A 110,947-nucleotide genomic window follows, 5' to 3' on the forward strand; every position below is an offset into this window, starting at 1 on the left:
GAGTCCCATAGGGCGGTGCACAATTGGCCCAGCGTCGACAATTGGGCCAGGGTAGGCCGTCATTATAAATAAGAATTTGTTCAATGTAACAGTATAGCTTCAGTCCCTCTCCTCGCTGGAACCTTCTGCACAAATCAACCACAGTCACTCACGCAGCAGTGTTACACAAAAGCTGCAGAGCAACCTACTTCGAGGTCTCAGAGCAAGTGAAGTCACCAACTGAAACACTATTAGCGCGCACCACCGCTAACTAGCTAGCCATTTCACATCGGCCACACCAGCAAGGTATAGGTTTGGGATGGTGATCAAAGAAATGTAGTTGTGGCTACAGATATAATATATTCTTACCTTGACCTAATTCCTTAATATTTCCACCACCTTTAAACTGAGGAAACCATGAATAAGGTCGAGCGGGTTCCAAGTGGCAGCCAGGTCTCATAGACTAGACGTAACATAGTAAATGTAAATCCAGGACACTCAAATTAGTATATATTACAATTGGTATGGTTACAAAAGGTCCGTGTAGCTCAATTGGTCAAGCATGGCGCTTGCAATGCCAGGGTTGTGGGTTCAGTTCACCTGGGGAATCAGTATGATAATGGATGCACTCACTACTGTAAGTTGCTTTGGATAAGAGTGTCTGCTAAATGACTAAAGTATTGTGAATTTCAAGATATGAATTATGAACGTTTTACAAATTAAAGCGGGAGCCTTTTATCATTTTGCGCACCTGCCCTCTGAAAGGTTTGTGCACGGGCCTGCCCTTTCCCACAGTAAAGTATGAAATGCTGTGCTTATATGGCCTTATTAACTTATAGGGATTCAATTTGGAGATGCAAGCCAAATTGGATAACTGGCAATTAGGGTATATTTATTATATCATACTATTGTATACTATTCTCCATATTAAATCAAATCAAATCAAATGTATTTATATAGCTCTTCGTATATCAGCTGATATCTCAAAGTGCTGTACAGAAACCCAGCCTACAACCCCAAACAGCAAGCAATGCAGGTGTAGAAGCACGGTGGCTAGGAAAAACTCCCTAGAAAGGCCAAAACCTAGGAAGAAACCTAGAGAGGAACCAGGCTATGTGGGGTGGCCAGTCCTCTTCTGGCTGTGCCGGGTGGAGATTATAACAGAACATGGCCAAGATGTTCAAATGTACATAAATGACCAGCATGGTCCAATAATAATATGGCAGAACAGTTGAAACTGGAGCAGCAGCACGGCCAGGTGGACTGGGGACAGCAAGGAGTCATCATGTCAGGTAGTCCTGAGGCATGGTCCTAGGGCTCAGGTCCTCCGAGAGAGAGAAAGAAAGAGAGAATTAGAGAGAGCACACTTAAATTCACATAGGACACCAAATAGGACAGGAGAAGTACTCCAGATATAACAAACTGACCCTAGCCCCCCGACACATAAACTACTGCAGCATAAATACTGGAGGCTGAGACAGGAGGGGTCAGGAGACACTGTGGCCCCATCCGAGGACACCCCCGGACAGGGCCAAACAGGAAGGATATAACCCCACCCACTTTGCCAAAGCACATCCCCCACACCACTAGAGGGATATCTTCAACCACCAACTTACCATCCTGAGACAAGGCCGAGTATAGCCCACAAAGATCTCCGCCATGGCACAACCCAAGGGGGAGGGGGGGGGGGGCTACAACCCAAACAGGAAGATCACATCAGTGACTTAACCCACTCAAGTGACGCACCCCTCCCAGTCACGGTATGAAAGAGCCCCACTAAGCCAGTGACTCAGTCCCTGTAATAGGGTTAGAGGCAGAGAATCCCAGTGGAAAGAGGGGAACCGGCCAGGCAGAGAGAGCAAGGGTGGTTAGTTGCTCCAGAGCCTTTCCGTTCACCTTCCCACTCCTGGGCCAGACTACACTCAATCATATGACCCACTGAAGAGATGAGTCTTCAGTAAAGACTTAAATGTTGAGACCGAGTCTCTTACATGGGTAGGCAAACCATTCCATAAAAATGGAGCTCTATAGGAGAAAGCCCTGCCTCCAGCTGTTTGCTTAGAAATTCTAGGGACAATTAGGAGGCCTGCGTGTTGTGACCGTAGCGTACGTGTAGGTATGTACGGCAGGACCAAATCAGAGAGATAGGTAGGAGCAAGCCCATGTAATGCTTTGTAGGTTAGCAGTAAAACCTTGAAATCAGCCCTTGCCTTGACAGGAAGCCAGTGTAGGGAGGCTAGCACTGGAGTAATATGATCACATTTTTTGGTTCTAGTCAGGATTCTAGCAGCCGTATTTAGCACTAACTGAAGTTTATTTAGTGCTTTATCCGGGTAGCCGGAAAGTAGAGCATTGCAGTAGTCTAACCTAGAAGTGACAAAAGCATGGATTAATCTTTCTGCATCATTTTTGGAAAGAAAGTTTCTGATTTTTGCAATGTTACGTAGATGGGAAAAAGCTGTCCTTGAAATGGTCTTGATATGTTCTTCAAAAGAGAGATCAGGGTCCAGAGTAACGCCGAGGTCCTTCACAGTTTTATTTGAGACGACTGTTCAACCATTAAGATTAATTGTCAGATTCAACAGAAGATCTCTTTGTTTCTTGGGACCTAGAACAAGCATCTCTGTTTTGTCCGAGCTTAAAAGTAGAAAGTTTGCAGCCATCCACTTCCTTATGTCTTAAACACATGCTTCTAGCGATGGCAATTTTGGGGCTTCACCATGTTTCATTGAAATGTACAGCTGTGTGTCATCTGCATAGCAGTGAAAGTTAACATTATGTTTTCGAATGACATCCCCAAGAGGTAAAATATATAAGTGAAAACAATAGTGGTCCTAAAACGGAACCTTGAGGAACACCGAAATTTACAGTTGATTTGTCAGAGGACAAACCATTCACAGAGACAAACTGATATCTTTCCGACAGATAAGATCTAAACCAGGCCAGAACTTGTCCGTGTAGACCAATTTGGGTTTCCAATCTCTCCAAAAGAATGTGGTGATCGATGGTATCAAAAGCAGCACTAAGGTCTAGGAGCACGAGAACAGATGCAGAGCCTCGGTCTGATGCCATTAAAAGGTAATTTACCACCTTCACAAGCTAGGTTTCTATCCAATTCATGCAAATATCCTTAAATTTACGAAAGAAAATATGGCATTTTCCCTCTAGTGGTGTTGCACCAAACTAACTTGTTCCTGGCATCAAGGTGTACAGAAACTTCCTGTCGTGATTTTTGTTTATATGGTACGACTTTACTTTCATGAAAACTGTGGATGGAAACATGATTATTGAAAAAAAAAGTAATGTGGTGAGTAAAAAAATATATTTATAAAACGCCACCTGCTGGAGAAGACAGATTTTGGGCCCAGTTATCCTTCTCGCTTTGCCTCTTCCTCTTTGATTTCATTTATTTAGAGCACGCAACTGAGCCACGCATGCAAATCGTGTTACAGTTGAAGTCGGAAGTTTACAAACACTTAGGTTGGAGTCATTAAAACTCGTTTTTCAACCACTCCACACATTTCTTGTTAACAAACTATAGTTTTGGCAATTCGGTTAGGACATCTACTTTTTCCAACAATTGTTTACAGACAGATTATTTCACCTATAATTCACTGTATCATATTTCCAGAGGGTTAGAAGTTTACATACGTTAAGTTGACTGTGCCTTTAAACAGCTTGGAAAATTTAAACGTGTTAACCCTCGCAAGGCTGCAGGCCCAGACGGCATCCCCAGCCGCGCCCTCAGAGCATGCGCAGACCAGCTGGCCGGTGTGTTTACGGACATATTCAATCAATCCCTATACCAGTCTGCTGTTCCCACATGCTTCAAGAGGGCCACCATTGTTCCTGTTCCCAAGAAAGCTAAGGTAACTGAGCTAAACGACTACCGCCCCGTAGCACTCACTTCCGTTATCATGAAGTGCTTTGAGAGACTAGTCAAGGACCATATCACCTCCACCCTACCTGACACCCTAGACCCACTCCAATTTGCTTACCGCCCAAATAGGTCCACAGACGATGCAATCTCAACCACACTGCACACTGCCCTAACCCATCTGGACAAGAGGAATACCTATGTGAGAATGCTGTTCATCGACTACAGCTCGGCATTCAACACCATAGTACCCTCCAAGCTCGTCATCAAGCTCGAGACCCTGGGTCTCGACCCCGCCCTGTGCAAGTGGGTACTGAACTTCCTGACGGGCCGCCCCCAGGTGGTGAGGGTAGGCAACAACATCTCCTCCCCGCTGATCCTCAACACTGGGGCCCCACAAGGGTGCGTTCTGAGCCCTCTCCTGTACTCCCTGTTCACCCACGACTGCGTGGCCACGCACGCCTCCAACTCAATCATCAAATTTGCGGACGACACAACAGTGGTAGGCTTGATTACCAACAACGACGAGACGGCCTACAGGGAGGAGGTGAGGGCCCTCGGAGTGTGGTGTCAGGAAAATAACCTCACACTCAACGTCAACAAAACTAAGGAGATGATTGTGGACTTCAGGAAACAGCAGAGGGAACACCCCCCTATCCACATCGATGGAACAGTAGTGGAGAGGGTAGCAAGTTTTAAGTTCCTCGGCATACACATCACAGACAAACTGAACTGGTCCACTCACACAGACAGCATCGTGAAGAAGGCGCAGCAGCGCCTCTTCAACCTCAGGAGGCTGAAGAAATTCGGCTTGTCACCAAAAGCACTCACAAACTTCTACAGATGCACAATCGAGAGCATCCTGGCGGGCTGTATCACCGCCTGGTACGGCAACTGCTCCGCCCTCAACCGTAAGGCTCTCCAGAGGGTAGTGAGGTCTGCACAACGCATCACCGGGGGGCAAACTACCTGCCCTCCAGGACACCTACACCACCCGATGTTACAGGAAGGCCATAAAGATCATCAAGGACATCAACCACCCGAGCCACTCCCTGTTCACCCCGCTATCATCCAGAAGGCGAGGTCAGTACAGGTGCATCAAAGCTGGGACCGAGAGACTGAAAAACAGCTTCTATCTCAAGGCCATCAGACTGTTAAACAGCCACCACTAACATTGAGTGGCTGCTGCCAACACACTGACACTGACACTGACTCAACTCCAGCCACTTTAATAATGGGAATTGATGGGAAATTATGTAAATATATCACTAGCCACTTTAAACAATGCTACCTTATATAATGTTACTTACCCTACATTATTCATCTCATATGCATACGTATATACTGTACCCTATATCATCGACTGCATCCTTATGTAATACATGTATCACTAGCCACTTTAACTATGCCACTTTGTTTACATACTCATCTCATATGTATATACTGTACTCAATACCATCTACTGTATCTTGCCTATGCTGCTCTGTACCATCACTCATTCATATATCCTTATGTACATATTCTTTATCCCCTTACACTGTGTATAAGACAGTAGTTTTGGAATTGTTAGTTAGATTACTTGTTGGTTATTACTGCATTGTCGGAACTAGAAGCACAAGCATTTCGCTACACTCGCATTAACATCTGCTAACCATGTGTATGTGACAAATAAAATTTGATTTGAAAATTACAGAAAATTATGTCATGGCTTTAGAAGCTTCCGATAGGCTAATTGACATAATTTGGGTCAATTGGAGGTGTACCTGTGGATGTATTTCAAGGCCTACCTTCAAACTCAGTGCCTCTTTGCTTGACATCATGGGAAAATCAAAAGATGTCAGCCAAGACCTCAGAAAAAAATTGTAGACCTCCACAAGTCTGGTTCATCCTTGGGAGCAATTTCCAAATGCCTGAAGGTACCACGTTCATCTGTACAAACAATAGTACGCAAGTATAAACACCATGGGACCACGAAGCCATCATACCCCTCAGGAAGGAGACGCGTTCTGTCTCCTAGAGACGAACGTACATTGGTGCGAAAAGTGCAAATCAATCTCAGAACAACAGCAAAGGATATTGTGAAGATGCTGGAGGAAACAGTTACAAAAGTATCTATATCCACAGTAAAACGAGTCCTATATCGACATAACCTGAAAGGCCGCTCAGCAAGAATGAAGCCACTGCTCCAAAACCGCCATAAAAAAAGCCAGACTACGGTTTGCAACGAACGGCACATGGAGACAAAGATCATACCTTTTGGAGAAATGTCCTCTGGTCGGATGAAATAAAAATAGAACTGTTTGGCCATAATGACCATTGTTATGTTTGGAGGAAAAAGGGGGAGGCTTGCAAGCCGAAGAACACCATCCCAACCGTGAAGCACAGGGGTGGCAGCCTCATGGTGTGGGGGTGCTTTGCTGCAAGAGGGACTGGTGCACTTCACAAAATAGATGGCACCATGAGGCAGGAAAATTATGTGGATATATTGAAGCAACATCTCAAGACATTAGTCTTGGTCGCAAATGGGTCTTCCAAATGGACAATGACCCCACGCATACTTCCAAAGTTGTGACAAAATGGCTTAAGGATAACAAAGTCAAGGTATTGGAGTGGCCATCACAAAGCCCTGACCTCAATCCCATAGAAAATTTGTGGGCAGAACTGAAAAAGTGTGTGCGAGCAAGGAGCCCTACAAACCTGACTCAGTTACACCAGCTCTTTCAGGAGGAATGGGCCAACATTCACCCAACTAATTGCGGGAAGCTTGTGGAAGGCTACCTGAAACGTTTGACCACAGTTAAACAATTTAAAGGCAATGCTACCAAATACTAATTGAGTGTATGTAAAGTTCTGGGAATGTGATGAAAGAAATAAAAGCTGAAAGAAATAATTCTCTACTATTATTCTGACATTTCACATTCTTAAAATAAAGTGCTGATCCTAACTGACCTAGGACAGGGCATTTTTACTCAGATTGAATGGCATGAATTGTGAAAAACTGAGTTTAAATGTATTTGGCTAAGGTGTATGTAAACTTCCGACTTCAACTGTATATGCCTCCATAAATTAAGTCTGAATACCAACTACTGAGAATTGGATAGGAAAGGAGTGTGTAGAAAAGGTGTACATTTCCTAAATCTGAATCGGCCCCCTAGTGCACTCCATTGTAATATGTAGTGGTTATTTGACGAACTCTGATGAGAAAAACTGAGGGTAAAATGCAGTGCACTGTGCTTTACTCAGAGTGGCAGTATTGTACAATGTGGCAGGAAAGTTTTTTGTTCTATGGTCTGCAACAGGAAAATCCAAAGGCCAGATAAACTGGTTGACTCCCAACATATATGTGTGTGTGTGTGAGGGCATATGAAGGGGCAAATGTCATCAGTCTTGACACTTGTTCTATAAAACAACTATATGCACCACCCGCTCCTCATTTCACCCCCTCTCTCTTTCTCTCGCAATGACATGTTTTAGTCTTTAAAAAAAAGATGTAATTTATTTACAAAAAGTATCAGTGACTAAAATTGTTGTGGTTGTACCATGCCCAAACACAAATTATCTTTCAAAATCAACATGCGAGATTAGACCAGAACAAGCTGCGTAGGGGCTGCGTAGGGAGGGCGGGGGGTATAGAAACATTGACGGCATGGGGAAAGGTAACAGGTAAGTAGGTATCTTGTTGTGGACAGACATCTGGATGGTGCTGGAGCCTCGATGTATTATAACACTTCAGGGAGCTGTCTGTGAACTGATAAGAGAGCCACAAGCTCCAGACAGTCTCGCTGCAGTAGGAGACAGATCACTCGGATCACGGGGAGATGAACAGTGGAGGCTTGTCTCCGTGGTCCTCTTCTGTGGTCCCGCGTGATATGAGCCCAGCGCATTGCATGGCTTCCATCCCTATATGAACCCTCAACGCAGTCAGATAGGAATAAAAAGCCATACAGTGCACTAGGCACTCCGAGCAGACTATAAACTACCCATACTCATAACATAGGCTACATGAACTATGTACACACTCATACTGGAGTGGTGTCATAACTACACTACTATAGCAAGTATGGTGCAGCGTTGCCCCTAGGGGCAAGGAAAGGTACAGGTGTGGAAGGATCCACATCAGAGCGGGTTTAGAGTTTCCCCCCACTACTTCCTTTACCACCATTTTCAGTATTTTCATCAACAGCACAAACATGACTAACCCTTCCCATTTTCACAGCAGGTAAGAGGAAACGGCGTCTACTTTCACTGTGACCCCGCGGCGAAATGCCAGTTCTGTGTCCGCCGAGGTGAGCAGAGGCACCTGTTGTCCTGTCCTCGGTCGTCGCGTTCTCGGAGATGTCTTGCCGTTTGCAAGTGAAATGTTTAAACTCGCTGTCTGTGAGTGCCGCTTGTGTCCCCGTTACCATCAGCTCACTTTCTCAAGAGAAAATGCAATGGCATTCATTCACCATTGAATCAGATCAACAATTAGGCTCTTATGTGGATTATGAAATCAAAGTGGAATCATAAATGATATTTGTCTTTAAATAAAACAAATATCGATTATGGTCATTGAATCCCATAAACACGCTCAGAATTATTTACGAAACAAACGACAAAATGTATTTATTTTCAAGATCAGCAAAATCACACATCAGTTCAGCTTTTATAACTCAACGTGTGTGTAAATATGCCTAAATGGTAGGCTAAATATAATTATCAAATTAATCCTGAACAAATGAGTCATAGCCTACCGGCAGAGACTTCCATAGCCATGACGAACAGTTGAAAGCAGGTGAAATATAGTGATAAACGGCAGACCTCATTCCCTAACCTTCATCTAAAAAAAGTCCTTCAGCCACTGGAATTGTTAGACCGCATTTGAGATTAGATACGGCAGTGAAGGGAATGTGGGCTCACTGAGCTGCATCATCCATGCCAGTACGCTGGAGATCCGAGTTCCCCATCCTGAAAAGAACCGCTGCTTTCCCCGCCGCAGTCTGCGCCTGGATAACGCCTACTACCCTTGGACTGGTCACCGGTGAACCACTGCAATAGACCGCCGGCTAGAGTTGCATCCGCAGGTGGATAGGCTATCCCATCTTTCAACCACCGTCCCAGTTAGAGGACACCACATACAGTCTAACTGGGCAGTTGCGCGACGACGCAGGCGAAGTTTGAACAGCGCCACACATCTGTGCGTATTTCCATTCACTCGCTCAGACAGAGAGAGGGAGAGTTGGGAGGGGGAGAACAAAAGCCCACCAGCGCCGGGGAGCCAATGGGTGGCGAGCACGGGGAATGAAAGGGGACATCATACCTGAGCACAAGACCGCCTCCATTCGAGAGGCTTTGTGAAGCCCTACGCGTGTTAATAAAGGGTCATAGCAGCTGAATAGCTATTTTCACTCATTCAAATACCCCCGAAAAGCACTTTCATTCTAGGTATGATAAAGTAGTGAGATTGACAGAAACAGTTAGCTTTTGAATGTCAGAGGCGGCAGAGCACTGGCGTGTCCATGATGAGGTGTGTCTGTGTGTGTGTGTGTGTGTGTAATGTACCCCTGTTTGTTTGTGTGTTTGAATGTGTGGCGGTGTCCTGTTACTCTAGCCCTTTTTGAGGACAGACAGGCGTTACAAACCAACCAGTTGCCAGCCATTCCTTCTGGTTGTCTTAACAACAGAACTGTAGCCTGAGACTGAAGGAGAAAGTGGGGGAAAAAGAAGCCCAAAATTAATTGCCCCCTCCTCCTCCTCTCCTCGAGGCTCCACTGGAGCTGCATTCCTGTGTGTCTCCCTGCTCCCCTGTTTCTCGGAGCAACACTGCTCCTTCATCTGTGCCCACATCACGCAGGGCAGAGGAAGGGGGGACACTCTCAGGAAGCAAGCCCGAAACACAGCAGCCATGCAGCCACGGGCTTCTTCTTCGTGCATTGGCTCACCGTGGCCATTTTGGGCAAATGTCAAATGATGTCACCTACTGCCGAGGCTTCGTGTTGTGCCTCTGCACACGTTGAGGTCTGAGACACAGTATAGACATCCTGCGATAATGTAACAAAAAAAAATACATTGATACTCCTAAATCGATACATGACTTTAGGAAGAGACACGAGCATTTTGTCTGAAGGGGTTGTGATAAAACAAGACCAACGTGGGTATTCCAAACAGTCTGCCAGTAATTGTTATTCATGGGAGCTGATCAGTCTCCATCAAAAGGCTGTATTATAATTCTGCCCTCATAGACATGGCATGGGAATCAAAGGCTCTGTAAAGCATTGGTGGCCTGCCCATCTATAGCAGTTTGCAGAATTGCTTGCCTGAGTCAGCGAGAGACGGAATGTGATGTTCTTTCCTGAAGAGGGCAATAGCCCATTCATCCTGCACAGGAAGTTGCCACCTGCTCCCCCAGTCTCACACCTGAACTCCTGGCTCTCTACGTAGCAACGCCATGCCCTGCCCACCTGAGGATCTGTCGTTTTCAGCCAAATATTTCCTGTGTTTGAGGGTTGCAAAATCCACTTGTCACTTAAATCTCGCTGGATTGATGCTTTCATTTTACTCCTGCGACAACTCTGTCATACTCTTGCTTCAAGGCACACTTAACCAGCATGGCTACCACAGCATTCTGCAGCGATACGCCATCCCATCTGGTTTGCACTTAGTGGCACTATGATTTGTATTTCAACAGGACAATGACCCAAAACACCTCCAGGCTGTGTAAGGGCTATTTGACCAAGAAGGAGAGTGATGGAGTGCTGCATCAGATGACCTGGCCTCCACAATCACCGGACCTCAAGCCAATTGAGATGGTTTGGGATGAGTTGGACAGTAGAGTGAAGGAAAAGCAGCCAACAAGTGCTCAGCATATGCGGGAACTTCAAGACTTTTGGAAAAGCATTCCAGGTGAAGTTGGTTGAGAGAATGCCAAGAGTGTGCAAAGCTGTCATCAAGGCAAAGGGTGGCTACTTTGACGAATCTAAAATATAGAATATATTTTGATTTGTTTAACACTTTTTTGGTTACCACATGATTCCATATGTGTTAGTTCATAGTTTTGATGTCTTCACTATTATTCTACAATGTAGAAAATAGTACAAATAAGGACAAATCCTTGAATGAGTAGGTGTGTCCAAACTTTTGACTGGTACTGTACATATATAGTCTAATACTTTTCTGTACAGTTAGTGTTTGTCCTTCAAATTCTGTTCTTTACATGTTTACTGACAAAAGCAACATGAAGGTTAAGAAGGAAAGAAATACAATGCAGGCTGCAGTGATACTTACATGCAATTAATGACGGTACAGCAATAATCTTTGTGGACTCCATTCAATCACATCTGTTACAATTCCATGTTGCACGATCACAAATGATAACGAGGAAGGTACAAGGTCATGAAGTAATGGCAAACAACAGAGCATATCCAATATGCTACAAAAACACCTATATGTTCTCATTCCAGTAGCCTATGCACTCACTACCTGGTTATATTTTGAGAAAACCATCAAGAAAATAAAATAAAAAACAAGTTGTGTACAGAGCCTTCAGAAAGTGTTCACACCCCTTGACTTTTTCCACCTTTTTGTAAGTTACAGCCTGAATTTATAATGGATACAATTTAGATGTGTTTGTCACTGGCCTACACACAATATTCCATAATGTCAAAGTGGAATTGTGTTTTTAATTTTTTTAAATTAATTAATTAAAGAATAAAAAGCTGATATGTCTTGAGTCAATAAGTATTCAACCCTTCGTTATGGCCTAAATGAGTTCAGGAGTAAAAATGTGCTAAACAAGTCACATGATAAGTTGCATGGATTCACTCTGTGTGCAATAATAGTGTTTAACCAGATTTTTGAATCTTGGAACCCCAGACATACAATTACAGTGCCTTCAGAAGGTATTCACACCCCTTGACCTTTTGCTGTGCAATTAAAATGGATTTAATTGTCCTTCTTTGTCAACGATCCACACACACTACCCTGTAATGTCAAAGTGGAAGAATTTTTATTTGATTTTTTAAAATTCATGAAGTAATACTGCCAATAATGTGGCAAAGCAATTCACTGTTTTTGTCCTGAATACAAAAGTGTTATGGTATGTTATGTTTGGTGCAAATCCAACACAACACATCACTGAGTACCACTCTCCATATTTTCAAGCATAGTGGTGGTTGCATCATGTTATGGGTATGCTTGTAATCGTTAAGGACTGAGGAGATATTCAGGATAAAAAAGAAACGGAATGGAGCCACAGGCAAAATCCTAGTGGCAAACCTGGTTCAGTTTGCTTTCCACCAGAAACTGGGAGATGAATTCCACAGGAAAATAACCTATAACACAAGGCCCAAATCTACACTGGAGTTGCTTACCAAGAAGACAGTGAATGTTCCTGAGTGGCCTAGTTACAGGTTTGACCTACATTTACTTGAACATCTTTGGAAAGACCTGAAAATGGTTGTCTAGCAATGATCAACAACCAATATGACAGAGCTTGAAAAATGTTGTAAAAGAATAATGGGCAAATGTTGCACAATCCAGGTGTGGAAAGCTCTTAAGAGATTTACACAGAAAGACTCACAGCTGTACTCTCTGCCAAAGCTGCTTCTCCAAAGCAGTGACTCAGGGGTGTGAACACTTATGTAAATGAGATATTTCTGTATTTCATTTTCAAGAAATTTGCAAACATGTCTAGAAACATGTCTTCACTTGTCATTATGGGGTGTTGTGTGTAGATGGGTGAGACAAAGCATACAGTATATTTCATCTATGTTGAATTCAGGCTGCAACACAACAAAATGTGGAATAAGTCAAGGGGTATGAATACTGTCTGAAGGCACTCTAAATGTTACAAAGAGCTTGGGCAGGTATCTAATTTAATTATCGTCAGGATATTCATTCTTTGGACATGTTCAGCTTCGCGTGGGAGAAGTGGAATTTCGATAGCGTACACTTCCTTCCATGTCTGCCATTGTTGCGTTTCCGAGAAAGAGCAGAAGATGTCCAATTTGCTGTCAGTGCACATGTACCTCCCCTGACTTTACTCGTCGACTTCAATCTACAGTCGGCTACTTTTGCCTTACCGCTCAATTGACACTTACGTCACGTATTTTGATGCGTGTTTTTTTGTGGAATTTAAAAGAGTAACAATTGAATACAGTTGAAATGTTTACAAATGAGACGCGCAGAAATGCAAGCAACTTCCGAAAACGGTGATTATCATGATATTGTGTTGAATCTTGCAAACAATGTAAAGTATGGTTAGATAGGCATAATCTAGAGCCAAGCATGTTGCTTTCTAATCCGAGGGTATCTTGCTATTGTCACACTTGCTGAATTATGTAAGAGATCGTGAGAACAACAGTAATTAATGAGGCAGTCTAGACAGAGCAGGTGAGTGCAGGTAGGGTAGACAGAGCAGGTGAGTGCAGGTAGGGTGGACAGAGCAGGTGAGTACAGGTAGGGTAGACAGAGCAGGTGAGTGCAGGTAGGGTAGACGGAGCATGTGAGTGCAGGTAGGGTAGACAGAGCAGGTGAGTACAGGTAGTGTGGACAGAGCAGATGAGTACAGGTAGGGTAGACAGAGCAGATGAGTGCAGGTAGGGTAGACAGAGCAGGTGAGTGCAGATAGGGTAGCCAGAGCAGGTGAGTGCAGGTAGGGTAAACAGAGCAGGTGAGTGCAGGTAGGGTAGACAGAGCAGGTGAGTACAGGTAGGGTAGACAGAGCAGATGAGTACAGGTAGGGTAGACAGAGCAGGTGAGTACAGGTAGGGTAGACAGAGCAGATGAGTACAGGTAGGGTAGACAGAGCAGATGAGTGCAGGTAGGGTAGACAGAGCAGGTGAGTGCAGGTAGGGTAGACGGAGCATGTGAGTGCAGGTAGGGTAGACAGAGCAGGTGAGTACAGGTAGTGTGGACAGAGCAGATGAGTACAGGTAGGGTTGACAGAGCAGATGAGTGCAGGTAGGGTAGACGGAGCAGGTGAGTGCAGGTAGGGTAGACGGAGCATGTGAGTGCAGGTAGGGTAGACAGAGCAGGTGAGTGCAGGTAGGGTAGACAGAGCAGGTGAGTGTAGGTAGGGTAGACGGAGCATGTGAGTGCAGGTAGGGTAGACAGAGCAGGTGAGTACAGGTAGTGTGGACAGAGCAGATGAGTACAGGTAGGGTAGACAGAGCAGATGAGTGCAGGTAGGGTAGACAGAGCAGGTGAGTGCAGATAGGGTAGCCAGAGCAGGTGAGTGCAGGTAGGGTAGACAGAGCAGGTGAGTGCAGGTAGGGTAGACAGAGCAGGTGAGTACAGGTAGGGTAGACAGAGCAGATGAGTACAGGTAGGGTAGACAGAGCAGGTAAGTACAGGTAGGGTAGACAGATGAGTACAGGTAGGGTAGACAGAGCAGATGAGTGCAGGTAGGGTAGACAGAGCAGGTGAGTGCAGGTAGGTTAGACAGAGCATGTGAGTGCAGGTAGGGTAGACGGAGCATGTGAGTGCAGGTAGGGTAGACGGAGCATGTGAGTACAGGTAGTGTGGACAGAGCAGATGAGTACAGGTAGGGTAGACAGAGCAGGTGAGTACAGGTAGGGTAGACAGAGCAGGTGAGTACAGGTAGGGTAGACAGAGCAGGTGAGTACAGGTAGGGTACACAGAGCAGGTGAGTACAGGTAGGGTAGACAGAGCAGGTGAGTACAGGTAGGGTAGACAGAGCAGGTGAGTACAGGTAGGGTAAACAGAACAGGTGTTTGGGGGTTCCAGCCTTGTTCCACCCCTTTATGTTAAATTAGTCATGCAAATACAACTGGTGTATTTATGCAAAGAGGAACGTATCATTTTCTTTAATAAAAAATAAATCAATAATAACCTGATACAATAAGATTCTATGAAAAAATTGACATTTTACAATTCATTTAATACCTGAATTCCCACCTAAATCACTGAACTCCATTCATTGTTTGTCCTTGCCATTAAAATGTTTTCTGTTCTATAATTTAGTCCATATCTGATGGATTATAAAAAATGTAATAAGCTTGGAGTAGCTTCATCCATTGTCCAACTGTTGCATTTACTAGAATTGTTTTAAAAACCTTTTAACAATTTAGATGACCGGGGCAAGGACCGAGTTCGGGAAAATGCTGAACTAGGGAAACAATAACAGAAACAGAGTTTTTTTTAAACATGCGAGTCATCTCGTCTACTGTGCAGAGCTTCTATTACAAATCCCCTCTCAGCTCTCTGCTTGGCACATGAGCGGGGAACCACAATGGGCGCCGGATTCCCCCGGGATTTGTAACACAAAGGCGGGCCATTACCCATCCGTGGCTCCCTCCTGCCCGGCTCTGTGCCTCCAACCCAACGGGAGCTTCTGGAACTCCCGAATCAGCAGCAGAGTACTGACTGAATAGCACACAGATACACACACGTATCCACACACACATATAATACACGGCCACTGGCAGCATGCACACGCATGCACGCACACACGCACACACACACACACACACACACACAGCCTACACAACACATTGTCATACCCACACAGTCTCCTAAACGCGGTGTCTGGCCTCTCACAAACAGGCCTATACACAGGTACTGGCACCACATCGAACGCTCACGATCAACCCACACTTGGAACATCGGATCTTGTAAAGTTAAAGATCACAGTTTGTCTTTAGCAGAAGCACCGGCAACTGTAGGACAACCCTACCTGTGTAGAGTAGTAGAGAAGGAGGTGTGTGTTGTGGTATAAATGTGTTGAGCTCCATGGATGAGCAGTTCTACTCCAGATGACTGAGTGAGAGTATGCTCAGTAGGGGTCCAGAAGAGCACTTTGATCATTACCAAGTGTGACAGAAGACTTCTGACAGAGAACCCCCCTCGCACACACACACACACACACACAACTCTAATTCCACAATCTATTTTCTCCGTTCATATCATTTCTCAAGGTGTTTTATTGACGTCGGTTCTCCTCAGGGTGTTTGGGAGCTGAATGAAATGCTAATCATTTTGAAAGTTGTGTTTGATCCACCGTATCCAGACAAAAATCAATTCCAAGCGCTGTTTTTTTTTACATGAATGGGTGTGATCCCAAATGCCACCCTATTCCCTTTACAGTACACTACTTGCACTATTTAGGGAACAGGGTGCCATTTGGGACGCACCCTGGGACTTCCTGTTTCCTGTGGAAGAGAAGGGATACAGGGCCTAAGAGAGAGAGTCTGTGCTTGGTCACAATCTGCCTCTGCTTTGGGCTGCTGACAGTGAAGACTGAGGAGATATGTATTTATATCCAGGTTAGAGTTTATTTTAAAGGACCAGGGTCCCTCTGAGGCGAAGGCAAGTCCCTACTCCGCTCCCCCACCTCCCCAGCCCACTCTAGTTTGATCAGTCTTATGGCCAGTCTTAAGACCGGAAAAAGCTGTGCTCTCAGGGGTGTAGGATTGTGTGTGTGCATGTGTACATGCGTAATTGTGTGTGTGTGCGTGTGTGTGTGTAAGGGGAGGGGGGGGTTGAACAGTGCTCCCCTCTAAAGTCATGTCAGCACAGTAAGACAGACAGCTATTCCTGCTGTCTGGTTGTCATGGCTACAGCAGGGAGATGGAACGCAGTTTATATCTTTATTTACCATCACCCCCATCCCCAGTCACCATAAACAATCCACATTCACTTTCTGACATACACACGGGCGCACGCGCACACACCCACACACGTCGAATGCCTTCCATCGCAGCACGTTATAATTCATTCATTTACATACACATTCTCTCTCCCTCTCTGTTCTCCTCAGTTAGTCTTTCAGGAGAAAGGTCAGACCACACCAGGAGACCGACAGTCCTGTCAGAGGGGGGAGGAAGGGTGGGGTGCATTTTATTTTTGTAAAGGCTACAATCAGTCTCTCACAGCAACAACAGCGAGCGGTGACCTCAACAAAAAGGATTGAAAGGAAAGAATATGAATGTGACTGCAGATCTCTCAATTCCAAGGGCCTATCAGCAATGGAATGAGAATGGGCAGGCGGCCTTGGGGTAGAATGAACGACAGGGATCATTTCAATGGTGATGAATAAATCAAATCCAAGTTTATTTGTCACGTGCGCCGAATACAACAGGTGTAGAACTTACAGTGAAATGCGTACTTACTGGTTCTAACCAACAGTGCAAAGTTATTAGGTGAACAATAGGTAAGTAAAGAAATAAAAACAACAGTAAAAAGACAGTGAAAAATAACAGTAGCGAGGCTATATACAGTAGTGAGGCTATATACAGTAGTGAGGCTATATACAGTAGCTAAGGCTATATACAGACACCGGTTAGTCGGGCTGATTGACGTAGTATGTACATGAATGTATAGTTAAAATGACTATGCATATATGATAAACAGAGAGTAGCAGTAGCGTAAAACAGGGGTTGGCGGGTGGTGGGTGGGACACAATGCAGATAGCCCAGTTAGCCAATGTGCGGGGGCACTGGTTGGTCGGGCCAATTGAGTATAGTATAGTTAAAGTGACTAAAGTGCATATATGATAGCGTAAAAGAGGGGTTAGGGGTGGCACACAATGCAAATAGTGTCACGTCCTGACCTTAGTTCTTTTTTTATGTCTCTATTTTAGTTTGGTCAGGGCGTGAGTTGGGGTGGGCATTCTATGTGTTGTTCTATGGTTTTGTATTTCTGTGTCTGGCCTGGTATGGTTCCCAATCAGAGGCAGCTGTTTATCGTTGTCTCTGATTGAGAACCATACTTAGGCAGCCTGTTTTCCCACTATGATTTGTGGGTAGTTGTTTTCTGTCATTGTATTAGTTACCAGACGGAACGGTTTCGGTTGTTCTTTTTTGTTTACTTTGTATTGTAGTGTTCAGTTCAGTTTAATAACACTTACCACGCTGCATATTGGTCTGATCCTTCCTACTCCTCCTCAGAAGAGGAGGAAAACCGTTACAAATAGTCCGGGGAGCCATTTTATTACCTGTTCAGGAGTCTTATGGCTTGGGGGTAAAAACTGTTGAGAAGCCTTTTTGTCCTGGACTTGGCACTCCGGAACCGCTTGCCATGCGGTAGTAGAGAGAACAGTCTATGACTGGGGTGGCTGGGGTCTTTGACAATTTTTAGGGCCTTCCTCTGACACCGCCTGGTATAGAGGTCCTGGATGGCAGGCAGCTTGGCCCCAGTGATGTACTGGGCCGTTCGCACTTCCCTCTGTAGCGCCTTGCGGTCAGAGGCCGAGCAGTTGCCATACCAGGCAGTGACACAACCGGTCAGGATGCTCTCGATGTTGCAGCTGTAGAACCTTTTGAGGATCTGAGGACCCATGCCAAATCTTTTTAGTTTCCTGAGGGGGAATAGGCTTTGTGGTGCCCTCTTCACGACTGTCTTGGTGTGTTTGGACTGTTCTAGTTTGTTGGTGAATAGGGAGAAAGAACAGGGGAGAGTGCCTAATGAGGTGTACATTACAAGTCCTTTCTCTACCTGTGACCACCCAGAGACCCGAAGCCTTGTTCGGCTGTGAGACAAGAGGCTCCCGGGAAATGCTGGAGCCTGAGTGTGGATGAACATCTGATTTCATCATTAGATCATATTCAATGATCTGTAGTGTCCAGTGATGTCAAGTTATTATTATGCTTAGTTGTGTAATGAAAATGGTTTTGATTGTGAATGGAATTAGTTCACGGCAACCAATTGGGGAGAGTTGATTTCCAATTGCTATTTTGTTTAAGGTGTTGTAAAACCACAGATTGAGGAAATTGAAAAATCCGTGGACCTCACCAACCACAGATTAACAGGGCAAATAATAGACAGAGAGGGTGTGAAAAGAAAAGGAGAGAAGAGAGTGTGAACGACAGAGGTAGTTAGTGGAGGAGTGGAGAAGGAGAGGCTAAACAGGTCACCTGGAGACGAGGCCCCGAGCTGTGTGTGCTTTAGGGAAGTAACGGTCGCTATGGAGAGGCAGTGGTCGCTATGGTAACCCGGCGAGCGCGGGTCAGCGGCTACAGGAATGTGTTTGCACACAGAGGGGGATAATGAGAGGAGGACCCCACTGGTACAGTTGGAGAGGGTTGTGAATGTCTGCACCTCTGTGGGGGGGAGGGGGGTGACAACTGCCACACCGCTGGTGCCATCCCACACTGAAGGGAGGGGGGGAGCAGGGTGAAGCAGGGTGACAGGGTGAACCCTGAAAATGATATTCCTGTGTGTGTGTGTGTGTGTGTGTGTGTGTGTGTGTGTGTGTGTGTGTACTCCCCGTTCAGTTCACTTACTGTGCCCCTGATGCTTGTTCCAAATAGCAGGATGTCAGCATCACCTCCCATTGACAGTTCATCTTCCCTCCCACCAGAAACACACACACACACACAGACACACACACACACACACACACACACACACACACACACACACACACACACACAGACTCGTTCCTGCTTCCTAGGCCACTGAACAGACACGCTCACTCAAGCACAAAATGTGAAGTTCAAGCAAGAACATTTAGTCACTTTCCCCACTGCATTTCCATCACATTTAGAGTCAAGCATGATTCAGATGGTTAAACTTGCACAGAAACACCCCCCCTGCCCACCCTCACACACAAACACACACACCCCCGCCCGCCCGCCCGCCCTTACTCACAAACACACATACCCCGCCCTCACACACAAACACAAACACACATTTGTCATGGATCATCAAGTCTATGTCTACAGACCCTCTAGTCCTAACATGTATACAAAACCAGTGACCTTGTATCCCTGTTCCCGTCTCTGACCCCCTTACAATGGCCTTATGAACCTCCTATAGGCCTTCTGACCCACCCACTGAGCCTAAATGAGCTGTAGCTCTCCACCCTGGCCCATAGAATAGCCCCTGGACCTGACCTTGACCCCAACTGCCACACGACTCCTCAAACCCTCCCTTTGACCTTTTGACATGGTTCAGTTCAAAGGTTGCTGCTGGGACTCTCTAGATGATCCCTACCATGAATGTCCCCCTAAGTTTTCAATTACGAATGTCCCCTTTCCATCATGGGAGCCATACAGAACGTATCTGTAAAGCTTTGAATGCTTGTTGTGGTATGCAGGTGGTGACAAGCATTTGTACATCATGTGGGTACTTTCATACATTTTCCAGTGAGAGAAACAAAAGCCACTGCATTCGCAGGGCAGTGATAATTGATATCTGTCTATGTCCATGTACCATCTCTACATCTCAGCTCCGACTGCCCCACTTTCAACAACGCTGTCAGCTTCAGAAGCTGGCAGTCACACTGTCAGACAGGACCTGGTAACACAGACGTCGGTGCCAGAACTCGGAGTCCCAGTCCAGGAACTGAGGCCAGGGAAAGAGGCCAGCTATCCACTTTAGGCATGGACGCTGTTTTTGAGAGGCTCTCAAGATTGTTTTTGTCACACTGGTTGACGAGGCTACGTTCAATCTTGTTTTGAACCAATCACGTTCACCTGTTTGTGATGAGAAAAGTCATATTCTGAAAGCTTTCAAACAGTCAAAGTTGTGTCAAATCCCTTAGACGGCGAGCACATATGCCCTGCTTTATGACCTGCTCTAGATTTGAACAGCCTGATATGTCAGAGCTGTACTTTGCCCTCCATCTTTAAAAGTTTGGTGATGCTACTTGTTGGAATAAGACAGGATGTGGAATACTATTCTTAGAATCATCCACCGTGTACAGTAGCTACAGCGCTGTGCCCACTGCCTATATGCTGTACTGTATGCCTGTCATTGCTGCTCTCTTTCTCAGATGTGTAGGCCGCCCGCCCTCCCTCCCTCCCGCCAGCTCCCCTTTAAGACACCGTTCCGCAGCTTGCTGCACTTAAAGAGCTGAACTGTCTGCTAGTAGAGCAGTGAAATGGAAAAATTTAATCGCATTAAAAGATAAACCTTGTCTTTTCATTTGTAAATTCCTGGGACACGCTTTCCCCCTACCCTTCCTTGCTCTGACACGGCTGGTGCACTTAGAAACACACCATCCCCTTACCCCAACTCCTTCTATCTCCCCTGCTCCTCCACCCAAGAGCAGAGGATCCAGGTTCTCCCTCCCCCTTCCTCTCCTTCAGCTCCGTCCTGCTCCTCTAATTCCATTTATCCTTTTTGAAATAAGACAGAGATCAAAGCAGACTGACCTGGCTTGGCTTGTCCCCGCCCCTCCCCACCTCTTCCTGCTCTCCCTCCATCCAGAGCAGCATTGTCCCGGTCCATGTGTCACTCTCTCTCTCTCTTTGTGGGACCCTTTTCCAGTTTCGTGCCATGTCCAACCACCCCCGTTGTCCTCCGGTTCCCTAACAGGCCCAACCTCCCTGACAGTGCCCCTCTTCACCCCCACCTCCTTCTGGACCGTGAACCTCCTCCCCTCCCTACACCAATCTCTACTCCACCCACTCCTGCTTCCATGGGAATGAGCCACCTGAAGAGTGCAGAGGATTAGCGGTCCAGTTCAAAGACTTGAGGAGTTTTGTGTGGGGGAAGGGCTTTGGGCAGGAGGGCTGGGGGGTGGGGGGTAGGGTGTGTGAGGTGTTCTGTCTCTGGGCATCAGGGAGACTGCCTGCAGCTGTGGCCCAAAGCCCAGTTCTTCTGAGGGGCTGTCCGGTCTGCCAACTCCAATCAGCTCCAGAGCACGGAAGGCCCCCACCACCGGCTAGCAGGTCACAGGCCAAGCAGCCCGACCTTGGCTGACATACCCCGGCTCCACAGTTCTCTATGCCTCACTGGGCATGTGCACCTAGCAAGCACTCTCAGTGGGACTGATCTGTGGGAAAAACAGTGAAGTAGGCATTGCTCCCGAAACATTGATCACAGGAGGGCGTTCACAGTTAGCCTGGCTGACGCGATCCACTTGACTCATATCGCAAGAAGAGCTCTGACACAGTGGTCTGGACAGGAGCCTGTTGTAAAATGTAGTATTCGCACAGAAATTGTGCAAGCGTTTTGATTGATTGTCTCAAGCATCCCCCCCCCCACCCCCCACCCCCTGAGACCTCTCGTTGTTCTGACAGTTGTACTGGAAGGGGGCTGTGTGTGGCTGTCCATGTGGGTGTTTGAGTGAGAAAGGCACAGAGGAGAACCAACCGGATATAAAGCACAGCCCCCTTCATTATGGACAGCATGTAAACAACATCAAGGAGCCTTTCCAGACTGTGAAGTTAGGAGGACTTAGGTATCCGCCAGGTTCATTCACAGTTGGGCATTGACTTTGACCTAGTACTATTTCATGGACTTCTTTCCCTTTATCATTTAAAGGATTGGAAACCGTTTTCACTTATCAGGCCTCTACTGTGGTCACGGGAAATTGGGAGGTAGCCGCAATATATCTTCCATACCGTCATTTAGTGGGGAAATCAATTGTTTCCCTCAAATTGTACAACCTCACAGAGCTCCCAGTGTCAATGTCCATGGGTCCACATTTGTGACTATTAGATGTGGGATTTTCAAACACACTGAACTTCTAAGAGCTATAATAGTGTTCAAACTATTGTTATTTTGTATGTTATTTTTCCTCCATTTGGTTCACATTCCTACAGGATGGAGTCATGTGGAACACAGCACAATAGATGTAACTTGAAAACAATTCTCCTCTTAGTCCAGTTTTCAATGTCAGCTGAACTCGAATGCTATTGGCGGGTGAGGTGGGGGTGGGGGGGTGTATACACAGGAAGCTCAGAGGTAGCGTGGCCACAAGAGGGGCCGTTACAGCATCACTGAGAGCATGGCTGAGAAGATTTGACCAACGAACATGATCACCTCAACGTTTTGCTGTTTCCATGTGATTCTGTGCTCGTTTTGATGTTTGAATTGGTCTTTGGGGACAATAATACATGATTGTCATTGAAACAGAAAGCCCATAAGGTTACCTTTCAGAATAGCTAAAAAGCTAATGAGCATGTCTCAGCTTAGAATGACAGGGGCCAATTGTAAGACTAACAATGGAATTGAATCTCAACGTGAGTAAAACACACACTACTTGAGAGGAGCACAGTATCTTTACTCGCGCTTTACTCGATGGGATACAACCGCAGCAAGCTTGGTCAGTCGAAGTAAAACCAACACCTAAACCATCCACCAACCTGACCTAACCCAACCGGCAAACCACCAACCCAAGGTTGCTGGAGCTGTAACCGTGAACAGAAATGCACAAACGCTTGTCTCGCAGGATATGTTCTGCAACATGTATATCCTATGAAACAATGTAAAAAGGGGTCCTAATCTCCTATTATATCGGCCTAACCATCACCTTATACAACTATAGAAGCATGGCCTTAAAACTGTGTGTCATCCTGAAGGCGTAGCACCACCACCGGACCTGCGACCTGCCACCACCCGAGCCGATTACCAGTGCCTTGTCCTAAAATCATCTGCCACACCACCAGTTGTGGAAACCCAATTGTCATACTTGAGTCAAAAAAGCTAAGATGTCTCATCTGTGTGAATTGAACCATTTTCCTGTCCTGCTAAGCATTCAAAATGTAACGAGTACTTCTGGGTGTCAGGGGAAATGTTTAGAGTAACAAGTACATGATTTTCCAAAGGAACGTAGTGAAGTAATAGTAAATGTTGTCAAAAAATATAAATAGTAAAGTAAAGTACAGATACCCCCCAAAAAACGATTTAAGTAGCACTTGAAAGTATTTTCACTTAAGTATTGGTCAGCGTAGCCTAGTGGTTAGAGCGTTGGACTAGTAACCGGAAGGTTGCAAGTTCAAACCCCCGAGCTGACAAGGTACGACAAATCCGTTCTGCCCCTGAACAGGCAGTTAACCCACTGTTCCTAGGCCGTCATTGAAAATAAGAATTTGTTCTTAACTGACTTGCCTAGTTAAATAAAGGTAAAATAAATTTAAAAAATTACGCCACTACCACCACCTGTCATATAGGTCACCACCCCAGCGGATCTGTTTCCATGGTGACGAGCCTCGGAGAACAGGATTCACCTCAGATCCCTCTCCTTCATAATCTCAGGTCTCTCAACCAGCCAGGAATATCTTATCTGCCAATCCGCACTTGGACTAATGGACACACGCAAATAAACACCCACAGACAGACAAACCCATGACAGTTTTTGCAATCACTTTGGTGTAATTCTGACAAACGTGTGGTCAATTTTTAACTCTAAACAATCATCTGAAAAGTAATGTGAGCATTACATTGTGAAAAGCAATTACTTTCTATGAACATGTATTGCAATGTGAAACAATGTATTTTATAGATGGAAACACTGATTTCTAGATGAAAAGTGACTATGTGTGTTGTACTTAGTCAACTGAAAATGTGCGTAGAGTTATGAAACAACAGCCCTTTTGATGATCCGTTGTGAGTTGTGAACTAAGCGTTGTGAAAATGGACCACCATACTTGTGAAAATTGCACCAAAGCGATTGAAAGAGCGCCAGTCACCTTTGAGATTTTATGCTGATGTTCAAGCCCCAATAGACCAATGGAATTGTGGAACAGATTGAAAGATGGAAAACAAAATACAGAGCTAGCTGCTGACTAGGGAACAATCGATACTGGTGAAGAGCATAGAGCAAGGAGGAAAGATAAGGGGAATGGAAAAAGGCAAAAAGTAAATACACTGCTCAAAAAAATAAAGGGAACACTAAAATAACACATCCTTAGATCTGAATGAATGAAATATTCTTATTAAATACTTTTTTCTTTACATAGTTGAATGTGCTGACAACAAAATCACACAAAAATTATCAATGGAAATCAAATTGATCAACCCATGGAGGTCTGGATTTGGAGTCACACTCAAAATTAAAGTGGAAAACCACACTACAGGCTGATCCAACTTTGATGTCCTTAAAACAAGTCCAAATGAGGCTCAGTAGTGTGTGTGGCCTCCACGTGCCTGTATGACCTCCCTACAACGCCTGGGCATGCTCTTGATGAGGTTGCGGATGGTCTCCTGAGGGATCTCCTCCCAGACCTGGACTAAAGCATCTGCCAACTCCTGGACAGTCTGTGGTGCAACGTGGCGTTGGTGGATAGAGCGAGACATTATGACCCAGATGTGCTCAATTGGATTCAGGTCTGAGGAACGGGCGGGCCAGTCCATAGCATCAATGCCTTCCTCTTGCAGGAACTGCTGACACACTCCAGCCACATGAGGTCTAGCATTGTCTTGCATTAGGAGGAACCCAGGGCCAACCGCAACAGCATATGGTCTCACAAGGGGTCTGAGGATCTCATCTCGGTACCTAATGGCAGTCAGGCTACCTCTGGCGAGCACATGGAGGGCTGTGTGGCTCCCCAAAGAAATGCCACCCCACACCATGACTGACCCACCGCCAAACCGGTCATGCTGGAGGATGTTGCAGGCAGCAGAACATTCTCCACGGCGTCTCCAGACTCTGTCACGTGCTCAGTGTGAACCTGCTTTCATCTGTGAAGAGCACAGGGCGCCAGTAGCGAATTTGCCAATCTTGGTGTTCTCTGGCAAATGCCAAACGTCCTGCACAGTGTTGGGCTGTAGGCACAACCCCCACCTGTGGACATCGTGCCCTCATACCACCCTCATGGAGTCTGTTTCTGACCGTTTGAGCAGACACATGCACATTTGTGGCCTGCTGGAGGTCATTTTGCAGGGCTCTGGCAGTGCTCCTCCTTGCACAAAGGCGGAGGTAGCGGTCCTGCTGCTGGGTTGTTGCCCTCCTACGGCCTCCTACACGTCTCCTGATGTACTGGCCTGTCTCCTGGTAGCGCCTCCATGCTCTGGACACTACGCTGACAGACACAGCAAACCTTGCCACAGCTCGCATTGTGGATCCTGGATGAGCTGCACTACCTGAGCCACTTGTGTGGGTTGTAGACTCCGTCTCATGCTACCACTAGAATGAAAGCACCGCCAGCATTCAAAAGTGACCAAAACATCAGCCAGGAAGCATAGGAACTGAGAAGTGGTCTGTGGTCACCACCTGCAGAACCACTCTTTTATTGGGGGTGTCTTGCTAATTGCCTATAATTTCCACCTATTGTCTATTCCATGTGCACAACAGCATGTGAAATTTATTGTCAATCAGTGTTGCTTCCTAAGTGGACAGTTTGATTTCACAGAAGTGTGATTGACTTGGAGTTACATTGTGTTGTTTAAGTGTTCCCTTTATTTTTTTGAGCAGTGTATATATATCAGTGGAGAAGGAGAGAGAGATGTGAGCTGCTCCGTCCGTGCAAATAGGAAAGCGTTGGGGCAGTCCTCCCATTGGATTATGGGATTATGGTCAGGACGGGCGGTCATTCGAGTGTTGTGGTCGGCACTGACCCTGCTTACAGCCAGATTACCCTGGTGAAGGTGAAGTTGCTTCAACCTGCCTCCTGTCACTTACTCTGGCTCTCCCTCCTTTCCCTGCTCCACACTGGCTCTTTCTCCGGCTGGATGGCTGTCTACCACGGGTCTCCCCCCCTACAGTTCCCCACACCACCTGTCCACCCATGTCTCCCTGGTCAGACACTAACCTGACTGACTCCCTGGCTTCCTCCTGCTGCCAGAACAGTACATGCCTTGGGGTTGAAGCTTCCTGGGGCGTTAGGACACCGGTCTGTGGGGAAGCCTACCTGGATACCACATACACCAGACACCAGACGCATCTTCTCCTTGACCACCTTGAAGAACCTGGGAGCGGTTGACGTCCTGTTAGTCCTGACCAGCGCCTCTCCCCCCAGTCCGGCAGAGCTTCGCTAGCTAGCTAGCATCAGGTGAATCCAGGGAGTGTCCGTCTGTCCGGACCAGCAAATCAGAGGTGAGTGACCCTCTGACCTGCAGCCTAAGACCTTTGACCTTCTGTCAGACAGTGGAGCCAGGGAGCCTAAGCCACCTCTGACGCCACTAGCTCCATCATTACTATGGAGTGGTAATGGAGATGTAGTGGTATGGTGTCTCCAGCTGATGGTGGTGCTCTCTCTGCATGTGGGCCTTCTGCTCTTACTGTGCTATACAGAGCTTAGCAACACTTAAAGAATGCACGTATCATGCACCCTACAGCATCTTTTAGCCTTTCAGACAAACTCTGGGAAGGATGAGACATTGGCTCGTTCCGTAAACGTGTATTTGTCAATGATCCGCATCCTCTCCCACGTTGCAGTTCCACAGAAAGAGCAGGATACGTTTTTGCCGCAACAATAAGGCATCCCGAATCAATGTATATTTTGCCAAGTTTAGAGGGGGATTCCTAAGGGTCTATGTTTGGCACTGTAGTACTCCGGTCCTTTTTTTCAAGGCAGGGAGTGACTTGGATTAGGGTGAATTGAATGTGTCAAAATAACAGGTACCTTATTTTTCGACCACATAGCTGGGACAAATATACACACTGAGTGTACAAAACATTAGGATCTTCTGTCTGTGGAGTCCGAACCGTTTGGGCTACAAACTAACATGTCCCCAGCATTGAAAGACGAGATGCTACACCCCCACCAGTGTCACAGGACTCGTCTGAAGGTATCTGGTACTGTTTAAAAAAAAAAAATGAATGTAAGTATAGAGGTCGTTTTGGGTTAAATATGTGTCCAAAAAACAAAAACATTTCCTTAGATTACTTATATCTCCTAGTTGTAGGAAAGACACTTCAAGACCTTGTCCCCCCCAAAGGCTTAGACTTTTAGAGGTTAACCTGTCTCCTCCCCTTCATCTACACTGATTGAAGTGGGTTTAACACGTGACATCAATAAGGGATCCTAGCTTTCACCTGGATTCACCTGGTCAGTCTATGTCATGGAAAGAGCAGGCGTTCCTAATGTCCTGTACACTTAGTGTATATATGAAAGCACAGCCCAATGGGTTCTTATCCACGATATTGGTTAACTGATTTTCTAAAACCATGGTAGTTAATCCGATTTACACAGAATCCTACATGTCCACATGCTTTGTGGTGTCCCCTCCCCTTCACGCCTGATCAGTAAAACAAACAAAAGCAGATTACTGCTCAAGGATTAGAGCTTCACCCCAAAAAAAGGACACATTTACAATTTTACGGTCCTATGGATTCTCTGTTTTTCACAGGGCTCTAACGATTGGGATCAATAAGGGTAGTGTGGTGTTGGTTTGTCTCGTTGTTTTTTGGCATGGCTCCCTCTGCTACGCTACAGAGTAATTGCTGAGAATCCTTGCAGAGCGTCTTAGAGATCCTGATGGCCAACATGGGCGGCACTAATGAATCCAATTAACTCCTGTTAATTACCTTTTTGAGGCATTCTGTTCCTCCCGTCTAGTCTCCTCTAATGGCGATGCCACTGACGCACACACACACACACACACGCCTCATTCACCCAGCCAATCGCCTCTTCTTTTGTTGTTTTAGGCCTACTCTTGGAAGGACAATAAGTTTGCAAAAGAATCACACGAGTCAATGAGAATGTCTGGCGGCGACATGGGGCTGACTAGGGATTTGTATTTGTGTTTTTACAGATTAGCTGCTGCCTTGCTCTTCCTGAGGTCCAGCAAAATTAAGGCCGTTTATATCATTTTAAAAGCGTTACGATACATTCACAGATTTCACAACACACTGTGTGCCCTCAGGCCCCTACTCCACCACTACAGTACTAAATCCATGTGTATAGTGCGTATGATACCGTGTGTGTGTATGCATGTGTCTGTGCCTATGTTTGTGTTGCTTCACAGTCCCCGCCAGTCAATGTCTATCTATTTATTCAAATCTCATTTTACTGCTGGCATCAGTTACTTGATGTGGGATAGAGTTCCATGTAGTCATGGCTCTATGTAGTAGTGTGTGCCTCCCAAAGTCAGTGTTGGACTTGGGGACTGTGAAGAGACCTCTGGGGGCATGTCTTGTGGGTATGCATGGGTGTCCGAGCTGTTCGTCAGTAGTTTAAACAGACAGCTTGGGGATTTCAACATGTCAATACCTCTCACAAATACAAGTAGTGATGAAGTCTACAGTATCTCTGTGTACATCCAAGGGCCAGCTTGCTGCCATTGCGCAGCCTGGTAATATGATTTGTTTGTTGACTTGTGATTCATTTTTATTGTTGATTCAGTGACAGGTATGCAATGTTATAACGTGACAACAGGTATGCAATGTTCTAACATGATAACAGGTATGCAATGTTATAACGTGATAACAGGTATGGAATGTTCTAATGTGATAACAGGTATGCAATGTTCTAATGTGATAACAGGTATGCAATGTTCTAATGTGATAATAGGTATGTAACGTTAGTGTTGGCATGTAGACAGCTGAGGGTGCCGTGTTGTGTTCCCAGGGCTATGGTTGGTTGTGAGGGCCTGGAGGCGTGGTGATACACAGAGGCAGCAGGCAGCTCCATGGCGTGGACTGAGCTGGAGCTCCGGGCCGGGCTCAGAGCTGGGCCACACAGGGCCCTACTACCACTCCTCCTCCAGGGATTGATGCTCCTTACATCCCCCTGCCTTGGTGGTCCCCCACAGCCGGCACGCACCCCTCTGTCACCAGGGCAGCCTTTTCTAGTACTATGGGGAATCCCCAACAAGGCGTGTCCTGGACGACCTGACCCAGGAGCCTTTGGGATGGAGAGAGAGGGCAGCGTGTCCATGTTTTATGAGGACACTCTGGGGAAGTACCCCTATTACACGAACCAGGACCAGCCGGTGAACGGAGGCCTTCCCCAACACACCAGACTGGATGGACACCTCCAGAAGACAGGGGAGGATCTGGCGGCAGCGCTACCATCAATAGGTTACCAGGGCCTGGGAGTACTGCGTTGGGGCCAGTGGTCCCCGCAGTGGGGAAGGAACCGTGAGAAACAGGGCATCTACCTGGAGGGCTCCAGGGCTCTGCTGAGGACCTTCTTCCCTGACTGGACCACGGAGGAGGTGGAGAAGTGGTCTCAGGTAAGATCCTCATCCATGGCAGTTTAGAGTAATAGGAGAAACAGATGTAACAAATGCTATTCAACATCACAGTTGTCTCATAATGATGATGTCATCCCGTTCCCCAGGTGGACTTTGAGGCAGCGTCCCAGTCCATCCTCATGGAGACGCTGTGGGAGGTGAGGAGGCTCCGCCCCAATGCTCTGTGGGGCGTGACCCCATACCCCAACTGCTACAACTCCGGCCCCGCCCAGTCGCTGTCCAATTACACGGGTCGCTGTCCCGCCGCCGAGATGGCGTTGAATGACGAGCTGCTGTGGCTCTGGAAATGCTGCTCTGCTCTCTACCCCGCCCTCACACTAGAGAAGCTGCAGGGTGGGACCTCAGGGGCCAGACTGTACACGTCCAATCAGATCCGAGAGGCACTGAGAGTGGCAAGCTTGGCCGGGACCGCCTACGACCTTCCTGTGTTCCCATTGGTCAGGAGTGTCTATACATCGACCAATACTTTCCTGTCTGAGGTGAGAGATAGTGTTGGGTGGAAGTAGACGTTACCATGTTTTTGAAAGTGGTTTCTCTTAGTCTGCTGGATCTGTAACCAGTGTATAACTGAGTGATGTTCCATTAGGTGGACCTGGTCAACACCATTGGTGAGAGTGCTGCCATGGGGGCAGCAGGGGTTGTCCTCTGGGAGAAAGATCAAGGTGTCTTCTCTACAAGGACTCAGGTACAGTACACGCCTCTTCAATGTACCATACAGTCAGTCAGTCAGTCAGACAACTGTAACTGGGTCCGAGGTCTGTGAATGACAACCATTTCACCTCTGTCTGCCCCCAGAGAGCCTGCTCAGAGCTGGCCGCGTTTGTGCGTGAGGTCCTGGGCCTTTACGCCGTCAACGTGACCACGGCCGCCCACCTGTGCGGCGTCTCCCTGTGCCAGGGGCGTGGCCGCTGCGTGCGCCGCAAACCCGAGAGCTCCGCCTACCTGCACTTGCCGCCCTCCAACTTCGTGATGACGCAGGGGAAGGTGGAGGGGGTGCAGGCCACAGGCCAGCTGGACCCTGGCAACCTGGAGGCCTGGAAGAGGGACTTCCAGTGCCAGTGGTATGAGTCCCTGGAGGGGGCAGTCGCCGACGAGGAGCTCCCCAAGTACAGGGCACAGGGAGTCCTTCCCCCCACGCTGAATTCCCCCTTGTCGAGTGAGCTGAACCAAGGGACCAGGCCCACCCTCGCTCTGTCAGACCACAGCGGACCATCACTCAAGGCACCTCTCCTACCTCTACTGCTCGTATTAGCCACAGCTCTACGCCTGAACACAGACTTATGTCTGAAGCTCTGACACACCGGTTGGATTATCAGGTCGGGGCTCAAGACACTGTCGTACCAGTGTATAAGAAATGTTTGTGGAACAGAAACTCTTAAGAGGTGTTTCTATTTCCAACAAAGAAATGTCGTGAACAAGAGACAACTATTCTACTTTGGAGACTGTGGATGTTGTTGTTGTCTGTACAACTGAGAACGTGAAGTAGATCAAACAAACAAAATATTCTATTCATAGGATTCGTGGTTAACATTGTCATCGTTTCTCGTCAACAGTTTTTGTGTGTTCAGTTCCTAACATTGCAGTACCGGACGTTTCTTTTTACAGCTCATTTTTGTTTATTGGCACACTTTTTTTTCTCCCTTTTTCTTCAAGCTACTCAGCTCTACTGCTTACAGGGCCATGTTGTGACGGACCTGTATTATGGTCCACACCTTGGTATCCTCAAACTATGTAAACACATTCTACATGCCACTGCAGTCATATCAATTGAAATGACTTCACCGTTCAACATTACCTTTGTATTCTTACGGGTCATGCTATTGCGTTTACAATAAAATCATACCTCTATAAAAATGTACTCATATTTTCTATGAAATGTTGTTGATGCAGTCTAGATGCCCTGTATCAATCTAGATGTCCTGTATCAGTCTAGATCTACTGTCCTGTATCAGTCTAGATCTCCAGTCCTGTGTCAGCCTAGATCTCCAGTCCTGCGTCAGCCTAGATCTCCAGTCCTGCGTCAGCCTAGATCTCCAGTCCTGCGTCAGCCTAGATCTCCAGTCCTGCGTCAGCCTAGATCTCCAGTCCTGCGTCAGCCTAGATCTCCAGTCCTGCGTCAGCCTAGATCTCCAGTCCTGCGTCAGCCTAGATCTCCAGTCCTGCGTCAGCCTAGATCTCCAGTCCTGCGTCAGCCTAGATCTCCAGTCCTGCGTCAGCCTAGAACTCCAGTCCTGCATCAGCCTTGATCTCCAGTCCCGCATCCGTCTAGATTTCCTGCATCAGCCTAGATGTCCAGTCCTGCGTCAGCCTAGATCTCTAGTCCTGCGTCAGCCTAGATCTCCAGTCCTGCGTCAGCCTTGATCTCCAGTCCCGCATCCGTCTAGATTTCCTGCATCAGCCTAGATGTCCAGTCCTGCGTCAGCCTAGATCTCTAATCCTGCGTCAGCCTAGATCTCCAGTCCCGCGTCAGCCTAGATCTCCAGTCCCGCGTCAGCCTAGATCTCCAGTCCCGCGTCAGCCTAGATCTCCAGTCCCGCGTCAGCCTAGATCTCCAGTCCCGCGTCAGCCTAGATCTCCAGTCCCGCGTCAGCCTAGATCTCCAGTCCCGCGTCAGCCTAGATCTCCAGTCCCGCGTCAGCCTAGATCTCCAGTCCCGCGTCAGCCTAGATCTCCAGTCCCGCGTCAGCCTTGATCTCCAGTCCCGCATCCGTCTAGATTTCCTGCATCAGCCTAGATCTCCAGTCCTGCGTCAGCCTAGATCTCTAGTCCTGCATCAGCCTAGATCTCCAGTCCTGCGTCAGCCTTGATCTCCAGTCCCGCATCCGTCTAGATTTCCTGCATCAGCCTAGATCTCTAGTCCTGCGTCAGCCTAGATCTCCAGTCCTGCGTCAGCCTAGATCTCCAGTCCTGCGTCAGCCTAGATCTCCAGTCCTGCGTCAGCCTAGATCTCCAGTCCCGCATCCGTCTAGATTTCCTGCATCAGCCTAGATCTCCAGTCCCGCGTCAGCCTAGATCTCCAGTCCCGCGTCAGCCTAGATCTCCAGTCCCGCGTCAGCCTAGATCTCCAGTCCCGCGTCAGCCTAGATCTCCAGTCCCGCGTCAGCCTAGATCTCCAGTCCCGCGTCAGCCTAGATCTCCAGTCCCACGTCAGCCTAGATCTCCAGTCCTGCGTCAGCCTAGATCTCCAGTCCCACGTCAGCCTAGATCTCCAGTCCTGCGTCAGCCTAGATGTCCTGTATCTATACATTCATGTCATCAAAACCACATCCAGGAACAAAACAGACAGCTATTCTTTGCAGCTCATGTAAATTTATTGTGTTAATCTTCTGAAAATATACACTCAGGACGAAGGGTAGCTCAATTATTTCTTTGTTACAGAAAGATATGTACAGAGGTGCTTTTGATTGTACAGAGATGAAGAGCAGTTAGAGAGGAGGCCATCTCTTCCTCCCCAGGCAAACATGTGCCCCCCCCAAAGTCTATAGTCCCACAGCCCATCCCTCCATTCCAGTGCCTTCGGAAAGTATTCAGACCCCATTACTTTTGCCACATTTTGTTGTCTTAATCTAAAATGGATTACATAAATATAAATCCTCAGCAATCTACACACAATATCCCATAATGACAAAACAGAAATACCATATTTACATAAGTATTCAGACCCTTTTCTATGAGACTCAAAATTGAGCTCAGGTGCATCCTGTTTTCATTGATCATCCTTGAGTCCACCTGTGGTTAATTCAATTGATTGGACGTGCTTTGGAAAGGCACACACCTGTCTATATAAGGTCCCACAGTTGACAGTGCACGTCAGAGCAAAAACCCTGCCATGAGGTCGAAGGAATTGTCCGTAGAGCTCCGAGACAGGATTGTGTCGAGGCACAGATCTGGGGAAGGGTACCAACACATTTCTGCAGCAAAGAAGATCCCGCAAGAACACAGTGGCCTCCATCATTCTTAAATGGAAGAATTGTGGAACCACCAAGACTCTTCCTAGAGCTGGCCACCCAGCCAAACTGAGCAATCAGGAGAGAAAGGCCTTGGTCAGGGACGTGACCAAGAAACCAATAGCCACTGACAGAGCTCTAGAGTTCCTCCATGGAGATGGGAGAACCTTCCAGAAGGACAATCATCTCTGCAGCCCTCCACCAATCAGGCCTTTGTGGTAGTGGCCAGACGGAAGCCTCTCCACAGTAAAAAACACACATGACAGGTCTGATGAAAACAAGATTGAACTCTTTGGGCTGAATGCAAAGCGTCACGTCTGGAGGAAACCTGGCACCATCCCTACGGTGAAGCATGGTGGTGGCAGCATTATGCTGTGGGGATGTTTTTCAGAGGCAGGGACTAAGAGACTAGTCAGGATCGAGGCAAAGATGAACGGAGCAAAGTACAGAAGTGATCCTAAGGTTCACCTTCCTGCAGGACAATGACCCTAAGCACACAGTCAAGACAACGCATGAGTGGCCTCCGGACATTTCTCAATGTCTTTGAGTGGCCCAGGCAGAGCCCGGACTTGAACCCGATCGAAAATCTCTGTAGAGACCTGAAAATAGTGGTGCAGCAACTCTCCCCATCCAACCTGACAGAGCTTGAGAGGATCTGCAGAGAAGAATGGGAGAAACTCACCAAATACAGGTGTGCCAAGCTTGTAGCGTTATACTCAGGAAGACCCAACGCTGTAATCGCTGCCAAAGGTGCTTCAATTTTATTTTTTAAATTAGAAAGAAATTCTAAAAACCTGTTTTTGCTTTGTCATTATGGGGTATTGTGTGTAGATTGATGAGAAAATGATCAATTCTAGAATAAGGCTGTAACGTAAAACAAAATGTGGGAAAAGTCAAGGGGTCTGAATACTTTCCGAAGGCACTGTATATCCAGTATGAGGGTGCTGCCTTCTCGTCTAGGTGGGGCTTCAGCAGATCTGATGACATCTGGTAGCATTCAAGTCCTTCACGGTACAAGCCAGTAACGGCACGCTACATGTAACGGCTGTCCACAACCTCCCACCATGGCAAACACTATTTAGGCAAAATAGATATGTTCGATATCAAGAACAAGCCTACCTACTTAGTACCTACCTACCAGCCAACCTGTAAAATGACAGAAGGTACCACAGTCTCCTAAAGCGCAACATATTATCTCGGGATCGGAGAGCTCCGCAGGGAATGGCTTTTGGTTGGCAACAGGTACGTAACATGACATCTGGAGGGACTGCCATTTATACGACATATGTACCCCCACCTGTGTCTCGTCTCACTAGGTTAAGCAACCTGCCTAAGAAGTGACTAACATCTAAACCATCTAATCTGTTCCTGAAGCTCACTCTCCATACGAGAGAGAGAGAGAGTGACCCCGTGTGGGCAGCAGCAGTTAGTACAATCTGAACCAGGTGGGTCGGACGGCAATAAGAGAAGCATCAAGTGCTCCGTTTCCTTCAAGTTCTGTCAGGGGGAGGGGCTCCTAGCCGAGAGAGTGGGGGAGGGGTTTGAAGCATGACGTCTACATGGGGAGAGGTGAGGAGCGGATCATCCATGAAGCTAGCATGATTAGTAGCAGTGATTCCAGGAGGGCGGTATGGAGGGAGGGGGGTTGTTAGGTTAGAAAAGGGTCTGCGGTGGAAGAGGATCTCTGGGGGAGGGGTTTCCAGGGGGGGGAGAGGGGCTACTTGCAGATGGCCTCAAGGGCATCCAGGGTGCGCTTGATGTCCCGTATCTGGGCGGCCAGAGTGTGGATGGGCTGCATAGAGCGGTCCAGCTCCTCACAGCGCGCCATCAGTGTGTACATTCCCTACGAACACACACACACAACAAAAATCAGGACATTATACTTATGACGAGAAGCATCTGTGACTGTCGATCAGTATTCACTGCTCATCCTTCCCTTCATGTCTGGCCAAGCGATCTGTTCTCTCACCTTTATGCTCATGTCCACAGACTCCCAGGCTGTCCACAGAGTCTCTATAGGTCTGGATGTAGCCCACACTCAGCGCTGTCATCTGGACACACACAGGTAAAGACATACAGTATATCGCAGACACTAATTCTGGGCAACATACAATTAGAGCATTACTAAAAGGACAGAAGGGAAATCAGAAGTATTTGAGTGAGTGAGTGAGTGTGTGTGTGTGTGTGTGTGAATGAATAAATGAATTACATTTTATTTGCGTGTCACAATTGCCAGCTGGCAACCCATCAATTGCGGGATTAATTGACACACAAACAAACATTACATTGATTCACGGTGATAATTCTTCAGACGTCGGGGGCAGCGCATAAAGAATGGACAATTAATCAATAGATAATAGTAGACAAGGTTATCCAAGCAATAAATAACCCTAGAGCAGTACAAATGTAATACAGAACTAAATACAGAAATGTGTGTGTGTGGTGTGAACAAACTGCGCTCACGTACGTTCTGGATGGTTCCGTTGAGGCTGCGCATCATTAGCTCCACACTGTGGGCGACTTCCTCTGTGTGTCTCTGCAGGTCCACCAAGACAGCAGGGTCGATGGGAGGGATGTCAACCGGCCGCCGCGACGACGACCCACGACCTCTACTGCTGATGGAACCCGAGCAGTCCGCTGGACACAGACAGAGAAGACATGCACGCACACAGACCGGAGATTACCTTAACCGACAGTCTGCAAAGCAAACCAAATCATCCTCCCTCATCCAAACAGCTGTGTGAGTCCTTCCACCCTTCCTGCGGGTGCTAATCTAATCACTAGAGGAGAGGGGATTGATTCGATTTGGAACTCTTCCTTCAACTGCAACTTCAAAACACTGACGTATCACTGAAATAACACCAGAAAAGGTGGATTAGCATTTCACTGATCACCATGGTCGTATTCTGGCCCACTGTTAGCAAAACGTTTTTCAACAGAAAACAGAAATGTCTTACTAAACAAGTTCAGAGGGTCTCCCTGTTTGTCCTTTTATTTATTTTTTAATTTTTATTCTGGTTGGTACCTAATGAATACGACCCTGGTGACTAATTAGCCAATCCCATCCCGGGCCCCTCGGTGCTGGTACTCACAGTCGCAGTCACAGTCCAGGCTGGGCTTTGAGCTCATCTTGATCTTCTGCTCCAGGTTGCGGCAGATGAAGTGGGTCAGGTCCCCGTCGTGGCTGACTGTTCCCTCCAGCTCCAGGGCAGAGGAGATGGTGGCCCTGCGGCCCTCTGGCTGGCCCCCCCGACCCCCACCCCGGGCCCCTCCGATGCATGCCTGGCTGATCTCGTCCAGGCTCTTGCTGTCCTGCATGCCCCGGACGATGCGCTCCCGCTCTGGGACGTTCCGCACGCGCACCTGGGCCATGACGTGGGGCGGACAAGGGCTGTTGCCTGACGACTCCCCCCCCTCGGCTGGGACAGAGCTGGGGCTGGGAGCTGCTGCCGAGGGCTCCTCTGTAAGCTGACGGGAAGTGGCAGTCTTACACATATGACAATCCTCAAGATCCTCCGGACATATGAATATGCTGCACTGCTCAATGGATTCAAAATACACTTTGCTGATAACTACTTTATCGGGGGAAAATGTACTTGCTACGATTGTGATATATTGTCTCATCCAGCTATCATAAGATGAATGCACTAATTGTAAGTTGCCCTGGCTGGCTTCTCCGTTTTTCGGCAGGACAGAGCAGCTACGTCTGGTAAGACGAGGGGTGGGTGTGTGTGTCTATTTGTCAATAACTGCTGGTGCGCGATGTCTAATATTAAACTAGTTTTCAGTTATTGCTTGCCTGAGGTAGAATACCTCATGATAAGCTGTAGACCACACTATCTATATTATTCGTAGCAGTCTATTTACCACAACAAACCGATGACGGCACTAAGACTGCACTCAACGAGCTGTAAAAAGGACATAAGCAAACAAGAAAATGCTCCATTTGGCAAAGCTGACATAACTCCATCCTCCTGATTCCTGCTTACAAGCTAAAACTAAAGCAGGAAGTACCAGTGACTCGTTCAATACAGAAGTGGTCAGATGACACAGATGCTAAGCTACAGGACTGTTTTGCTAGCACAGACTGGAATATGTTCCCGGGATTCGTCCAATGGCATCGAGTATACCACCTCAGTCATCAGCTGCATCAATAAGTGCATTGACGACGTCGTCCCCACAGTGACCGTATATTCACCAACCAGAAACCATGAATTACAGGCAACATCCACACCGAGCTAAAGGCTAGAGCTTCCGCTTTCAAGGAGCGGGACACTAATCTGGACGCTTATAAGAAATCCTGCTATGCCCTCAGACAATCTATCAAAAAGGCAAAGTGTCAATACAAGACTAAAATTGAATCCTACTACACCGGCTCTGATGCTCGTCGGATGTGGCAGGGCTCGAAAACTATTTTGGACTACAAAAGGGAAACCCACCAGCAAGCTGGATGCCCAGTGACTGCCTAAATCCACCTGGACAAAAGGAACACCTATGTGAGAATGCTGTTCATTGACTACAGCTCAGCATTCAACATCATAGTGCCCACAAAGCTAACACCTCCCTCTGCAACTGGATCCTGGATTTTGACAGGCCAGTAAGGGAAGGCAACAACACATCTGCCGCGCTGATCCTCAACACTGGGGCCCCTCAGAGATGCGTGCTTAGTCCCCTCCTGTACTCCCTGTTCCCCCCACCACCCACGATTGCATGGCCAAGCACGACTCCAACACGTTCATTAAGTTGGCTGACGACAACAGTGGTAGGCCTGATCACAGACAAGGATGAGACAGCCTATAGGGAGGAGGTCAGAGACCTGTCAGTGTGGTGCCAGGACAACAACCTCTCTCTCAATGTGAGCAAGACAAAGGAGCTGATTGTGGACTATAGGAAAAGGACGGCCATACAGGCCCCCATTAACATCAACAAGACTGAAGTGGAGCGTGTCGAGAGTTAAGTTCCTTGGTATCCGGATCACCAACAAACTATTGTGGTCCAAACACAGTTGTGAAGCGGGCACGACAACACCTTTTCCCCCTAAGGTCCCCAGATCCTCAAAAAGTTCTACAGCTGCACTATCGAAAGCATCCTAACGGGATGCATTACCGCCTGGTACGGCAACTGCTCGGCATCCGACCGTAAGGCGCTACAGAGGGTAGTGCGTACGGCCCAGTACATCACTGGGGCCAAGCTTCCTGACATCCAGGACCTATATACTAGTCAGTGTCAGATGAAGGCCCCAAAAAATTGTCAGACTCCAGCCACCCTAGTCATAGACTGTTCTCTCTGCTACCGCACGGCAAGTGGTACTGGAGAGCCAAATCTCGTTAACAGCTTCTACCCCCAAGCCATAAGACTGCTGAACAACTAAACTAATCAAATGGCCACCCCTTTTCTTTTTACACTGCTGCTACTCGCTGTTTTTTATAAACTCAGCAAAAAAAGAAACATCCTCTCACTGTCAACTGTGTTTATTTTCAGCAAACTTAACATGTGTAAATATTTGAATGAACATCACAAGATTCAACAACCAAGACAAACTGAACAAGTTCCACAGACATGTGACTAACAGAAATTGAATAATGTGTCCCTGAACAAAGGAGGTGAGGGGTTAAAATCAAAAGTAACAGTCAGTATCTGGTGTGGCCACCAACTTCAGTAAGTACTGCAGTGCATCTCCTCTTCATGGACTGCACCAGATTTACCAGTTCTTGCTGTGCCACCAAGGCACCTGCAAGATCCCAGACATGTCGGGGGGGGGGGGCTCTAGCCCTCACCCTCTGATCCAACAGGTCCCAGACGTACTCAATGGGATTGAGATCTGGGCTCTTCGCTGGCCATGGCAGAACACTGACATTCCTGTCTTGCAGGAAATCACGCGCAGAACAAGCAATATGGTTGGTGGCATTGTCATGCTGGAGGGTAATGTCAGGATGAGCCTGCAGGAAGGGTACCGCATGAGGGAGGAGGATGTCTTCCCTGTAACGCACAGTGTTGAGATTGCCTGCAATGAAAACAAGCTCAGTCCGATGATGCTGTGACACACCACCTCAGACCATGACGGACCCTCCACCTCCAAATTGATCCCGCTCCAGAGTACAGGCCTCGGTGTAATGCTCATTCCTTCTATGATAAATGCGAATCCGACCATCACCCCTGATGAGACAAACCTGCAACTCGTCAGTAAAGAGCACTTTTTGACAGTTATGTTTGGTCCAGCGACGGTGGGTTTGTGCCCATAGGCGACGTTGTTGCCGGTGATGTCTGGTGAGGACCTGCCTTACAACAGGCCTACAAGCCCTCAGTCTAGCCTCTCTCAGCCTATTGCGGACAGTCTGAGCAGTGGAGGGAGGGATTGTGCGTCCTGGTGTAACTAGGGCAGCTGTTGTTGCCATCCTGTTCCTGTCCCGCAGGTGTGATGTTCGGATGTACCGATCCTGTGCAGGTGTTGTTACACGTGGTCTGCCACTGCGAGGACGATCAACTGTCCGCCCTGTCTCCCTGTAGCGCTGTCTTAGACGTCCATACTGGACATTGCAATTTATTGCCTGGGCTCACATCTGCAGTCCTCATGCCTCCTTGCAGCATGCCGAAGGCACGTTCACCCAGATGAGCAGGGACCCTGGGCATCTTTCTTTCTGTGTTTTTCAGAGTCAATAGAAAGGCCTTCATAACTGTGACCTTAATTGCCTACCGTCTGTAAGCTGTTCGTGTCTTAACGACCGTTCAACAGGTGCACGTTCATTAATTGTTTATGGTTCATTTATCAAGCATTGGAAACTGTGCTTAAACCCTTTACAATGAAGATCTGTGAAGTTATTTGGATTTTTACAAATTATCTTTGTAAGACAGGGTCCTGAAAAAGGGACGTTTCTTTTTTTGCTGAGTTTATATGGATAGTCACTCTACAAATTACCTCGACTAACCTGTACCCCCGCACATTGACTCGGTACCGGTAACCCCTGTATAAAGCCTCGTTATTGTTACGTACATCTGTGTTACCTTTTGATTAATGCAATTTTTTTAAACTCTAGTTTATTTAGTAAATATTTGATTCACTATTTCTTGAACTGCATTGTTGGTTAATGGCTTGTAAGTAAGCATTTCACGGTAAAGTTTACCCCTGTTGTATTCGGCGCATGTGACAAATACAAATGAGATGCGTGTCTGCTAAATGACTCAAATGTAATTAAGTACTATTCTTAAGCTGTTGGCTCTGGCACTTTAACATGAACAGTTATGTACAGGAGCAGTAGCAGTCAGTATGGCAAACTCACCTCAGCTGAGACTTCAGCCTGTGTGTTTCCTGCATGCTGCTCCTTGCCATCCTTTTCACACTCCTCCTCTTCCACCTCCACCTCCTTTTCCTCTTCGGTTTCTACAGCACAGAAGCTAGAAGGCTTTGTGTGCTTTGTCTCGGACTGCTTTTTATCTGCACTGTGAGTGTCCCCCTCTGGGGCTGTGTCTTTGGATGGAGTGCCTGTGTGCTGCCAGTCTCCAGACAGAGTCTCGTTTAGGGGCATACTTGTTTGGGAGGGTCCAGTGAGGGACATGTCTTTGGGGGGCTCGTGTGGGTCTGGCTCTGTGTCTGCTGTGCATGTGGCAAGGGGGAGGGAGGGATGGGCTGGGAACATGTCGCTGTGTTGCTGTGTGTCTGAATGGGTTGTGGAGTTGTGAGAAGTGTCTATGGGGTTTTCTTGTCCATCGCATGCGCTCTCCCCATCCACACAGTTCTCAGTCTCATCAAGGGATCCCTGCCCAGGACAGGGCACCCTACCCCCAAACTTCAGGAGCTGTGCAGGGGTATTAGGGGCGTGGGTGTACGGGCCATTCACATTACAGGATCCAGGGAGCCTGGTGTATCCACCCCATTGGCTGCTTCCGGCACATCTGTGCCAATCACAGGGAAGAGGCTCATCCCTCCACCTGCTGCATAAAATACATGTCAGATAACAACGGACACACTCTTATCCCTATGCATACAACTGGGTCTGACTCTACAAATCATTGCACATCAACTTGCTCAGCCTGGGCTCCAGTTCTTTGTTAGTGGGGTTTGCGTCCTTTTTGCTTTTAAGTGGGGTTGGGAGAAAGACTTCAGAATTTTGTGTGATATGTTTTCTATTCATGTTTTGTACCTGGTTGGATAGCACATCTCTTGCTGGTAATCTAGCCAGTTTACAAGCATACATCGATAGACCCACCAAATTGAACTGTCATCAATACAACTTTGCAGCTCAATCCAACAAACACAAGAAAACAATAATGATCAAAGGTCGAGTGACTGTACAATACGCGATATAAGAATATCTTTAACCACCAACAGCGCCTGTGTTTATATGACGTAAGTTAGCTAGCTACAGTAGCTGGCTATTAGTGTGACTAGTAACACCTAGCTAGGAGCAGGAAACAGTAAAACTATTAGCAGTTAGTACCATCTGACTAACGATGTATAAATAATAAATAACGGTCCCAACATCTAGCAAGCAAGTTGACATATTGCTGTCATTATCTGACATAAGCTTGCAATCAGTCACATGACGTTAGCTCGCAGTCTAGCTAGCTGTCGATGCTAGCAAGCAGGCCTCTGAATTTTAACTTGTTTTAAGTTCCCTTTTTATTCCGTGTCAAGAGTAACCACCTGGCATTGAGTGATAGGACTTATTTCGATTTCTTACTTTCAGAAAAGTAAAATATTTGCCCGTTTTTAGCATAACCAAATAAATGAACACTTACCACTGTTGTTCTTTCTTGGAGATGTAAGTCAAGCAGGAAGCTGGGTCGAGTCCACTCTGTAAATCCTTCCATACAACCTGAAGTAGAAAACGCAATAGTTCCGCATAATGATGGATCAAATTATAGGCATAACTCATCACAGTAAATGTCTCACATGATGATAATATGCAGTAGTAAGATGTTTTGTTTCATAGCTATAATTCAAACCAATAATAATTGTAATTACTAAAGAATTTCAGTATTAAGTTGTATTTAATTGAATTCAATCAGGCAGAGTAAATCATGCCTGTGTACTTAGGGACAGATTGAACTTTACTGGGGAGGGGTTGTGTGTTTTGCTTTGGGAGGGTTGTGTTTTTTGGGGTGGTGGCACAGAGGACAGTAGACCTTTTTTCCCTCGCTCTTATGCTCACATTTATATTCGCTCTTATGCTTTTCCAACAGTCTTGAAAGAGTTACCCCATATGTTGAGCACTTCAACGTCTTCAAAGTAGCCACCCTTTGCCTTCATAACAGCTTTGCACACTCTTGGCACTCTCTCAACCAGCTTCACCTGGAATGCTTTTCCAACAGTCTTGAAGGAGTTCCCACATATGCTGAGTACTTTTCCTTCACTCTGCGGTCAAACTCATCCCAAACCATCTCAATTTGGTTGAGGTTGGGTGATTTGTGAAGGCCAGGTCATCTGATGGAGCACTCCATCACTCTCCTTCTTGGTCAAATAGACATACACAGCAAGGAGGGGTGTTTAGGGTCATTGTCCTGTTGAAAAACAAATGACAGTCCCACTAAGCACAAACCAGATGGGGTGGCGTATTGATGCAGAATGCTGTAGTAGCCATGCTGGTTAAGTGTGCCTTGAATTCTAAATAAATCACAGACAGTGTCACCAGCAAAGCACCCCACACCATCACACCTACTCCTCCATGATTCACGGTAGGAACCACACATGCAGAGATTATCTCACATACTCTGCATCTCACAAAGACACGGTGGTTGGAACCAAAAATCTCACATTTGGACTCATCAGATCAAAGATTTCCACCGGTCAAATGTCCATTGCTCGTGTTTCTTGGCCCAAGCAAGTCTCTTCTTTTTATTGGTGTCTTTCAGTAGTGGTTTCTTTGCAGAAATTCGACCATGAAGGCCTGATTCATGCAGTCTCCTCTGAGCAGTTGATGTTGAGATGTGCACGTTACTTGAACTCTGTGAAGAATTTATTTGGGCTGCAATTTGGCAGTCCTCATGAGAGCAAGTTTCATCACCCCTCTCACTGTCAAACGCTCCCTAAAACACTTCAGCGAGCAGGCCTTTCTAATCGACCTGGCCCGCGTATCCTGGAAGGATATTGACCTCATTCCGTCAGTATAGGATGCCTGGTTATTCTTTAAAAGTGCTTTCCGCACCATCTTAAAGAAGCATGCCCCATTCAAAAAAATTTGAACCAGGAACAGATATAGCCCTTGGTTCCCTCCAGACCTGACTGCCCTTGACCAACACAAAAACATCCCGTGGCGTACTGCATTAGCGTTGAATAGCCCCCGGGTTATGCAACTTTTCAGGGAAGTTAGGAACCAATATACACAGGCAGTTAGGAAAGCAAAGGCTAGCTTTTTCAAACAGAAATTTGCATCCTGTAGGACAAACTCCAAAAAGTTCTGGGACACTGTGGATAATAAGAGCACCTCCTCCCAGCTGCCCACTGCACTGAGGCTAGGAAACACTGTCACCACCGATAAATCCACGATAATTGAGAATTTCAATAAGCATTTTTCCACGGCTGGCCATGCTTTCTACCTGGCTTTCCCTACACCGGGCAACAGCCCTGCACCCCCAACAGCAACTTGTCCAAGCTTCCCCCATTTCTCCTTCACCCAAATCCAGATAGCTGATGTTCTGAAAGAGTTGCAAAATCTGGACCCTTACAAATCAGCTGGGCTAGACAATCTGGACCCTTTCTTTCTAAAAATTATCTACAGCAATTGTTGCAACCCCAATTACTAGCCTGTTCAACCTCTCTTTTGTATCGTCTGAGACCCCCAAAGATTGGAAAAGCTGCCGTATTCATCGATCTGGCCAAGGCCTTCGACTCTGTCAATCTCCACATTCTTATCAGCAGACTCAACAGCCTTGGTTTCTCAAACGACTGCCTCGCCTGGTTCACCAACTACTTCTCAGACAGAGTTCAGTGTGTCAAATCGGAGAGCCTGTTGTCCGGACCTTTGGCAGGCTCTATGGGGGTGCCACAGGGTTCAATTCTCGGGAACACTCTTTTCTCTGTGTAAATCAATGATGTCTCTCCCGCAGCAAGAGCGACATCATTACTAATTCTATGAGGGAGAGGGTGTTCAATTTATTTTGAAGTGCAAGGGGAGGGTCATGTGAAAATATTTGTAACTTTGGAGGGGGTGGGGGGGGGGAAGCATTATTTATTTTGAGTTGAACCAGCCCTCAGTACATTTTGATCTGTCCCCTATGAGCTTTGCTTCAGTGGCTGCACCTGTACCCAAGTTCTCCATGTACTTACCTCTCTTCCCCACAGATGGAGACAGAGACCATTGCCCTTCACTTCTGATGCCACAGAGCTTTTTGCCACAGGGCCAAGTGTCAGCTGTGCTGTGAGAGCCCCACCCATGCCCTTCTCTGCTACAATCTTGTGATGTTCAAGATGGGAGAAACATAGCAGATACGCATAGAATATCCCTGGGGATATCTGTCTGCACAGCTATCACCTTAATCTACAAGCGCTAACTTGTAGGGCCCAAGGACTCTGAGGTAATTCTTCTCACAAAAAGTATTTGTTTTCTATGGTGTCACAATACTTGTGTTCAAATACTGAGCCAACAGCCAACATTGTAAATTGTACGTTAATTTGTTTATTTGTTTAGAGGACACCAGTACCGAGGCAAACACACAACGATATACATACCATATGTTTAAACGCTATCTCACTACCATTTAGATGAAGTCCTAGTTGGACTTGAGGAGACCTGAAGGCCCTGAAGCATGTTATGTTCTGTGCTACTCCGGAGAGAGCAGCTTACAGAAGGCAAACGTTCAGTCAAATCAGAACCGTGGTGATTGACATCTCACCTTCACATAACCACCTCTCCCTCCATCCCAACGGCACTACGCACTGAGCATGTTTGTATGTGCGGTTTCCTTTTTTTCCAGTTCAGACCCGACAGGATATCCTGTTTGTCAGAACCACTTGGCTATTTCAATGTTTCTATTTACTCATTTAATGTTTGCGTTTTTTTTTTAATGTCGAATGAATTCTTTTAAAATGGGAAGATATTGGATGAGGAAATGTGGGTTGTTTGACGATGGATTACATCTTCCAGATCTATCTTGTTTCCACACGCTGTGTTAGTGTGGGTGTGCGTATCCATGTGTGCGTCTTATTGATGATGGACAAGCTTCCTATGCCACAAAAAAAGGGAAAGTAAGAAAACATACTGGCAAAATGGTGTATCTACACTGTGTGTCTCCTTAACTTGGGAGAGATCAATTGAAAACATTTTATTTCCATTCGCAAAGAAATATTGGCACAGAGACGTAAATATAGGCTACAGAGTGAAATACAAAAGCGCATATAATGAATGAGGGAAAGATCTGAACAAGGTCTTTGAGGAAAGCATAAACATTACATGTTTCATTTCAAAATACTTTCTTTATGGATTCCATCATACTTTATGGTAGGGAATAAAACACACACACACACACACTAACGAGGACCTTGCTCAGTATTGGTTCCGTCTTTTATGTGGTAAAAGAAGTCTGGCCACATTTAAAAGGCCTCTCTGCATTTATGCAGCTGCTCCAGAGCTCGAAACGAACGTTTATTTTTCTACAGCATTAAAAGTGCTTTAGCTTTGCTGCATTTAATTTTGGCAGATTTGCTGGTTTGACTCGGAGTTTCCCCTTTTCATTTCTTTGTGCGCTAATGTCAAACACACCCGGCATCAATGAGGCCAGTTGTGAGGAGTCAAGCTTGAGTTGAAAGCCTAATGAACACCACAGAGCTTTTACTAAATACAACTGACCTCATACAACTACTGAAACTAACCGTTTGATTCAAAACAGAAATAAATATGACACACAAAGTTAAATAAGGAAAATGTAGCAATTGTTTTTCTTTTCTTTTTTTCTTTTTCTTTTTTTACATCAAAGACAAATCACACATTGTTTACCTCGAGAGACACTTATGTCTCTCTCACATGCTTGTGTCCTTTTGACTCCCTCTCTGTCTTTCATTAGGACAGATCCTAGCTTCACCTTCAGGGCCTTTTTTCCCTGTCTTATGAGACACCACATTCTTCCAGGTCCTCTTCACGCCTTAATATATTCTCTACCAGTCTCTTGGACATGCTGTACATCCTTCATCCAACACGCTACGCAACCACATTCACACTTCTGAGTCCGGCCCACGCAGAGCCTCCTATGTCCCCATTCTACATGAATATGAGTTTTTGTAAATGTGTATGTGTGTGTTTGTGAGAGTGAGACAGTGTTTGAGAGCGTAAAGTCAGGAGAAAGCACATTGTACGCAGTGGAGCATCTAAGAGCTTCGCGGAGACCTCTGCTTGGGTTTGCTCCTGCTCTTCCTCCCGCCTCCTCTTCCTCCCCCTCCTCCACCTCCATGTTTGTGCCTCTCGCCCCTGGGGCCATCCCCTGTCTTGTGGTCACTGTCCTTGGTCTGATCCTGGCCGCGGTTGCGTCGTCGCCGGAAGCCCAGCCTCTGACAGTGCTGCTCCAGGCTGCTGGGGTGGATGAGGGCCATGACGTCCTGGTACCAGGGTTGGGAGGCGTCTGGGCTGGAGTTGGGGTTGCGGTTGCTGGTGGACCAGGAGAGGGCACGGGAGGGGCTCCACACACTCAGATGCACAGTGACGGCGGTCCAGTGGAAGCCGTGCTCCTCCAGTTGACAGTGGTACACACCAGAGTGACCCGTCTCGGCCCGACTGATCAGAACACCTCTCTCTGTCACCACCAGCTGCTCTCCCGACTGCAACTGCAACACAGAGAGGAGTGTGAGTGTTTAGACCTGTGTGTGTGTGTGTGCATATGTGTGTGTGCACGCGTGTAATTGCCTGTGTGTCAGTATGTACCTGATTCAGCTCAGGGCTGTTCTCTCCTGCCTGTTTGTACCAGGTCACGGCCGCATGTCTGGATTTGGGCAGGCACTCCAGGTATGTGCTGTTACCCTCTGCAACCATCATCATCCTCTGTTCTGCTTCCACCTGCAGACCGGCTGAATAGAGACAGAGAAAAATGTCACAATGTCTGCTCTACACTGAGTATACAAAACATGCTCTTTCCATGACATAGACTGACCAGGTGAAAGCTAGGATCCCTTATTGATGTCACTTGTTATATCCACTTCAGTCAGTGTAGATGAAGGGGAGGAGACAGGTTAAAGGATGATTTTTAAGCCTTGCGACAATTGAGACATGACTTGTGTGCGTGTACCATTCAGAGGGTGAATGGGATTAGACAAAATAGGTGCCTTTGAACGGGGTATGGAAGTAGGTGCCAGGCGCACCGGTTTGTGTCAAGAACTGCAAAGCTGGTGGGTTTTTCACGCTCAACAGTTTCCCGTGTGTATCAAGAATGGTCCACCACCCAAAGGACATCCAGCCAACTTGACACAACTGTGGGAGGCATTGAAGTCAACATGGTCCAGCATCCCTGTGGAACGCTTTCGACACCTTGTAGCCCATGTCCCAACGAATTAAGGCTATTCTGAAGGCAAAATGAGGGGGGCAACTCAATATTAGGAAGGTGTTCCTAATACTATATTAGGAAGGTGTTCCTATATACTATATTAGGAAGGTGTTCCTATATACTCATTGTATATAGAAACCTAAGCTAGTGTGTGTCTGTGAGAGTGCGGCTCTTGACAGTTCCTCCTCACCTCCTTGTATGACACACTGGGTCAGGGGATCCTCCTCAACACCAACCTGACGAGCGTTCCTCCTTCAGAGGGAGAAAAAAAAAGACATCATGTTAGATAAGAGTATGTACTAAATGTGAGTATTCATGTTCACATGCCTGTGGCTATGAGTAGGGCAGGTTTATAGCTACATGTGTCGGATGAGTGAGTGCTGGGTACATGAACGGAATCTGGCATGTCATAGACTTAAAAATAAAATAACTTTGGTTTTCACTCCATTTAAACTTCATGCTTAGTTTATAACGTCATGTTTACTAATATAACGGTGGGAAGTGCTAGGTAAACAATGTGGGTGTTGGCTCATAAATGGGTTAAGTGTGAGCTGAGCGGGCCCACCTGCGTGCGATGGGCATGAAGGGGCTGCAGGCGTGTCCATCCCAGGTGCAGTAGGGATCTCTGGCCAGGCAGCACTCAGCGCAGGCCTGGCCGTACAACTCACACTGGAACAGAGCCAACTGGGCCACACCCTCTGCAGAACCCACAAACAGCCACTGCTGTGGCCCCGCACGCACGCACAAAGAAAACAGAGAAGAAAGACATTCAGATCATTCCAACGTGGCTCAGAGAGCAGCAGCCACAACCATCAGTTGTTTCAGGAATTCATGCCTTCGCTGATTCACACTTTCAACGTTCATATAAGAGTGAGACTGACTGCTACAGAGCATGTTGACTGGTGTGTATGTAGATTCCCTATCTCAGTGTGAGCCAGGCCTCATCCCGGCGGTTACCATAGCAACTGGTGATGAAGCTCTCCTTGTAGATATAAGGTGGAGAGATGACTGTGTGTGTGTGTGTGTGGGGGGGGGGGTCATTATTACCTTTTTCTTGGACAGTGTCATGGTCGTCACAGGTGACTTGTGCTGTGGGGGGAGAGGGGAAAATATGTTAGAGTAAAACCGAGGACAGAAGACACAACAGATACGTCCAAAAAAGGATTAAAAGGTAAGGATACAGCATTGTACCTGGAAGACCTGCAGCTGCTCCAGGGTGACCTCCTGGGGAACACCGTGTTCTTTAGGGAGGTGGATAGACTTCAGCACCTGGCCAGAGTCTGCAACACAGAGGACACTCCTGCTTGTAATGTACTCAAACACACACACGCGCACACACACACACGCAAGCACACACACACACACATATACACACACACACTCACAAAACCTCTTCCCGCACGCACACACCTGTGCCGATGAACAGGACGTCATACTGTCCATCCACTGCCTCTACTCGTTCCACCAGCAGCCGGCTGAACTTGTAGTGCACTCCCACCCTGACCAACAAGGGGCGCCCTCCCAGCGGAAGCACCGCCTCCTGCAGCAGAGGGTGGGTACGGCTGAAGAAGATGACGTCATCGGGGTACTCCCGGGTAGAGCTGTAGCTACCGTATGTGCTGCTGGGACACTGGAGGGAGAGAGAGAGAGAGAGTTGTATTGGCATCAAGCATTCAAAGCCATGGATGGAGTCGGACATAATATGGTTAGAGTTGGGTTTAAGTTCAGGTTGAGAAGAAACTGGTTGGCCCATTGTACTAGAGTTGTTGTACCAGAGAGTTGTTGTTTCCTTTTGATTGGCAGAGAGCCTCGTCCTCAGCACATTTCGTATTACATGATGAATCAGAATATGGTGTATAATGATGGACGGGGAATGACAACTCATTAGAAGGGAACTTACTGTGCCAGGTCTTGGGTAGGGGATCTTTCCTGTGTACTCGGCCCACTTGTACTGTGGTCCCTCCTTGTGGTAGAAGTTTCCTTTGTATGCCCGGACCACGTCCTGCATGCGGTACACACACACCGCTGAGCCATTCAGAATGTCACTGTGGGGAAGAGAAGGTTATTGCCTGTCAATCAACTGTAAAACACAACGACACTCTAACAGCCAGTTTGTTATGTGTCTGCTATCATCTGTTACTACAGACAGTACTGTCTGTTGTCTGTATGTCACACAGCAAATTATCTAGTGTTAAATCAACACTGAGAGTGTTACGTTTAACACTGGTCCAGTGTCTATTAGGGTCCACACTTTTCAGTGTCAAATTAACACAGTACTTATTGTAAAGCCTTATTTGCATATTTCCCAGTGTGCCTTTCAAGTAAATTGTAGAGTTACCACCCATGACTGTATTTGTTAGTGACAGAGACATGGTTGTTGCATTCATCCATTTTCCATCCTCTGGCCTTCAGCATCTGAGATCCTAAGTGAATCTGTTTTATTATTCAAGACAATACAATACGTATTTCAAAAGGTCTTATTTTGAGGGCCAGGTTTTACCCTAATACAGTACAGTGGCCTACAACTCCTGGTTTACAGGCCACCTCAGGCCTACAAGTCACATTATGCTGGCTTGCAAAGTGATGTGTAATTCCTATTGGAATCAAGTCAGAATTGGTATATCCAACAATTAGTATTTTTATTCATCAGCAACCTGCATTCAGAATGACTGCCAGGTTGTGAAGACTAAGATATGAGACTACCTAAATCATCTACACTGGAAAAACCATTTCACTAATGGGTGCAATAAGTCCAAGTAACAGATTGGACTATCTTATGAAAAATGTATGTTATTTATATTGAATGCCATAATATGAATTAATCAATCAATGTACATGCAAAAACATAGATATTGAAACAAAATAATTACAAAAAAATGAACCAGCTATGGAGCATGCTGGTTCATGATAATTTTGTGCGTGGTTTTGGTTTAACACTGGTTATTAACACCAACCATGGGCTACTTTTACACTAATTTGTGTTAATTTAACACTTCCATAGGTGATTTAAAACCTGAATCAACACTAGAAATGTTATACTGAAAAATCAACAGTAGGTAACACCGGCCAATTTGCTGTGCGTCAGTATACTGACGGGGTGTGTGTCAAAGCTTGCGTGTCTTAAACCTGATTCCGGATCAGATCAGTCTTCACTGAAGCCAATGATAATCATCAGGATAGGGATGCTCCCATATACCACCATCAATCATACTACCATCCGCAGTGAAATATAGTGTCACAGATTCCATGATTGTATATTTCTAAATGCATATTTTACAAGTGAAACCCCACCCGGATACGGTCAACCCCAGAGCCCTCTCCACCACATGGCCCTTAGCCCACATGCTACCAGAGCCTGGTTTACTGGGCTATTCCCAGAACCTCCACATTAATCACACAACCCAGAGAGAATGTGCCATTGCAGACAATGCACTTTCTCTGTCTCTTTGTCTATCTCTCTTTCTCACACACACACACACACACTTGGGCCAATCAGACAATTTTGTCAATTACGGATCTCTATGTCAAGACACATCATTCACCTAAGTTTCATCAAAATCGGGAAAAAGGGTGTCTAAGATAGCAACATAGCCTGAAAGGCCACTTGGCAAGGAAGAAGCCACTGCTCCAAAACCGCCATAAAAAGGCCAGACTACAGTTTGCAGCTGCACATGGGGACAAAGATCGTACTTTTTGGAGAAATGTCCTCTGGTCTGATGAAACAAAAATAGAATTGTTTGGCCATAATGACCAACGTTATGTTTTAGGAAAAAGGGGAAGGCTTGCAAGCCGAAGAACACCATCCCAACGGTGAAGCACGGGGGTGGAAGCATCATGTTGTGGGGGTGCTTTGCTGCAGGAGGGCCTGGTGCACTTCACAAAATAGATGGCATCATGAGGCAGGAAAATTATGTGGATATATTGAATCAACATCTCAAGACATCAGTCAGGAAGTTAAATCTTGGTTGCAAATGGGTCTTCCAAATGGACAATGACCCCAAGCATACTTCCAAAATTGTGGCAAAATGGCGTAAGGACAACAAAGTCAAGGTATTGGAGTGGCCATCACATAGCCCTGAACTGTAGAACATTTGTGGGCAGAACTGAAAAAGCGTGAGCGAGCAAGGAGGCCTACAAACCTGACTCAGTTACACCAGCTCTGTCAGGAGGAATGGGACAAAATTCACCCAACTTATTGTGGGAAGCTTGTGGAAGGCTACCCGAAACTTTTGACCCAAGTTAAACAATTGAAAGCCAATGCTACCAAATACTAATTGAGTGTATGTAATCTTCTGACCCACTGAGAACGTGATGAAAGAAATAAAAGCTGAAATAAATCATTCTCTCTACTATTATTCTGACATTTCACATTCTTAAAATAAAGTGGTGATCCTAACTGACCTAAGACAGGGAGTTTTTACTCTGATTAAATGTCAGGAATTGTGAAAAACTGAGTTTAAATGTATTTGGCTAAGGTGTATGTAAACTTCCGACTTCAACTGTAAGTATTCACACCCCTGAGCCAATACATGTTAGAATCAGCTTCAAACTGTCAAGTTGGTTGTTGATCATTGGCAACCATTTTCAAGTCTTGCCATAGATTTTCAAGACGATTTAAGTCAAAACTCTAACTATGCCACTGAGAAACATTCTATGTTGTCTTGGTAAGCAACTCCAGTGTATATTTGGCCTTGTGTTTTAGGTTATTGTCCTGCTGAAAGGTGAATTTGTCTCCCAGTGTCTTAGAAAACACCCTGAACCAGATTTTCTTTCCAAAATATTGCCTGTGCTTACCTCTATTCCATTTCTTTTTATCCCTAAAAACTCCCTTGTCCTTGCCGATGACAAGCATACCCATAACATTATGCAGACACCACAATTCTTGAAAATATGAAGTGTTACTCAGTGATGTGTTGTGTTGGATTTGCCCCAAACATAATACGAGTTTGCATTTAGGGCATAAAGTTAATTTCTTTACCATATATTTTGCAGTTTTACTTTAGTGCCTTATAGCAAACAGGTTGCATGTTTTGGATTATTTGTATTCTGTATGGGGGCTTCCTTCTTTTCCCTCTACCATTTAGGTTAGTTTTGTAGTGCAACTGCAATGCTGCTGATCCATCCTCAGTTTTCTCCTATCACAGCCATTAAACCCTGTAACTGTTTTAAAGTCACCATTGGCCTGGCTTCCTTGGGTGATTTCCTTCCTCTCAACTAAGGAAGGACTCCTGTGTCTTTGTAGTGACTGGGTGTATTGATACATCATCCAAAGTGGAATTCATAACTTTACAATGCTTAAAGGGATATTCAATTGGAGTAGAACACTTGGAAGACAGCTTGTCTGTCGAAACGTTGGATATTAGGTTATTAAATTATTGCACCTGTGCTCCTAGAGTGTGCAGCTCTCCTTTTCTTTTTCAAACACTATTATTTCGCACAGAGTCCATGCAACTTATTATGTGACCCGTTAAGCACATTTTTACACCTGATTTGATTTAGGCTTGCCATAACAAAGGGGTTGAATATTTATTGACTCAAGACATTTCAGCTTCTCATTTTTTATGAATTTGTACAAATTTCGAACACCATCATTTCACTTTGACATTATGGGGTATTGTCTGTAAACCATTGACACAAAATCTCATTTTAAATTCAGTCTGGAAAGTAGTATCATAACCCAGTAATTAATATTTTCATAACCCAGTAATTAATATTTTCATAACCCAATAATTTGTATTTTCTTAAGTCTAACAACCTTGCCATATGCAGGCATGTGTCACGTTCTGACCTTTATTTCCTTTGTTTTGTATTTATTTAGTATGGTCAGGGCGTGAGTTGGGTGGGCAGTCTATGTTTGTTTTTCTATGTTTTGGGGTATTTCTATGTTTCGGCCTAGTATGGTTCTCAATCAGAGGCAGGTGTCATTAGTTGTCTCTGATTGAGAATCATACTTAGGTAGCCTGGGTTGCACTGTTTGTTTGTGGGTGATTGTCTATGTTGATGGCTTGTTTCAGCGCAGCTCGCATTAGCTTCACGGTTGTTATTTTGTTTACTGTTTTTGTATAGTGTTTCAGTGTTCAGTTCTTTCTTTAATTAAACATTCAACATGAACACATATCACGCTGCATTTTGAGGAGGACGACCGTGACAGAATGCCAGATAAGATAGTTAGACGCTAGTTCTAACTTGATTGATAGCCCGAAATGGCTTGGTAGCTAGCTAAACGCCAATTTCATAAAATTGCTAGGTGGCTAGTATTACATGGAAACAACAAAACACATAGGCTACATAGATTGATCAAATTCATTTACAAGCATACGTTCAGGTGAGTCCTGCCCATCACCGGCAGCGAAAACCGAATTATGTAACGTGTCACTCGACTCTCTCTCCTCCTCCACTGACGATACTGTCTACACGCACTAGAGTATCTAACGTCCCGATTAGCATATCTTTGCTTCGTTGTGCGCACCTTGGAAGGAACCAGGGTACTCTTCGCCTGGTCCGGTCAGTGTGCCCCCTCTGCAAAATACGGCTGTCAGATCTTGATATATAAACACTGATGATTAAACGTGGGCTTAAAAATGAAGTTTAGTCATTCATTTAACATATGAATTTAAAAACGGGACACATCTGAGGGGACAGGTGGCGCCTTATGGGCATGACGGCCTCTGCAGACACACATGCACGCCTGCACGCACACGCACACTTTCTCCCTCTCTCCTAACCCACAGCATGTATTACACAAGCCATTAGTCACTTGCCAGGCAGCCAAACCGAACACAAACTACTGTCACAATAAAACACTGTGCAACTCAACACAACGTACAAAAGAAATATGCAGCCCCATACAAAAGTAACGATTTAAAGCGTTTGTGCGTCATTGTCACGGTCTCATAACTGTTTTACATCAGTGAATCCCTCAGTGGCAGCTCTGGGATGCACAAACAATGTTAAATATCTGGTAACACTTTACCTTGGGCACCCCTCATGTATGCATTCCTAAATGCCTTATAACAGCTCCATAAGACTTACATTACATCAGCCCTGGGAAACAAATGACTACTCCAATGACCATGGGGTTGTGGTGAACTGTGTGCCGGAAGCTGGCTTACCTAGATGTGGTGAAGAGGCCGTAGATCAGAGGGTTCTTCTTGTCCTTTCCATCATGGAGGATAAAGATGTCCTCTGGAAGGAGAAGAGATGGGACACATGACTTAGGTACTAGACTTTTGTCAAACTGATTATAGGGTTGATTTGCAGTAAAACAAAACAAAAAGTGACATAACAGAGTTTGAGTTTGTGGTAGGGTTGTGTGAGTTTTCTCTCTCTATCCGTGCGTGCGTGTGCATGCGCCTGTGTGTTTGTGTGTGTGTGTGTGCGCGCGCAGTGGTGTACTTATGAGCAAATATTTACTACATAAGTCGTTTTTTGGGGTATCTGTACTTTACTTATTTTTTTGACAAATTTTTCATTTCATTCCACTACATTCCTAAAGGAAAATATTTACTTCATACTTCCATACATTTTCCCTGACCTCCAAAAAGTCAATAGGAGATTGTTCTGTCTGGTTTGATTGTTATAAGGTATTTCATGCATAGCATTTCCTTAAGTATGACAATTGAATACTTTCTCTACCACTGTACCCAATACTGAGATGCTTGTTCCAGTTTAGATGGTTTAGGTACTATTTGTTTGTTAAATCTTTCATCAAGTAGTCATTCTGAGTGGCGGTTGTGGGTGATAAAATAGTCCAATTGTTGGATATATTCCTGGATTCCGATTGGACTTACTAATCACTATGCAAACCAGTGTGTCGTGACTTGCATGTCTGATGTGGTCCATGTGCCCGGATTCAGACCACAACGTCGAGGATAACTAGGCCATAACTGAAGGCCTTAGGAAATGTATAATATGTGGTCATAAAGGATTTACTTTGAATTGAAACACATTGACTTAGATAGTCACTTGGTGAATGCTTTGGAAGAGAAGTTACTGAATGCAACATGCCTGTTTCCGCCACTAACAAACACAGCCAGGGGTGGTATCGCTCACATTCACTCTAAAGGCATGCTTGAAATATGCAACTACGGCTCGACACCCGACAGTGTTAAAACCCTACCACCAGTGTTTAGGGTCTAAGCCGGGTGTTTTTACTAAACTAACATATCACATTATTCTATGACGGTCATACCAATGATCATTTAACTCTTTGATTTTGGAATTTAAGGACCCCCTTCAGGTATCAAAACAATATATTAAAACATTTATTTGAGGAAACATTGCATTTGGTCTTACTGCTTTTATAGCGCATAGAAATGCATTGAATAACAGATCCAAACACAGAAAAACAAATGGTCAAAAATGAAATCAAAAGGAAGTTGAACTTAAAATGGCTGTCCTATATCTGAGAGATAAGAAAGACCCAGGAAATGATTTGATCTTTGACCCATATTTAACAGAACCTTTTGAGCACTCAACTACTTCCCTATAAGGTGGTCATTCATTCATTAAACTGGTACCGGGCAAACTGGTACCGGGCTTCCTTCAGACGAGTCTTGTGAGGCTTGTGGGAGTCTTAGAGCGAAACCAAAATGTACTTGTTCGCGAGAGTCTCACCTTTCCATAGAGGGGTCATATAAGTGTGATAACTGTTGGGATGCTACAGATGTGCTCGTGAGAAGACACATTTTCGGGATGTCTCATGGTCTGACTAACGCCGACCGCTGTAGCTCGGCCACCTTCCACTGTAGATGCGGAAGGCTGCCGTTGGCGGATGTGGTGGATTGAGACGCAACCCATGCAAAAAAAACGGATCTCTCTAGTTTAAACAGATGGATTTTGATGGGGATTTGTGTATTATTCTTATTCGATTTACACGGGGGAGCGGACATCGACTTTGGGTTCAAAAACATGTTCACACTGTGACGTGTTTTTATTGAAATTCTAAATGCAGAAAAGTGTTTAGTTATGGGCTCCCGAGTGGCGCAGCGGTTTAAGGCACTTCATCTCGGTGCAAGAGGTGTCAATACAGTCCCTGGTTTGAATCCAGGCTGTATCACATCTGGCCGTGATTGGGAGACACATAGGGCAGCACACAATTGGCCCAGCGTGTTCTGGGGTAGGCCGTCATTGTAAATAGGAATTTGTTCTTGACTGACTTGCCTAGTTAAATGAAATAAAAATGAAATGTGTTCAGATCCTAAAAACGTGGTTTTACAATGTAGGCGCCAATGTTCCGGAGCATGTCTTTGAGGTATCTTAACTTTTCCTCAAATATGATGATTACTTATGATGACTTCTTCCATCACTGAGTGTGTGTGTGCGTGCGTGCGGGCCAGCATTCATGCGCGTGAGAGTGAATATGTGTGTGTGTTCAAGTATGTTCCCATGTGCGCGTGTGTGTGTGTGTTCCTAATGCCGTTTGGTGTGATGGTACGGCTGAGTGGACCAGTCTAATGAATCCCAGGCAGTAATATCCCATCTCAGTGTGAGAGCTGGAGACGAGTTGATCCTCCATGACCAATCCTCATGTAGCAGCCCTCCCCTGCCACGCAGCCAGGCCACTCTGCCTGTCTGTCCCCTAAGGCCCCCACACTGTCCTCTATCCCTTCCCCACGACACAGATCAACTACTGACCAAATACATGACGCGTGTACATGTACACAAACAAGACATGGATATGTACACGCATACTTTACACGCGGTACACAAACACATGCATAGACACGCACGCAGGAACGCACGCGCACATTAATGGACAAACGCAAAGCACGCACACACACACACACAGTATGTATGGTGGGCTTGTATTTGAGGTGTGGTACACAGTAAAGAGTATTATTACTCTCTCACATTCCTCTTGTTCCTGCTGCTTCATGTGGCCTCGATGGGATCAGACTGGTGGAAATCTAATCTCATCTCTCTCTCTCTCTCTCACACACGCACGCACGCACACACGCACACACACACAAGAGAATGCCAAGAGTGTGGAAAGCTGTCACCAAGGCAAAGGATGGCTACTTTGAAAAATCTCAAATATAAAATACTTTTTTGGTTACTACATGATTCCATATGTGTTATTTCATTGTTTTGATGTCTTCACTATTATTCTACAATGTAGAAAATAGTAAAATAAAGAAAAACCCTTGAATGAGTAGGTGTGTCCAAACTCGACTGGCACTGTACATCACTGCACACACACAACGTTGCACACATACACACACACTGCAGCACTCACACAAATGCTGCAGCATAGCCCAGGGCACAACACACAGCAGAGGACTCTGGGTACACAATGCTGCAGAGGCACTGCTCTCTCTTTCTCTCTCTCTCTCTCTCTCTCTCTCAAACCCAGCCTAGAATGCATTAACTTTCTCCTACATTCTACTTCTCCCTTTGTTCGTTATCCAACACATCTTCATCCTAATTTCTTTCTCTCTCTCTCTGTCTGAACGATCATCTTCCGTTTATCTCTCAAATCCACCTTTTGAAGTCTCTCTTCCAATACATTTCTTTGTCTTTCACTTTGTCCTCCCAACCCTCTCGTTCTTTCTCTCTCTCTTTGTCTGTGTCTCATTTTCTCTCCCGAGGGCTCTACTTGTGTCAGTTCCTCTAAACAAAGAGATCTGTTCCCCCGGGTTGGGAGATATCCTTGTCTTGCCCACACCCCTCCAGCTCTAGCCCCTATCTTTCCCAGCCTTATCCCAGAAAATACCCTTCTCCTCAACTCTCCACCCCTCCTATTCCCTCATCCGAGCTAGGCCATCTAGGGACTAGGATGTGGGCGCACACACACAGCGACACACACACATATACGACACACACACCAACTTCCTCTAAATCATTGAAATCTATAAACCCTAAACTCCTCAAGACTTTGTTGTCCTCTGCTTCGGGACCTGAGTGGTCTAACCTAAACTTTGTGGTCAAACAGTTAGTGTCTCCCGGTCCAAACTGATGGTATGACTGTCCTGAATAACAACACAGTAACACGCCAGAGAATTCCATCTCTCCTGGCTTTATACGTCTGTTTATGGGCTTCTGGCCACAAACAGACGCCCTTCAAATGTTTCCAACTGATGAACACATTCAAAAGACATTTTAGATATCTATATGTAGGCCTATTAAAACATCTTTTTTTTTTTTTATATACTCCGATACTCTGAGAGCTTCCTTAACACGCAGTGGTGGGAAAAGTATCCAATTATCATGCTTGAGTAAAAGTAAAGATAAGTTAACAGAAAATGACTCAAGTAAAAGTGAAAGTCACGCAGTAAAATACTACTTGAGTATTTCTTTTGGAATATACTTAAGTATCAAAAGTAAATGTAAATACTCAAATATACTTCAGTATCAAAAGTCAAAGTAAACGTATAAATCATTTCACATTCCTTATATTAAGCAAACCAGACGGATAGCTAGGGGCACACTCCCAACACTCAGCATTTGTGTTTAGTGAGTCCACCAGATAGTAGGGATGTAGGGAGGTATGACCAGAGATGTTCTCTTGATAAGTGGGTGAACTGGACCATTTTCCTGTCCTGCTAAGCATTCAAAATGTAACGAGTACTTTTGGGTGTCTCGAAACTGTATGGAGTAAAAAGTACATTCTTTTCTTTAGGATTGTTGTGGAGTAAAAGTTGTCAAAAATATAAATAGTAACGTACAGATACCCCCAAAAAGTACTTAAGTAGAACTATATTTACTTAAGTACCTTACACCACTGCTAACCGTGTCTCTCATAAGCTTTCAATCAAAGACTACAGTTGGTAACACTTTATTCTGACTATAGGAGGATTAGAAACGAATGTATTCAATAAGTACTGATGGTTGAGTGCTCCAGACTGTAAACAATCCCTTTCACCTGTACAAACACTGATGACCTGCCAGGATAGTGGCTCTTGTTAAAGTTGACACCCAAATATTCTCGTAGAAGTTCCGGCATCGATAACAGCCTGGCTCCTTCAACATGAGGGGCCCCGGACCCGAACAAGGCGCTCATGCGATTCGTAGTGTTTCTGGCCGACGGAGCGTGCCGTAAACACAACACCGGCGGCATTCTTGGGCTGATGGGATCTTTTCAGTTGCAACGTGTCCCGGGGCAGGTTGTTGTGTGGGGATGTTTATGTTCATCTTCCTACTCACTGTGCTGGGTGAGACGGGTTGGACAGGGAATGTCTGTGTGTGATGTGTGTATGTTTGTGTGTGTGTTTGTATGTGTTATGATGTGTGTGGTTCACTTTGCCTCAGTATAACCCCAGAGAGAGGGGGGAGGGGTGTTGTTTATTTTACTGGCTGGTTGTGTTTACAGAAACAGATGTGATAAGGGAACGGTCCTGTCTCTCGGTCTCGCTTCTAGCGAGGCCAACTACTGATCACATCACTGACTGATACTCTATGGCCCATAAAACTAGCGATGACAGAGTGCATGCACAAGCATAGACACACATGTACACTCACACAGGCACACAGACACACAGAGACTTGAAAAACCGGAGATCACAGAAAGGGTAGATGCTAGACCCTTAAATGCTCTCTAATAGAGACTTCATGGTAGTTGCCAGGGCGACTAGTGCTGAAGTACTACAAAGGCAGCGCAGGGTAAAAAGGACAGGGCTGCTGGTCACCGTGGTAACAGAGTGGAATACCACAAGCCAGGGTGGAGTGGAGTTATGCTGGCTGCATGATCAAAACACTAAGCTTTCTGTAGGCCAAACATAGACTCTTCACTTCTATATACAGTGCCCTCAGAATGCATTGATACCGCATTACGTTGTGTTACAGCCTGAATTCAAAAACGGATTAAATCGATTTTTTTCTTACCCATCTACATACAATACCCCATAATGATAAAGTGAAAACATGTTTTTATCCATTTTAGCACATTTATTGAAAATGAAATACAGAAATACAAAAGTATTCACACCCCTGAGTCAATACTTTGTAGAACCACCTTTTGTGGCGATTGCAGCTGTGAGTCTTTTTGGGGAAGTAATCCTAAGAACTTTGCACACCTGGATTGTACAATATTTTCCTATTATTCTTTTTAAAATTCTTCAAGCTCTGTCAAGTTGATTGTTGATCATTGCTAGACAGCCATTTTCAAGTCTTGCTATAGATTTCCATGCCGATTTAAGTCAAAACGGTAACAAGGCAACTTGGAGCATTCAATGTCGTCTCTGTAAGCAACTCCAGTATAGATTTGGCCTTGTTTAGGTTATTGTCCTGCTGAAAGGTGAATTTGTCTTCTAGTGTCTGTTGGAAAGCAGACTGAACCAGATTTTCCTCTCCGATTGTGCCTGTGCTTATAACTTATATTCCGATGACAAGCATACCCATAACATGATGCAGCCACCACCATGATTGAAATTATGAAGAGTGGTACTCAGTGATGTTTTGGATTTGACCCAAACCAAACACTTATTTATTCAGGACAAAAAAGTGAAAAATGTCCTTCCCAAATTTTTTGCAGTATTACGTAATAACCTTTTACTGCATTAGGCTAAATCAGGGTCACACAGAGTGTTTATTGGTAGTCTTAAACAAATCTATTTGGGTTATGGGTTTAAAAATAGAAGACACCTTCACCATGTCAGATATCGAGTTGTAATGTATTAAGTTAGAATTTGAATCCCAATATTTACACTTTATATACATCACATAACAAAACCGTTTGACATAGAAGCAATGGATATTCAGCAGCTTGTTTATTAATTATGAAATTATGAAAAATATTAACTGCAAGAAAGGGTTATGTGCCTTGTTGCAAACAGGAAGCATGTTTTGTTATATTTATATTCTGCACATGCTTCCTTCTTTTCACTCTGTCATTTAGGTTAGTATTGTGAAGTAACTACAATGTTGTTGATCCATCCTCAGTTTTCTCATATCACAACCATTAAAGTCAGTAACTGTTTTAAAATCACCATTGGCCTCATGGTGAAATCCCTGAGCGGTTTCCTTCCTCTTCGGCAACTGAGTTAGGGAGGTGTCGAAGGACGCCTGTCTCTTTGTGCTGGCTGAGTGTATTGATACACCATCCAAAGCCCAATGAATAACTTCACCACGCTCAAAGGAAGTAAAAATATATCAAAGGAATATATTCAGCGTCTGCTTTTTATTTGTACACATCCACCTATCAGTGGTGTCCTTCTTTGCGAGGCATTGTAAAACCTGGTCTTTGTGGTTGTATCTGTGCTTGAAATTCACTACTCGATTGAGGGACCTTACAGATAATTGTGTGTGTGGGGTACAAAGATGGGGTAGACCTCACAAAATCATTTTAACCACTATTATTGAACACGGAATGAGTCCATGCAACTTATTATGCGACTTGTTAAGCACATTTTTACTCCTGAACTTATTTAGGCTTGCCACAACAAAGCGTTTGAATACTTATTGACTGAAGATATTTCAGCTTACCATTTTCAATTCCTAAAAAAAAATATATATATATATACTAACAAAATTCCACTTTGATATTATGGGGTATTATGTGTAGATCAGTGACACAACATGTCAATTGAATAAATGTTTTAACCCGGCTGTAACACACCAAAATGTGGACAAAGTAAAGTGGTGTGAATACAATCTGAAGGCACCGTAGTTGCTTTAGAGCCAATACAGTCGATACAATATCCACTCCCTCCTCCACTGCTGTCTTTGTGTTTCACTTGGTGAATTGGTGGTCATGGTCGGTGAGTTTATGGTCATGTGTGTGTGGTCACTGGTCAGTAAGAGCGAGGTCAAGTTGATAGTTCATACTCACGTAGTTGGTCAAAGTGAGTCTGTATCCCGTCGGATCCAGGGATAGAGCACACGATACGTGCCTTCTGGAAGGTGCTCCACTTGTTCACCAGACTCCGCTGGCCCCCGATGTCATTCTGTACACACCCAGATTAGAATAGATGTCACTATCGACCGAGACAGCAACCGTGATAGTAAGATGGTAAACAAACACACATATACAGGCACATCGATAAACACACAAGTGCACGTGCCTGTTGTACGTAAACGCATACGCACACGTACGCACACGTACGCGCGCGCGCACGCACGCACGCACGCACGCACGCACGCACGCACGCACGCACGCACGCACGCACGCACGCACGCACGCACGCACGCACGCACGCACGCACGCACGCACGCACGCACGCACGCACGCACGCACGCACGCACGCACGCACGCACTCACACGCACGCACGCACACACACACACACACACACACACACACACACACACACACACACACACACACACACACACACACACACACACACACACACACACACACACACACACACACACACACACACACACACACACACACACACACACACACACACACACACACACACACACACACACACACACACACACACACACACACACACACACACACACACACACACACACACACACACACACACACACACACACACACACACACACACACACACACACACACACACACACACACACACACACACACACACACACACACACACACACACACACACACACACACACACACACACACACACACACACACACACACACACACACACACACACACACACACACACACACACACACACACACACACACACACACACACACACACACACACACACACACACACACACACACACACACACACACACACACACACACACACACACACACACACACACACACACACACACACACACACACACACACACACACACACACACACACACACACACACACACACACACACACACACACACACACACACACACACACACACACACACACACACACACACACACACACACACACACACACACACACACACACACACACACACACACACACACACACACACACACACACACACACACACACACACACACACACACACACACACACACACACACACACACACACACACACACACACACACACACACACACACACACACACACACACACACACACACACACACACACACACACACACACACACACACACACACACACACACACACACACACACACACACACACACACACACACACACACACACACACACACACACACACACACACACACACACACACACACACACACACAGGTACCAGTACACACAGGCACGTAGAGATCCTTACCTTGCAAACACGCGCCACTCTGGAGTACAGCACCTTCCCAGCAGCCCCCTCTGCCTCCTGAGCGCGCTCAGTGAAGAACACGTACACCTTATCATCCTCTGGGTTATCAGTCTCCGCCATCCAGGCCACCTTAACAAACTGGGCATCTGACAGAGAGCGAGAGAGAAGAGAGATTTTACCATTTAGACGGAGAGAAGTACAGAGAGAGAGGGTGTGAAAGATATGTTTACAAATTACAGCGAATGAGGGGAAATGTTTCGATGTGTAAGAGAGAACAAAGATAAATGATTGAGTTTTTATTGTTTCATTTATACACGTCCTTACTCTGCAGCCAGGAGGAATCGTACTGCTCGGTGCGGATCACATGACGACTGCCCAGGCTGCGGAAGAAGGCCGAGTCTCGACTCATGAAGTCAGATGAGATCCCAGCATACAGCTCCCCATCTGGACACGGGATACAGAAAAACACATCATCCAACACACTGTATAGGCGTACCCATGGAAAAACCACCAACACGTCATTATTCACGTACACCTACAAAGACATCAAACAGGTCTTCGTACTGATGTGAACTCACTCACACACAAGACATTTGCTCACAGACGTACTGTGTGTGATCTTACCAATAATGGCGGAGGCAGTTCTCTGGTGGGGATCATATGGACACTTTCCCTTCCCGCATTCAGTCTGTCCAAATGATAGAGTTTGTCGCTCCGACTGCCAAAGAAACAGAATTGAATAGACACAATTTAAACACTCTACACACATACACACACATGCACTCACTCACGCATGGACGCACGCTACTGCCACATGACCAGGGGAAGACTGACCATCTGACATTATAGGCAAATGCCAGATGGTCTTGTCAATGTTTAGCCAGTGGCCATGTCTGTCTTGTTTTTGTTTTTTTTACGTAAAATTATAATTATCTGGCTAATAATGGGGGCGTCAAGAAAACAATGAAATGGTCCGGTGTGTTTGAAATGCCAGGGGACGATCTTTGGTCCCAGTCCGCCCCTGCACATAACTCATGCACAGTACAACTCTAAAACTCTCCCAGACTTGTCTATTAAGGAGGCCGTAATCTCTGTACATATTTGGCTGAAAAATTTGTCAAATGCAATGTGAGGGAGGCAGTGCCGCTGGCCTCTCAAAGCATCGCGGCCCCTCGTGTCCTTGCTCAGGAGTCTAAGCCCCTTTCATGGGTTTCGCACCTTCTCCCAGAAACACAGACACCAGCACACACGGGGACCTGGAGACAGTGTGTGAGAAAGTGAAAGAAGAAAGAGAGAGAGGAAGAGCACGGGAGTTTAGCTAAGAATGGTTGAGACGTGGGGCAAACACACGGAGGCACAGGACAGGCGGGCATCGGGGTATAGGGGAACACAGTACAGTACACATAGTAGGTGTAGCAACAGATAGCGCAGCTATAGGGGCTGACAGCTAGGCCTTTAGTCAGACAGAACACACAGGTATAGGATGTATTGCTATAGGACAGATGTAGAAGGACAGAGAGAGAAAGCTTGAGATAGGCATCCGTTTTCCTCAATATATTCCTGGGGGACCCCCGGGTGTGCGCATGTTGGTTGAGGAAGGAGTGAGTGAGTGTGTGTGTGTGTGTGTGGCTTTACCTTGAGGAAGACGGTGGTAGGGATGAAGGCACAGCGAGGGTTGAAGGCTCCCGTTCCACACACATACAGGTGGGTCTGGTTGTAGGGCTGCAGCACTCGCAGGAAATTAGCGCACTCCAACTGTAGAGGGGGATTGGAGTTAGGAGTGTGTGTGTGTGTGTGTATTTGTGTGTGTGTGTGTGTGTATACCGGTAACCCCTCACCTCCCGGTCCTTTCCAGCCATCAAACACTCTTGGACCCGGTCTGGACTTGCTGGCCAGTAGAGCTGAAAAAAATAATGATGATCTGGTATCACCATGATGATCTGGTATCATGCCACCATGATGATCTGGTATCATGCCACCATGATGATCTGGTATCATGCCACCATGATGAGGTGATATCATGCCACCATAGATGACTAACCTCCACAGCATGTCCACTGAGTTAGTCATTTAGGGGCCGTAGCAGAGATCACGTGATAAAAGATAAAGATGTTTTTTCTTTCTTTCTTAATTTCAGCTTTCCATTTTTTTAAAGCTCTGGTTACCGATAAGCATACACCCACTGAGAAACGGACTGTTAGAACGGCTAATTCCCCGTTGATTGATGAGGGATTGAGAAATTGTATGGTTGAGAGGGGCGAGGCAAAAGGAATGGCAAATAAATCTGGCTGTCCAGTCGATTGGCAAACGTACTGTAAAAAGAGAAATCATGAGACTAAACAAAAAAAAAGAAGAAGAAGAAATTGTACTACGAAAACAAAAGGTACATTTTTATAAACGATGATTGTACAAAATGTGGAGTATCTTCAATGAAATGTTGGCCAAAAGGGAAACGTAGCTTCATCCTTCATTGAATCAGATGGCTCATTCATCACAAAACCCTTTGATATTGCCAACAACTTTTGATGACTTTTTAAATGGCAAGATTAGCAAACTTATGCATGACATGCCAACAACAAACTCTGAGCCTTCATACTCATGCTTAACTGACCAAATAATGAAAGACAAGCATTGTAATTTGGAGTTCTGTAAACGTGAGTGTGGAAGAGGTGAAAAAAGTATTGCTGTCTATCTATAATGACAAACCCCCTGGTTCTGACAACTTCAATGAAAAATGACAGAGGATGCTAGTGGACTATAATGCCACTTATATTCGCCCTCTCTTCATTGTAAAGCCTTTCAGGTACATCAATATCATGAACGGCAATCTATCCTGGCTCAAAGTAGAGGGGAGATTGACTACTGGTCTTTGTGAGAGGTATTGACATATTAAAAGTACCAAACTGTCTGTACAATCAGTTAACACACAGCTCAGACACCCATACACACATGCTACCAGGGGTCCAGAACAGAGGCTAGGGAATGCACAGTACTATACAGCTCCATGACTACAGGTACCTCAGGTAACTCAAACTAGCAATACATGTATTTTATTTATTTTTATTAAACCTTTATGGGGCGGCAGCGTAGCCTAGTGGTTAGAGTGTTGGACTAGTAACCGGAAGGTTGCAAGTTCAAACCCCCGAGCTGACAAGGTACAAATCTGTCGTTCTGCCCCTGAACAGGCAGTTAACCCACTGTTCCTTGGCCATCATTGAAAATAAGAATTTGTTCTTAACTGACTTGCCTAGTTAAATAAAGGTAAAAAAAACATTTTTTTCAATTTTCGCCTAAAATGACATACCCAAATCTAACTGCCTGTAGCTCAGGCCCTGAAGCAAGGATATGCATTTTCTTGGTACCATCTGAAAGGAAACACTTTGATATTTGTGGAAATGAGAAAGGAATGTAGGAGAATATAACACGTTAGATCTGGTAAAAGATAATACAAAGACAAAGAAAAAATTACGTTTTTTTGTGTATTTTTTTGTACCATCATCTTTGAAATGCAAGAGAAAGGCCATAATGTATTATTCCAGCCCAGGTGCAATTTAGATGTTGGCCACTAGATGGCAGCAGTGTATGTTCACAGTTTTAGACTGATCCAATGAACCATTGCATTTATGTTCGAAATTGTGTATCAAGGCTGCCCAAATGTGCCTAATTTGTTTATTAATAACGTTTCATGTTCAAAACTGTGCACTCTCCTCAAACAAAGGCATGGTATTATTTCACTGTAATAGCTACTGTAAATTGGACAGTGCAGTTAGATTAACAAGAATTTAAGCTGTCTGCCAATATCAGATATGTCTATGTCCTGGGAAATGTTCTTGTTACTTACAACATCATTCTAATCATATTAGCCTACATTAGCTCAACTGTCCCGCGGGGGGGACCCACCAATCCTGAAGAAGTTTTAAGAACAAATTTTACAATGGCGGCCTAGGAACAGTGGGTTAACTGCCTTGTTCAGGGGCAGAACGACAGATTTTTACCTTGTCAGCTCGGGGGATTCGATCTAGCAACCTTTTGGTTACTGGCCCATCGCTCTAACCACTAGGCTACCTGCCACCCCCATACATGTGCATGATGCACAAAGTTCGTATATGACGATATGCTTTACTTCCGTCTGTACCCCAGGAATTGTAGCTGCTGCCTTGGCAACACCTAACGGGGATGCTAATCGAATACTAAATGCTATCCCTGAATACCAGAGGGGGGAGTAGACTGGGCGACCACCAGCATTCACACTGGGAATATATAAATCCACCATCTGTGACGAATACTATGTCTTGGAAGGGAGTTTTGTATAACCAGTTCTATGCCCTGTCACATGGACAAAGATGTGGAAATGCATAGACCCTACACTAATCCCTGTGCAACATGCAACTCAATTAGCAAGGGACTGAAAAGGAACTGAATTTTTTTTAAGTAAAGAAAGAGAGGGAGGATATGGAAAAGGAGAGAAATTAGGATGATGCTGGTAGCGGGCATGGGTAAATAGAGAGTTGGAGATCGGTTACATTTGCACACAGAGACACACACACACACAAACACATACGCCCTCTCACGCACAGCTCTTCCATCCTTGTGTGTGATGTGGGCTGGCGGTGAGGGACTCATGCAATAGGAATGCCTCAGGGGTTGGTTGATCAGAGGATGGTGTTATTAGTGGGAGCATGGCGCTCCAGTCAATCTCCTGCCAGGCAGAAGTGGGAACAGGGGTGACCTTAGAATGAAACCCTCACTTATACAATACGGGGCTATTCCCGTCTGGGAAAGAGAGTCTGGGAGAGAGAGTCCCTGTTTAAATGTGTGTCTACGTGTATTGGAATGAAAGTTTGAGCGGGAGGAAATGGAAAGGGAGAGGTACGAGAGGCTGTGATTGGTAGTGGGCATGGGGGTACATACAGGAGAGAGGTGGAGAAGTGTGATGATCGCTGTGTATTTCAGAGAGGGATTGAGAGACACAGGGGGCTTGATGGAAAGAGGAAGGGATGCTAGACAGCTGAAGGTGGCTTACTCCTCTGTATTCTGGTTACCATCAATTTGAGTGTCGTTATCCCTCTAAGTTACTTTCTCCATGCACACTGGACAACCAACAGTGATTGACAGTCATCCAGCCACTAACATCTATTCTCTCACAAGATTCTCTGGGTTACGGTGAAAACCAGCTAGGAGTTAACGTTTTTCCTCACTGAGGAGTGTAGCTGGATCAATACATGTGTAAGTGTGTGTAAGTAATTGTGTTGGATCTATTACCCTTTTTTCACACAATCATGCAGACCAGAACCAGACTGTGGTTTGGATAATTGCTTTTCAAATCGTATTGTTTTCCCAACAAAGTTCTAACAATTACGGTGGTTGTGTCACCAGGACAGCTCAGTACAGCTTGGTTTGGTTTGGCTCGGTTCGGCTCAGTAGTGTGAGAAGCCTATAGAGAGCCAGGCAGTCTGACCTTGCTGGGGTTCTGTGTGATGTCGTCCAGGCTGGTGGACAGCAGGTTGTCCTTCATGGCCACGTAGAGCCGACGGCCATCTTCATCTGGCAGCAGAGAGTGCATGTCCCCCGCCACCAGGGGCAGGGATAGGAGACGGCCATTCTGCACCAGCTCTGAGAGAGAGAGACAAAGAGATAAAGACAGAGAGAGAGAGAGAGAGAGAGAGAGAGATGAATACAACAACAGCACGGTACTGAGGTTGTCCTAATATGAACACCGTACAGCAGAGAGATGAGGCCGCAGTCACAATATGATACAGACACCAATAACACAGCAACAAATACGTCTAGAACCCAATGACAAATGAAACGTGACCGTATGAGCAAACAATTTGTATAGACAGCTCAATGAAATACAGATAGGACGACCGAGAGATCAAAAACACAGTCACACACAAGCTATAATAACACATATGGTCCTCCAAAGACCAGCTAATGAGTGGTACTAGGCTGCATCCATTAATCTTATGAGTTGTAGTATTCTGTGGCTAGGACTCCACTCCACAAACCCACATAATATGACTCAGCACAAACCCTTTCCCACAGCGTCTAACACACATTCATCTATTCACTTCTCCAGCGCGCTTACCGGAGATCGACATAAGTCAGAAGTCCGTCAGACAAACAAACGAACACATCTCCAGACAGATTAGACGATAGTGGCTGATACAACCGTGAGACTATGAAAGCTATGATAGAGGCTGTACGTCGGTTAGACCCCCTAGCCGGAGAGCTAAGAGTAGCGATTGGCAGAGGATGACCATCACCACTATCAGTCTACTCTCTCTGTGAAACCACACTTCTCCCACACAAACTACACTAACGTACAGAATGTCAATTGGCTTTGAGATCACATAAGAAGGAATTTGGAGGATGGAATTGGTTTACATTCCTCTAACTGCACATATTATCTTTTCCCTTTCACACTTAGAAAGACATGGTTCCATAATGGTTCTTCAGCTGTCCCCATAGGAGAACCCTTTTTGGATCCAGGTAGAACCCTTTTGGGTTTCATGTAGAACCCTCTGTGGAAAGGGTTCTACATGGAACCCAAAAGGGTTCTACCTGGAACTAAAACTATTCTTTAAAGGGTTCTGGGGACAACCGAAGAATCCTTTTAGGTTCTAGACAGCAAAGCTTGCCTCTAAAGCTGAGCTTGCATGTGTTTGATAGAAGATAGAAGCAGGTGGGTTTGGAGAAGATTGAGAAGTAGTGACAGACTGTGTCTGGTGGAAAAACTGGAACAGTGAGATGAGACTGATGCCACTGTGATGAGACTGACAGACTGAGAAATGAGACATGGCACGCGTGGAAGGAACTACACTGCGATGAGAAAGAGGATGAATCGATGGGGAGAAGGGCATGAGAGGGAAAAAAGTATGGGAGCAGACTGAGGGAAACTACAAAAATAAACTGCCATTTGGAGTTTATTGAATCACTTTCATTTGCTGACGAAAGAGGTAGCAAATATTTATTTTAAGAAACTGGGAGGACTGTAAGATCAAACTGACATATACACATTCTATTGGTTGTTGGCAAACTTGTTGAGTGACACGTTTCAAATATCACAATCAAAGTCCCCGCTAAGAGTGTACCCATCTCATCTCTCTCACACCCAAATATATTATTTGTACTGTATATACTGTACATTTCTACACACACACTGGACTGTAGAGCCAATGGCCAGAACACCTGTCAGGATTGCGTCATTCTGAGTCAATGATGATTGTCTCTTATTCAGGGTGACAGAAAACACATTCCTGCCTCTCCCAAGCTAAAATACCCTTTTAGACACGAACATGTAGTCTCCACGCACACACACACATACACGCACGCACACACACACATATACATGCACGCACGCACACACACACACACATTCCTGCCACTCTCCCAACACACCAGCTGCACCCACCAACCCCAACGGGCCCATCCTTCCTCTGGGGTAGTTGCCTTGACAACAGTGACCATGTCGACCCAGTGGGGGTTCCAGGCCTGTTCTCACCAGCAGCCCCTCAGAGGGATTAGTACTGTCAGTGTTTCACCTGTCAGACTGGCTTCCACAGCTAACACCAAAAACACAACACGTCTGCTGCAGAAAGTCCATTAGCTTCATGCAGTAACGCGCTAACGGCTCAACTGTAAATGTAGGCCAATGTGTAGGAACAAACTAGTGAGAAGTAGTTTTGTAAAGGTACATTGTTCAGTTCAGAAGGCTTAGATTGGAATCCTGGAAATCTTGTTGAAATCCAAGATCACAAACAGAAGGGTCTTTGTTTCTAAATGTGTCTTAACTCATCAGAACAGCCATGTATTTTCAGTTCGGGTAGACTCAACGTGTTTGTGAAAACTGCAGAGTGCCTCCGTCCTCAGACAAGCTGAAGGTGACAGCGAGGTCCTTAAGGCCCTGACCCTTGACCTCCAGCCAGTTGAGCCTTGACCCCGTCACTCTTAATCAAAGAAAAACCTTGACATATCTCCACCGCCCACTCGCCCCACCCTCTCCTCCCTGTGTCCTCATGCCCCGACCTTAACACTTCCTCTGGTGTCTTTTGAGGGCAAGTCTCTCTCTGCCCACCACCCTCTCTTCTTCCAGTCCTGTGTGGATGTGGACGCCGTGAATTAGGATGGCATCAGGAGGAGAGGTATATTTTTAGCCACCAAACAAACCCGAGCCAGCGAACATTAGATTACCTCAGTCATGGGAGCAAACTGATGTGCGTCTATGTGATTAGGGTGAATGTGTGGCGTGTGATTCAGCTATGAACATTCCTGCATCAGGAGACACAGACACACACACACACACACGACAAGGGCACATACAGACACACACACAGACTAAAATGAACATAGACGCAGGCAGGAATGTGCACGCATGCACACGCACACACACACGCACGCACACACACCATGGTGGGAGTCCATTTTAAAACAGATGGTTATTTTCCTCAAACTGGTGCTAAGCATCCTGTCTATCATGATTCAATAGAGTAGTTATCATTAATCTCCCTCATTACCATTTTGTTATTATCAAGAGGATTGCTAGTGTGTGTGTGTGTGTGTATGTGTGTGTGGTTGTGTGTGTGTGTGTGTGTGTGTGTGTGTGCGTGCGTGCGTGCGTGCGTGCGTGCGTGCGTGCGTGTGTGTGTGTGTGCGTGTGTCTGTCTTTGTGTCTGTCAGTCTACCTGTTTCTCTACACGGGCCCCATAGCTGAGTTGTCTGGCTCACGGTTCCCAGTGGGAAGACTTTGTGCGGTGTGCCACTAGAGAAATGAGGAAACTGGGGCCCGTTTCCTGTGGAAATGGGGTTATCACTTCACCAATTACAGTGCAATTAGAGAGGCAGGACTGGAGATGCCTGGGAAACAGACAAACACACACTCCCTGACATCTGGATTCTTTCACCACTCAACCAGGCACACGTGGATACCCTGCCCTTTGACCTTTCTGAATAAATACGTATTCATCATAATCAGATGTTTGGCAAAGGTAGCTCTCTGTCTGAGCATTACAGCACAGCTTTAGTTCAAGGCTGCAAAACCACCGTCTACCGTTGTCAAGGGTGTTGCCAGGAAGAAGGGGTACCAATTCTCAGGGTACCACCCTCACCCTCGGGTGAAAGGGGAAAGTGTCATCATCTTGAGACGATGGACTAACTTCCAATTTATGTCACAAATGTCTTGCGTTTATCATTCAACACGATAATGACCTTCCCAACATGGCCGCCTCTCCAATCACTGTACAGGGTAATGATGCATCCTCACGGGTCACGAGAGGAGCGGGTGAACTGTTAAAGGCAGCCGGGGCAAGGTGAGCGTCATCAAACGGCAACTCTATAACCCGGCTTATGTGGGGTTCCCAATCATTCTACATGGCTTAACAGCTGGCGTTGCTTCATTAGGCTTTGATATGTGCCGCTATACATTTCACATCATTCGCAGCAGTAAAATGTCCTTTTTGTGTGTGGGAGGCAAGAACCCAATCCCCAGCTGTCATTTATCATTTGGGAAATAAGGGCTGGAGTCTACAAGCGACTGGAATAATTGAGCCGTTAGGATTTGGGGGGTAGCAGGCAGTTTAGTCCAGTGCTGGCTGGCTGGCCCGACGCAGAGTTTGATTGAATAACTGGTATCATTTAGTCATTAAGGCAAGCTGGGTTGGAGAGAGAGAGAGAGAGAGAGAGAGAGAGAGAGAGAGAGAGAGAGAGAGAGAGAGAGACCAGGCGGCCAAGCTGATTGGGTAATCAGTCATGGTGGGGTTAAGACCAGCTCCCTCACACGTGGACCTCCAGGATCTGATCTGGAATCAGGACCTAGTGGTGAATCTGACCCATGAAGAGCAGAGGTTAAAGGGCAATAAAGGCATTCAGATGTATAGCGAGGTCCAAAAGAGTTTCCAGTCCTTTTTTATGATTCTGGACTTTCTTTCTTCCGTACCTCTGATATTGAACTCCGCGTTGTGACGCTCATGTTAAAAAGCAGCCAGATGTAGCACTGAAATGGAGTCCCGCAAAGCAGAAGTGATGCAGGAAATGAAACGTCTGTCTGTGTTCACACACCTTCGCTCTGACCGAACGAACTAAATCCAACTAGCTTCTCCCTGTGCACAAGTTCCCTTTATACTTTCTAGGACACGTACGTTTCAGCCTTGAATCGAATTGTTATATGTAACTCACATACGACTGATTAGACTATCACTCCCAACTGGGGGTTCGGGATTGTTGCATTCTCAGACATGAGCAGCTCAAATATCTCTCAATACTTACATTAGCACAGACTAAAGATCTTTAACATACCTCTCTATTAGAAGACAGATAAATACACTGTCATAATCATTCCTTAAATTTTTTTTTAAAAGCCAGCCCCTTCGATGACACACATCATCCTCGCACAATAATGGCACTCCGTCAATCATACGCAAACATCATCACACAAACATCCCATTCTCTCCTGCAAACATCATCACACAAACATCCCATATTCTCTCCTGCACTGTAGCTGATCCCTCACTGTGTAAGAAAGTGTCCTGGAACGAGGAAAGCAGTGAGAGGGACAGACGTTGAACTAGATAATACAATGAACAGATAACACAATGTGTGGGCAGACAGGAGAAATGCGAGCCACACTAACAAGAGACAGCAGGGCGTGTGGGGGAGAGAGAGAGAGAGGGGTTCTGTCTTACCTGAGTGAGTGAACTGCAGGCGCGGCAGGGAGGCTCTCCATGCCCCTGTCAGACTGCGCCCCAGGTGGGCTAGAAGGAACAAGGTCGCGAACCTCCACATGGTCTCACACACGCGCACACTCAAAGTCCCGAGCATTTAGCACACACACTTCACGAGTAAGGCACCAGCAGGACACACACTCACTTGTGTCTGTGTGTGGGCTCTGAAAAGCAAAGAGATTTAGTCCAACGAAACACACTACTCCCACTTGGCTTCAGCTCGACAGCTATAAAGATGTGTCTCCTCTCTTCTCTTCATGTGACTTGTCTCCTGTATCTCTCGCTCTCACTCTGTCTCTTCTCACTCTCGTCTCTTGGGTTTCTCCCCTCGTTGAGTGTTGATTTCTCTCTCACTGTACTCTAATCTCGCTCTCTTTCTCTCTCGCTCCCTCTCCCTCTTTCAGTCCTCCTCTGTATAGGCAAGGAGGAGGAGGGGGAAGAGATCCCAAATCATTGCACCAGCCACACACACACACACACACACTCCTTCTCTTTTTTTCACTGCTCCAGGAAAACCTACTTTAATAACTGGTAATAAGACAACTGCTGTGCGGGGCCTTTCATCTTATTTCCCGTCTCTCTCTCTCTGTCTCTTTCTCTCCATCTCGCTCTCTCTCTCTCCGTCTTTCTCTCTCTCCCCCACCAAATACACACACAACTCTATTGCTCTTCATCTCCCCATACTAAAATGCTCAGCTTTTGAATAATTTAGACTACAGTCGAACCCTTTCACAGTCTCTATAATGCTGACCTAATGTATCGCATGCTAACAATAACATGAACGATTTAAAAAACTGTGACAGTCATGTCAGATAATATATTAGGTATTCAGTGCCTTTGGAAAGTATTCAGACCCCTTGACTTTTTCCACATTATGTTACGTTACAGCCCTCTCAATCTACACACAATACCCCATAATGACAAAGCAATTTATGAAAGTGAATCACATTTACATAAGTATTCAGATTCTTTACTCAGTACTTTGTTGAAGCACCTTTGGCAGAGATTACAGCCTCGAGTCTTATTGGGTATGAAGCTACAAACTTGGCACATCTGTATTTGGGGAGTTTCTCCATTCTTCTCTGCAGATCCTCTCAAGCTCTGTCAGGTTGAATGGGGAGCGTTGCTGCACAGCTATCTTCAGGTCTCTCCAGAGATGTTCGATCGGGTTCAAGTCTGGGTTCTGGCTGGGCCACTCAAGGAAATTCAGAGACTTGTCCCAAAGCCACTCCTGAGTTGTCTTGGCTGTGTGCTTAGGGTAGTTGTCCTGTTGGAAGGTGAACCTTTGACCCAGTCTGAGGTCCTGAGTGCTCTGGAGCAAGTTTTCATCAAGGATCTCTCTGTACTTTGCTCAGTTCATCTTTGCCTCGATCCTGACTAATCTCCCAGTCCCTGCCGCTGAAAAACATACCCACAGCATGATGCTGCCACCACCATGCTTCACCGTAGGGATGGTATTGAACAGGTGATGAGCGGTGCTCGGTTTCCTCCAGATGTGACACTTGGCATTCAGGCCAAATAGTTCAATCTTGGTTTCATCAGACCAGAGACTGTTGTTTCTCATGGTCTGAGAGTATTTAGGTGCCTTTTAGCAAATTTCAAGCGGACTGTCATGTGCCTTTTACTGGGAGTGGCTTCCGTCTGGTCACTCTACCATGAAGGCCTGATTGGTGGAGTGCTGCAGAGATGGTTGTCCTTCTGGAAGGTTCTCCCATCTCAACAGAGGAACTCTGGAGCTCTGTCAGAGTGACCATCTGGTTTTTGGTCACCTTCCTGACCAAGACCCTTCTCCCCCGATTGCTCAGTTTGTCTGGGCGGCCAGCTCTAGGAAGAGTCTTGGTGGTTCCAAACTTCTTCCATTTACGATTGATGGAGGCCACTGTGTTCTTGGGGACCTTCAATGCTGCAGAAATATTTTGGTACCCTTCCCCAGATCTGTGCCTCGACACAATCCTGTCTCGGAGCTCTACGGACAATTCCTTCCACCTCATGACATGATCTTTGCTCTAACATGCACTGTCAACTGTGGGACCTTATATCGACAGGTGTGCACCTTTCCAAATCAAGTCTAATCAATTGAATTTACCACAGGTGGAAACCAATCAAGTTAAAGAAACATCTCAATACACACCCGAGCCAACCCGGGTGTGTATTGACAGTAAATCAACTTTGGATTTGATTATTGTATCAGATCAAGAGAACGTCTGTCAGTCAGGAGTCTTAAATATTGGTTTATGTGATCATATGGTAACCTACTGTACCCGAAAGAAATCTGAAATGCTATTAGAGCCAGGTAATAAATACATGGTAGGTACGGTCTATGAATCAATACTCAAAAGGACATTTTGTAGAAGTACTTGGAATTTTGGATTGGCCTCATGTACTAAACTGTGATGATATTGATCAAGCTTGTTGATCAAGATATGTTTCTGTCTGCACTCGACTCTCTGGCTCCGATGAAACAAAGTTGTATCAAACAGCGGTCAGGGAAATGGATCACTTCCGAGATCTTAGACCTCGTAAGGAAAAGGGAATAGCTACCTGGCCAGATTCAGTAGGACAAATCTACAACAAGATTATGACGGTTATATTAACTGTAGAAACCAGGCCAGACACAAAATGGATAAGGTCAAATCCAAACACTATATAGACGCCGTTAATGACAGCTTACATCGGCCTTGTGAACTGTGGAAAATGTTAAAGGACATTGGCTCAAAAACTCCCCCATAAGGTAAAATCCTGTAGTATTGGCCTGGATATTGAGGATGTTTTATGTTATGAACAGGCAAAGGTTGCAAATGATTTGAACACATTTTTTTTTACCACTATAGCCTCATCTCTGGTTAAGAAGTAACCCACCTGCTCTGGACACTATGGCCAGTCTTTCATTAACAACGTTTACCACAGCAAAGGTATCACAAATGATTTGTTTGAGCTGTGCATGGTACCAGAGGACAACGTTTCCAGTCTACAATGCTTAATGAGCACAAACAAAGAAACTGGGCTGGATGACCTTCCTGTGAGATTCATAAAGGATAGTGCTTGTGTGTCACTGCTAAAATGATAACGCGTATTGTAAACCTTTCTCTTGGTAGTGGTATATTTCCCAAGGATCTCAAAACAGCCTGGGTGGTTCCACTCAACAGGACGAGCAGTAAAACAAATGTAGGAAACTACAGGCCTGTGTCGATCCTCAGCACCTTATCCAAAGGTGTTGTGAGATTCCTTTTTTTTAAAATCAACTTGAGGGATACTTTCTCGAGCAAACACTTCTTTATGGACTACAATCTGGATTTAGAACAGCTCATTTCACTGATCCACCATTTTGACCACATTAAGCAGGAAAGTGAGGAGGGGAACTGTACAGGTATGGTCATGTTAGACTTGCAGAACGCTTTTGACACTGTAGACCGTGATATTCCCCTGATGAAATGGAAATGGATGGGCCTAAATGATATAGCAGTGAATTGGTTTAGGTCTCATCTGACCAACAGAACACAAGTACAGTTGAAGTCGGAAGTTTACATACACTTAGGTTGGAGTGATTAAAACTTGTTTTTCAACCACTTCACAAATCTCTTGCTAACAAACTATAGTTTTGGCAAGTCGGTTAGGACATCTACTTTGTGCATGACACAAGTCATTTTTCAAACAATTGTTTACAGACAGATTATTTCACCTTTAACTCACTGTATCACAATTCCAGTGGGTCAGAAGTTTACATACATTAAGTTGACTGTGCCTTTAAACAGCTTGGAAAATGCCAGAAAATTATGACATGGCTTCTGATAGGCTAACTGACTTAATTTGAGTCAAATGGAGGTGTACCTGTGGATGTATTTCAAGGCCTACCTTCAACCTCAGTGCCTCTTTGCTTGACATCATGGGAATATCAAAAGAAAGACCTCAGAAATATAATTGGAGAACTCCACAAGTCTGGGTCATCCTTGGGAGCAATTTCCAAACACCTGAAGGTACCACGTTCATCTGTACAAACAATAGTACGCAAGTATAAACACCATGGGACTACACAGCCGTCATACCGCTCAGGAAGGAGACACGTTCTGTCTCCTAGAGATGAACGTATGTCGTTGCGAAAAGTGCAAATCATCCCAGAACAACAGCAAAGGACCTTGTGATGATGCTGGAGGAAACAGGTACAAAATGATCAATATCCACAGTAAAACAAGTTTTATATCGACATAACCTGAAAGGCCGCTCAGCAAGGAAGAAGCCACTGCTCCAAAACCGCCATGAAAAAGCCAGACTACGGTTTGCAACTGCACATGGGGAGAAAGATCGTACTTTTTGGAGAAATGTTCTCTGGTCTGATGAAACAAAAATAGAACTGTTTGGCCCTAATTGTCACGTTCTGACCTTTATTTCCTTTATTTTGTATTTATTTAGTATGGTCAGGGCGTGAGTTGGGAGGGCAGTCTATGTTTGTTTTTCTATGATTTGGGTATTTCTATGTTTCGGCCTAGTATGGTTCTCAATCAGCGGCAGGTGTCATTAGTTGTCTCTGATTGAGAATCATACTTAGGTAGCCTGGGTTGCACTGTTTGTTGGTGGGTGATTGTCTATGTTGATGGCTTGTTTCAGCGCAGCTCACATTAGCTTCACGGTTGTTATTTTGTTTACTGTTTTTTGTATAGTGTTTCAGTGTTCCGTTCTTTCTTTAATTAAACATTCAACATGAACACATATCACGCTGCATATTGGTCCTCCGATCCTTCTCCCTATAGGGCAGCCCCCCGAAAGTGCCATGCAAGTGTGGGCATCGAGCCAGGGCGTATGGTGCCTGCTCAGCGGGTCTGGTCGCCGGTACGCAGTTTTGGTCCAGGGTATCCTGCGCCGGCTCTGCGTGCTGTGTCTCCGGGGCGCTGGGAGGGTGCAGTGCGTCCTCTGCCTGCGCTCCGCTCGTGCCGGGCAAATGTGGGAGTGGAGCCTAAGGGAGAGGTGCGCGTAGTAAGCACTAGATCTCCCGTGCTTACCCACAGCCCGGTTCAACCTGTGCCTGCAATCTGGAGGGTCCGGGCTAGAGTAGTTGTCCAGCCTGGGGAAGTGGTGCCAAGGTTGCGCACCAGAGCTCCAGTGCTCCCCCACAGCCCGGTCCTTCAGGTGCCTCCTCCTAACACCAAGCCTCCTGAAGGTCTCCCCAGCCTGGTGGTTCCTGTGGCAGCCCCACGCACCAGGCTGTCTCTCTATCTCCTCCCTGCAGGTGGTCCTGAGTCTCCCGCCTGTCCGGCGCTGCTGCCGGAGTCTCCCGCCTGTCCGGCGCTGCTGCCGGAGTCTCCCGCCTGTCCGGCGCTGCTGCCGGAGTCTCCCGCCTGTCCGGCGCTGCTGCCGGAGCCTCCCGCCTGTCCGGCGCTGCTGCCGGAGCCCCTCAGCCCAGAGGCGCCAGAGCCCCTCAGCCCAGAGGCGCCAGAGCCCCTCCTCTGTCCCGAGCTTCTGCCCCTCTGTCCAGAGCTTCTGCCCCTCTGTTGTCCAGAGCTTCTGCCCCTCTGTCCAGAGCTTCTGCCCCTCTGTCCAGAGCTGCCCCTCTGTCCAGTGAGGTCATTGAGAAGGGTGGCCATGGTTAGTAAAGCCACGGAGGCGGACATTAAAGCGGACTAAGACAATGGTGAAGTGGGGTCCGCGTCCCGCGCCAGAGCCGCCACCGCGGACAGACGCCCACCCAGACCCTCCCCTATAGGTCAAGGTTTTGCGGCCGGAGTCCGCACCTTTGGGGGTGGGGGGGTACTGTCACGTTCTGACCTTTATTTCCTTTGTTTTGTATTTATTTAGTATGGTCAGGGCGTGAGTTGGGTGGGCAGTCTATGTTTGTTTTTCTATGATTTGGGTATTTCTATGTTTCGGCCTAGTATGGTTCTCAATCAGAGGCAGGTGTCATTAGTTGTCTCTGATTGAGAATCATACTTAGGTAGCCTGGGTTGCACTGTTTGTTGGTGGGTGATTGTCTATGTTGATGGCTTGTTTCAGCGCAGCTCACATTAGCTTCACGGTTGTTATTTTGTTTACTGTTTTTTGTATAGTGTTTCAGTGTTCCGTTCTTTCTTTAATTAAACATTCAACATGAACACATATCACGCTGCATATTGGTGTTCCGATCCTTCTCGCCTCTCCTCTTCAGATGAAGAGGAGGACGACCGTGACACTAATGACCATCGTTATGTTTGGAGGAAAAAGGGGGAGGCTTGCAAGCCGAAGAACACCATCCCAACCGTGAAGCACAGGGGTAGCCACATCATGTTGTGGGGGTGCTTTGCTGCAGGAGGGACTGGTGCACTTCACAAAACAGGTGGCATCATGAAAATTACGTGGATATATTGAAGCAACATCTCAAGACATCAGTCAGGACGTTAAAGCTTGGTCGCAAATGGGTCTTCCAAATGGACAATGACACCAAGCATACTTACAAAGTTGTGGCAAAATGGCTTAAGGACAACAAAGTCAAGGTATTGGAGTGACCATCACAAAGCCCTGACCTCAATCCTATAGAAAATTTGTGAGCAGAACTGAAGAAGCGTGTGCAAGCAAGGAGGCCTACAAATCTGACTCAGTTACACCAGCTCTGTCAGGAGGAATGGGACAAAATTCACCCAACTTATTGTGGGAAGCTTGTGGAAGGCTACCCGAAACATTTGACCCAAGTTTAAACAATTTAAAGGCAATGCTACCAAATACTAATTGAGTGTATGTAAACTTCTGACCCACTGGGAATGTGATGAAAGAAATAAAAGCTGAAATAAATCATTCTCTCTACTATTATTCTGACATTTCACATTCTTAAAATAAAGTGGTGATCCTAACTGGCCTAAGACAGGGAATTTGTACTAGGATTAAATGTCAGGAATTGTGAAACTGAGTTTAAAGGTATTTGGCTAAGGTGTATGTAAACTTCTGACTTCAACTGTATGTAATGTTGGTGATGTTCTGTCAGAGGCCAAAGAAATATCCTGTGGAGTCCCGCAGGGATCAATTTTAGGGCCTCTCTTTTTTATTATATATGTTAATGATATGCCAGATACAGTAAAGTGCAAACTCTTGCTTTATGCTGATGATTCAGCCATACTGGTATCAGGGAAGGATACAGTTTACATAGAGGAGGCCCTGAGTAAGGAATTGCATTTTGTTAGAGATTTGTTAGAGGTTGTCTGACAACAAATTGTCACTACATTTGGGAAAATCTGAATCGATTTTGTTTGGAACAAAACGTAGACTGCTTAAAGCTGACAAGATAACGGTAATCTGTGCAGGCAAGGAGATTGATTCTAAAACAAGTGTAACTTACCTTGGTGTGTCCCTAGATCAATCCCTTTATGGAGACCTGATTGCTGCTAAAATTCTTTCTAAAATGGCAAATAAATGTAAATGTTTGTATCGTAACACTAGATATTTTAACATTAATGTTAAGAAACTGCTTGTCTCAACCTTGATTCTGTGTCATTTTGATTATGCCTGCTCTGCTTGGTATAGTTGGCTATCAAAAAAGCTGAAAAAAGAGAATGCCGGTCCTGCAAAATAATGTTATCAGGTATATGCTGAATATCATAGGGGTACAGGAGTTCCAGGAGATGGGCTTGCTGCCTTTGGAGTCCAGAGTGGACCAACTTAAACTTAATAATACGTTTAACATCTTAAATAATCATGCCCCAGGTTACATGAAAAACCACATTGACATGGTCTATAACCAACACAGTCACAATACCAGACCTGGTGTTATGTCTTGTAAAATCTCAAGAGTAAACAGTACTGCGAGGAACATGTTTTTCCCATACGGGTATTTGTCTGTGGAATAGCCTTCCCTTGGAGATCAAGCAAAGAAAAAGTAAAAATAGCTTTAAAAAGCAGGCAAAGGTTTTCATTTGGACAAGGTTGTCTGAGTAAGAGAAACCACTCCACTGCCCCTTGTACTGCTTGGTCAGGTGTTGGTTTTTTATTATGATGTGAAATGAATAGATTGTTTTAATGCGAAATGAATATGGTTGATTTTTAAGGTTAGGGAGAAGTGCAGCGAATAGTGCAACTTTTTAGGATGTCAATATAAATGAATGTATTTATGGTTGTTTGTCATTTTGACTGGCCTTTTAAATCATTATATGTGTCATTGTTTTTACCATCGAGGACCACTTTGGAAACAAGCGTTTTAATTAATACTTTCAAGTGATGTCCTCTGGGTCGTTGTTGTATATGTCTGTTACCCAAAATGAAGTCAATTCAATTCAATTCAATGGAAACAGGATACAATTTCGAGTCTCACAGCAAAAGATCCGAATACTTATGTAAATGGGGTAATTCTGTTTTTTATTTGTAATAAATATGCTAAACTTTCTAAAAACCTGTTTTCACTTTGTCATTATGGGGTATTGTGTGTAGATTGATGAGGTTTTTATTAGTTTTATTTAATCCATTCTAGAATAAGGCTGTACCGTAAAAAATTATGTGGGAAAAGTGAAGGGGCCTGAATACTTTCCGAATGCACTGTAGGTCTACCACAGCCAATAGCTAATCAAAATAACTGTTGGTGTCTTGAAGACACAAGGACAAATACTCACTTATATGTGTATTAAAGTAGTCCAACGTGTATAATTAATGGACATTTTTGTAGGGGTTGATGCATTTTTTTTGTTAGGGCAAATCAAGTTAGCATTTTCTAAGTGGAAATTATAAACTTCAGGTTTAAATGTTTTAAAAAAAAATACACTACAAGTTTGCCTTTCCTGCTGTAAAGGGAAATTCTCAGAAGCAAAGAATGATCCAAATTATGTTCCTACAGCTGCATAGCGGTACAGTGAGCTACAAAAGTATTGGGACAGTGACACATTTTGTTGTTGTTTTGGCTCCGTACTCCAGCACGTTGGATTTGAAATAATACATGACTATGAGGTTAAAGTGCAGACTGTCAGCATTCATTTGAGGGTATGTTCATACTGGGTGAACCGTTTAGAAACTACAACACCTTTTGTACATAGTCCCCCCATTTTAGAGGACCAAAAGTATTAAAGTAGTCCAAAGTGTAGTATTTGGTCCCATATTCCTAGCACACAATGACTGCATCAAGTTTGTGACTCTTTAAACTTGTTGGATGCATTTGCTGTTTAAGGTTGTGTTTCAGATTATTTTGTAAAAAATGTATTGTGTTATTTTGGACACAAATAAGAATATAATGTTTCTACCTCATTAATGTGGATGCTACCATGATTACGGATAGTTCTGGATGAATCGTGAATAATGATGAGTGAAAAAGTTACAGACGCACAAATATCATACCCCCTTGTTATTGTAACGGTGAGAGGTTTACATGTTTTGGGAGTATGATATTTATGCGTCTGTAACTGTGCTGCCCTCTCATGACTACTATGGGTACAGCCTTGAGAATGAACACAGCCTCCATTTTCCCTTTAACTGTTTTGATTTATTACAAAGAAAATGTTTCAAAGTTAAATCAAGAAAACTGAAATGGCATGATTTTTTGGGGTTGAGTTGGCGTCATCATCTAGCAAGGGTGGTTGACCTGCTAGCATATCTATTTAAGATATTAGTAGTATTGTTCATATGAATTCCTTTATTAATGAATTTTTTGCCCTGCTTAAATACTATTCGGTCATGATTTTCAATGATGTAACAGTAGGGCATGATGTGGAATGGATAGAGCAATCTAAATACTATACTATACTAATACTATACTAATACTACCCGCTAAGTGCTACTGAAAGTCAACAAAGGAACATACCCCTAGAGCCTGCGAGAGCTGGGGCGCAAGATGGCTCAACGACTGATCACACGGTTACGGACCCAGGAACGGAAACGACTACGAGTAGGAACACAGCACATGAGACAACCATAACAGCAGCAGGACACACACTTCAGGTGTGCAGCTGTGGTTGGGAGAGAGTAACATCGGCAAGGGGGTTAAGGATCCATCAAGGGAGGAAAAGGTGCTTGGGAGAGCAGAGACAGGGACCTCGCATTGACCAGTACTTCTTACGAAGCAGCCAGTCAAATCAGTCGAATGAAGCACAGCGACGGGACGCAAACCAAAGTTCGCAGAGCATCAGCACCCCTGTAACTGAGGAGGATAACACAAGCACAGAAATGCCGGTGGATGAACTCACCCAACCACAGAGACCTCTAAAGAGGAAAAGATCAAAGGGCACAGACCAAGTGTGAAGTGGCCCAAAGCTGTTGAAAAGAGAGAGTGGGAAACAATCAACAACGACCTGACAAAAATCTTGGAACAACAGGTAGGAACAGCAGAGAAAAAGCTTGAAAGGATGGGAGACATTATCTACCACTACGGAGAAGAGCGCTTTGGAGTAAACGAAAGGAGAAGTGGCAAGACACCACCCCTGCCAGCCAAATCTAGGAGACAGCAGGAGATCGAGATACTTGTCAGAGAGAGAAGGCAGCTGAGGAAGCAGTGGAAGAAGGCCTCTGATGCAGAGAGAGAAGGTCTCATGCTACTCCAAGCAGACATTAAATGTCGGCTGGCAACCTTGCGAAGAGCGGAAAACTTAAAAACTTCGTAGGAAGAAGGTACACTCAAGAACACGGTTCTATAAAAACCCCTTTAAGTTTGTCAAAGATCTCTTCGCAAAGGAAAAGTGTGGAATCCTAAAAACTCCAAAGCCTGAACTGGAAGAACATCTGGAAAAGGTCCACCAGGACATGAAAAGGCATGAGCAGATAGTCATCCCACATGACATCCCACCTATTCAACCACCAGAATTCAATCTGGACACTGACCCTCCAAAATGGAGGGAAGTAGAGAACGTTGTCCGAAGAGCAAGAGCGGCCTCTGCTCCTGGTCCTAATGGAGTACCATACAAGCTCTACAAGAACGCCCCGGATGTCCTACGCTTTCTTTGGAGGCTCATGAGGATAGTGTGGCAGAAGGAAATAATACCAAAGGCATGGCGAAGGGCTGGTGGTGTGCTAATCCCGAAAGAGAAGGATGCGACAGACATCAGTCAATTCCGACCAATCTCCCTTCTCAACGTCGAAGGGAAGATCTTTTTCAGTATAATAGCACAGAGGCTGTCCACTTATCTGGAAAGGAACAAGTACATTGATACATCTGTACAGAAAGCAGGCATTCCTGGTTTCTCTGGTTGCCTGGAACATACTAGTATGATTTGGCACCAGATCCAAACCGCTAAGAAGGACAAGAGAGACCTCTATGTCATCTTCCTCGACCTGGCCAATGCCTTTGGCTCAGTTCCCCATGAACTCCTCTGGGAATCCTTCAACATTTTCCACGTACCAGAACCCATCACTACACTGGTAAAGGCCTATTTCCAAGACCTGCAATTGTGTTTCACAACACCTGACTTCACAACAACATGGCAGCGCTTGGAAGTAGGCATAATGGCAGGCTGTACAATTTCTCCTCTGGCATTCACTATGGCCATGGAAGTCATCATCAGGGCATCGAGATGGGTGGTCGGCGGTGAGAGAACTAAGGAAGGGCTCCGTCTCCCACCTATCCGAGCATACATGGATGACATGACTATACTGACCACCACTGCAGCATGCACCAGGCGGCTACTTGCAAAACTGCAGGATAACATCAAGTGGGCCCGGATGAAAATCAAGCCAAGCAAATCTCGAAGCATCTCCATAGTCAAGGGACAGCTTAAAGATGTGAGGTTCTGCATTGGAGATGACCCGATACCAACGGTGTCTGAGCAACCCATCAAGAGCCTGGGTAGATGGTACAACGAAAGCCTCCGGGATAAAGATCAAGTGCAGCAAGTAAGGCAGGACATCGCCGACGGTCTTGAGAACATCAACAAGACCCTACTGCCTGGGAGGCTCAAGCTTTGGTGCCTACAGTTTGGACTTCTCCCCGGGTAATGTGGCCACTCACCGTCTATGAGGTCCCAATAACAACAGTGGAGAAGATGGAGCGAACCATTACCTCATACGTGAAGAAATGGCTGGGTGTCCCACGATGCCTGAGTAACATCGGCCTGTATGGCAAAGGGGTCCTTGAACTACCTCTTACAAGTCTAACGGAGGAGTACAAGTGCTCTAAAGTAAGACTTCAGATGACATTGAAGGACTCCAAAGACCAGACCATTAGCAAGGCTGCACCTCTCCTACAAACTGGACGGAAATGGACATCATCCAAGGCTGTGCAGCAAGCAACATCAGCCCTGAGACACCAAGACATTGTGGGGAATATCCAGCATGGAAGAGGAGGCTTTGGCCTGGCAGCAAGCAAACCAACGTTCCATGAGGCAACAACATCTGAACGCAGGAAGCTGGTGGTCGAGGAGGTGCGCAGACAAGAGGAGACTGCAAGAAGTGCAAAGGCTGTCTCTCTTGCTAAACAAGGGCAATGGACGCGGTGGGAAGGCCTGGAGAGGAGAAAGATCAACTGGAGTGAGCTTTGGCAAATGGAGGCAAGCAACATCAGTTTCATCATAAGAGCTGTTTATGATGTGCTTCCATCACCAAAAAATCTACATCAATGGTATGGCGAGGACTCGACCTGCCCCTCTGCCCAGCTCCAGCGACTCTCAGGCATATAATGACAGGTTGCAAGACCAGCCTCTCACAAGGCCGCTACACCTGGAGGCACAATCAGGTCCTCAAGAGCCTGGCTGCAGCACTTGAGACCAAGAGGAGTGCAACCAATTCATTACCTCCAAAAACAAGCAATCCCGTCAAAACAACAACATTCATCCGGGAGGGACAGAAAAGGCCCAAGTATCCTCCTACAAAGCCAGAAACTGGACACCTAGCCATGGCCCGGGACTGGAAGATGCTTGTCGATATTGGCCAGCAACTCATTTTTCCACCAGAGATTGCTTCTACCAACCTTAGGCCAGACATGGTACTCTGGTCCCCTTCACGAAAGGCTGTGTACATCATAGAGCTCACAGTCCCGTGGGAAAACTCGGTTGAAGAGGCCTACGAGCGTAAGAAACTTCGTTACACAGAGTTGGCAGCAGACGCAACTCAGCGTGGCTGGAATGCAAAGGTCTGGCCAGTTGAAGTGGGATGCAGAGGATTCGTGGCTTCTTCCATCATCAGGTTGCTGAAAGAACTTGGAATCCATGGACAGGCTCTGCGGCAGACCGTCAGAGCAGTTTCTCAAGCAGCTGAAAGAGGCAGCCAGTGGATCTGGATCAAACGGAAGGACCCTTGCTGGGCTATAACTTCATGACCCCCCACCCCCACCTGAGAACCCAATTCAGATCCCTCCAACTTGAGGAGGGCATATGAGGTATGCGGTCAGCTGTATGGCTGGCTCAGGGAAGAGGACGCCCCTGCCTTGCATAGTCCCGTGGGACATCTTAATTGGGCATGGGACACAAGCTAAGGCTTGATTACCCTTTAGCTGGCCACCTTTGATGAGGGTGTTTAGTGATTAAAGGCCGAAACACCCACTGATTCGAAGGCACACTACTGAGGATGTGTCCCAAAATTGACATCTTACCCCAGTCTAAGAAATAAACCTCCCATGCCACTCTGTCAACATCACGGCAAATCTCATGTGAGTGCATTCCATCTATTGGCACAATGGACAGTTTTTAACATCTCGTCCCGTGTTTTATGATTCTATTTTCATGGTTTGCTGATGATGTCACAAAAAACAATGCCATAGTTGTCATGGGGAAAGAACCTCAAGAATTAGAATGCAAGAGCTTTGATAGTGGGGAACAGACAGAGACAAGGCAAGAAGGGCATTCTATGCCATCAAAAGAAACATACATTTCAACATACCAATTAGGATTTGGCTAAAAATACTTGAATCAGTCATAGAGCCCATTGCCCTTTATGGTTGTGAGGTCTGGGGTCCGCTCACCAACCAAGACTTCACAAAATGGGACAAACACCAAATTGAGACTCTGCACGCAGAATTCTGCAAAAATATCCTCCGTGTACAACGTAAAACACCAAATAATGCATGCAGAGCAGAATTAGGCCGATACCCACTAATTATCAAAATCCAGAAAAGAGCCATTAAATTCTACAACCACCTAAAAGGAAGCGATTCACAAACCTTCCATAACAAAGCCATCACCTACAGAGAGATGAACCTGGAGAAGAGTCCCTAAGCAAGCTGGTCCTGGGGCTCTGTTCACAAACACAAACACACCCTACAGAGCCCCAGGACAACAGCACAATTAGACCCAACCAAATCATGAGAAAACAAAAAAGATAATTACTTAACACATTGGAAAGAATTAACAAAAAAACAGAGCAAACTAGAATGCTATTTGGCCCTAAACAGAGAGTACACAGCGGCAGAATACCTGACCACTGTGACTGACCCAAAATTAAGGAAAGCTTTGACTATGTACAGACTCAGTGAGCATAGCCTTGCTATTGAGAAAGGCCGCCGTAGGCAGACATGGCTCTCAAGAGAAGACAGGCTATGTGCTCACTGCCCACAAAATGAGGTGGAAACTGAGCTGCACTTCCTAACCTCCTGCCCAATGTATGACCATATTAGAGAGACATATTTCCCCCAGATCACACAGATCCACAAAGAATTCGAAAACAAATCCAATTTTGAAAAACTCCCATATCTACTGGGTGAAATTCCACAGTGTGCCATCACAGCAGCAAGATTTGTGACCTGTTGCCACGAGAAAAGGGCAACCAGTGAAGAACAAACACCATTGTAAATACAACCCATATTTATGCTTATTTATTTTATCTTGTGTCCTTTAACTATTTGTACATTGTATATATATATATATATATATATGCTCTGGCCCCCCAATGGTGGAACAAACTCCCTCACGACGCCAGGACAGCGGAGTCAATCACCACCTTCCGGAGACACCTGAAACCCCACCTCTTTCAGGAATACCTAGGATAGGATAAAGTAATCCTTCTCACCCCCCTTAAAAGATTTAGATGCACTATTGTAAAGTGGCTGTTCCACTGGATGTCTTAAGGTGAACGCACCAATTTGTAAGTCGCTCTGGATAAGAGCGTCTGCTAAATGACTTAAATGTAAATGTAATATGACATTTGTAATGTCTTTACTGTTTTGAAACTTCTGTATGTGTAATGTTTACTGTTCATTTTTGTTGTTTTTCACCTTATATATTCACTTTGTATGTTGTCTACCTCACTTGCTTTGGCAATGTTAACACATGTTTCCCATGCCAATAAAGCCCTTGAATTGAATTGAATTGAATTGACAGACAGTTGAGTGGCGGATTTTGGTGAGTAGACATAGTTATATTTATCAAAATGATCTGTGTGACCATAGACTGTAGAAGGTTCGTAATTGCAACTTTCTGACTCCAAAGTATAAATGCAATTGTAAAATGAAAAAGACACTGGGTACGCCACGGGTAAAAAAAGAAGAGGTTCAAATGGGTGTTTTTATGAATAGGCCCATGGTCCTAGTAAATAATGGAAATTGGTAGAAGCGATCAGTGTGGGTGTGGCCATGAGGGTCAAGTTTTAGGATTAGAGGTGGTAACCATGGAAATAGAATGAATAGAAAGGTCACCCCCATTCAAGTCAATGGCCATTTCTCAATTGAATTTGCTAAACTCCTGTGTCCTCTCTCCTCCATCCTCTCTTGCCTCCTTTTGAAAAAGGTCAAAGGCAATCTAGGAGAGGCAACAGGGAGAGGGAACGTGGAAGAAAATGCCCTTGTATGAAATGATACTGTCCTCCACTTGCACATCATCAGGCAAATTAGGTTTACTGGGGTGGATCCCAAAATAAATGTGTAAAGTGATGAAAACAAATAGAGTTAGTTGTGCAAGACATTTCATAGTATTCTTTTACGTAGCAAGAAGCACATTGTTTTTAAACATGTGCATGCATTTCTCCTCTGACAAAACAAAAGCTGAATCAAAGAGGGTGTGGCAGATTTCAAAACTCTTCCGCGAAGGACTCAGGTATGATAGCCTACACATGACTATCTCGATGAATGGTGGCTATCAAGAAGGGAAGGACACTCTTCCGTTCGCCTATTAACGGATTGACATTTCCTCTGAGATTTAAAACACTATTTTCTATCAACAGAAAGTGGATTTCTATGTTTTACAGAATTAAGAATGGCGGATAAAGTGAACGATCTTGACCCGTGGGTCAAAATGTATTTAAGAACGGACCAGTAAGAACAAAGACCATCACTGCAAAGCTGAGGTGCAAGTGTAACAACTTGCTGCACAAAGAATTGGAGAGGTGTGAGTAGAGCGCGAGCGAGGTAGAGCGCTTGAGAGACGAACTCTGTCAAATGGAGGAGGAACGAGAAGGAGAAGTGGAGAGTGCAGGAGGCCAGGAGAAGCCTAACTGAAAGGTGCAAGAGAAGGATCCAGAGAGAGGTGGAGAGAAGAGAGGAGTTAGAGGATGAGAGAGAGAGAGAGAGAGAGAGAGAGAGAGAGAGAGAGAGAGAGAGGGGAGATGGCGAAAGAAAAAGAGACCCAGAGAAAAATGGCAAGGAAGATGGAGATAGTTCTAAGGGGGAAGATCGAGTTTGGAGAAAGAGAAACGCTTCAGGGGAGACAGAGAGCAAGAAGGATGCAGAGATGGAGGAATTCAAAACTCTTCTGCCGGGAAGACCAGAACATGAAAGGCTACAGACCAGTATCCCTTCTTTCTTTTCTCTCCAAAACTCTTGAACGTGCCGTCCTTGGCCAGCTCTCCCGCTATCTCTCTCAGAATGACCTTCTTGATCCAAATCAGTCAGGTTTCAAGACTAGTCATTCAACTGAGACTGCTCTTCTCTGTATCACGGAGGCCCTCCGCACTGCTAAAGCTAACTCTCTCTCCTCTGCTCTCATCCTTCTAGACCTATCGGCTGCCTTCGATACTGTGAACCATCAGATCCTCCTCTCCACCCTCTCCGAGTTGGGCATCTCCGGCGCGGCCCACGCTTGGATTGCGTCCTACCTGACAGGTCGCTCCTACCAGGGGGCGTGGCGAGAATCTGTCTCCTCACCACGCGCTCTCACCACTGGCGTCCCCCAGGGCTCTGTTCTAGGCCCTCTCCTATTCTCGCTATACACCAAGTCACTTGGCTCTGTCATAACCTCACATGGTCTCTCCTATCATTGCTATGCAGACGACACACAATTAATCTTCTCCTTTCCCCCTTCTGATGACCAGGTGGCGAATCGCATCTCTGCATGTCTGGCAGACATATCAGTGTGGATGACGGATCACCACCTCAAGCTGAACCTCGGCAAGACGGAGCTGCTCTTCCTCCCGGGGAAGGACTGCCCATTCCATGATCTCGCCATCACGGTTGACAACTCCATTGTGTCCTCCTCCCAGAGCGCTAAGAAGCTTGGCGTGATCCTGGACAACACCCTGTCGTTCTCAACTAACATCAAGGCGGTGGCCCGTTCTTGTAGGTTCATGCTCTACAACATCCGCAGAGTACGACCCTGCCTCACACAGGAAGCAGCGCAGGTCCTAATCCAGGCACTTGTCATCTCCCGTCTGGATTACTGCAACTCGTTGTTGGCTGGGCTCCCTGCCTGTGCCATTAAACCCCTACAACTCATCCAGAACGCCGCAGCCCGTCTGGTGTTCAACCTTCCCAAGTTCTCTCACGTCACCCCGCTCCTCCGCTCTCTCCACTGGCTTCCAGTTGAAGCTCGTATCCGCTACAAGACCATGGTGCTTGCCTACGGAGCTGTGAGGGGAACGGCACCTCAGTACCTCCAGGCTCTGATCAGGCCCTACACCCAAACAAGGGCACTGCGTTCATCCACCTCTGGCCTGCTCGCCTCCCTACCACTGAGGAAGTACAGTTCCTGCGCAGCCCAGTCAAAACTGTTCGCTGCTCTGGCCCCCCAATGGTGGAACAAACTCCCTCACGACGCCAGGACAGCGGAGTCAATCACCACCTTCCGGAGACACCTGAAACCCCACCTCTTTCAGGAATACCTAGGATAGGATAAAGTAATCCTTCTCACCCCCCCTTAAAAGATTTAGATGCACTATTGTAAAGTGGCTGTTCCACTGGATGTCTTAAGGTGAACGCACCAATTTGTAAGTCGCTCTGGATAAGAGCGTCTGCTAAATGACTTAAATGTAAATGTAAATGTACGACTATCAGCTCAGAATGGCTACGATGAACAAAGCCTCTCGGAAGAAACAGCAGCCGTTTGAGAGAATGAGAACGGTAGCAGGTGAGGCAGATATTATGATAGGGTTATCATTAGCAGCAGCTGTAGTACAGTAGTAGTAGATGGTAGTTTTAGCATTGTGATAGTTAATAAAGCGTGTAAAACATATTTACAGAAACAGAGTGGGGTCATGAGAAGCCCTGAATCAGAGAGAGTTGCCGGTAGAGGATGGTGAGACAGGCCAGGAGGACATGGAGAAACAGGCAGAGAAGGGAAGCCGTCAGATGCGATACGGCAGGCTTATTTCTTTGAATTGTGATGCTGTTATTATAGCTTGAGAATAGTAGCTGAGTTAACAGCTCAACTGTAGAGTCCAAGAGTGTCCTTGTGTAATTACTCAGTGTTCGCATTCAAAGGACAAAGAGAGGAGAGAGAGAGAGAGCTGGAGAAGGAAAGGGAGAGAAAGAAAAAGCTGGCTCAAAAAGGAACGACGGGCAGAAGAGCTGAGGCTTTGGAGAAAGAGGCGGAGGAGGAGGAGGAGGAGAGAGAGGTAAGGAAGAGCAGAGGCATCATGAGGTGGAAAACCAGTGGGATGAGAGACTGAGGGAGACCGTTGTAAGGGAGAGACCCACTTGGCCGTGAAACAGCAGGATAGATTGAGGGAGTTCAACGGACTCAGAGCGATGGAGAGTCTTACCAACCTGGACAAAAACAGGTTTGTATGTATTGTCTGTATATGTTTGGATTTGTCCGTGTGTATGCTTGATGATGATGTATAATAAAGTCATTGTCTTATCTGGCAGAAGATGGCAGAGGATAGAACGGTTGGAGAGGAAAGGCGACAGAGGAGGGAGAAAACCTGGGAAGGGATGTATGTGGAGAATGCGCAGGATAAGGTGCAGAATGAGAACAAGAAGTGGGAGCCGGCTGTGGCTGTTCCCATGTCCAGATTCATTGTCTGCAAGGGAAGGTCTCAGGCCGACCTCAGATCTGACTCTTGGCTCCAGACCCAGAATGACCCAGCTCTAGAGTCCAACCAAAATCCCGAGCCCAGCCAAGCTCCAGAGGCCACGATGGCTGCTGCTGAGGCCCAATGTTAAGTACTGGACATTGAGTTTGATGAGAGAGAAAGTGTAGATGTAGATGTGGTTTACAGGGGACGGATCATTCCCCTTGAAGAGCTCCGAGAGGCTAAGCAGCGGCTCCTCCAGGAGGCTGGGGACACTGAATTCCAGGCCGAGGCCAAACCCTACGAAACTCAATGCAGGAACTACATTGACCAGCTGAAGAGGAACTCAAAGTCCTCCTAGTGATAGAGGAGGAAGAGAGAGTCCAGTGGCAGCGAGAGCTCCAGCCTCAGTGGTGAGACTAAGAAGATGGAGGCACGTGCCAATGAGGAGGAGGGGAAGGACCTCAGAGAGGAAAGAAGGAAGTGAATAGCCCAATAAGAGGAAGGGCAATGAAGGAAGGTGATTCGCTGGGTGAACTAAACGGTTAAAGACCCCAACCAGAAGAGGTTTGAGCAAACCTATTACAACGAGGAGCAGAATGGGGTACTAGGGCATGACATCACCCACACAGAGCAGGAGCAAATTAACCGGGCAAAGCTGCTGAAGGCTGAACAGAAGAAGCAGACGCTGGAGGACCGCTGGACAGGGTGGGAGGAGAGGGAACAGAAGAGGCAGACGCTGGAGGACCGCTGGACAGGGTGGGAGGAGAGGGAACAGAAGAGGCAGATGCTGGAGGACCGCTGGACAGGGTGGGAGAAGTAGAGAGCTTAAAAGAAAGAGGCCAGGAAGCTTGAAAAGAGGGAGAAGGAAGGTTCCAATTCTAGAGACAACATCTTTACATTGAAAATGGCCAGGGTGGGCCTCCCGGGTGGCGCAGTGGTTAAGGGCGCTGTACTGCAGCGCCAGCTGTGCCATCAGAGACTCTAGGTTCACGCCCAGGCTCTGTCGTAACCGGCCGTGACCGGGAGGTCCGTGGGGCGACGCACAATTGGCCTAGCGTCGTCCGGGTTAGGGAGGGCTTGGCCGGTAGGGATGTGGTGGGCCGGGCGCAGTGCGCGCTAACCAAGGTTGCAGGTGCACTGTGTTTCCTCCGACACATTGGTGTGGCTGACTTCCGGGTTGGATGCGCGCTGTGTTAAGAAGCAGTGCGGCTCGGTTGGGTTGTGTATCGGAGAACGCATGACTTTCAACCTTCGTCTCTCCCGAGCCCGTACGGGAGTTGTAGCGATGAGACAAGATAGTAGCTACTAAAACAATTGGATACCTCGAAATTGGGGAGAAAAGGGGGTAAAATTTAAAAAATATATATATATATATATATTAAAAAAAAAAGAAAATGGCCAGAAAATGAAAGGACATTGGGGACGAGTAAAATGAGGGGAGGTGTTTTTTGAGATGAAGGTCAAAGTTTTATGTACATGTATGACCCAACAATTGATATTTTGCCTTAATTGGGCTAACTCATTTGCCCTTTTCTGACCTGTTGTCCTTGTGCTTGGAGACTCTTATGGAATTCAACTCCAGACCACCTCCCCCACCACATGACCTTTCGTTTATTTCCTCGTTTGTTTCTCCTCTACTATCTTCTTCGTACTACTTAGTAGTAGTAGTACTTCTAACTATGGTTTCTAAGAAGTATTGCTCATTTGTGGCTAATGAAAGTCAATATAGCTAAGTGTATTGTTTCTTTGTCTCTTTGAGAAGCCAATTAACCAGACCTATTAATATTGTCTCTCCACGTCACATTTTACGGTAGAATAGCATACAATCAATCGCCAAATTGACCTCATGGTAGGGCAGAAGGAATTATGCATTTTAAATGCCAGGCTTTTGGTTGTCGACTACGTATGTCCTTTTTCATAATCATAGGGCCTTGGCGCCACCATGTGGCTTAAGACTACCCAGTGGCCAACCCCATTTGAGCCAAAGTGCAACTACATTAATTTACCGAAGGGCGTCGCTGTAAGAATGCAAGTGGAAAACAAGAAAAGCGTTGCAGACCGTCATGTCCCAAAACCACCCCTTATTCATGCACTCGTAGATAAAGAAACGGGTGACTGTGAACTAATTGTCTTGGGACTGGGCAGTGGGCACAGGATTTGCATTATCTTGGCTTCGTGGTTGCACGAGATTGGTGACAATAAGGGATCACTGTCTTTTATCCATGTCCCTCACCTGTGGAGTTCAAAATCATTTACAACAATAATAAGACATAACATGCTAATCGATCATAAACCATTCAAATGTACCTACTGATGGCAAAATGTAATTTTGTCTTGTGCTGAAGTTAATTTTGAAGCATTTGACATTTTAGTCGTTTCGCGGACGCTGTTATCCAGAGCGATTTACAGTAGTTATGCTTGTTACCTATCTTGTTACCTGCGCTGGTGGACAAAGGACAATTCAGTGTCGAACAAGAATGTCGCACATCAAGGCCACGTCGTTATCTTTTTTCTTTACAGCCCTTTGGAATGGGTTATGGGTGAAACGTGTTATCAGACTTGTAGGCAGTATGCGTTATAGGGCTAGGTCTACTACATTCTAGGAATGTGAAATGGAATTTGCAGAGGGATGATAGCACTAGGTCAACAGAACAACGCTCGAGTCAATTGTGTGTGTGAGATATACTGTCTAGAATGCACACTGATGTGATGGGTTATCTGATCAAGTGTTGCAATTTCTAATCTAGTTTTACTGTTGTTATAGGGTGTAGCATATGTCAAGGCCAGAAAGAGCAACCTACTAGGTAAAAACAAGCCTAGGACATCCGGATCCTTTTTTTTTCCCTGAGTCATTTGTGGGTTGACAGACTGGAGGTGACTTCGATACACTGTGGGTACGGACCATCGTCTTGGCTTTCCAGAAGCAACAAAGTGTCAAAAAAATAGTTCAGAACAAAAAACCTGACCATGGGTATGGTGTTTTTCATCTGGGCGAGTCCAAAACATTTTGGCGCCGATGAATCACTGCAAGGCAATCCGTGTCGTTTCGGAAATATATTAAACACTGGGCAGGTCGAGCAGCCACTCACAGCAGATAGGCCTTTACTCGTCGTTTAACCCGCCTCCAAAACTACCCCTCCCCTTCATTGGGCGGCCCAGAGAAAGATGAGCTCATATTGGTTAAAAATAGTTTCATTCGTTGAGGCTAAAAATAGCCGGGTATATAAAGTCGCAGTTTGACTCTACAGTGCGCTACTACCAAGCTGGCCTCGGTCGGTGGAAGCTGAGATGAGAGAACAGACCGAGAATGACTATGCGGCAACGGAGGCTTTTTCAGCTCTAGCCTTATGGCCACGGCTCCTCTCAAGCCTTGCACAAGAAAGAGCGAAGCTGTGCAATACATCAGCCTTTCTCTAGATGGGTGTTTGGGTGTAACCGGCTGAGGGTGGGGGCTCGGTGACGGGTTTCCTTCCTTTTTAGCAGCCGTGTCAGATTTTGCTGCCTCAAATGGTTATCCGTTGTTTTTTCAGTTGCAGTCTTGACAGCAGACCAATATTGAAGCTCCGCAAACAGAATCACTCGTCTCAAACCTGGCACGAAATATTTTGTGCCAGCTATGAAGTTGTAATTTATTAACCAATTGTCACAATGTAAGGGGCTAGAAGCTTGACCTTCTTACAAACAGCATAATTGATTAATTTTCGACAAGAATGTAATTGTATATAAAAAATATATATTTTTAAATTTGGAATCCTTATTGACCCCAAGAGTATGTCAAAAAAACTAGCCAACTCAGATTTGGACTGGTCACCACTGAGCCTGGGCACTCCAGGTTTCTTCTTTCTAGGCTAGGGAGTTTTTCCTGACCACTGTGCTTCTGCATTGCTTGCTCTTATCTGTTAAGCGTTTTGTAACAACCACTGATCTAAATAGGGCTTGGTCAAATAAATTAAGATTGTTGTCAGGTGGTTCTGAACCTTTAACATCTCAGAAAAACATCCTCACTAGTGCAGTCATTCAATTCCCACACCACAAAAAAGAAGGAAATGTGTTAAAGAATGTAATTTATTACACAATGTAACTAAGGCTAGTTTAAAAATACAGTTTCCAGTTATGTACGTGTGTACATATGAATATACCCATGCCTTATATTTACAGATTTGCATACATCATGTTTTCCTGTTTATTTGTTTCAACACTTACTTTACGGTTTCACATCCAAAAACTAAGAATGATTTGTACATAACAGAGACTACAATTTAAAGCAGTTATCAGCCCTGTTTGTGTTCCAAACAAACTGAAAGCAGCCAACACAGAGTCCAGGCAGGCAGAGCACTTAACTGGCAGTCCCGAGGCCAGCCCTTCTCCCGACAGGCCCAACAACAGCATTTGGAAGGTGAAAGATTTCAAGGTAAAGCATTTTAAAACAAAAAGCAGTCCCGGGTTCTCCCCTCACCTCCAATTTAAATACTGATAAATGTTTTCCATGACTTTTTAAAAATGAGTAAAAATAAAATAAAAACTAGAAAAAAAACCTACGTTCAGGGATCATCTCCCAAAGCAAGGAGACAAGCTCCAGTGGCCGGCGAGTGTGAGGGGGGTGGAGGAGGGGGGTCAGGGATTTGGTGGGATGTAAACGGGTGCTTCTCCAACCACACACTTGCCAGAGCCCCTGGTACATGGTCCTGTCATGCACTCTACAGCAGGAGACATTTATTGCTCTTCTTGCCCCTCCGGGCCTGTAGCGCCGCCCTGGTGGCCATCTCAAACACCTCCCGCACCCCATCCTTCGACTTGGCTGAGCACTCCATGTAGCCGAACGCTCCAATCCTGTTGGCCATGTCGCGGCCCTCCTCTGGCTTCACTGGCTCCTACAGAGAGTTAAGAGACACTGTCAGGACAACCAATACACTGACCATATAATGGGGAAAGAGTGATACAGTTGAATGGCATATGCCAGGGATGGAAAAGGCTGTCATTGTAAATAAGAATCGGTTCTAACTGACTTGCCTAGTTCCATAAAAAGGTCAAATAAAAAAGTATATAAAATAAACTGGCGGCCAGTGGGCCCTTTTTAAGGCATTCGTATCAATTTAAGGCCCTTGTATCAATTGTCTGATTCTCTGTAATAATGATATGGGAATAACAATGCATTTTATTTTGAAAGTGGTTTCTTGCATCAAACATTTTCAGTCACCTTGTCTGAAGGACAAGTGGATAAACAGGTTAATGTCAAGCCCTGCATAGTCTTTTCGAAAGTCTCATGGAATGTCGACCTACATTGAACACCACACATTGGCTGCTACTGTAGACTGAATGACTGAACAGCTATTTCCATGTTTAAATGTTATGGGTTGTATTTTCTTATATTGTTTTTTTTGCTGGAAGTTGCACTTCATTTTTTACAACGTTTAAGTTTGCGCTCAGAAGAAGAATTTGAGGGAACATTGACGGGTGCCCACATGGATTTCTTTAGTCTCACTCAGATATCATATTAAAAACTACAAACAATTCTTTCTACAATGTGGCAAAATGTGTAGAATTGTAGGAAATTGGCTAAAAAAACCCCACACTTTTCCACCTTCACCTTATGGCAAAACAAGCAGAATAAATTATATTTGTTATAAAATTGCTACGTCGTCTTCACCCTATGGCAAAGTTTCGAGTAACAGCAAACCTGCTTTAAAACGGCAACGTTGTTCTCTACACCCAATGACAAAATGTGTAGAATTGCATGAAATTAACTCTAAAACTTCAACAATGTCTCCCGCTGTCAAGAGAGGGGGGGGCACTAATATGTTTTGCTCACAATGTGGGAGGGATGGATGTGGGTACGCAGACCCCCCGAGCAACTGCGGTCCTTCAAGATGAGTTCAGATTTTGTGGCCCCCACCCCCATCAAAGTTGCCCATCCCTGGTCTAGACCTAGGGAAAGTTCCCCAAAAGCTTTGTGGCCAATGTGGAACTTTATTTCTCAACCCAGTTCGTTTATCGTCTGAAGAGTTGGTGTAGAGATGGGAAACATTGGTGTTCTTTCTACGTGCCTGTTTCATCTTGGCCAGCTCGCGACGTGTGTGTTCATCATTGCGCAGGTCCTTCTTGTTGCCTACGAGGATGATGGGAACGTTGGGACAGAAGTGTTTGACCTCGGGGGTCCATTTCTCTGGAATGTTCTCTGTAAAAGAGCAAAAAGGTTGGGGGGTCAGACAGGCACACGCGCCAATGCCCCAGTGCGCTAGGCCAGCTGTAGGTAGTGTACAGTACAGAAGGTTGGAGAGAAGAGCTATTGCTGTCTTATGCTTGTGTGTGAGTGAGAACTTCACTAGCCAGAATGGGCTGAACAAACCACCTCTATTCCAGCAATGGCAATGGACATAAAAGGAAACTGTGTGCTGATGATGGTAAGACAGAGGGCAAGTCTGAGTGTGTGTGTGTGTGACCTCACCCAAACTGTCTGGGCTGTCAATGGAGAAGCACATGAGGATGACGTCAGTGTCGGGGTAGGAGAGGGGGCGAAGCCTGTCGTAGTCCTCTTGGCCAGCTGTATCCCACAGAGCCAGCTCCACCTAGTACAGAGTAGACAACCACCACTGGTAATCCACATAGGGCTAGATGTGTAACAACAACAAACATCTCTATACCGTTGAGGATTGTGATACTTTATGGACTTGCTATACAATATACATATGGAACTACAATATGTATCAAACCGGGACCTTGTTTTGAAACCGGGGCCGTACTACCCACAATCCAATATATCTATTATTCATCTTAGAAGACTGCCCATTTCAAAACTATTTCCTATTTAGTTCCTACTGGACATGGTGTTCATGCGGATGGATGGCAGCTGCTAGTGTTCATGTGGATGGATGGCAGCTGCTAGTGCTCATGTGGATGGATGGCAGCTGCTAGTGTTCATGTGGATGGATGGCAGCTGTTAGTGTTCATGTGAATGGATGGCAGCTGCTAATGTTCATGTGGATGGATGGCAGCTGCTAGTGTTCATGTGGATGGATGGCAGCTGCTAGTGTTCATGTGGATGGATGGCAGCTGCTAGTGTTCATGTGGATGGATGGCAGCTGTTAGTGTTCATGTGAATGGATGGCAGCTGCTAGTGTTCATGTGAATGGATGGCAGCTGCTAGTGTTCATGTGGATGGATGGCAGCTGTTAGTGTTCATGTGGATGGATGGCAGCTGCTAGTGTTCATGTGGATGGATGGCAGCTGCTAGTGTTCATGTGGATGGATGGCAGCTGTTCTAGTGTTCATGTGGATGGATGGCAGCTGTTCTAGTGTTCATGTGGATGGATGGCAGCTGTTCTAGTGACTTGGTTTATCAGCAAAAACCGGCCAACAGAAATAAACCATAGATGTGCCATCTATATAAAGAGAGTCAAATGTAAATTCAAGTTAATGAGATCTGCCTACTGCAGACTTTCGTGGACATACAGGACATTGTTTGGAAAAACTGGATATTGGTTTTAGAGGTAGGTCAACTTCAATGACTAATGAACAAGAGGACAATGTCAGAAAAACAACACTTTGAAAATGGATAACTGGACATTTCATGAAGGCATTCATCACTGACACACTAAAGGGAAAAAAATAGAATTCACTACCAAGGGTAAGTGGGGAAAGCAAATTAGAGCAAGACACTTCTACGAGTATGACACATGAAGTGGAATTAATTTAGCCAATAAAAACTAGGCTAGATTTCTGGTCAAAGCATATTGAGGACAGGACACCTGGGTTTATAACCCCCTCTGACCTCTATCTAATAAAGTGCCATAAGATCTTACATTACAGCTGTAGATTACATATGCATTACATTATTCAGGAGCATATGCTGCACCTAATATGTTTTTATTACTTGGTCAACAGAATAAACATGTGCCATGCCATTATACCCATCTGCCTCCTCCTAAATTCAGCTCAATCCTAACCAGCCGATACCACGACAGCCAAGACCAGCAATGCCACTGTTGAAACACGCCAACACTGAAGCCACCCCTGAAAACCTGCTAGCAATTAGGCCTATGTATTCCACCTAACCTGGTTTACACATTCAACTGAGAAATAGACAGCGTGTGGTAGCGTCTGTATGCATTACCTGCTTGCTGTCCACCTCGATGTCAGCCACATAGTTCTCAAAGACAGTGGGTACGTAGACCTCGGGGAACTGGTCTTTGCTGAAGACTATCAACAGACAGGTCTTCCCACAGGCACCATCTCCCACGATCACCAGCTTCTTACGAATCGCCGCCATGCCTGAGAAGAGAGAAGACGCATGAAGAAACACAAGATAGATAACAGCCTCATATTGAACAGGTTTTCACAACGTCTGTGGCCTCATAGGATCAGTGCGATCGATTGACTGGACTCTTCACCACTATTGTGGGGAAAGCAAAGCTTACAGCCAAACTTGTATTCTTGAATGACCCCCCCAGAGGAAAAACACAGGGTTCAGCACCAGCAGAGGTTAAGGGATAGTTTACACTTATATTTAACCCGCTGGTTGTCTGTCAGTGTCCTACAATTCCCTGCCTGGGCAGAGATCAACAACCAATGTTAACCAACCAGGCTGTTGATTCAGAACAAACTGCAGGTGTGGTGTATACCCTACACCGTAAACTGGTAATCCCCACTAATAACCGTTGAGTGAGTTTCCTCATGTAAATATGTGTGCGAGGAGGGAGAGAGAATGATGCCATCTATTTAGTTATTGGATTGATGCTCGGGTGAAACTAATTGTTGAACGTTAGGATCACAAGTCAGGACCCTGAATGAATGGTGCACTCAAGGTGGAAAACATGTCACTCAGTCTAAGATACATGGGACGTGTGGCCGACATGTATACACCACACAGAACGTAGTGCAACTGCCCATGCAACTCAATGCTGCAAGGCAAATAGTGTGGCATTGGAAATGAATGTACTTCTGGTGTACCAAAACGCAATTACACTGTCGAGGCGTTAGCTTCTACCACGGCATGGTGTCCACAGGGTTGGTAGTCAAATGACGGCTTGACAGAAATGGTAGCAGAATGTTAAACTTTTCTTTCACCCGTATCCAGATACTGCTGCATAGCTACCATTTTGCGCAATAACACCGTTGGTGTGATCGAGGGGTAAATATTTATGTCACGCAGTATCGTAGCGATCAGTGATGTCCCCATTAACCGCATGAGCAGTGCAATGAAGTTCCTCACATGCAAGACAGAATCAGAAACCGTAATGCAGATTTGAGTTTATTGGCTGACCAGACATCAACTCCGACTATTTAGGATGGACAATAATTTTAAGTAGCTAACATTAGCTACTATAGCTAAGTACATTTGCCTATAGGGTGGGTCATTAAAATGTTCAGTAAGATGGCGTCAAGACATCAACAGATCGTCACATTCCAAACTCACTTCGCTAGTTCTCCACCCGCTAAACAGTCTCTGGTCACTGAAGTGAAAATGGTAAAAAAATGAAATACAAAAAGATGTCGTTAGAGACCAACGCTAATACTTGCAATGTATGGGCCAAGCTGAGCCACCCAATCAGATCTAAACAAATGGGGGTTGATAGCTAACATAGTCAGATAACTAGCTAAGAAGAGTAGCTACCGTAGCTAGCCAATGTTAGAACCCGCTTACAGGGTGGCACGTAGAAGAAAAATACAAAAAAACAGCCACAGTAGTTAACTACTTGGCAGAAGACAGTTAATATAGCTAACTGATCAGAATATGGTCGTGTTGATGATCGATAACGTTCGAGTTTGGCTAGTTTACCACTGGTCAAGTTAGTTAGCGAACGTAATTGTTACATTAACTAGCAACAAACTGACACGCCGGTTTGTTTGAAATACTGACTCGTTACTGCTAGCTGAACCAAGTTAACTTCTGTGGATGCGTTAACTACATGGGCGCGATTCAATTCATATGGGGATAAAAACTTTGTGATAAAACAATGGAGCTTAGTTGTCAACAGTGTTGGCTAACTAGCCAGTTGGCTGTCAGTGCGGAAGCTATCGAGGACTCCTCCGCTCGATTGGAAAAGCGAGACAGACGACGGTAAGGGACAACTTTCTAACAATTTATCCGATAATTACACTCCACCAATGTTGTCATATGAAACTTTTATTGCGATAAGTGATTCAAAAGTAGTTTTTACCTGTTGTTTAGATGGCTAGTAGTCGTTTTCCCAGGGCAATGGTGCTTCGTCGATAACCCTCGTTTCAATCCGATACAATGAATTACTTCGCGTGTACGCGCTAGGGGGGAGGGGTGGCGGAAACGAGCGTGAGCCACGCCTGCGCGTGCACGTTGCATGAGTAAAGTATTTCTGCCTTTAATTAATCAATCTCCGTTTGAGATTCGGTTTCGATCAGCATCCAACAGTTTTTTTTGGTTGTTGATATAAAAGCTAGCTAAGTGCATTCAGAAACATTTTCACACCAAAAAGGATGCAAGAAAGGAACCAAGAAGTGACTATTCTGCCAGCAGCACAAACGAGGACGTCACTTATGTATGGTAATCACTAAACCTTCAAAATAAAAGCCCGCATTTCTAAACATTGCAATATTGATAACTAATTCAAATTATATATTTTTTTACCAATGGCTACTTTCATTGTGCCAACAAGAAAATTCCATTAGTAATTTAAGAGAAAAACCAATAATGAAACAAATACAATGTTGACACTGATAGAGGTATGTTGACAATATTGGGCTGTAGAGAACTCTTTACCTGTCTCAGCTAAAGGGGGGTGGGAAATACTAGGGTATAACCAAATATGGTTAGTTTTGGAGGGGCACTGTGTTATATTATACTAATTCCAAAACAATAAATGAATGTACTGTTGTTGTGTTGAATATCAGTTATTTGTTTTGCTTGCCTTGTTGCTTCCGGTATGAAATTAAATGTGAACAAAGACACAATGTAAACAGTGATGTACTGGCATACCTGTTAACGACCTAGATGAACCTAATTGTGATGGTAATAGCTGCACCTTTACACATTTAAATCAGTCTAAGGCCAGCCTTCACAAATCAAATCCATTTTGATTGGTCACATACATGTGTTTAGCAGATGTTATTGCGGGTGTAGCGAAATGCTTGTGCTTCTAGCTCCGACGGTGCAGCACTATCTAACAAGTAATATCTAACACCTTCACAACATATACCCAATACACACAAATCTAATTAAGGAATGGAACTAAACATATATATACAGTATATATGGATGAGCAATGTCAGAGCGGCATAGACTAAGATACAGTAGAATAGTATAGAATACAGTATATACATATGAGGTGAGTAATGCAAGATATGTAAACATTATTAAAGTGACTAGTGTTCCATTTATTAAAGTGGCCAGTGATTTCAAGTCTACAGTTGAAGTCGGAAGTTTACATACACCTTAGCCAAATACATTTGAATAATTCCTGACATTTAATCTGAGTAATAATTTATTTCAGCATTTATATATTTCATCACATTCCCAGTGGGTCAGAAGTTTACATACACTCAATTAGTATTTGGTAGCATTGCCTTTAAATTGTTTAACTTGGGTCAAACGTTTCGGGTAGCCTTCCACAAGCTTCCCATAATAAGTTGGGTGAATTTTGGCCCATTCCTCCTGACAGAGCTGGTGTAACTGAGTCAGGTTTGTAGGCCTCCTTGCTCACACATGCTTTTTCAGTTCTGCCCACACATTTTCTATAGGGTTGAGGTCAGGGCTTTGTGATGGCCACTCCAATACCTTGACTTTGTTGTCCTTAAGCCGTTTTGCCACAACTTTGGAAGTATTGTCCATTTGGAAGACCCATTTGCCACCAAGCTTTAACTTCCTGACTGATATCTTGAGATGTTGCTTCAATATATCCACATAATTTTCCTCCCTCATGATGTCATCTATTTTGTGAAGTGCACCAGTCCCTCCTGCAGCAAAGCACCCCCACAACATGATGCTGCCACCCCCGTGTCTCTCGGTTAGGATAGTGTTCTTCGGCTTGCAAGCCTCCGCTTTTTCCTCCAAACAAAAGGATGGTCATTATGGCCAAAAAGTTCTAATTTAATTTCATCAGACCAGAGGACATTTCTACAAAAAGTATGATCTTTTCCCTATGTGCAGTTGCAAACCATAGTCTGGCATTTTTATGACAGTTTGGAGCAGTGGCTTCTTTCTTGCTGAGCGGCCATTCATATAGGACTCGTTTTACTGTGGATATAGATACTTTTGTACCTGTTTCCTCCAGCATCTTCACAAGGTCCCTTTGCTGTCGTTCTTGATTCACACTTTTCGAACCAAAGTACGTTAATCTCTAGGAGACAGAACAAGTCTACTTCATGAGCGGTATGACGGCTGCGTGGTCCCATGGTGTTTATATTTATGTACTATTGTTTGTACAGATGAACGTGGTACCTTCAGGTGTCTGGAAATTGCTCCCAAGGATGAACCAGACTCGTGGAGGTCAACAATTTTTTTTCTGAGTTCTTGGCTGATTTCTTTTGATTTTCCCATGATGTCAAGCAAAGAGGCACTGAGTTTGAAGGTAGGCCTTGAAATACATCCACAGGTACACCTCCAATTTAGTCAATTAGGCAATCAGAAGCTTCTAAAGCCATGAGATAATTTCCTGGAATTTTCCAAGCTGTTTAAAGGCACAGTCAACTTAGTGTATGTAAACTTCTGACCCACTGGAATTGTGATACAGTGAGTTATAAGTGAAATAATCTGTCTGTAAACAATTGTTGGAAAAAATACTTGTGTCATGCACAAAGTAGATGTCCTAACCGACTTGCCAAAACTATAGTTTGTTAAAAAGAAATGTGTGGAGTGGTTGAAACACTTAGGTTGGAGTCATTAAAACTAGTTTATGTAAACTTCTGACTTCAACTGTATGTATATAGGCAGCGGCCTCTCTGTGCTAGTGATGGCTATTTAACAGTCTGATTGCCTTGTGATAGAAGCTGTTTTTCAGTCTCTCGGTCCCAGCTTTGATGCACCTGTACTGACCTCACATTCTGGATGGTAGCAGGGTGAACAGGCAATGGCTCGGGCGGTTGTTGTCCTTGATAATCTGTTTGGCCTTCTTGTGACATCGGGTGCTGTAGGTGTCCTGGAGGGCAGGTAGTTTGCTCCCTGTGATGCGTTGTGCAGACTGCACCACCCTCTGGAGAGCCCTGCGGTTGCGGGCGGTGCAGTTGCCGTATCAAGCGGTGATACAGCCCGACAGGATGCTCTCAATTGTGCATCTGTAAAAGTTTTAGGTGTCATGACAAATGTCTTCAGCCTCCTGAGGTTGAAGAGGTGCTGTTGTGTGGGTGGACCATTTCAATTAGTCAGTGATGTGTATGCAGAGGAACTTGACGTTTTCAACCTTCGCCACTGCGGTCTAGTCGATGTGAATAGAAGGGTGCTCCCTTTGCTGTTTCCTGAAGTCCACAATCATCTCCTTTGTTTTGTTGACGTTGAGTGAGAGGTTATTTTCCTGGCTCCACACTCTTAAGAGCCCTCACCTCCTCCCTGTAGGCTGTCTCGTCATTGTTGGTAATCAAGCCTACTACTGTTGTGTCGTCTGCAAACTTGATGCTTTGAGTTGGAGGCATGCGAGGCCACGCAGTCATGGGTGGGCAGTGAGTACAGGAGGGGGCTGAGCACGCACCCTTGTGGGGCCCCAGTGTTGAGGATCAGCGAAGTGGAGGTGTTGTTTCCTACCTTCACCACCTGGGGGTGGCCCGTCAGGAAGTCCAGGACCCAGTTGCACAGGGCGGGGCTCAGACCCAGGGCCTCAAGCTTAATGATGAGTTTGGAGGGTACTATGGTGCTAATGCTGAGCTATAGTCAATGAACAGCATTCTTACATAGGTATTCCCCTTGTCCAGATGGGATGGGCAGAGTGATTGCGATTGCATCGTCTGTGGATCTATTGGGGCGGTAAGCAAATTGTAGTGAGTCTAGGGTGACAGGTAAGGTAGAGGTGATATGTTCCTTGACTAGTCTCTCAAAGCACTTCATGATGACAGATGTGAATAGTCATTTAGTTCAGTTACCTTAGCTTTCTTGGGTACAGGAACAATGCTGGCCAGCTTGAAGCATGTGGGGACAGCCGACTGGGATAGGGAGAGATTGAATATGTCCGTAAACACACCAGCCAGTTGGTCTGCACATTCTCTAAGGACAGGGCTAGGGAGGCCGTCTGAGCCGGCAGCCCTGCGAGGGTTAACACACTTAAATATCTTACTCACGTCGGCCACGGAGAAGGAGAGCATCAGATCAATTGCTTGGCCTGACAAATAAAATATCCTGCATATATAACATACACCTCTTATCTAGTATTATAGCATTTTCAGATAATAACCCATTTGGGGAATAGTACACATTACATGGCAAACTCAAGTATCAATATATACCTTAGAGAATGTCCAATCATTCCTGAAGCAAGCTGTGTTCTATCTGGTATCATACGAAAAGTAACATAGTGAAAAAGTGCAACATTCTCTTCGAAAAGACAAAAGTCATCTATCTGTGTTCTGATAAATGACTTATCTGGGTCTAAACGTCAAATTCCAGAGACCGCCAAACGTCTTCCATCTCCACTTGCTAAAGAGGATTATAACATATTAAGCAGTGACAACAAGTGGTTCAATGACCGAATAATTGATGGGTTCAATGATCTTTTGAATTCACATCTGAAGGAGCAATTTGTGTTAATTTCTTTTGTGAGTCAGGAATTAGAGTCTGTTTTGTGACAGCAAAGAGGTTATGCCAAATGTGCCTGGAACGGTGCACAGTTGGTGGCGTTTTGAGAGCGTCATAGTGCCTGTCAACTAAAAGTCACATTGGACAGTCATAGCCACAGATTTGCAGCATATAGTTAGTAGCAGTAATTGCATTACATTAAATCTTAAAATGATGGATTCCTGAATCAGTATGAACGTGAATTAAAGGACACACTACTTCCACTTCAGAAATACATGGCATTACAGTATCTGGCAATGCATGGATTTGTAGTGGATGTGACACTAAACTATCATTTTTCTCATTCGTCCTACCAGTTTAGAAAACAGTCAGATGCTAGTAGTTGGGGTGTTTATGTGTGCTTATTCTGTAAAGCAGTGTTATTAGACGGCAGTGTGAATATGCTTTGTCACAATGGCACGCAAGTGCATGTTTAACATTTTAAACTCTACAGAAAAAGCCTTTGTTGACCTTGATAGATAATACAATACAGAAACGGGATTATCTTTCAATCTCGTCTCTGTTATTGGTTTAGAAATCGTGGTTGATAGGCATTTACATTATACTACTAAAGCAACACATTAGAGGCCTGTAAACTTGTAACTGTTCTCCATTGTTGCTCTGAAAGCTTGATTGTACTGTTTACTGTCAGCCTTGTCTTCCGTAGTGCTTTGTAAACGCTACAAAAAAGTGCCTTTGCTGTCCTATAGCTTGACAATATAGCTTGTAAATAATCCACGTTTTTGTTGTCGTTGCTGAAACTAGTTAATAGGCCTTTACTGTATACTGCTAACCTTGATAGATCAAGAAGCACATATCGGCCTACAACTTATAAATATTTTTTCTCCATTGCTGTTCAGAAAGTGTGATTATACTGTGTCCTAGTAGCCTGGTTAATCATTACATTTAATTTGTAAATAAATTAGATTTATTTTCGATTAAAAAAATAACGTTTTCTTTTGTTGTTGTTGAGTGTGTAATCATTTCAGGGCTTTATTTGCTTAGTAGAGACCCTGCTGAGTATTTCCCACCTCACTTTAGCTACGTCAGGTAGTAAAGTGTTCTCTACAAGCCAATATGCATCTCATGTACAGTCTATTACAGTGTATTGAATGAAGTAAGTAGCGTAATGAGTCACCATCACTCTTTATTAAATTGATTGCCCAGCACCAGAGACCCATTTAACTTTGAGACTCTGTTGAGTAATTCCAATAACATATATTTGTATTTTATTAAGTGTATTTCTTTAAATATAGCCTACACAATAGCTTTCAACATACCAGTATTGGTGTAAACTTTCAAAATAAATGCTGGTGTAAATAATACAATGTTAAGAATAAAGTAGAATAAAGTTCAAAGGTGGTTGCAATGCTGTGAAAACAATATGTACTGAAAAAATAAAAATAAATCAATATTTCCAAAGTTTAACATGTCTTTTGCAAGGGCGACTCTTATTTTGAAAAAAAAATGTATCTGCCAACATAATATCCTGCTGCTAGGAGAACGATAATCAAGGAGTGGACCGGTGATGCTTCCTTCCTTCGTTTAACAAATTCAACTACCCTTATCACGGCTGTTAGTGTTAGTCACACATATCAGAAGTCAAGCTAGATATATTCTTAACGTTACTATTAGGCCTTTTAAAGTAAGTCAAAGTCACCTAAATAAGGCTAGGAGTAATCAACGGAAAAGCTTGTCACTTCAAAGCGCATGTCATGACATACAGCGCATTGGGAAAGTTCAGACCCCTTGACTTTTTCCACATTTTGTTACATTACAGCCTCATTAAAAAAAATATTAAATTGAGTTTCTACCATTTTTCTCTGCAGATCCTCTCAAGCTTTGTCAGGATGGATGTGGAGCGTCACTGCACAGCTATTTTCAGGTCTCTCCAGAGATGTTCCATTGGGTTCAAGTTCGGGCTCTGGCTGGGCAACTCAAGGACATTCAGAGACCTGTCCGGAAGCCACTCCTGCGTTGTCTAGGCTGTGTGCGTAGGGTCGTTGTCCTGTTGGAAAGTGAACCTTCGCCGCAGTCTGAGGTCCTGAGCGCTCCCGAGCAAGTTCACATCAAGGATCTCTCTGTACTTTGCTCTGTTAATCTTTCCCTCAATCCTGAATAGTCTCCCAGTCCCTGCCGCTGAATAAATCCCCACAGCATGATTCTGCTACCACCATGCTTCACCATAGGGATGGTGCCAGGTTCCCCTCAGATGTGATGCTTGGCATTCAGGCCAAATAATTCAATCTTGGTTT

General features: G+C 45.4%; 4 protein-coding genes across 6 annotated transcripts; 1 reads left to right on the forward strand and 3 right to left on the reverse strand.

Annotated features, from left to right (window-relative positions):
• Nucleotides 1–26,066: 26,066 nt before the first annotated feature.
• Nucleotides 26,067–31,508, forward strand: si:dkey-72l14.3 (Glyco_hydro_56 domain-containing protein). The gene is made up of 5 exons (XM_029664112.2): nucleotides 26,067–26,561; nucleotides 29,038–29,644; nucleotides 29,752–30,144; nucleotides 30,252–30,350; nucleotides 30,461–31,508. Exons 2-5 carry the CDS (start codon nucleotides 29,099–29,101, stop codon nucleotides 30,959–30,961), a joined length of 1,539 nt encoding a protein of 512 aa, XP_029519972.2. The 5' UTR covers nucleotides 26,067–26,561; nucleotides 29,038–29,098; the 3' UTR covers nucleotides 30,962–31,508.
• A 1,446-nt stretch (nucleotides 31,509–32,954) lies between these two features.
• borcs6 (BLOC-1 related complex subunit 6) lies at nucleotides 32,955–42,430 on the reverse strand. Its single transcript, XM_029664113.2, is given in 8 exon segments — nucleotides 32,955–35,455; nucleotides 35,582–35,603; nucleotides 35,605–35,663; nucleotides 36,080–36,249; nucleotides 36,705–37,080; nucleotides 40,890–41,464; nucleotides 41,467–41,541; nucleotides 42,349–42,430. Coding segments are annotated over 7 exon segments (1,392 nt in total). The 5' UTR covers nucleotides 41,531–41,541; nucleotides 42,349–42,430; the 3' UTR covers nucleotides 32,955–35,329.
• A 2,771-nt stretch (nucleotides 42,431–45,201) lies between these two features.
• On the reverse strand, nucleotides 45,202–97,054 carry LOC115131980 (semaphorin-3ab-like). 3 transcript variants are annotated; one of them, XM_029664116.2, is made up of 17 exons: nucleotides 96,766–97,054; nucleotides 69,688–69,842; nucleotides 66,068–66,130; nucleotides 65,865–65,984; nucleotides 64,854–64,947; nucleotides 64,554–64,673; nucleotides 64,230–64,375; nucleotides 62,843–62,957; nucleotides 55,188–55,260; nucleotides 49,976–50,120; nucleotides 49,486–49,705; nucleotides 49,267–49,355; nucleotides 49,123–49,164; nucleotides 48,641–48,798; nucleotides 48,266–48,327; nucleotides 47,460–47,602; nucleotides 45,202–47,362 (listed from the first exon to the last, which is right to left on the reverse strand). In XM_029664116.2, the coding sequence occupies exons 1-17, from the start codon at nucleotides 96,815–96,817 to the stop codon at nucleotides 46,910–46,912; spliced, it is 2,250 nt and encodes a 749-aa protein (XP_029519976.2). In that variant the 5' UTR covers nucleotides 96,818–97,054; the 3' UTR covers nucleotides 45,202–46,909. The 3 variants fall into 3 exon arrangements, with proteins under 3 accessions (XP_029519976.2, XP_029519975.1, XP_029519974.1); XM_029664115.2 differs by lacking the exon at nucleotides 96,766–97,054 and adding an exon at nucleotides 74,909–75,413 and having other exon boundaries at nucleotides 48,641–48,795; XM_029664114.2 differs by lacking the exon at nucleotides 96,766–97,054 and adding an exon at nucleotides 74,909–75,411.
• Nucleotides 97,055–98,015: 961 nt separating this feature from the next.
• Nucleotides 98,016–104,230, reverse strand: rhoab (ras homolog gene family, member Ab). Its single transcript, XM_029664117.2, has 5 exons — nucleotides 104,122–104,230; nucleotides 102,075–102,232; nucleotides 100,410–100,530; nucleotides 100,009–100,139; nucleotides 98,016–98,835 (listed from the first exon to the last, which is right to left on the reverse strand). Exons 2-5 carry the CDS (start codon nucleotides 102,228–102,230, stop codon nucleotides 98,662–98,664), a joined length of 582 nt encoding a protein of 193 aa, XP_029519977.1. The 5' UTR covers nucleotides 102,231–102,232; nucleotides 104,122–104,230; the 3' UTR covers nucleotides 98,016–98,661.
• Nucleotides 104,231–110,947: the final 6,717 nt, after the last annotated feature.

Source organism: Oncorhynchus nerka, linkage group LG7 (genome assembly GCF_034236695.1).
Source record: "Oncorhynchus nerka isolate Pitt River linkage group LG7, Oner_Uvic_2.0, whole genome shotgun sequence".
NCBI lineage: Eukaryota > Metazoa > Chordata > Actinopteri > Salmoniformes > Salmonidae > Oncorhynchus > Oncorhynchus nerka.

Excerpts from the sequence above, each read along its gene's own strand:
- LOC115131980 (XM_029664114.2), bottom strand. The coding sequence starts at position 75,044 with ATGCTCGGGACTTTGAGTGTGCGCGTGTGTGAGACCATGTGGAGGTTC. Across the intron at positions 62,958-64,229 it reads GAGTGGCGCGTGTTTGCAAG|AATGACATCGGGGGCCAGCG; the intron begins GTAAGGATCTCT and ends GGGTGTGTACAG. Across the intron at positions 49,165-49,266 it reads AGCAGCTGCAGGTCTTCCAG|CACAAGTCACCTGTGACGAC; the intron begins GTACAATGCTGT and ends CTCCCCCCACAG.
- rhoab (XM_029664117.2), bottom strand. The coding sequence starts at position 102,230 with ATGGCGGCGATTCGTAAGAAGCTGGTGATCGTGGGAGATGGTGCCTGT. Across the intron at positions 100,140-100,409 it reads TGACAGCCCAGACAGTTTGG|AGAACATTCCAGAGAAATGG; the intron begins GTGAGGTCACAC and ends GCTCTTTTACAG. Across the intron at positions 98,836-100,008 it reads AGCTGGCCAAGATGAAACAG|GAGCCAGTGAAGCCAGAGGA; the intron begins GCACGTAGAAAG and ends AACTCTCTGTAG.
- si:dkey-72l14.3 (XM_029664112.2), top strand. The coding sequence starts at position 29,099 with ATGGCGTGGACTGAGCTGGAGCTCCGGGCCGGGCTCAGAGCTGGGCCA. Across the intron at positions 30,145-30,251 it reads CCAATACTTTCCTGTCTGAG|GTGGACCTGGTCAACACCAT; the intron begins GTGAGAGATAGT and ends ATGTTCCATTAG. Across the intron at positions 30,351-30,460 it reads TCTTCTCTACAAGGACTCAG|AGAGCCTGCTCAGAGCTGGC; the intron begins GTACAGTACACG and ends GTCTGCCCCCAG.